General features: G+C 39.8%; 1 protein-coding gene, 2 long non-coding RNA genes and 3 pseudogenes across 3 annotated transcripts; 2 read left to right on the top strand and 4 right to left on the bottom strand.

Moving 5' to 3' along the window:
• Positions 1–14,547: 14,547 nt before the first annotated feature.
• On the bottom strand, positions 14,548–15,570 carry LOC120870958 (annotated as a pseudogene).
• A 10,907-nt stretch (positions 15,571–26,477) lies between these two features.
• Positions 26,478–31,510, bottom strand: LOC120870952 (annotated as a pseudogene).
• LOC120870962 lies at positions 26,641–28,314 on the top strand (annotated as a pseudogene).
• A 3,633-nt stretch (positions 31,511–35,143) lies between the features above and the next one.
• On the bottom strand, positions 35,144–54,368 carry PGRMC2 (progesterone receptor membrane component 2). The gene is made up of 3 exons (XM_040250533.1): positions 53,906–54,368; positions 38,758–38,913; positions 35,144–37,350 (listed from the first exon to the last, which is right to left on the bottom strand). The coding sequence occupies exons 1-3, from the start codon at positions 54,321–54,323 to the stop codon at positions 37,253–37,255; spliced, it is 672 nt and encodes a 223-aa protein (XP_040106467.1). The 5' UTR covers positions 54,324–54,368; the 3' UTR covers positions 35,144–37,252.
• A 25,444-nt stretch (positions 54,369–79,812) lies between these two features.
• On the bottom strand, positions 79,813–80,444 carry LOC120870969. Its single transcript, XR_005722910.1, has 2 exons — positions 80,327–80,444; positions 79,813–80,046 (listed from the first exon to the last, which is right to left on the bottom strand). It is a non-coding gene; the product is annotated as an uncharacterized LOC120870969 (long non-coding RNA).
• A 32,355-nt stretch (positions 80,445–112,799) lies between these two features.
• Positions 112,800–117,454, top strand: LOC120870966. The gene is made up of 3 exons (XR_005722908.1): positions 112,800–112,810; positions 112,855–112,861; positions 117,371–117,454. It is a non-coding gene; the product is annotated as an uncharacterized LOC120870966 (long non-coding RNA).
• The last annotated feature ends 13,284 nt before the right edge of the window (positions 117,455–130,738 follow it).

Here is a 130,738-nt window from a genome sequence, read left to right as displayed (position 1 = left end):
TAGTGAAACCAACAGCTAATGGGAAGGGCTTTTGTTGTTTTCACTTGTTTTGTCTTTTTGAAAAGGCTTGTTGTGACTAGCCCTTGCTATTTCACCAGCCAAAGATTCTCATAAATGAGTATGCAATTGTATATTTCCTTTCAGGTTCAGGAGACAGAATAAGGGATTTTCCCAGATGCTTGTGAGTTTTATCTCCCACAGTCTTATGCTTTTCTCACAGGGTCCTCACTTATCTATATGACATCGATAGACTAAAGCAGTTATAAGGGCAGAAAAAAACTTCCCTCTTCTCTTCTAGATTCTTTGATGTCCTAATAAATTAATGTAAAAGAGAAAAACAAAAGTGTAATAACATGTATACCTCCATGTACACATATATACATGGAAGATGCCCAGAAAAACTAACTCACCAAAATGTCAGAAGACCTCACTATCTTTAGCTAAATATAAAATAAGATGTTTAGGGTGAGGAGTCAGTTATGGGAGGTTATCAGGAAAAGTATAGTAAACAAGGTTATTTGTGGAAATTGAAGTCTTACCTTTCTCCTGTGATAAGTTCCCAGAGATTTGGTGATCCTCCTCTTCCAGATATAAAGAGGGAGACACCCTTACAAATAGAAAATTTTCTAACGTATATAAATGTTTCTTACAAAAAGCTGATTTCTAACTCAGTTTTCAGAACTTCTCTCATTTCTGCTATTAAAAAACAACAACAACAATAACAACAGTTTAAGGACTTCCCTCACAGTCCTGTGGTTAAGACACTGCACTTTCACTGTAGGGGGCTTGGATTAGATTCCCTGGTCTAGAAACTAAGATCCCACATGACACATGGCACAGCCCAAAAAAAAAAGAAAACAAAAAATAGCTTAAAATAGGTATATTTTGGGGCATCAAAATCTGTTCCCCTTCACAGCCTATTATGGAGTCTACTTTCTCTTGGTTGTTGACCTGAAATGTGATGGGTTAAAAAGATGCCAACTAAAACGATGAACTCTTATTCATTTTTTATTGCAGTATAGTTGATTTACAATATTAATTTCAGGTACACAACATAGTAATTCAATATTTTATAGATAATACTCCATGCAAATTATTATAAAATATTAGCTTTATTCCCTGTGTGGTACTTTATAGCCTTATAATTTATTTTATACCCAATAGTTTGTACCTCTTAATCCTCTTCATCTATTTTGCCCCTCCCCTACTTGCCTTTAAGTGAAGTGAAGTCACTCGGTTGTGTCCAACTCTTTGCGACTCCATGGACTGTAGCCTGCCAGGCTCCTCCGTCCATGGGATTTTCCAGGCAAGAGTACTGGAGTGGGTTGCCATTTCCTTCTGCAGGGGATCTTCCTGATTGAACTCAGGTCTCCCGAGTTGTAGGCAGACAATTTACCCTCTGAGTCACCAGGGGAAGTGCCTTTGGTAACCATTAATTTGTTCTCTTTATCAGTCAGTTTCTGTTTGTTATCAAACCAAACTTGGTTCTGCTGTCCTTGGGCAGTGAAACCAATTGACTGACACTGCATTGTGGTGAAGGAAAGTGCAGTATTTATTGTAAAGCGCCAGACAAGGACTCTGGGGCAGCTAATGCTCAAAAAACCTGAACTCTTTGATGAATTTCAGGGAATCCTTTTTAAAATCAAGATGAAGGAGGGGAGTTTCAGGATATGTGATCAGCTCATGCACAATTCTGATTGGTTAATGGTGAGGTAATAGGGTAGTGTCACAAGGGTTAGCATTATCAATGCTCAGGCTCCAATAGATCTGGGGGCTGTGTGCTCATGGTCATCAAGTAGTTAACTTCTTCCATTTGGTGCATCAGATACTGTTAATCTAGGTACTTCAGAGAGGAACTAAAGATTCTGTGACTGCCATATGGCTGATTTACCGTTTGAATTCTTACCAATTCTCCTGGTTCAACTGCTATTTTTATTGCTACATGTTCATATCCTTTCAATCATTGAGCCAGGCTTTGTGACTTAGGAGCCTGGGAGACTGCAACTTTTCTAAAACAAGAGGCAGGCAAAGGACATGGGTGGATCTCCTACGTCTACCAAGCCTGCCACACATTTCTGTCACTTGAACCTCTGTGTGTCCCCATGAGGTATGCAGGGGAGGTACATAATCTCCATTTTATAGATCAATAAAAATCAGTAAATCGAGCCTTTGAGAGATGAGATATTTGTTAAAGTTACTGCTTGTAAGTGCAGAGTTGGAACTAGAATCCTGATTCCGATGTGGAAAGCTCAGCATCTCTGTATTCCAGTGCTGAATTGAACCTCAGAGACACAGTTTGGGGCAAAGTAGGAAAGGATAGATTTATTGCTATGCCAGGCAAAGGGGCACACACTTAAAAAGCTATGTGTCCCAAACCAGAAGAATTTGATGGGTTGTTTTATAGCAGAAGTTCCAGGGCAGTGTTGCTGACAGGATTAATCTCAGGTCTCCTAATCTTGATGAGCTTCTCTGGTCCCTTTAATCTTGCCTCAGGTGTTTTCTTGGCTGCTGCTTCTTTGATTAGTAACTGTTTGATGGAACTCAGAGAAGGTCATGGAGGCTGGGGTCTCGCCTATAGGGAATGGAGGACAAAAACACTTCCATGCCCAGAAGCCCCGCAGGGTCCTCCTCAGTTTCACTTCTGGTCTCCTTACAAGGGGTTCTCCATATACCACTTAATTACAGTTCTGTAGCTTCAGTTCAGTTCAGTTGCTCAGTCCTGTCTGACTCTGCGACCCCCTGAATCGCAGCACGCCAGGCCTCCCTGTCCATCACCAACTCCCAGAGTTCACTCAAATTCACATCCATCGGGTCAGTGATGCCATCCAGCCATCTCATCCTCTTTCGTCCCCTTCTCCTCCTGCCCCCAATCCCTCCCAGCATCAAAGGCTTTTCCAATGAGTCAACTCTTCGCATGAGGTGGCCAAAGTACTGGACTTTCAGCTTAAGCATCATACCCTCCAAAGAAATCCCAGGGTTGATCTCCTTCAGAATGGACTGGTTGGATCTCCTTGCAGTCTAAGGGACTCTCAAGAGTCTTCTCCAGCACCGCAGTTAAAAAGCATCAATTCTTCGGCGCTCAGCTTTCTTCACAGTCCAACTCACATCCATACATGACCACTGGAAAAACCATAGCCTTGACTAGATGGACCTTAGTCGGCAAAGTAATGTCTCTGCTTTTGAATATGCTGTGTAGGTTGGTCATAACTTTTCTTCCAAGGAGTAAGAGTCTTTTAATTTCATGGCTGCAGTCACCATCTGCAGTGATTTTGGAGCCCCCAAAAAACAAAGTCTGACACTGTTTCCACTGTTTCCCCATCTATTTCCCATGAAGTGATGGGACCAGATGCCATGATCTTCATTTTCTGAATGTTGATCTTTAAGCCAACTTTTTCACTCTCCTCTTTCACTTTCATCAAGAGGCGTTTTAGTTCCTCTTCACTTTCTGCCATAAGGGTGGTGTCATCTGCATATCTGAGGCTATTGATGTTTCTCCTGGCAATCTTGATTCCAGTTTGTGCTTCTTCCAGTCCAGTGTTTCTCATGATGTACTCTGCATATAAGTTAAATAAGCAGGGTGACAATATACAGCCTTGACACACTCCTTTTCCTATTTGGAACCAGTCTGTTGTTCCATGTCCAGTTCTAACTGTTGCTTCCTGACCTGCATACAGATTTCTCAAGAGGCAGGTTAGGTGGTCTGGTATTCCCATCTCTCTCAGAATTTTCCACAGTTTATTGGGATCCACACAGTCAAAGGCTTTGGCATAGTCAATAAAGCAGAAATAGATGCTTTTCTGGAACTCTCTTGCTTTTTCCATGATCCAGCGGATGTTGGCAATTTGATCTCTGGTTCTTCTGCCTTTTCTAAAACCAGCTTGAACATCAGGGAGTTCACGGTTCACATATTGCTGAAGCCTGGCTTGGAGAATTTTGAGCATTACTTTACTAGCATGTGAGATGAGTGCAATTGAGCAGTAGTTTGAGCATTCTTTGGCATTGCCTTTCTTTGGAATTGGAATGAAAACTGACCTTTTCCAATCCTGTGGCCACTGCTGAGTTTTCCAAATTTGCTGGCACATTGAGTGCAGCACTTTCACAGCATCATCTTTCAGGATTTGAAACAGCTCCACTGGAATTCCATCACCTCCACTAGCTTTGTTTGTAGTGATGCTTTCTAAGGCCCACTTGACTTCATATTCCAGGATGTCTGGCTCTAGATGAGTGATCACAGCATCGTGATAATCTGGGTCGTGAAGATCTTTCTTGACTGTAGGATCATGACCATTTATTTGTAATGTGACCACAAGCTACTGTAGGGGAGCAGAATTTGCCACCCTAAAATATATTGTTTTAAGCTGGTTATTTTCTGATAAACATAAACAGACATGGGAAGGACTCTGAAAACCAAGTAGGAATTGGCTTTTTGTAGAAGGCAATGGCACCCCACTCCAGTACTCTTGCCTGGAAAATCCCATGGACGGAGGAACCTGGTAGGCTGCAGTCCATGAGGTCGCACAGAGTCGGACAGGACTGAAGCAACTTAGCAGCAGCAGGAAACATTTACATTTGTAAGGGAAATCACCATTTGTAAGCAGCAGCAGCAGCTCCCTCTACCTAGAAGAGGAGAATGACCAAATCTTTAAGAACTCTTATCATTGGAGAAGGCAAGGACTTAAAGCCAAATAGTCTTACCCTCATTTCCTGTACTCACTTAACTTACTCTCCCCACCCTCAACATTCTCTTTAGCTGAGGATGATATTTAAGGTGAGGGCTTTGGCCATTTGGGCAAGTTAATCAGCTTTCCTGGGCTTCTCCCATGTACACATGTTGTGAAACTTTGATTTTTTTCCCTGTTAATCTCTCATGTCAATTAAGAATTAAAGAATTAATTAAGACCATCCCAGAGAACCTAGAAGGGGAGAGGAAAGTTTCTTCCTCCTCAGCACTGCACTAAACCTCTAGGAGTGCAGAGTAGACCTGTGTGATTAAAAAGGCATTCACTGGGACCTTGTCACAGGTGGAGAACTGTGAGGTCATGAGTTTGAGTTTTTCCCTTCTTGTCTTGAATGCATCTGCTATATATTCAAATTTATCTGCATACAAATTATGAGCTATCGAAGGAAACTTGGAAAAGAACAAAGTTGTAAGACTCATGTTTACCAGTTTCAAAATTTCCTACAAAGTTATTATCAAAACATGTGATACTGGCATGCAGATGTACATACACACCAAAGGAATATATACAGAGCCTAGAAACGATCCTCAGATATATAGTCTATTAATTTTCAACAGGGGTACCAAAATCATTTGATGGAGAAAGGACAATCTTTTCAAAAAATAGTGCTGGAAAAACTAGATATCCAACATGCAGAAGAATGAAGTTGGACCTTTCTTTTATACCACATACAAAAATTAACTCAGAATAAGTCAGACCTAAATTTAAGAGCTAAAACTATAAAACTCTTAAAAGAAAATATAGGAGAAAATCCTCATGGCTTTGGATTTGTTGATGGTTTGAATATAACACCAAAAGCATAGGCAACAAAAAATTATATAAATTGCACACTATCAAAATAAACTTTTATGCATCAAATGATACTGTAAAAAGAATGAAAACATAGCTTACAAGATAGGAGAAGATACTTCCAAATCATATGTTTGATAAGATATTAACGTCCAGAATATGTGAAGAACCTCTATAACTCAGCAACAAGAACAGCCCAATTCAAAAATGAGTAAAAGACTTGAATAGACATTTCACCAAAGAAGATAAACAAATGGCCAGTAAACATGTGAGACGATGACCAACATCATTAGTCATTGAGTGTGAGTGAGTGAAAGTCGCTCAGTCATGTCCAACTCTTTGCCACCCCATAGACTATATATAGCCCACCAGGCTCTCCTCTGTCTATGGGATTCTCCAGGCAAGAATACTGGGGTGGGTTGCCATTTGCTTCTCCAGAGGATCTTCCCAAACCAGGAGCGAACCCAGCTCTCCTGTTTTATCTTATTTTAGTTTTGCTTCCTTTTGATCTTTACCCTACTGGGACCTTTGGGAACTGCACATATGTGTAACAGCATCTACCATACCTCTTCATTTTAGCTTCGGCTGGATTTGAAGAGCCAGAACAGGAAAACACTTAAGGAGACCTGAGACTCACAGAGAAATAAGCTAGAGCTGCTGTTTCTTTTAGCTTTGCTTTCGTGTTCTTTACTTCCCCTGGTGACTCAGAGGGTGAAGCGTCTGCCTACAATGCGGGATACCTGAGTTCAATTCCTGGGTCAGGAAGATCCCCTGGAGAAGGGAACGGCAACCCACTCCAGTACTCTTGCCTGGAAAATCCCATGGACAGAGGAGCCTGGTAGGCTACAGTCCATGGGGTCGCAAAGAGTCAGACACGACTGAGTGACTTCACTTTTCACTTTTTTTTCTTTTCTGTTCTTTATTATTAATTTTTTTAAAAAATGTAATCTCTCCTTTTATCAACTTTCATCATTTCATACTGTAAGAAAGTAAAATCACTAAAGGCAAATAACCTTATGAATCTGCTGAGTGTGAAGAGAAAAGGCCATGGTATAGATGAATGGATTAGGAGGGAGACACCTAACTCTAAGGGTTTACAGTTGATAAAAACTCAGGCTTTGTTATACAATAAGTATCATTATGTGTTACACAATGACTGGGTACTGATTGCTTGCAGTGACACAAGCATAAGCAATCCTTCAAAATCAAGTATAAATATAACAAGAAAAAAGGCAATATGGAAAAATTCAGAAATGTCCAACTATTGCTATTTCTTGAGTGAAACTCTACTGATCAGTAGTTGGGTTCCCCAACAAAGTGAAAACAAGAAAATTTTAGAAAGCAGCAGTTTTAAAGAAATGAAAGCTATGCAAAATGCCTTGCAGTCCTTCATTACATAGTTCATAAGTATGAAAAAAAAATTCTAGGCTGTTAATTCATAATTCTGGAAAATATTTTTCCATGTAGTGAATCTATAATAATAACTGTTACACAGTCTCTTTCCCTTGCTCTCTTTATGAGAGACCCTTATCACAAAGTCTTCCCTGGATAGTCTCTGTGCCACCATTTGCTTCCAGTTGCTTCCCAAGCCACTCTTAACCCACCCTTGGAAACTATGTATAAAATCATTTAATGTTGCTAACGATATGAGCATTTACACATCTAACCAATACATATTGAACCAAGATAATCCTTTAAACCATGATCATATGAGAAAGTGACATTATATCAATACTACAGACAACTTATTTTCCCTGTGAACTGTGGAATATTTTTTCCTTGGACAAATTCACCTCTTCCCAGAAATATGCAAAGTTCAGTGCAAAAGAGTAACAGTAAAGTGTTCATTAAGCCATCAGAACAAATCACCTTGTTTTCAAAATATTAACTCCACCTTAGTTTCAAGTGCATCACTGTACTAACCTAAAGGATTGTTAGTCATTAGGGGGCTACAAATCAAAACCACAAGGAGATACCACTCATACTCATTAGGAAGCCTATTATAAAAACAACAATTAACAGCACAGCATTGTAATTCAACTATACTTCAAAAAAAATTAAAAATTAAGAAATGGAAAGTGTTGGCAAGGATGTGGAGAAATTAGAACCTTTGTGCACTGCTGATAGAAATGGTGCAACTGCTGTGGATAACAGTTTGGCAGTTTCTCAAAATGTTAAACATTGAATTACCCTAAGAACCAATTATTCTACTTCTGGGTATATACCTAAAATAATTGAAAACAGGGAAGCAAACAGATAATTGTACACCAATGTTCACAGCAGCATTTTTCACAGTAACTGAAATGTGGAACAAAACAAATGTCCATTGACAGGTGAATGGACAAACAAAATGCAGTTTATCCATGCAGTGAAATATTAATCAGTCATAAAAAAGCCCGTGCTACAGCATGGGTGAACCTGAAAACATTCTGCTTAGTGAAAGGAAGCCGACACAAAAGGACAAATAGCATATGATTCCACTCTGATGAAGCACATACAATAGGCAAATTCACAGAAACAAATGAAAGCAGAGGTTACCAAGGACTGGAGAGAGGAGGAGTCACTGCTTATTGGGTATAAGGTTTGTGTTTGGGTTGATGAAAAAGGTTTTTTTTTTAAGTGTATATATTTATTTGGCTGCACTGGGTCTTAGTTATAGCATGCAGGATATTTGATCTTCATTGCAGCATGCAGGATGTTAAGTCGTGCCACGCAGAATCTTCAGTTGCAGCATGCGGGATATAGTTCTGTGACCAGGGATCCAACCTGGGCCCCCTGCATTGGGAGTGCCGAGTCCTAGCCACTGGGCTTCTAGGGAAGTCTTGATGAAAAAGTTTTGAAAATGCACAGTTGCCCAATATTACAAAGGTACTTAATGCCACTGAATCATACACTTAAAAATGCTAAATGATACTATTTTTAATTTTAATGGTATGTATATTTTACCACTATAAAAAAGATTTGGGTATAAAACAAAATAAATTTTGAGCTAGGTGCTTTGTAGAGATACAGAAGTAGGAACTTGTAATTTCTCAGAAAATAAAAAGTTAGTTGGAAAGAGGGAGACAGGCCTTGAGTGGCTGAAACCAAGATGAGTGAGTTGGAGATAGCTTTGTGGAGAAGGCTGAAGAATAAAGAAGGAAAAGAGCAAAAAGTATTGAGTACTATTAATTACCAGACTCCATGAGAAAACTTTCATATACTTTTTTTGTTCCATCCTCATGGCAATTCTGTGTGGTAGATACTGTTGAACCTAATGTTTTGTGTGAGGAAAATAATTTTAGGTTAATAATTTTAGGTTAATAACTTGCTCAAGAATTTACTTAATTAGTGGCAGAGCCAGGATTTAAAACCCAGTATCACCTCCAGAACCCCTGCTCTTATTTTGCTGATCTCAACTTTTCTGGCTTAGAACTGGAACAACAGTATCCACCCCCCAGGCTTATGGTGATTATTAAATAAGAATTTTTTGAGTTGGAAAATTCTGAATATACCTAAGGATTTTACGTTGTTCTTTGCTTGCTCTATCCTTTCTGCTACCGTTGGAGGCTGAGACTTCTAAAGCACTCGCTACCATAGAAGACGTTCCACTTAATGGATTGTTTTTGTACTCTTCCACCATTTGTGAATTTCTCAGTAGCAAAGATACTACCTTATTCATTGTTTTGGGTCAGATTTAAACTGGAGCAGTGGTTGTCAGAACAGAAGAGGGGACTTAGAGAAGTGAGAATCAAACAGCATGTATGAATTGCTCCAAAAGCTTCCTGAATCCCTACCACACCAAGTGTCGTCATTGCTCTCATTGCTGTCACCCCCGTCAACATTTATAACACAGCAATAACAACCCAGGAGCAATGGACGTGTTACCAGAGCCTACTAGGGGCACGCTTACTAGCCAGGGCTACAAATAGAAGTTTAAGCCCTTGCTTTCAAAGTGTCTAGAAAAGCCTCGTCTAGTCCCTCCCACCTTTCTCTATCCTGTCCTCTAATGCAAGACCCTCCTTTCATAAATGCCACTTTAATCATGTCATTCAGTGTTGCTGAAAAGAAATTCTGTAGTATTTAGGCCTTCCAAATTTGGATCTTAATATATTTAAAAAATTATTTCTTTTTAGAATAGACATTACTTTCACACAGCTCAAAATTCACATCAGTATATGGACAAAAGTCTTTCTTCCCACTTGTTTCTCCCTGTTTCTCCATTCATTTCCTGAATACCTTTCCAGAGTATTTCCCAGAGGGTTTCTAAACATGCTTTTAAAAAAATAAAAGACTGTTTTTCCTAGAACAGTTTTAGATTTACAATAAAATTGAGAGGAAGGTACAGAGATTTCCTGTATCCCCCCACACATGAATGGCCTCCCGCATTGTCAACATCACTCACCAGAATGGTACATTTTCTTTTTTTACCAAGGATCCTTGTAAAAAGTACCCTTGGTAAAAAAAAAAAAAAATCATATCACATAAATTGTGATATGTTATATTGATACATCATAATTATCTAAAGTCCATAGTTTAGAGTTCACTCTTGGTGTTGTACATTCTATGGGTTTGAAGAAATGTATAATAATATGTATCCATCATTATAGTATCATATAGAGTATTTTCACTGCCTAAAGATCCTCTGTGCTCTAGCTATTCATCCCTCCCACAACCCTGGAAACCACTGATCTTTTTCCTATCTCCATAATTTTTCTTTTTCCAGAATGTTGTATAGTTGGACTCATGCCATATATAGCCTTTTCAGATTGGATTATTTCACTTAGTAATATGCATTTAAAGTTCCTTCTCAGGGCTTCTCTGGTGGCTCAGACAGTAAAGAATTTGCCTGCAATGTTTGAGACCCAGGTTTGATTACTGGGTTGGAAAGACCCCCTGGAGAAGGGAATGGCTACCTACTCCAGTATTCTTGCCTGGGGAATTCCATGGACAGGGGAGCCTTCTGGACCACAGTCCATGGAGTCACAGAGTCAGACATGACTGAGCAACTAACACTTCCACGAACAAGGTTCCTTCATGTCTTTTCATGGCTTGAAAGCTCACTTATTTTTTAGTGCTGTATAGTATTCCATTAAGTATAGCACAGTTTATCTACTCACCTACTGGAAGATAACTTGGTTGCTTACAAGTTTTGGCAATTATGAATAAAACTGGTACAAACATCTGTGTATAGGTTTTTGTGTCGACATAGTTTTCAGCTCCTTTGGTTAAATACCAAAGAGGGGGACTACTAGATTATATAAATAAAGCGTGGTTAGTTTTGCAAGTAACTTTCAAACTGTCTTCCAAGGTAAGGTGGCTGTATCATTTTGCATTCCTACCACCAAGGAATGAATGTTCTTATTGCTCCAGATCCTCACATGCATTTGATGTTGGCAGTGTTTTGCATTTGGTCATTCTAATACCTTTAAGTGTTTTTCTAGAAGGAGTAATTGCAGTTAGACTTATCTGACCATATTTGGTGAGTCTCTTTTCTCTTGAGAGGAACATCTATGGAATGATCAGATCTGTAATAAGGTTAAGAACATTCTGGCACCCTGAGAAGCAGGATTACTACTCACAAAAGAGCAGTCTAATGAAGGTATGGGAGGGCGTGGGTCCCTTGGAGAACAGATGTCTTCCTTCCCAGATGCTCCTTAGGTGGCCTCTAAAGGAATGAATTCCGAAGAATTGATGCTTTTGAACTGTGGTGTTGGAGAAGACTCTTAGTCCTTTGGACTGCAAGGAGATCCAACCAGTCCATCCTAAAAGAGATCAGTCCTGGGTGTTCATTGGAAGGACTGATGCTGAAACTGAAACTGCAATACTTTTTTCACCTGATGTGAAGAACTGACTCATTGGAAAAGACCCTGTTGCTGGGAAAGATTGAAGGCAAAAGAAGAAGGGGACTACAGAAGGTGAGATGGTTGCATGGTATCACCGACTCAATGGATGTGAATTTGAGCAAGCTCTGGGAGTTGGTGATGAACAGGGAAGTCTGGCATGCTGCAGTCCATGGGGTTGCAAAGAGTCGGATATGACTGAACTGAGCTGACTGAATTGAACTGACTGAAAGGACTGGGTTAACAGAGGTTGCAAGAAACACCTGATGTTAGGATGCCTGTGGTTTGCTCAGTTGGTAGCCTCCAGAGAGTCTGTGACTGGTCACATAAGCCACTTTTGTGGGTAACATTCTTGTCCTGGAAACTGAAAACTGAAAAGCACTAAATAGAGTGAAAATTATCTGCCAGATATAACTTACCAGCTTGGAAGACCATATGGTTACATTATATGAAGATTATATTCCAATTCAAGGACTCCCCAAAATATCAATTTTGGGGAGATATTTTTAAAATTTATGTTTGCTTACTTCATTCTGTAAAGGAATTAAGGTAATTTACAAGAATTTTAACCTTAGGATAAGTGGAAATTTAAAAAACTAGAGTTTTAAAGCTTTGATAGCATGCAGATTTATAGATTAAAGTAGTTTATTGTTCTTACAATTGGGATGCAAATATCTTTTTGAGCTGCTTAATAGCTAAGGTAAAAAGAGAAACATGATAGGTTAAAACTTCACATTCAGTTAAAGCAATGACAATTCAGTTTTTTAGGAGAAAGGAAACTTTTATTGTTTCTTAGGTCTGTAAGACTTCTGTATGGGTTTTCATGTGTGGTCAGCAAGTGCCACATGGACATCTTTAATGTTCCTCAATAAACATGATAGTGGATACTGTCAGTAGTTTCCTCTACCATTCCTCTATGTAAAACAAAGATATAACATACATCATTCAAAAAGGTGATCTGAGGGAAGACAGGTCCATGAATCAAGGCAAATTGGAAGTGGTCAAACAAGAGATGGCAAGGGTGAACGTCGACATTCTAGGAATCAGCGAACTAAAATGGACTGGAATGGGTGAATTTAACTCAGATGACCACTATATCTACTACTGCGGGCAGGAATCCCTCAGAAGAAATGGAGTAGCCATCATGGTCAACAAAAGAGTCTGAAATGCAGTACTTGGATGCAATCTCAAATATGACAGAATGATCTCTGTTCGTCTCCAAGGCAAACCATTCAATATCACAGTTATCCAAGTCTATGCCCCAACCAGTAATGCTGAAGAAGCTGAAGTTGAATGGTTCTATGAAGACCTACAAGACCTTTTAGAACTAACACCCAAAAAAGATGTCCTTTGCATTATAGGGGACTGGAATGCAAAAGTAGGAAGTCAAGAAACACCTGGAGTAACAGGCAAATTTGGCCTTGGAATGCAGAATGAAGCCAGGCAAAGACATAGAGTTTTGCCAAGAAAATGCACTGGTCATAGCAAATACCCTCTTCCAACAACACAAGGGAAGACTCTACACATGGACCTCACCAGATGGTCAACACCAAAATCAGATTGATTATATTCTATGCAGCTAAAGATGGAGAAGTTCTATACAGTTAACAAAAACAAGACCAGGAGCTGACTGTGGCTCAGATCATGAACTCCTTATTGCCAAATTCAGACTTAAATTGAAGAAAGTAGGGAAAACCGCTAGACCATTCAGGTATGACCTAAATCAAATCCCTTATGATTATACAGTGGAAGTGAGAAATAGATTTAAGGGCGTAGATCTGATAGATAGAGTGCCTGATGAACTATGGAATGAGGTTCGTGACATTGTACAGGAGCCAGGGATCAAGACCATCCCCATGGAAAAGAATGCAAAAAAGCAAAATGGCTGTCTGGGGAGGCCTTACAAATAGCTGTGAAAAGGAGAGAGGCAAAAAGCAAAGGAGAAAAGGAAAGATATAAGAATCTGAATGCAGAGTTCCAAAGAATAGCAAGAAGAGATAAGAAAGCCTTCTTCAGTGATCAATGCAAAGAAACAGAGGAAAACAACAGAATGGGAAAGACTAGAGATCTCTTCAAGAAAATTAGAGATCCCAAGGGAACATTTCATGCAAAGATGGGCTTGATAAAGGACAGACATGGTATGGACCTAACAGAAGCAGAAGATATTAAGAAGAGGTGGCAAGAATACACGGAAGAACTGTACAAAAAAGATCTTCACAACCCAGATAATCATGATGATGTGATCACTCATCTAGAGCCAGACATCCTGGAATGTGAAGTCAAGTGGGCCTTAGAAAGCATCACTACGAACAAAGCTAGTGGAGGTGATGGAATTCCAGTGGAGCTGTTTCAAATCCTGAAAGATGATGCTGTGAAAGTGCTGCACTCAATATGCCAGCAAATTTGGAAAACTCAGCAGTGGCCACAGGACTGGAAAATGTCAGTTTTCATTCCAATCCCTAAGAAAGGCAATGCCAAAGAATGCTCAGACTGAAGGAAGACAGTGGATTTCATATGCAACTCTATGATAATCCAAGGAATAAATTGAGCCATCTAGGGAATGGCTTACGTTCTTCAAGATGTATACCTTGCATATTTCCTTCAACTGGACTTTTGGTAAAGGTTGAGCAGGAATCTGGTAGATGCATTAAGATGAGGGGGATCCTTTCACTACAATGACCATTTTAAATATCTTACAATTTTAAACGTCAACTGTACCTCAATAAAGGGCTTCCCTGGTGGCTAATGGTAGAGAATCTTCCTGCCAATGCAGGAGACATGGATATGATCCTGGGTCAGAAAGATCCCCTGGAGAAAGAAATGGCAACCCACTCTAGTATTCTTGCCTGGGAAATTCCATGAACAGAAGAAACTGGTGGACGACAGTCCATGGGGTTGCAAAAGGATTGGATACAACTTAGCGACTGAACAACAGGTACCTCAATAAAGCCTGTATTTTTTTTTTAAGTTGAACAGGAGAAAATTAAATACACAAAATCTCACATAGCCTGACATTCAGATATTCCCTGTAGTTGTCTAAGAGATTTCAGAATCAATCACAAATGGGAGGATGGCAATTACAAAAACTGAAGGCCTGGTGTCATGGGCATAATTTTGATTTCAACTTCCAGGACACTGAAGCTTAAAGACTTACCTTAAAGACTTAGTTGTTGTTTTAGTCACTAAGTCATGTCCAATTTTTTTTTAAATTGAACTTGAAGATGTATATTGGGTTCTATTTTTGGTGGAAAAAAGGTCCCATATGTTATTTAGCACAACCTTGTGAAATACACAAAGTGATACTGGGGAGGAGCATTTTCTCCTCCTAGTCCGTTTCTGAGGACTAAATCATGAACTGCCCCACTGGAGGAAGCCTTCCTGCAGTGGGTGGGCACCAAGTCTAATGTTCATTAATTTTCTCCTTTCAGCAACTCCCCATTTTCTTTCAGTTCCTTCATGATGTCCAGTCCTCCAACAAGCTCCCGCTTCACATACAGCTGAGGGCATGTTGGCCAACTGGAGTAAGCTTTTAATCCTTGCTGAACTTCTTCATCCTCCAGTATATCAGATGTCTCATATTCAACCCAGTACTATATAATACTTCCAGAATCTGTATGCTGAAGCCACACTTAGCTTCCTGTTTGTTTCCTTTCATAAAGAGCATCAGAGAAGCTTTATTTGTCCTTACTTTGAGCTTTTCCTCTAACTTGGGGGCTTTGGGGCAAATTGTACCTAGTTCTTTAGATGCTTCTAGCTCCTTAACTATATCAAGTCCTCCTATGAGCTCTCCAGAAACACAGAGCTGGGGATAGGTGGGCCAACTGGAATAGGTTTTGAGGGCCTGACGAACTTCATCTGAGAAGATGTGGAAACTGCTAAACTGAATATTATGTTTGCTAAGAATTTCCACCATCTACTTGCTGAAACCGCAGCACGGCTCCTGAGGTGTCCTTTCATGAATAGCATGCAGGGGGCAGCAAGAAATAACTTCTGCAGGGGCAGGTTGAGGTCTTCCTTCAGGGGCTCACTACCACTGGTTGAGAAGGAGCCACTAGACGCATGTTGCTGAACTTTTTTGCTCAACTCTGGGGCCATGGGCACCATCTAATCAGTAGATTTTCTGAGAATTCTTGAAAAACAGGAAGGTGGGAACATAACTAATTTCATATTTTTCAGATACTTCAGGAACAGTTTCTGCTTCCAATTTCACGAATGAAACTTGTGGGAGCTCTTTGGTGAGCTCTGCCATCATGTCGTTCCTCTGAGCACACTGAGCAGCTCATGGTGCCCAGAAATGGACCACAAGAAAGGACTTGGCTCTGAGGCACAGCAGCTCCTCAAACTGCCAGGCTGAGCCGACCTCTACCACGGCTGCCACCACCTCAGTCACCCCTTCTGCCATGCTGCCCATCATGTCCAACTCTTTGCAACCCCATGGACTGTAAGCCCTATGGTGGAAACACTATGTATATGCCCCAAATCTATGAGATTCACTTTGTATTCTGTTTGTTTGTTGTTGTTGTTGTGTGTGTGCGCGCGCGTGTGTGTGTGTGTTGGCCTTACCACTCAGCATGCAGGACCTTAATACCCTTGACCAGGGATGGAACCTGTGCCCTCTGCATTGGAAGCACAGAATCTTAACCACTGGATTGCCAGGGTCCCTTTAAATTGTACTCTTTGTTGAATGTACCATTTTATGTAATAGCTTGAGTAAATCAAGTGCATTGTTCAGATCTTAGATATAGGAGTTGTATAGAACTTTATATGCCACTTTGAGAGAAGGCTACGGATGAGGAAATTTTAAATTGATTGAATTTAAATCAAACTCACTTTTCTGGAATTGACTACAATTATGGTTTCAACTACCAGAGTTGTATCAGTTATCTAGTGTGCATAACAAATCATCCCACGTTAATGGCTTAAAAAGCCGTCATTCATTTGCTCACAGTTTCTGTTGGTTGGCATTGGCCCAGACCTAGCTGGAGAGGCTCTTCTGCCATTCTTGCCTGAGGTCACTTTCGGAACTGCAGTTATCTGGGGATTGCATGAGACTAGACCATCCAACGTGGCCTCATTAATAAGTCTGCTGCCTCAGATGGGACATTTGGGCCTCTTTCTCCACAGTCTTCTTCACAGAATGGTGGAAGCTTTCTAAAAAGATAAGAGCAGAAGCTGTGAGGCCTCTTGAGGTCAAGACCAGAAGTCACTTGGCCCTTCTGCTACATTCTGTTGGTCAAAGCAAGTCTCAGGACCCTTCCGTATTCAGGGAGTACAGAAATGAATTTCACCTCAGTGTGAATAGCTACAAAGAACTTGGGGCCACTTTACATCCATTATGAAGGGAAATGCAAGTTCAAAATAGAGATTTAATTGGGTTATAGGTTTATAGGAAAAAAAGAAGTTTTATATATTATATTCTTGATTATATGGTTTGAATATGTAACTGCTCCATTTGGTCTCAAAGGGGCTGTGTTGAACAGAGTGTTCATGTCTTTGTGAGGTATATTTTGACAGGATTGAGAGCTTGCAGAGAGGGTGTCTTCCTGACTCTTTGCAGTGAGTTATTTCTTGGCTGCCTCAGCTCTTGGTAGATGCCCAGGTAAGAAACCCATCTTTAGAGCCCCGTAAGCTTAGGCCCTGTTTTGAGGGGATATGCAAAGAGTATGGGGCTTCCCTGGTGGCCCAGTCTGTAAAGAATCAGTCTACATGCAGGATGATCCCAGAGACAGGAATATCCCCTGGAGAAGGAAACGACAACCCACTTCAGTATTCTTGCCTGGGAAATCCCATGGATAGAGGAGCCTGGCGGGTTAGAGTCCTTAGGGTCACAAAGAGTCTCAGATACAACTTAACAACTAAACCACCACCACCACATAAAGAGTATGACTTTTGAATAGCCTAGGGTCATAATTTATCTAAGTTCTAAAAAGGGTAAAACTTTTGTGAAATTATCTTTTCTTTATGTGAAGTTCACAGTATATGATTTGTTTTAGCAAGGTAAGGCCTGGCTGAAGGTAAATGCAATGGAAGTCCTGGTGACTGCCAAGTTAATGCACAGGCACAAAGCCGGCGGAGAGGGAAATGTTAAACACTCTTATTTCAAATATCACATCCAAAATGACAAAGGGCAGGGCAGAGTTGGAGTCTGGAATATCCTCTGAAAAATCAATGTGGAAGAGCTTGTAGTTTACACCAGGAATCTTTCCTGTGATCTTCTCACGAAAATAAAAGTTTCTGCTCTTAGAAATGAAGGCAGGGGAAGAATTCTTAATTTGAAAAATGCTATTTTGGCCCTTTCCTCTCTTTGAGTTGCCTTTCCTTCTGCCTCAACACATCAGATCAGTCCTATCTCCCCCAGGAATCTCTGGGAACTCACATCTGGTGTATGAAATGGATTTGGACTCTGTATTTCTGCCAAGTTAGACAAACGTGAGCACTGCAAGATGTGGGAGGCAAAGGAGGCAACTGTTTGCTCCCGCACCATTTTAACTTTCCTCCAGACTCTCAGCTCTCACATTCACAGTGCCATTTGTAAAAGTGAAAATTCAGTGTCTTTGCTGGGCCCACTTGAGTGTTCCATCCTTTTCCTTTGCTAGCTATATTTGTATGAAGAGACACACCATTCAATTATTTAGCCTTGGGATCCACTTGAAAACTCTCACCAGGACTCAGACTTTTGTTCTTCTTTCTTCTAAGGCACTATATACATTTTTCGTCCTCTGAGCACCCTGGCAAGTGTGCTGACAGTGATGTTATTCTCTCAAGAGTGCAAACAGTGTTTTCTGCCTGACCATGACTTCACACTCTGTCTCTCACTGAGGCCTGGTCAGGCAAGCTGTGGGTACACTTCTTGAGAAGGCTGACTGTTGTGAAAAACCTTTGCCACATAAACAGAAGTAAGGATTGGGTCTTTCAGAGATGATTGCCAGCAACTTTTCTCTTATAACCTCTAGAACACCATTGCATCAGTTCAGACTTGTGACTGGGAAGAAATATCAGTTCAAAGACTTAATTGGCTAAGAATGAGGAGTACTTTGCAGCTTGGTGGATGGCAAAAGAACAGAATGCCCCAGGAGCATCTGCCTTGTTTCCCAATATTTAGAGGATTCACAGACTGACTAGTCTGACTCAGACTCATAAAGGTGAGTTTTCCACGGAGGAAGCTAGAGTGAGCCTCACCTTAGGTCTTCTGCCTTTTGTAGTACTCTCAGGGGCTTCAGTATTTCTGTATTTAACCTATCAATAAAAAGTAAGTATTGCTTTACCACAAACCTAATTTAGCTAAAATTATTTATTCATTTGTTCATTAATATTTATAAGCAGATACTGTCCTAGGGCTAGAGACACAAAGATAGATAAGACAGAATTTCTGCTCCTAAGAGTTAATGTCGTAGAGTGAGGATCTAAGAGAGGGAAGTGGGAGAGATATAAAACTAGATGCTGATAATACAGAACCCTTTCCCCCACTTTTTTATAATGTGAAAATATACTCTCTTCTGCTATGGCAAGTAAAGGTTTAATTGATTCATTTATTTAATCAGCAAACATTTGCCAATTGCCTGCTTTGCACTAGGAACTGTATCAGATGCCGTGTCTACTTAAAGAACAGCCTGAGGGTAACATAAGGAAGATCGAAGCAGCGGCCTCTCTCTCCTCCCTTTGCCCTCTCCCTGGCCCTCTCACCTGGCCCTCTGCGGTGGGCGCCGACAGCACCAGATGAGGTGGCAGCACTTCCTAACCTTTTTTGGGTCCAAAAGAGGAGATACCCTCAAAGGGGAACTTCAAAAAGAAGTAGAACTGCAGTGTAAACATCACCTTCAACCATGCCAATCATTTGCCCTCCCTCGCTTTTCTTTAAACATACATGCTGCTTCATTCAAGGCAGTGAGGCAGCAACTCAAATGGAAGAAGGGAAAAATAGAACAGTCAGAGTATGGTAGCTTTGCCAAAGACTGCTTACATCTTAGATGAGTCACCACCTTTAGTAAATGAAAACCAAGCCTCAAAAATGAATGGAGGCTACATAGGGTAGTAATGGGTATGACCCAGATAAGGGCGGAGTCTTATCTCCTTCTCCACTTGATACCCAGTGAAGACATCTACAAATATTTCCATAATGCTTTTTAGTTCACCAAGCACTTCCCTCCCCCACCCCGAGGCCCCAGATACGTTAGTTCACTGAACCATACAGAAAAAGAGAAGAACTATTTGGGTAAATAAATGTAGATATTTCTTTTAGGAACTGAGGAGTAGATTGAAATCACTACATGGAAAATGAGACTTGAAATAGCTGAAAAAAGAAGAGGTAGATTTTATTTGTAATATTACAGAAATATTTCCAAAATACATGAGTGGGTTAAACAAATTAAATATTTTTTTTAAATTTAGCTGGGCCAGGCCTTAGTTGTGGCATGTGGGATCTTTAGCTGGACTCTTAGTTGTGACATAGGGGAATCTAGTTCCCTGACAAGGCATTGAACCTGGCCCCAGTGTTGAGAGAACAGTCTTAGCCACTGGGCCTCAAGAGAGTCCCTGTTCTAAACAAATTTGCAAAGTAACATACAGTAGTAGGATACCATATATGGTTTTCAAAAAGGAGGTGAAATGATAATAGCTAGGGTTTCCCTGGTGGCTCTGACAGTAAAGAATCTCCTTGCAACGCAGGAAACCTGGATTTGATCCCTGGGTCAGGAAGATCCCCTGGAGAAGGGAATGGCTATCCACCCCAGTATTCTTGCCTGAAGAATTCCATGGACAGAGGAACCTGGCAGGCACAGTCCATGGGCTTGCAAAGAATCAGGATGTGACTGAATGACTAACACACAGATGATACTTTGTAGTGCTTACTATGTGCCACACTGGACACCGTTCTCCAAGCGCTTTACGTAGGGGAACTCACTGACACTCAAAACATCTCCATGACTTGGGTACTATAATTATCATTCCCATATTACAGACTTGAAAACAGTGAAGTTGAGTGTCTTGCCTAAAGTCGCAAAGCTAGGATTTAAACCCAGGGCAGTTTGCCTTTGGATTCTGGAACTTAAGTTTTGCAATATTTCCACAGGAACAGCTAAATGAATGTAAATGCTTAGGAAAAAAGATCAGAAAGATATATGCTAAACTGAAAATCATGGTTGTCTTTGGAAAGAAATCAGGAATGGGAGACTGGGCAGGTCAAATATTCCATTAGCTACAATGCTTGAGGGTTTTGTTTCTCCCCAAAGATATTTCCCCCAGGATAATGATTTCAGATTACTTCTGTTAAATTAATGTAAAAATTATTTTAAAAAATCTTGTGGTCAGTGGAAGTGATTTTGCATAAAATCACTAGATTACGCTCTTCTCCTAAATTTCACATTGACTTTGGTATCTTTGGGAGTAGAAGCGTTAATTGTGTTAATCTTTCCTCTTTGTCCATCTCATAACCTCTGATGGAATCTTATTTCAGAGATTAGATAAAAAGCTATTTCAGGTTTTGTCTGGAACAATGGGATGCATATTGGTGAAAGTATTATATTTCATGGCTGAAGTATCTTTCAGAGATATTTCAGAAACTGAAGCCCAGGTAGCCATATCAGATCAAGTGTTAAGTATTGAACTAAATCAAGAAGGGATTTGTCATTTAATTACAAAAACGAAGTAGGACTTTTAAAGTCTCATGCTGCTACTGCTGCTAAGTTGCTTCAGTCGTGTCTGACTCTGTGCGACCCCGTAGACGGCAGCCCACCAGGCTCCCCCGTCCTGGGATTCTCCAGGCAAGAACACTGGAATGGGTTGCCATTTCCTTCTCCAATGCATGAAAGTGAAAACTGAAAGTGAAGTCACTCAGTCGTGTCTGACTCTTAGAGACCCCATGGACTGCAGCCTACCAGGCTCCTCTGTCCATGGGATTTTCCAGGCAAGAGTACTGGAGTGGGTTGCCATTGCCTTCTCTGTTAAAGTCTCATATGTACTAATAATTAGAAAATAGTAGTGTGTTAGAGTTCTCCAGAGAAACAGACCAATAGGAGATACAGACAGAGGTATGTCTAATCTTCGAATACAGATCTAAATCTTTGGGGAATTATAGATATCTATATATCTATATCTTCTCTCTAGACAGATAGATAGATAATGAGAGAATCAGAATTGGCTTACACATTTGTGGGGACTGGTGAGCCTGAAGTCTTCATGGTTGACCAGCTAGAAACTCAGGTAAAAGTTGATACATTCTTGAGTCTGAAGTCTACAAGGCAGGTCAGCAGGTTGAAAACTCAGGCAGGGTTTATACTGATATGTTGCAGTCTTGAGGCAGAACTGCTTCTTTTTTGCAGAAACCTCATCTTCAATTTATTGGATGAGGCCTACCCTCATTATAGAGAGTAATCTGTTTTACTTCAAGTCAACTGACTTGTAAATGTTAATCACATAACACAAATACCTTCACCGCAACATCTAGACTACTGTTTGACCAAACAACTGGGCATCATAGACTAGCCAATTTGTGTGCATGTGTGTACATGCTCAATCATATCCAACTCTTTGCGGACCCCATGGTCTGTAGCCCCACCAGGCTCCTCTGTCCATGGAATTCTCCAGGCAAGTATACTGGAGTGGAATACTTGGAATATTGGAATACTGGAATACTTCCTATTCCAGGGGAATCTTCCCAACCCAGGGATTGAACCTGCGTCTCTGGTGTCTCCTGCATTGGTAGGCAGATTCTTTACCACCATGCCACCTGGGAAGCCCCAGCCAAGTTAACACAGTTAACCATCATGAGTAAAGTCTAATTTGAACTAAATTCTGACTGCTCAAAAATATGTTAGAGATATGCCAGTCTAGTGATTTTTTTTTTCATTAAAAAAAATCTTTATTGAATTGTTACAATACTGCTTCTTTTCTGTTGTTTCCTTTTTTTAAATTTATTCATTTTTTAATTGAAGGATAATTGATTTACAGAAAGTCTAGTGATTTTTTCACTTAGGATGACTGAAGTTCTAATTTGCTTTAAAAGATTCAGTCATTTGAAAAAAAACATTTGAATAGTGCATTTGCAATATATTTAGCTATTCTAATCACCAGTTTTGCTTAACACAAACTAGGTTGTGAGATAATTCTGAATTATTTCATGGCAGTTGAAATAAGGTCAACTAAAACAATGCACACAAATCTGTGAAGCTAACAGTAAACACACTGAACTCATTGCTATAATCATGCATTTTCACATTTGGTCTTAGTTAAAGATAGCTAGCCTAGATACAATGCGACTATGCTTCACAGTGAAACTGGTCAGTAATTAATAAAACCACTCACTTCTCTCTGACATCTCATCTGCAAGTTACACAAATGGTTAACTAAGTTACGCAAATGATTTCAGGATAATCTCAACCTGAATCTGGATTCTAAATAAATTATGAGTTGGGCATTTGAGAATATTAATATAAGTGGATCTGTTGCCCCTGGCATTATTGCTGAAGTTTAGTATTGCCTTGATGCTCTGTTAGTAAACACATCAATTCTTTGTTACTGGTAAACTGAAGAAAAACTAGTGTCATTAGAATTATCAATTTAATTAACAAAAGGTTGTTACCTTCAGATAAGAACAAAATTATATACCACTTAAAAGACATTTAAATGTCTTCCTACCACTGCAAAGGAAGGAATAGTGTGTAGTATATGCCATGGAGTTGGTGGCATTTGTCTTATTTCTTATCTGTGAGATAGGTATTATTAGTCTCTCTGAAGAGACTAACAGGAAAATTGTTGCTGTTCAGTTGCTTAGTCGTGTCCAACTCTTTGTGACCCCATGGACTGCAGCACACCAGGCTTGCCTTTCACCATCTCCTCAAACTCAAATTCGTGTCCATTAAGTCGGTGATGCCATCCAACCATCTCATCCGCTGTTGTTCCCTTCTTCTCCCGCCTTCATTCTTTTTGAGCATCAGGAGTCTTTTCCAATGAGTCGGGCTTTTGACAGTGGTCAAAGTATTGGAGCTTCAGTTTCAGCGTCAGTCCTTTCAATGGATATTCAGGGTTGATTTCCTTTAGGATTGACAGGTTTGATCTCCTTGCAGTCCAAGCGACTCTTGAGAGTCTTCTCTAGCACCAGTGTTGGAAGGCATCAATTCTTTGGGGCTCAGCCTTCTCCATTGCCCAGCTCTCACATCTGTACATGACTACTGGAAAAACCTCCATTGCCCAGCTCTCACATTCATAAAGCTTTGACTATATGGACCTTTGTATGCAAAGTAATATCTCTGCTTTTTAATATGCTGTCTAGGTTGGTCATAGCTTTTCTTCCAAGGAGCAAGTGCCTTTTAATTTCATGGCTGCAATCACCGTCCACAGTGATTTTGGAGCCCAAGAAATTAAATTCTGTCACTCTTTCCATTGTTTCTCCATCTGTTTGTCATGAAGTGATGGGACCAGATGCCATGATCTTTGCTTTTTGAATGTTGAGTTGTAGGCCAACTTTTTCACTCTCCTCTTTTCCCTTCATCAAGAGGCTCTTTAGTTTCTCTTCGCTTTCTGACATAAGGGTGGTGTCATCTGCATATCTGAGGTTATTGATATTTCTCCTGGCAATCTTGTTTCCAGCTTGTGCTTCATCCAGTCAGGCATTTCACATGATGTACTCTGCATATAGTTAAATAAGTAGGCTGACAATATACATCCTTGATGTACTCCTTTCCCAATTTGGTACCAGTCCATTGTTTCATGTCCAGTTTTAACTGTTGTTTCTTGACCTGTATACAGGTTTTTCAGGAGGCAGGTCAGGTGGTCTGGTATTCCCATCTCTTTAAGGATTTTCCACATTTTATTATGATCCACACAGTCAAAGGCTTTAGCATAGTCAGTGAAGCAATTGTTCTGGAATTCTCTAGCTTTTTCTAAGATCCAGTGGATGTTGGCAATTTGATCTCTGGTTCCTCTCCCTTTTCTAAATCCAGCTTGTACATCTGGAATTTCTTGGTTCATATACTGTTGGAACCTAGCTTGAAGGATTTTGAGCATTACTTTGCTAGCATGTGAAATGAGTGCAATTGTGCAGTAGTTTGAACACTCTTCGGCACTGCCTTTCTTTAAGATTGGAATGAAAATTGACCTTTTCCAGTCCCGTGGCCACTGCTGAGTTTTCCAAATTTGCTGACATATTGAGTGCAGCACTTTAACAGCATCAGTATTTGAAATAGCTCAGCTGGAATTCCATCTAGCTTTGTGTGTAGTGATGTTTCCTAAGGCCCAGTTGATTTCACACTCCAGGATGTCTGGCTCTACGTGAGTGATCATACCATTATAATTATCTGGGTCATTAAGATCTTTTTTGTATAGTTCTTCTGTGTATTCTTGCCACCTCTTCTTAATGTCTTCTGCTTCTGCTAGGTCCATACCATTTCTGTTCTTTTTTGTGCCTATCTTTGCATGAAATAGTCCCTTGGTATCTCTAATTTTCTTGAAATCTCTAGGCTTTCCCATTCTATTGTTTTCCTCTATTTCTTTGCACTATTGACTTAAAAAGCCTTTCTTATCTCTCCTTGCTATTCACTGGAACTCTACTTTCAAATGGGTGTATCTTTCCTCTTTTCCTTTGCCTTTTGCTTCTCTTCTTTACTCAGGTATTTGTAAGCCCTCTCAGACAACCATTTTGCCTTTTTGCGTTCCTTTTTCTTGGGGATGGTTTTGATCACCACCTCCTGAACAATGTTGTGAATCTTCATCCATAGTTCCTCAGACACTCTTGTCTATTAGATCTAATTCCTTGAATCTATTTGTCACTTCCACTGTATAATCATAAGGGGTTTGATTTAGGTCATACCTGAATGCCCTAGTGGCTTTCCCTCCATTCTTCAATTTAAGTCTTAATTTTCCAATAAGGAGTCAGCTCCCAGTCTTGTTTTTGCCGACTGTATAGAGATTCTCCATCTTTGGCTACAAAGAATATAATCAATGTATTGACCATCTGGTGATGTCTAACAGGAAAATTAAGTGAGTGAAGTGAAGTCACTCAGTCGTATCCGACTGTTTGCGACCCCACGGACAGTAGCCTACCAGGCTCCGCCGTCCATGGAATTTTCCAGGCAAGAATACTGGAGTGGGCTGCCATTTCCTTCTCCAGGGGATCTTCCAACCCAGGGATCAAACCTGTGTCTCCTGCATTGCAGACAGACCCTTTACCGTCTGAGCCACCAGGGAAGCCCTATAGGCTCATAAATTCAGAAACTTGCTCAAGGTCAGCAAGCAGCAGATTCTCTTCAAGGCCTAAACGCTTCCTCTAAGGCCCAGCTGAAGGAACTAAAATGTTTGCTCTGGTGTTTCTTTACATAACAAAGGTGACTTATTCCTATCTTATCTTGTGTTTGTCTCCTTTCTCACCTTTAGCACAGTACTAAGTGTAAAGGTCTTTCCCCACAAATAAGGCATTTCTTTCCAGGTGAGCGCAGCGGGTGGGACTGTTTTCAGTATGCTTTTATTACTTTGCAGTTTGTCTTTGGTTAGATCAAATTTAAACTTGTGTCTCGCCTTACCTGCCTTCTTCTGCATCACCACTGGAATAGACCAGGAGCTGCAATCAATGCCACAGTGATGGAAATGTTGCGGGTGGAGACCAGAGGGTATTGTAGGCGGGTGCAAACAACGCCCTGGGTGGGGTTTCAAGGCACTGATGAGTGTTTTTAGTTATAAGAGAAAAGGGAGTCCTCTCCTTTCCTCTGGTTTTCCTTTGCTCACCTCTTCAGTGAAGCCTGTAAGCTGTCATTCCTGCAAATTTTGTTTAAATAGGCACTCAGGTCAAAATTGCTCTATGGTGCTTGTGCCTTGATCTAGTCATGAAGACAAATCTGTATTTTGCTGTCATATAGGATTGCTAGATGTGAATAAGACTATATGGTTCTTCCCTTGAATTGTATTTATAAACTAAAGGGTACTAAAGATTATCTAGTCCAGTGATTTTCTCACACTTTTTTTAATAGCACAAAAACCTTTTCAAACTTATTTCTAAGCCTACAAACAAAACAAAGAAGAGGTGCTGCTCTGATGTAGCTCTTAGGCTCTTTTCTCAGTTCTCTCTCTTTTTTTTAAGTATGACGGACAAATGTATTTCTTTTTATTGTTTTCTCTAATGTATTTCAGAAACTGAAGTGTTTTATTTTATTCCACTGTTGGCCATTGTTTGAGCCCTACACGTAACTCCCTTTCCCTTCACCTCAAAGGGAGTGCCTTTGTATGTTGCTACGCATTCATCATTAGTGTAAAGATCAGGCTGGATCTGCTCCGAAATCGTCTTAGGATTTAGCTCCTTGTCATGGTAGGCAACCGCCGCCATGAATCTGACCGACAGTCTGCTGCGGAGCTTCCGCGTCGCCAAGGTGTTCCACGAAAACTCTGACAAGATCCACTGCTTTGACTTCAGCCCCAACGGGGAGATGGTCATCTCGAGCAGCGATGACAACTCCATCATGCTCTATGACGGCCAGGAGGGCAAACCAAAGAGAACCCTGTACAGTAAGAAATACGGCGTGAATCTCATCAGATACACTCATGCAGCAAATACAGTAGTTTAGGCTTCCCTGGTGGCTCAGACGGTAAAGCATCTGCCTACAATGTGGGAGACCCAGGTTCGATCCCTGGGTCGGGAAGATCCTCTGGAGAAGGAAATGGCAACCCACTCCAGTACTCTTGCCTGGAAAATCCCATGGATGGAGGAGCCTGGTAGGCGACAGTCTATGGGGTTGCAAAGAGTCGGACACGACTGAGCGACTTCACTTCACTGTGGTGTTGGAGAAGACTCTTGAGAGTCCCTTGGACTGCAAGGAGATCCAACCAGTCCATTCTAGACGAGATCAGTCCTGGGTGTTCTTTGGAAGGAATGATGCTAAAGATGAAACTCCAGTACTTTGGCCACCTCATGTGAAGAGTTGACTCATTGGAAAAGACTCTGATGCTGGGAGGGATTGGGGGCAGGAGGAGAAGGGGACAACCAAGGATGAGATGGCTGGATGGCATCACCGACTCAATGGACATGAGTTTGATTGAACTTCAGGAGTTGGTGATGGACAGGGAGGCCTGGCGTGCTGGGATTCATGGGGTCACAAAGAGTCGGACACAACTGAGCGACTGAACGGAACTGAACAGCTCTAACCAGAGACGATACTGTTCGTTACCTGTCCTTGCATGACCTCAAATATATCAGGTACTTTCCTGGACATTGCAAAAGGGTGGTGGCCTTGTCCATGTCACCTGTGGATGACGCTTTCATTTCTGGGTCTCTTGGTAAGACCATTCGGCTCTGGGATCTCCGCTCTCCTAACTGCCAGGGTCTCATGCATCTACAGGGCAAGCCAGTTTGTTCTTTTGATCCAGAAGAATTAATTTTGCTGCAGGTGTCAATTCTGGAATGGTCAAACTTTATGATCTTTGCTCTTTTGATATGGGGCCATTTGCGACATTTAAGATGCAGTATGATTGGACTTGTGAGTGGACAGGGCTTAAGTTCAGCAATGATGACAAGCTCATCCTCATCTCCACCAATGGCAGCTTCATCCGTCTGATTGATGCATTCAAGGGAGTGGTGATACATGTTTGGGGGTTATGCTAAAAGCAAGGCTGTCACATTGGAGGTCTCATTTACCCCAGACTCCCAGTTTATTATGATTGGCTCAGAGGATGGCAAGATCCATGCTGGAATAGAGAGAGTGGTATAAAAGTAGCTGTATTGGATGGCAAACACACAGGCCCCATTACCTGTTTGCAGTTCAACCCCAAGTTCATGACCTTTGCCAGCGCTTGTTCTAACAAGGCCTTCTGGTTGCCCACCATTGATGACTGACCTGCATGGTGCTTGGCTGTTTTCTGTACAGTGAGGGGTGGCAAGTAGGAAAAAACTCAGAGGGGACTAAGATAATAGTGGGATTGGATCATTTGACTGGACTGGAGAGCATCCTTCCACATGGCCTTCCCAAGAATGTGCTATATATCTGCTCAAAAGAAGAAAGTTACTTTGCCGAGCTTCTTACAAAAGTAATTCTGTCTCCAGAAACAGATCCATTAGGAGGTGCCAAGATTTCAACTTTCCCTGGTGAACTTTCACACATCACCATTGCCTGAGACAAAGTAAAACTACCGTCTGATTTTGCATCTGTTAAGAGGAACATTTTAGAACTAACACCCGAAAAAGATGTCCTTTTCATTATAGGGGACTGGAGTGCAAAAGTAGGAAGTCAAGAAACACCTGGAGTAACAGGCAAATTTGGCCTTGGAATGCGGAATGAAGCAGGGCAAAGACTAATAGAGTTTTGCCAAGAAAATGCACTGGTCATAGCAAACACCCTCTTCCAACAACACAAGAGAAGACTCTACACATGGACATCACCAGATGGTCAACACCGAAATCAGATTGATTATATTCTATGCAGCCAAAGATGGAGAAGTTCTATACAGTTAACAAAAACAAGACCAGGAGCTGACTGTGGCTTAGATCATGAACTCCTTATTACCAAATTCAGACTCAAATTGAAGAAAGTAGGGAAAACCACTAGACCATCCAGGTATGACCTAAATCAAATCCCTTATGATTATACAATGGAAGTGAGAAATAGATTTAAGGGCCTAGATCTGATAGATAGAGTGCCTGATGAACTATGGAATGAGGTTCATGACATTGTAAAGGAGAGAGGGATCAAAACCATCCCCATGGAAAAGAAATGCAAAAAAGCAAAATGGCTGTCTGGGGAGGCCCTACAAACAGCTGTGAAAAGGAGAGAGGCAAAAAGCAAAGGAAAAAGGAAAGATATAAGAATCTGAGAGTTCCAAAGAATAGCAAGAAGAGATAAGAAAGCCTTCTTCAGCGATCAATGCAAAGAAATCAAGGAAAACAACAGAATGGGAAAGACTAGAGATCTCTTCAAGAAAATTAGAGATCCCAAGGGAACATTTCATGCAAAGATGGGCTTGATAAAGGACAGAAATGGTCTGGACCTAACAGAAGCAGAAGATATTAAGAAGAGGTGGCAAGAATACATAGAATTATACAAAAAAGATCTTCACGACCCAGATAATCATGATGATGTGATCACTCATCTAGAGCCAGACATCCTGGAATGTGAAGTCAAGTGGGCCTTAGAAAGCATCACTACGAACAAAGCTAGTGGAGGTGATGGAATTCCAGTGGAGCTGTTTCAACTCCTGAAAGATGATGCTGTGAAAGTGCTACAGTCAATATGCCAGCAAATTTGGAAAACTCAGCAGTGGCCACAGGACTGGAAAAGGTCAGTTTTCATTCCAATCCCAAAGAAAGGCAATGCCAAAGAATGTCAAACTACCGCACAATTGCACTCATCTCACACGCTAGCAAAGTAACGCTCAAAATTCTCCAAGCTAGGCTTCAGCAATACGTGAACCGTGAACTTCTTGATGTTCAAGCTGGTTTTAGAAAAGGCAGAGGAACCAGAGATCAAATTGCCAACATCCGCTGGATCATGGAAAAAGCAAGAGAGTTCCAGAAAAGCATCTATTTCTGCTTTATTGACTATGCCAAAGCCTTTGACTGTGTGGATCACAATAAACTGTGGAAAATTCTGAAAGAGATGGGGATACCAGACCACCTAACCTACCTCTTGAGAAATCTGTATGCAGGTCAGGAAGCAACAGTTAGAACTGGACATGGAACAACAGACTGGTTCCAAATAGGAAAAGGAGTACGTCAAGGCTGCATATTGTCACCCTGCTTATTTAACTTATATGCAGATTACATCATGAGAAATGCTGGACTCGAAGAAACACAAGCTGGAATCAAGATTGCCGGGAGAAACATCAATAGCCTCAGATATGCAGATGACACCACCCTTATGGCAGAAAGTGAAGAGGAACTAAAAAGCCTCTTGATGAAAGTGAAAGAGGAGAGTAAACAAGTTGGCTTAAAGCTCAACATTCAGAAAACTAAGATCATGGCATCTGGTCCCATCACTTCATGGGAAATAGATGGGGAAACAGTGGAAAGAGTGTCAGACTTTATTTTGGGGGGCTCCAAAATCACTGCAGATGGTGACTGCAGCCATGAAATTAAAAGATGCTTACTCCTTGGAAGAAAAGTTATGACCAACCTAGATAGCATATTCAAAAGCAGATACATTACTTTGCCGACTAAGGTCCATCTAGTCAAGGCTATGGTTTTTCCTGTGGTCGTGTATGTATGTGAGAGTTGGACTGTGAAGAAGGCTGAGTGCTGAAGAATTGATGCTTTTGAACTGTGGTGTTGGAGAAGACTCTTGAGAGTCCCTTGGACTGCAAGGAGATCCAACCAGTCCATTCTGAAGGAGATCAACCCTGGCATTTCTTTGGAAGGAATGATGCTAAAGCTGAGACTCCAGTACTTTGGCCACCTCATGCGAAGAGTTGACTCATTGGAAAAGACTCTGATGCTGGGAGGGATTGGGGGCAGGAGGAGAAAGGGACAACAGAGGATGAGATGGCTGGATGGCATCACGGACTCGATGGACATGAGTCTGAGTGAACTCCGGGAGATGGTGATGAACAGAGAGGCCTGGCGTGCTGCGATTCATAGGGTCACAAAGAGTCGGACACGACTGAGCGACTGAACTGAAGAGGAACATGCTTCACCAGGCCACTGACCACTGTTCTTGGGGCTCCAACATCTACTTCATCTACATACAAAGAATCTGTATCAGGGTGTTTTCTGGCTGATGAAACACCCAATTTGAAGATCCAGATGGGGAAACATCAACAGGCTTAGAGTCAGCTACTGGTTGCTGTTTTTCTCTTTTCTCTCCTTTCTTCAGTTTTCTCTTTCATCTTTTCTTCTCCTCCTCCTCCTATTTTATTTGCTCTTTAGCACCAGAAGATATGGTTGTTATTGGTATAGATTGTATCTCATTTTCAGAAACTGCAGACTCAGCTTTTAGTGGAGTACCAGATGGAAATGGTGTTTTACTCCATTCTGAATTTCTGCCTTAATTACCTCATTTTAGTCCTTCTTCTTCAATTTAGCATTTTCAACTTGAAGCTTCTTCTCTTCTCTCAAAGTTGTCTGCAAAATTTCTTTCTCCTTTATTAGAGCAATTTGCTGCTTCAATAATTTGATCTGCTTCTGCACCTTTCTGCTACAATCACTTCAGAACAGCATCACTGTTGCCATTTTGCCAAGAAATGGTAGAAAATCATGTATCAGTGGACTGAGGCACCTCAGCAGCCTCAGCTGGGAGTGGGTAAGGAGTGCCTCCCCTCAGTCCCTAATATTTCCTTGGAGCCCTCATTTAAAGTTATTGATTTAGTCTACCCTCTCATTTTATGAACTTAACAAAAAATTCTGAACAAATATTATGTGTCTAGCTAGCACTGTGCCAAGTTTAGAAAAAGTGTGCTTAGTCGCTCAGTCCTGTCTCTTTGTGACCCTATGGACTGTAGCCCACCAGGCTCCACTGTCCATGGGGGTTCTCCAGGCAAGAATACTGGAGTGGGTTGCTATGCCCTCCTCCAGGGGATCTTCCCAACCCAGGGATCAACCCTAGGTCTCCCATATCGCAGGCAAATTCTTTACTGTCTGAGCCACTAGGGAAGCCCAAGAATACTGGAGGGGGTGGTCCATACATTCTCCAGGGGATCTTCCCAACCCAGGAATTGAACCAGGGTCTTCTGCATTTCAGGTGGATTCTTTACCAGCTCAGCTACCAGGGAAGCCCTTAGGAAAAACACTGGGCCTAAAATATGGGTATGCTCTGGTCCCTGGTTTATCAGGGAAGGCAGATGATTACAGCACAATATTCAGTGATACAAAATTACCTGTGAACCTTGAAGCCATGGAACTGGGGCTCTCTAATTCAGTCTGGGGGCAATGAGTGTGAGCCTGAGTCTCTATGACTGGGCCAATTAACTAGGAGGGCAGTTAAAACTTGGAAATGTGTGGGGAAGAGTATAATATAGACTGAAAAATGGAGTGGATAAGTAGCTAGAGGTATATTCTGGAAGCTACTAGTCATTTTATGTAATAGTTCTGTAGGAACTGATGAAGAGGCCTAAGCCCTCCGTCTTGAAATTAAAAGTCAGGTGTTGTCACTTAAGGCCTTGAGGTACGGAAACAGAGGTCAAATTTATTTCAGATTGCCAATAGGGACAATGACCTTGATAAGAACTAGTAGAGAGGTAGGAAGACAAGCCAGGAGAGTCAAGAGCAGTAGCTCTCTGATAAGAAAACAGGAGAGCAGAGGCAAGTCTGGGAGGAAAAGGATGCATTCACGTTGAGGTTCCAAGTACAGATGTCCAGCATGATCAGATGGGTGTCTAAGGGGAAAAGCCTAAGTGGTTACGACTCCAAGCTTTTACTGCTGACAGTGCAAGTTTAACCACTCGTCAGGGAACTAAGACTCCACAAGCCTCTTAGTGCAGCCAAATAATAAAAAGAGATGTGGGAAGATTAGTTTAAGAGATTAAATTAAGAGATTGCTTAAACTAATTTTGCTTCTCATTTTCTTAATCTTTTTCTGTATACTAAACATATATTACTTTTATAAATGGGAAAATGCATAAAGTCTGTTATCTTCCAACTTTGCTCTTTAACCCAACTGGCAGCATACCATGTAATAACCTGCATTTTCACTAACAATACTATGCAGCCACTAAAAATCATGATTGCAAAAGAAAAATGCAACAATTTACCAGTTTTCTTACACTAAACTTTACAATTTGGTTTAGTTGGACTCTGTAGATACAGTAAAACAAAAATCTCTTGTGAATAAAGTGTTCACAGCATGTTAAGTGCTTTCTTGAATGGAGTGATCATAGGCACTCCTAATGTTCTGTCACCATTGATGGCAGAACAAATGCAAACCTGAAATATCTAGCCCAGTCTCATCAGAAACCTAACTCACAAGTGTGTCTGAGAACTTTCATGCTTTTCTGACATTGCCTGGGAATGATGAATTTTGCCTAAAAACAAAATTTCATTTTGTTTTCATTTGAACTTCCTTGCCACAACAAATAGATCATACTCTGTGGTTACTATCACCTAGCAGATTGATAGCTGACCTACATGGAACATACATACTCAAAAGCTATCAATGAACATTTGCTACTTTTAATTCATTAGAAGAAAAGAACCATGCTCATTTCAGTAACTTTTCATTATGCTCAAAGCAACTTACACATTTAATAAATTATTACCCAGCTTTTTTAAATCATTAAGAAACTGAAGTATAATTTACAATGTTGTTTCAAGTGTACGATAGATTCAGTTATACATATACATTATGTATATACACTTTTTCAAATTATAGGTTGTTATAAACTATTGAATATACTTCTTGGTGCTTTACAGGTCCTTGTTATTTATCTCTTTTATATGTGTATATGTTAATTAGACACCTTATTCCCTCCTCCCTTCCCCTTTGGTAACCATGTTTATTTTCCATGTCTGTAGGTCTGTTTTGCAAATTTCATTTATATCATCTTTTCAGATTCCACATATAACTTCAGCTAATAGGATAATTTCTAGGTCCATCCATGTTGCTGCAAAAGGCATTATTTCATCCCTTTTATGGTTGAGTAGTATTCCATGTATATATATCCCATCTTTATTCATTCATCTATTGATAAGTCATTTAGGTTACTTCCATGTCTTGGCTATTGTCAACAATGCTGCTATGAGTATTGGGGTACAGGTGTCTGCAAATTAAAGTTTCCTCCTTCAGCTTATTCTAATCCATAAACACAGTGTAAGCAAGGCTATACACTGTTAATATGCCAGCAATATCTATTTCTAGCAATGTGTTGCACTTCTCAGTTATCAAGACATAAACAGGCTACTTGGGTGACGAGAGTCTGATTTATCTCGTTTTCAACAGAATAATTTCCCCCAGTACTAGTTCAACATATTAACTTTTGCTTTCTAGATCATAGGTGGGGATAAATGTGTTAGACTTTGCAGATTTCAAAGAAGGCAGGTAGAATCACTGTCAGGAAAACGTGCACCATAGTCAAAGTTTTAAAAAACTTGACCTGTAATATGAATGGGTTCACTTTCTAATGAAGAGAAACTGGCTAGTACATACAGGATAGTCTTTATTTGGGAAACATAATGCCAACTTAAAGACACTATCAAAAAAAAAAAAAAAAAACTGAAGAGAATAAAATTATTTTAAAAAATCACACACATTTTTATGTGAAATCTCATTTTTCACTCAGAACCACTATGGACGTTTAGGTAATTAAACAAAAAAACAAATACAGGGAATCAGATCAAAATTGTCCAAAGGTTGTCTCTTTCAAGTAGAAGACAAAGACAATTCAGCTGAACTTTGAACATTATGTGGAGATTTACAGGTACCAACCTGTGCTGACAGAAATTCCCCTTACAGCCCTCTGAATTCTACAGTTCCACGTCCACAAATTCAACCAAATGTGGATCATAAAGTTCTGTAATATTTATTGCATATAGTAATACTGCATAAAAGTGGACTCACACAGTTCAAACCCTTGTTGTTCAAAGGTCAGCTGTATAACTTGAAAAGACTGGTGTGGTGCTCTCAACTGTGCCTGATTATAAGCATTACCCAAGGGACTCCTTACAGTCCGAGACTCACTTTTTCCATTCTGGCTCACTGGGTGGCAGGTTTGGACTGCGGACCAAGAATTTGAATTTTAAGCACCTCCAGTGGTTCTAATAACCAGGAAGGTTGGGGAAATAGTGGTTAAGGGAGGTGGGGAGGGAGAAACAGCAGCACCACCAGTCACCACAGCTCCCATCCCCATACTCGATGACTGCCCATCAAACTACCTGAGAATGAGAACACTCAACTGAAATTGAGGAATTGTCCATAGAACACTGTTTATTTCAAGTCCAAAACACAAAATTAATCATTTTTCTTAACAGACTGCATAATTTTTACTGCATGAATATTTAGGGTTTCTCTATTCACAACTGTAAATTTACTTAACTTTAGGCTGAAATGATCTATTATATATATATATCTCCATATCAATTTACTCCAGAGGACACGTACTTTTAACAAATCTGTTTAGAAAATATTTTACATAAAAACACACAAAGCATTACAACACTCTTCAGTTGTTGCAACCAGCCTTCAGCAAAGATTTGGCTGAAACTCATCATTTTCTACAAAACATTCCAAGACTGAGTACAACAGAATGTAGTATTTTACATACTTTAGCTTATTATTGCAATTAAAACTTCCTCTTTCTTTGATGGCTTCTGCATATTATACTCATACAGCAGGAGAATTCTTTTCTCTAACTGGTGACTTATTAAATAAAATGGTCTTTTTGGGTATAACTTGTCTCCAATTAAGAACCTAAACAGTCATGATAAGATGAAATCAAATGATAGACATATATAGGGCTTTTTAGTAAGAGCATTTTCAAACAACAGAATTTAAAACCTATCAGTATAATATCCTTTATTGTTTTGTGTTCAGTAACTACCACCTGAAGTGCTATTACTTCTAGTATAATCAGTTGGCATCAAAATATAAAGTAAAAATATGTACATTTTAATATATCAATTCTTACCTGAATAATCTCAGATCTCTTGAGAATGTTCCACAAAGTGGAATTTCTTCCTAAAGTTACAGTGAATGTGGTACAATGTGTACAACTTGGTTAACCAGTGCCTGCCTTTCATTCCAATATTTTTCCTTATCTTGAATCAAATACACAATCTTGACTACCATATTATAATGCACTGGTTTAGTTTGTATATAAAGTCCAACTCAAGCTTATTTTGGTTTATTGTACATGCTTTATTAAAAGGGTACGGGTATTTACAGTATCTGCAGAGTCCCTTCCAAGGCGCTCTCACACACACTCAAGACACACCCACACAACATCCATACTACAGCCCCTGCACCCACACCAGTGAGATGTGAGAGTCAAGACTCTTAAAATTAGGCAGCTGTTAGGGGACAGAGTTGTTGATTTGTTTTTCAAATTTTTTCTTTTGAAAAGAGAAAAGCATGGGGGAATACATTTGGCCATTATAATGCTAATGAAGTTTGTGTATATTAACATATATATGGCAGTAACACTGAATATTCCTTTTACATTCTATATACACAGAATGACATCAAGGTTTTGCAGTCAACAGAATATTCCAACTTCAGTCTCAATGCTGCTTGTAGTGACTTCAGAATTCACATAGGGGCTTTCCCTAAAAATAATTCAAGTCTATGTAAGTGAAATAAGGCACAATTAATATTGATTTGATCTAGGGGAAGGAAAGGGATAAAAACTAGTTTCAAATGATCTTGCTGTTGAGGAATTAGCTTTGACTTAAATCCACCTGAAATCCATTCTTCTAATTTCCAAAGATTTTTTAGAAATAAAGGTTTTCTTCTTTTCCCTGACAAAACCCAAAAAGAAAAGCTTGGGATTCACATTTATCATTTTAATGTTTCAGTAGCCTTAACTACTTAAAATTGATGCACACCCTAACCTCTCCTGCCCAGGTCTCCTCTTTCTCACTGCTAAAACAAAAACACAGCACATGAAATAGGAATTCCTTGCTGTGTGTGTGTGTTTTTTTAAGAGATTTCAAAAAAATCTCTTATATACTCAAGTAGCAAATACATATCAGGTTGTCTTTGATTAAAAAAAAAAAAAGGAAAGAAAAAAAGGAGAAAGTAATCTTGTGACTCTCTTGCTCTTTAAAAATATCCCTGTCTCCTTCCTTTCAGGATGAAGCCCCACCAGACATTACAAATAACTGCAACAAATGAGTCTGGCAGCACACATAATGTCTAGTATTCAAATCTTCATAGTGAGACTCATGTAGCTTGTACAATCTGTTGAATGTTTTTTGCAGCAGGTGAACCAAACCCAAAGATGCTGGACATTCTGTGAAAGGGAATAAGAATTGCAGTTCTGAAGGCCCCTGACTTTGGTTGTTTACAAAGTTCAATCCTGTTTATTGTGATCCTTGGTATCTTCTTCATCTGTATATTCTGACGGTTCTTCCCCTGGTTTTAGGAGTCTGCCTACATAATCATATTTTTCTGAAAGATACATCAAAAGAAAATCAGTAGCAATCAAATTTGTTTCATGATTCCATTATACAGCAGGGAAGGTGTATGATTCTTTTAGTCATAGAGAATAAGGTAAGTTTTCTGTATCATTTACCTTGTCCCATCTTTTTATACTCATGTAAGGCTTGAACAAAAGAAAACAGGATCAGGGAACTTATAAAGTTTCGGATTTGTGCTTTGGAGGCAAGTGTTTCATACAACCAGTTCTTAATCAAGGACACTGCCTCAGAATCACTTGAAGATATTTTAAAAATATATGTGAGTCCAGGACCCAGGCCAGGCTCTTAGAATACATCTGATGACTGGTTTACCTCTAATGTGCACTGAGTCTCAGAGCAGATCTTTAAATTTAATAACCCAAAGTAACTGTAATTATTGTAATTAAATAAATAAGGTGGCAACACAGGGTATTTCCAACAGTGAGAAGATCTTAAAAAAGTCAATGGTGACTTTCCTGGGGCTAAAGAAGTAGGGAGAAGAATATGAGGTGGAAAATCACATGGAAAGTAAATCCAACCTGGACATATTCTTGGGGAGAAAATGTGACACACGTAGTAGTCCCTAAGAAAACAAACCAAACGAACAGATGAAAATTCACTTGTTACTTATTATCTTGTGTTCTTCGAGGTCCCGGTATGTGACTCTCAGTATATTATTTTTCTTTCTCCTATTAAACTCTCTTAGATGTGACATGTTTTTGTTTGTGACTTGTTTTTATGTTACCATGTGTTTAATTTAGAACGCTGTTATGCCCATTGTTATGTTCATGGTAATATTTAGTCATTTCTTGGTCAGGATTCTGAACTGAGTTTAAGTGAATTAACTGACAAATCAAGAGGATGAAATAGGAGGACTGCTTGGTTTAGCAGAACCAGTACAAGTGCCAAGAAGCCAGAAGAGATAGTTCAAGGGATCCATAAGTCACATAAGTAGCAGTCCAGAGTGTTCACTGAGGCAGTAAAAACTGATGTCACAAGCATATAATGAGCGAGAATGACATTTTTCCTTTATGGTCTGAAGGTAAGATAAATTAAATCACTTAAAAATAAACTAAAATTCAGTATCAGTAATCAACTCAGTTTTAAATATGAACCTATGTTTAAAAAACTCTTATCTTAATGAACAAGACTTATAAGACTAAAGGTGTCACAAGTTTTGTAAATTTTACAGTTTGTAACAAGTGAATTTTTAAATATGGATTTTATTAACAATAAGCACATGTAACAGTCATTTTGATAGTTAACTATGCTTCTCATCAACTAATGATGGCAACGAAAACAGATAGCATCCTTAGACTCTTAAGGAGTAATGCAATGGTATGTACTTTCTTTGGCCATAAATTTAGTATTTGTAAAGAACCCAACAAAATGAAGGTACCTTTAAACTGCATTTCCCATTCTCGAACACTCTCCATTTGTACAGCATTCAAATCTGAGAGATCATCATATTCATCTTTAAGTGCATCTTTATCTAGGCAAAATGTTGCCAGTCCTCTGGAGGCATCCCTACCAGCAAATATTCCATATGGACCCGCTGGGGAAAAAAAAGAAATTATTCAGATTATCTAAAAATATTTTAGAATGTCTCAAAGGAAAATGTCAAATAAAAGAAACTTCATGTCTCTTATCTGGTACTCAGCCTTAATTTCAAAACATGCCCAGACACCAAAAAGGATAATGAGAAGAAATTTCTTAGAAATCCACCTTTTGACCAAAGTAAAGTTTTTCACTGAAAATTTAGATTTCAATTACTTTAGATATTAAAAAAAAACTATTTAAAGATGAAGACTGTGGGGTATTAGAGTAAAGAGGAAACCTAGAAGAGTTAGGTTTGGAAGCCAGTTTCCTTGAGGGAAAACGATGCCTTATTGGTTACTGTTAATTAGTTGTGGCATCTAAAAAGAATCAGCAGAACACTGGCTGGATACATATATGGCTATAAGGACACAAAATAATTAGTGTAAAGAATCAGGAACCACCTTGTCTAGGGAGGAATGGCTACCAGAAGCAAGTCATTCCCAAAGTGTGTCCTTGAGAGCAGCAACTCTCTTGCACATCTCTGTATCTTCAATGCTTACCACAGTGCCTGACAGAAAGTAGGAACAAAATAAACACATACTAACAGACAAAAATCCAAACAACCGAATTTTCTGTATCAAGAATTTGCTTACATAAATCATAGGTCATTAATGAAATAGTACATGGCTATAAAAAAGAATGAGGTAACTCTGTATGTACAGATGCACAGTCTATGATATAGTAACTGAAAAAAGCAATTAGATTACACAGTATGATTCATTTAGTTAGTTTTATTTTTATTCTTTTTTGGCTGCACTGTATGGCATGTGGGAACTTAAGTTCCTGGACCAGAGATCCAACCCATGCCCCCTGCAGCCTAGTCTTAACCACTGGGCCATCAGAGAAGTCCGTAGTATGTATGACCTCCTTTGAACTAAAAAAAGATACACATACATGCACATTTAACCCGTATTTGTATATGCACGAAAAAAGCACCAGGAAGAATAGAAACCAAGTACTTAACAGTAGTAATGTTTCTGGGGAATGGAGAGGAAAGTTTTACTTCATTTAACTGGTTAAGCCTGGCTACTTATTTATTTTTAGCCATGCCACACAGCTTGTGGGATCCTAGGTTCCCTGAACAGGGATTGAACCTGGGCCCTCAGCAGTTAAGAGTCCTAGCCACTGGACTGCCAGAGGATTCCCAAGTCTGGCTATTTAAAAAACAATATTTATAATATAAATCTTTTAAGAGTTAATTTTTTCTTCATCTTAGTTTGTAGAACAGACCATGTAGATTTCCCTGTTTAAAACGTTTTAAGAAGTAGAAAGTGAAGAGGAACTAAAAAGCCTCTTGATCAAAGTGAAAGAGAGTGAAAAACTTGGCTTAAAGCTCAACATTCAGAAAACTAAGATTATGGCATCTGGTCCCATCACTTCATGGGAAATAGATGGGGAAACAGTGGAAACAGTGTCAGACTTTATGTTTTTGAGCCCCCAAATCACTGCAGATGGTGAAAACAGCCATGAAATTAAAAGACGCTTACTCCTTGTATAGCATATTCAAAAGCAGACACATTACTTTGCCAACAAAGGTCCGTCTAGTCAAGGCTATGGTTTTTCCAGTGGTCATGTATGGATGTGAGAGTTGGGACTGTGAAGAAAGCTAAGCGCTGAAGAACTGATGCTTTTTAACTGTGGTGTTGGAGAAGACTCTTGAGAGTCCTTTGGACTCCAAGGAGATCCAACCAGTCCATTCTAAAGAAGATCAATCCTGAGTGTTCTTTGGAAGGACTGATGCTAAGGGTGAAACTCCAATACTTTGGCCACCTCATGTGAAGAGTTGATTCATTGGAAAAGATTCTGATGCTGGGAGGGATTGGGGGCAGGAGGAGAAGGGGACGACAGAGGATGAGATGGCTGGATGGCATCACTGACTCAATGGACGTGAGTTTGAGTGAACTCCAGGAGTTGGTGATGGATAGGGGGCCTGGTGTGCTGCAATTCATGGGGTTGCAAAGAGTCGGACACGACTGAGTGACTGAAGAATTATGTGCTAATAAATAACATTTACAAAATACATGATTTTATATATAAAAATTTCTTTCCTGAGTCTGAAAAGTTATCAATACATGACAAAAGAAATGCAGAGAAAACAGTTTAAAGACCAAATTTGCTTGCTTAACTATTATGACCCACAGAGTGGTCAGTGAAAAAAGTTACTGTCCATTTAACAGAGTGAAGTATTTTCTAATGAGAAGAACACAGTACAAAAAAAAGGAAATTCCCTGATTTTTAAATGAGTAAAATAATGATTATAGAAGGTTATGTGTCAGAAAAGCATCTATACCTTTAAGAAGAAAATTCAAAAATTTCTAAACATTTATGAACCTTAGTTTGAACTACAGTGAACACTGCACTATAAAGCTCACTGGGTTACTTAGGAAAACTAATGAGTTTTAGGAATGAGTTAGGAAAATTCATTCTCTAAAAGTTTATTGTATGGAACAAAAAAGGAGCCTCAGCAATAAATTTAAGGACCATTGTTAAGCAATAATATATTAACAGAAAAATAAAGGTAATACTTCCAGTAAAGTACTTTTTTATCCTGCTTTCCCATTCTTAAGTACTTTCCATATTGCTCCTTAACATTAGCTGAATATCACAATTCTCATTTAATCGTTATGTATTTTCTCACTGAATGGATATACCTATTAATTAACATAAACCCCTGACCCAGGATCGAACCCAGGTCTCCTGCATTGCAGGCAGACGCTTTACCATCTGAGCCACCAGGGAAACCCATTAATATAAACTTAGGTACCATTTTCTATTTCTAAATTTGTCTTCTATATAAGAAAATGGGACACTACTTACAACTGGTCAATATTGGTAACTTTCAAACATTGCCCATCATCTCAACTGACATTCAAAAAGGTATTAAAATGTTTAAGATAAAGAAATTTAATACTATTTATGTTTTCCCAGTAGTCATGTATGGATGACAGTCACAAGAGTTGGACTGTGAAGAAAGCTGAGCGCCATCAAAAGAACTGATGCTTTTGAACTGTGGTGTTGGAGAAGACTCTTGAGTCCCTTGGGCTGCAAGGAGATCCAACCTGTCCATTCTGAAAGAGATCAGCCCTGGGATTTCTTTGGAAGGAATGATGCTAAAGCTGAAACTCCAGTACTTTGGCCACCTCATGCAAAGAGTTGACTCATTGGAAAAGACTCTGATGCTGGGAGGGATTGAGGACAGGAGGAGAAGGGGACGACAGAGGATGAGATGGCTGGATGGCATCACCGACTCGACAGACGTGAGTTTGAGTGAACTCTGGGAGCTGGTGATGGACAGGGAAGGCTGGCATGCTGCAGTCCATGGGGTCACGAAGAGTTGGACACGACTGAGTGACTGAACTGAACTGAACAGAGTAAATAGTAAATAGTAGTAAATTTCTATTTACAAAGTAAAATCTGAAGTTCTTTAATTGGAGTTGATTTGGAGAAACATTGACTTTTTAAAAAAAATGTAAGTATAGTTAATTTATAATGCTGTGTTAGTTTCAAGTGTACAGCAAAGTAATTCTTTTAAAAATGTGATTTTTAAAAAGTATATATAGATTCTTTTTCATTACAGGTTATTACAGATGTTGAGTCTAGTTCCTTGTGCTATACTAGGTCCTTGTTTACCTGTTTTTTATATTGTGCTTGTGCTTAGTCGCTCAGTTGTGTCTCTTTGTGACCCCATGGACTGTAGTCTGCCAGGCTCCTCTGTTCATGGGATTCTCCAGGCAAGAATACTGGAGTGGGCTGCCATTTCCTTCTCTAGGGGATCTTCCCAACCCAGGGATTGAAACCAGGTATCCTGTATTGCAGGCAGTGAACTACCAGGGAAGCTTTTATATAGTAGTGTATATATATTAAGCCCAAACTCGTAATTTATTCTCCCCTCATCCCCTTTGGTAACCATAAACTTGTTTTCTGTCTGTATTTATTAGTAAGTCATTTGCATCATTTTTAAAGATTTCACATGTAAGTGATAGCATATGGTATTTCTGACTTACTTCATTTATGATAATCTCCAGGCCCAATCATGTTGCTGCAAATGACATTATTTCTTTTTTTTTTAAAATGAGAAATGTTAACGTTTGCTTTTCTTGACCAAGCCATGTGGCTTGCAAGACCCCAACCAGAGACTGAACCCAGCACCAGCAGTGAAAGCACTGAGTCCTAACCACTGGACTGCCAGGGAATTCCTAACATTAACTTTTAAAACTAAGCAAGTTTAAAAAAAAAATCCAACACTGAAATTAAGCGAGAACAGTCCTGAGGGAAAGAAAAGTGGTCCACCTTAAAGCAGTTTAGTTTTTCTGTGGTATAACTCCATGTGGCAATGGCTGTTTTCAAGAGATGGAAAAAATATATATACATATAAAACACTAATAGTTTCTTAAGAAACAATAATGACCAAAAAAATCTTAATGCTGACTGGACCAATGCTTACAAACTTAAAACAGTGATGAGTCAAACACAAAAGAAAAAATAAAACTGATTAAGGCTATAAAAAACAAATAGAAAATGAGAATTTCAACTTTTTCAAGAATTTCCTTGTAATCTCACTTCCTTCTCATAGTATCGCAAAGTAGAAGGGATAGTTTTGCCCTCCCTTCTTGGCAGATGAAAAGATGCAAAGGTATTCAATCACTTGCCTAAAATTACTAACAGAATCAACCACTTTTCCTACTACACCGAACACAGTACATCTTGAGAAAACACAGAGGACCCACAAACCCAAAGGTGAAATGACAACCCTGAAAACTAGAGCATTTCACTAATCAAAAAATTTCAGGGGAATGGCTATTTTAAAATACCTCTTAAAATGGAAGAACATTAACCAAAAAAAGCTGTAGAAAACAACAGCTTTTCTTAGCATTATGTTATATAATATTTACCTGCCTGGTCTACAAAATTCAATCTACTTGAGGATACTTCATCAACCTTAAACACATCCAAATGGTAAAAAGGAGAGACGAAAAGATCACTATAAGAACAGAAGTCATAAGAACCTCCATCTTTGAGTATATGGATAACATACCAGTGTATTCTTTAGTAAAATTTCCTGCCAACTTCCCTAAGAGGGAATGCTGTTTTTTGGTTTGACTAACTTAAGAGTGGACTAGAGGCAACAGTTAATCATGCAAGCCTAATCCTAGACAAAATGATGTTCTGTTAACTATTGAAAAGAATGACCTCTCCACGTATTTCAAATTTCCTACAGGAAGCATTTAACTTCTGAAAAGGTCTTCTTGAAAATAGTTTTCTTTTTCCTGTAAGATCATAAAGAATGTCATATTAAGACTAAGAACTAGAGTTGGAAAAGGATGACCTGCTGAGAAAGGAGGATTTGAAGTCCAGTTAAAGTTTATTCCTCTGCATCCCTAACACAACCTGAATCATATCTGAGAGTTCAGTGATACCTCCCCTTTCCACTACTCCCTTATATAACTGACCTAAATGTTATGATTCTAATATTTTGGTGACTACTCTTGGCTATCCATAATACTATAACAACAGAGAGCTACCTAAGGAAAGCACATTTTAAATGCTCTTAGGTCTTTTGGTATGGTATAATTTATAAAAAAAAAAAATTAAAAGGCTAGCTTATATAAACTAATCAGATTGTTTTAACTATTAAGGTTCATTTAAACATTAACATTTCAGTAATAATAAGAGAATTAAACTCTTGCCTTCTAAAAAACTAAAATATAATGCTGATATAAAACTAGATTTACTATTTCAAGAATATTCTTGCTACAAAAAATGAACCCAATTATTTAGCCAAGACAGATTCTTTTAAATGTATTTATAAAACAAATATTCTAGGACATCATTTTACAGATAAATCTTACTTCCATGATACTGTTAAATATACCAAAAAGACATTATACTAGTTAGAATCCAGATTTCATTAATAGTTTTAAGAGTTAACACAACTTATGATAAAAATTTTTATAAAGTTCAAAAATCAATAAATCTACCAATTATTACATCCTGAAACTGCTTACTATCATACAATCAAATATAATGGAGTGACATATTTTTGAAAAGGGAACAACATATGGTTATCATAAAACACTAATGAGCAAAAAACTCCAGGAGAAAGCAAACATCTAAGATACGTAAGAGATAATTTTCTACTAGGGTGATTATGTATCTATGAATACATTAGTATTTATGAAGAGAAGAAAATTCCAGAAGGAATATTTATTTTCATGGTATAAAAACCATAGTGCTCAGAGACAAACTTTAATTCATTAAAAGTTAAACAGCCTAGTTTTCTGGCGTGTTTTGACAATAGTCTTCTGTGATTATTAAAGCAAGTTAAAAACAAAAAATCTAATAATACTTGGTATAGGGCTTCCCAGGTGGCTCAGTGGTGAAGTATCCACCTGCCAATGTAGAAGATGGAGGAGATGCAAGTTAGATCCCTGGGTCAGGAAGATCCTTGGAGAAGGGAATGGCAACCCAATCCAGTATTCTTGCATGGAAAATCCCACGGACAGAAAAGCTGGAAGGCTACATTCCATGGGGTCGCAAAGCATCAGACACAACTGAGCACATATGCACACTGAGTAATTTATTCCAAATATGGTTATAATGGACCTAGGAACAAATCAAACCATATATGAAAGTGATTAAATGAAATCCAACTAATACATCTTTTTTATACTTGGTTCTAGGAACTCCCAGGACTTTTAAAGGGAAGGCAGCATGGTAAAACTGGAAGAATACCTCTTCCAAGCCAAGATACTTGGGTTCGAGGCCACACTCTACATTTGAGGCAAATTTTACATGCCTAAAATTGTGGAGGTCAAACTAGATAATCTCCTAACTACAAGTATTAGGGAAGAAAAAGTTTTCTATAAATGGTGTTGCAATAACTGAACAGCCCACTGTTAGAAAACAAAAACAAAAGTTGATGCTTACCTCACATCTTAAATAAATTCCAAATGTACCTAACCAAAATTCACTGAGAAAAAGAGAAATGTAAATTAAAATAATATTGAAATATTATTTTAACTTCTCAGATTGACAAAGACCAAAAAATTTTATATCACATTTTTTGCAAGAGAGTGAGAAATAGGCATTTTCATGTGATTGTAAATTGGTCCAACATCTCTGCAGGGCAATTTAGAAAGAAGTATCCAAATTAAAAAGGTCCATAACATAAGACTCAGTAGTTTTACTTCTAGGAATTCACTTAATAGATAATTATGATTTTAATAACATTTTGAAATGGTATGCACATGATACCATGCTTCCCAGGTGGCTCAGTAGATAAAGAATCTGCCTGCAATGCAGAAGGCTCTGGCAGACATGGGTTTGATCCCTGGGTAGGAAAGTTCCCCTTGAGGAGGAAATGGCAATCCACTCTAGTATTCTTGCCTGGAAAATCCCATGGACAGAGGAGCCTGGTGGGCTACAGTCTATAGGATCACAAAGAGTTGGACATGACTAAAGTGACTGAGCATGCATGCATGTATGTAATAAGAAACTGGAAACAAATATTCATTAAAAGTGGACTATTAAATGATATACTCATAAGGAAGGCTCTCAATATATTAAAATATTGTTAAAGGTTTGCATTGTTAAAGTAAAAACCAAGTTCATGGCATCAGGTCCCATCACTTCATGACAAATAGATGGGGAAACAATGGAAACAGTGACAGACTACTTTTTTGGGCTCCAAAATCACTGCCGATGGCCACTGCAGCCATGAAATAAATAGATGTTTGCTCCTTGGAAGGAAAGTTATGACCAACCTAGACAGCATATTAAAAAGCAGAGACATTACTTTGTCAACAAAGGTCCGTCTAGTCAAGGCTATGGTTTTTCCAGTAGTCATGTATGGATTTGAGAGTTGGATTATAGAGAAAGCTGAGCACCAAAGAACTGTGGTGTTGGAGAAGACTCTTAAGAGTCCCTTGGACTGCAAGGAGATCCAACCAGTCCATCCTAAAGGAGTTCAGTCCTGGGTGTGCACTGGAAGGACTGATGTTGAAGCTGAAACTCCCAATATTTTGGCTACCTGATGCGAAGAGCTGACTCATTTGAAAAGACCCTGATGCTGGGAAAGACTGAAAGCAGGAGGAGAAGGGGACAGAGGATGAGATGGTTAGATGGCATCACTGACTTAATGGACATGAGTTTGAATAAACTCCGGGAGTTGGTGATGGACAGAAAGGCTTATGCTGCAGTCCATAGGGTCACAAAGAGTTGGGACACGACTGAACTGGACCTGGATCTGTACTATAATTCCTGAGTGAGGGCAGATAGAAACTGATTTTTTTTTTCTATCAGTGACAAAACTATAGGACATACCTCACTAAAATGAAAACTGAACTCTGAACAAAAGTATGAGATGCAAGAAATGACAGTGAATGAAGAAAATGGTAACTCTATTGGTAAATTTAAATGAAAATTGGCTATTTGAAAAAAGTTTATTATTCAGTTTGAGGGTAGTGTTTAAAAAACTACAGTAAAACTCTAAGTCTAATAGAAATAACATAGAAAATGGAGTGGGGAGGGATTAGAGTTAAAGCTTTCTAACCAAGGCCACAACATATGGCTGTGTACAACTCCAGGGGACACCATTCACATTTGTCTACATGATTGTTTTGTATATTTAATATTAAGAAATACTCTGTCAAATGGCAATAAAGTGTTTTAAAGTGACAGTTCTAATTCGTACAAGAATGTCTGGTTAACATTCATATATTGTTCAGAGTGACAATGCCTATAGAAAAAATTTAAGGAAAAGACTCTTGTCACCAAAAGAATACAAATAGAATGCATCCAAATTAGCAGGGAGATATGAAACAGAAACAGACATCCAAATATAGAGAACAGACTTCTGGCTTCCAAGGGATGCGTGGAGTGGGGGTGGCAGAGATTGGGAGTTTGGGATGAGCAGATACAAATTAGTATATAGAGAATGGATAAACAAAAGGTACTACTATATAGCACCGAGAACTATATTTTACCCGTGAGAAACCACAAAGGAAAAGAATATGAAAAAGAATGTATGTATGTATGTAACTGAAACACTTTGCTATACAGTAGAAATTAACACAACTGTAAATCAACTATACTAAAATGAAATAACAAAAATCTGTAGGGGAGAAAAAGTGGAATAAAAAAATCCATCTAAGAAAAAACGGTGGGAAAGAAGGCAAAGAAAAGCTGACAAGAGAAAGTACTAAATAAGATAGTAGAGATAAATCTAAATATGTGAGTAGTGACCAAAAATATAAACTGATTAAGTTGTTAAAAGACAGTATTGGCATTAAATTCAATTTTTAAAAATCCAGCTAATGTTGTTTATAAAGAAAAAACAGAAGATTGCTTAAAAGGATGGAAAAAGAACTGCTGAGGTAATACTTATCAAATGAAGCCTGAAGTCAAATCTGAAAATCAGTAAGGTGATAAGGATGTTTCTTCCTCTGATTAACATGGTATCAGTTCTAGATCTAGTGCTTCAGTTCAGTTCAGTTGCTCAGTTGTGTTCAACTCTTTGCGACCCCATGAAGTGCAGCAAGCCAGGCCTCCCTCGGAGAAGGCAATGGCACCCCACTTCAGTACTCTTGCCTGCAGAATCCCATGCATGGAGGAGCCTGGTAGGCTGCAGTCCACAGGGTCGCTAAGAGTCGGACACGACTGAGCGACTTCACTTTCACTTTTCACTTTCATGCATTGGAGAAGGCAATGGCAACCCACTCCACATTCATACATGACCACGGGAAAAACCATAGCCTTGACTAGATGGACCTTTGTGAGATAGTTTCAAAACAATGATACACCCAATCTTTGTAAGGCTGGTTCCTTCAGGTTTTAGTTTAAGTTATCAATCCCACTCCAGTATTCTCACCTACAGAATCCCAGGGATGGGGGAGCCTGGTGGGCAGCCATCTATGGGGTCGCACAGAGTCAGATACGACTGAAGCAACTTAGCAGCAGCAGGCCTCCCTGTCCATCACCAACTCGCGGAGTTCACCCAAGCTCATGTCCATTGAGTCGGTGATGCCATCCAGCCATCTCATCCTCTGTTGTTCCCTTCTCCTCCTGCCCCCAATCCCTCCCAGCATCACAGTCTTTTCCAATGAGTCAACTCTTCGCATGAGGTGGCCAAAGTATTGGAGTTTCAGCTTTAGCATCATTCCTTCCAAAGAACACCCAAGGCTGATCTCCTTTAGAATGGACTGGTTGGATCTCCTTGGAGTCCAAGGGACTCTCAAGAGTCTTCTCCAACACCACAGTTCAAAAGCATCAATTCTTCGGCACTCAGCTTTCTTCACAGTCCAACTTTCACATTCATACATGACCACTGGAAAAACCATAGCCTTGACTAGACGGACCTTTGTGAGATAGTTTCAAAACAATGATACACCCAATCTTTGTAAGGCTGGTTCCTTCAGGTTTTTAAGTTATCAATCCCCACTTCCTTGACAAACCAACATAAATAAGTACTTCTCTTTACCATCTAATGCTAATAAATAAAGTCCTTTATTATAATCATGTATTGAATGATTATTATCTTTCTTAACAGAACATAAACTCCATGAGGGCTGGGAAGTACAAGTTTTGAAGACCCAGAGAATTACTCAAAACATTTATCTAGGCAACAGTGTGATGAAATCCAGGTTAACTTCTTCTGAGAACTGATCTTGAGACAAAATGCTGGCTCTTGTACAGCAGTTATTTAGTGATGTATCTCACAAGTATGTATGTGGGGGATGAGTGACCTTTGCCACATGGTTGAAAGAACTATGAAAAGAACTTAAAAAGGGCTACCTCCAGATGTTAATCTACTCCTTTCCTTCAACCTGAATAACATCTTCTGGACTCATACATGCTTTAAGCTATCCTTTTATACTCTGTGTTAGTATTTAATACAATTCCCTCTTTTATTAAAAATGATGGAATGATGCTGAACTCAGAGGAGCCAACCAACTAGGTACTGTAGAAATTACTAGTAAAGGGAATTCCCTGCCAAGCCGGTGGTTACGACTTTGAACTTCCAATACAGGGGGTGGGTCTGATCCCTGGTTGGGGAACTAAGATCTTATAAACCACATGGCACAGCCAAATAAAAAGAAAAGAAAAGAAATTGGTATAAATTCGAGCAGAGTATCAAAATTCATCAGAAAACTTAGCTGGTCTTTGTACCTGATTGTTAGGTAATGAATGTGCATGGGCATTAGACCTAACACAGACCCAGTTGGCTTCAAAACAAAAGACTAGGATCAAAGTTTGGTAGTGTCAACAGGACATTCGTGAAAGAATATGTTTGTCTATATGTTACAACTCTTGCTTCAGCTGCAATTTTGCAAACTACAAATAAAATTAACATGTGAATATGAAGTTAAAAAAGGAGGAAGAACACATAAAAGGTGTATGAACTCCTTTTCCCCATCTCCTAAACATTAGGCATCTCATGGGGGTACTTCTTACAAACTTCTTTTTCTTTCCAGTGGAATTTAAATGGTGTGTTGGAGAAATTACAGCTTTGTTATGTCAAAGAATACTCTACATGGAATAAGGGGGAAGCTATGTATCTTAATACCAGAAATGTGAATAAACTATTATAAACTATAACTGTATAATTTCTTGCCATTCTAAAGAATAAAAGAACAGTTTTGCTAGAATCCCACTGCAGAAATAGTACACCAAATTATTAATAATTAATAATATTTAAAATGATAGATGAGTCTTCCTCATCTATTACGATGCTGGAAACAAGAAATTACATTATGCTGTGATACAGTAGGAAGCATAGCCTGTGAAGCCAGTTAGAGTGTGTTTGATTTCTAGCTTGGCCATTTACTAGATATGTGATTTTGGGCAAAATCTCTTGAGTTTCAGTTTCCACATTTGTAAAATAGGAAATTACCTATCTCCTAGAGCTGTCTGGAAATTAAACGATAATAAGCCCCAAATGGGAGTTTCCTCCTCCTTCTACCTTAACTTCTAGAATCAATGCTATTGAATAGAACTTGATGGGAAGATGGAAATGCTCTATAAAGTGCACTGTTTGGGCACTTGAAATATGGGTAATACAGAGAAACTCAATTCATGTGGCTTGTGGCTACCATACTGAACAGCACAACATGAAGCCATGAAAGTATGTTTCTCTGAGGCTTTAAATCCTTATGGGAACCAGGAGAGGGTATAAAAATAACAACAGGTTCTCTATATATCTCAGAATGCAGTTTATCTGAAATAGAGTAGACAGGCTTTGTGGTCAAATATATCTGGATTTGAATACCATGTCTGTGTGATCCAAGCCAATTTACCCCAAATTCCTAAACCCCGAGCTCTCTCTCTTAAGGATAGGAATGTTCACTAACCTCACTGAAGCATTGCGGAGATGGAGATGACAAATTAATAGATTTGATGTAGTAGCTGCTTAACAAATCTGCTTCCTTTCTCCTCCCATATTCTTTGTTTCTTGCATGATCACTTTCTCACACACTGGCCAAGTGCCTGAACTGTTACTAAACTTAATATTGACAAATGTAGTTAATGCCAATTGTTTCCCAATGTCTGTTTACTCCACTAAATTAAACTGCCAACATTCACATTTTTAAGAACTCAAACTTTAAAAATTATGACTAAAAATAAAAATAACTTCAACACAGAAAAAGCCTCACAAGTAATTTTTTAACTCTAAAACCATTATTGAGAACTGGGAGTGGATATTGGCTAGACTCCCTAAACTCATTCTTTCAAGCTATGAAGTCTCATATAAGGATTTTTACTTCTGAATTACTCTGCTACAAAATTCCTTAATTGATTTGAGGATGAAAAAAATTAAAATAAAAACTGAATTTGTTTTATAGCCCAAAATTTTGCTTCAAGACTTCTGGGAAATGTTAGATCTCCTCTTAATGTGAAATACATTCCAAATCCATAAGCTGATCTGGCTAACTTTAAGGTTCCTTTCAATAAAAAAATATTCCAAATATCTGTTTAGGTTGTTCAAAACTACTTAGAATGAAATAATGGGGTATCACTTTGCCTGTTCATCAGGAAGGACCTGGATGGAAATCAGTGAAAGCTAACTTAAAACTGAACACTGGCTCAAGCCACACAAAGGCTATCTATATTATAACTATGACTCTCATCTTAATTTAAAAATTTCTGTTGCAGAACATTTGCCACTGGGTGCTGCCAAATTGTGTCCATGGCTGTCTCTCTTAGCTATTTTCAGATAGTGGCAAGGCATTAATGTGTGAGGACTGATAGGCTTCTTTGCACTAAACACTTGGTTGCTTCACTGTCTGTTTAGATAGGGGCTACAAAAACAGAATTTTTAGTCTGGGTAAGTTCTGTATTAAAAACCTAAACCTGTACACAATTTCTAATCACTGAATACATAATACTGTGTAAATTCGCGATTAAAAAAAAATAACTAATTTGGTCTGTTCCTTTAAATATTGTCCTTTGGCCCCACTGTCTTACCCACATTTGCTTAAGTAAACAAAAATGTACTAACTGTTTCAGCTGATATGAGTGGGTAGACATCTAGTTTTTTTTTTATACAAGAAGCAAGTACTTTATAAGCTATCTGTGACTTGGTTGAATTGAATGTAAATATATAAACAAAATACAAGCAACTAAGAAATATAGTTCAACATGTTTGTTGTTACCGGGTGTAGAATCTCCCATTTCTCCTCTCTAATCCAATCAACAAACAACAAACCAAAACACTTCTAAAATATCTTCCCATCCACTAAGCACATAAATCATAGGTGTATAGTTGCAGGTGTCAATAAACACCATGGACTAATATATTAGAGGAAACCAACTTGTTTTTAGATTTGCCAACCCCTTAAGACTTGGATGTCCTCTTTCAAATAACAGGTCACTATAGGTCTCTAATTTTATTTACTTTGACTGTAGTAATGCCTTAAAAGCTCAGAATAACTACACAACCAGCATGTACAATGTTGTTCTATTTTATGGCATGCCAACAGGTTCCATGAGTCTGAACTGAAACGTTTGCTATAACTACACTGTTAAAGAAGGGTTTCTAAACCAACCACCTTACATACACAGTTCTCTGAAAGCAAAGCTTTAGAAACATTTAACTTGCAGAACTGGTGCATGGTGATAGGAATTTATAGCTGTTTATAAAGTTCTTTCTCCTCAGTGAAAACAAGGTAAGTGATAACGTGTATTTGAATACTTGCCTTCCTGCTACAAAAAAAAAGAAAAACAGGACAAGAACGCCTGCTGGGTATATGAGTTCCACCTCCAAAACTCAGGGCGAATAACCTTGCCAGTATTTATTAGGATCTGCATTCTGATCAGCCTCATCCCTCATATACTGTTAATCTTGGAAAGCATTTTGTATCAAAACCGGTTTTTTAAAAAAAGTCAAGGTGCTGCATATGGGACCGGATTTAATAGGTTCTAGAAGGCTAGGACTTGGAACTACGTGTACTTAAACGTGGCCTTATGGGAACTAGTGGATAAGCGCTCGCGCGCGCACACACACACACACACACACAAGTAAAGAAAGTTATGAATTATAGGGTCTAAAACTTTAGGTCCCTACTTCAGAAATCTTCCTTCTTTCCCCCCAACGACTCCAGAAATCAGAAAGCTCAGTAAAGGCTGAGGGCCAGCGTGACTGGCGACAACTAAAGGGATTTTGAAAAATTCAGCCCAAGAAAAGGCTAAGAGGAGAAATGGGATAGGAAAAAGATGAAAACTCAGTGTCGCTCGGGCGACACTGGGATCCGAATTCGAGGGGTAAACACCGGTGGGGCCCGCGGCTGGGGCGTGTGGGGGGCAGGCCGTCTCAGGTGCGGCAGATACGGTTCGGGGGTCCAGATGTCGAGAAGGCTGGCAAACTAACCCGGTGCCCATGGGCCTCCCCATCAGAAGGGGGTCGAGCTTGAGCTGCAGGGGGTCCTCACCCTCCCCTTCCAACTCCTCCTCACCCGGGCCGTAGAACTTGCTGCCTTTGGTCACGTCGAAGACTTTCCCATTGACCGCAAGCAGGATGCGCGGGTTGCGAGACCCGTCGTACTGGCGCAGCTGCTCCAAGCTGAAGTCCCGCTTCTTCATACGAGGCAAAGAGGCAGCGGGGCTCTCTTCGCCCGCTCCGGCCCCGGCGCCCAGACCCCGCCGCCCCCAGCGCACCCACAGCCGGTAGGCCCCCAGCAACACCAGCGCCACCAGCGCCACGTTCAGCAGCATCTCCCCGCCCCCCGTCAGAAGCGCCAACGCCGTTGCCGACCAGCCGCCCCCTTCTGCTGCCGCTCCCGCGCCGCCTGGGCTCTCGCTACTACCGTCGGTGCTGCTCTCGCTGCCACTCCCCAGGGTGCCTAAATTCACGTCCCCATCACCCGCCGCCATCACTGCCCGCCAGCGCCTTCCTCCTCCTCCCCGCCCCCTGCCCTCCCCAACCCCACGGCCGGCCCCGCCCATATGGGGGTTCCTAGCCAATAACATGAAGGTAGGGGGCGGGGTCAGGCCGGCTCCCGATTGGGTGTTTACGCGGTAACGCTGTCTTGGATCGGTCCCTCTGCCTTCCTTTTGCTGGCCGCGCTCGCGTGCGACGCCCCGCCCACCTCGCCCCACACTTCCCTGCTCTCGCCTGTCTCCTCTAGTTGAAATACAAGAGAGGGGCGGGTCTGAAGAGGAGACGCTGCGCCGGCCGCGCGCGCGCGTACGGGCGGGGCGAGGCTACGGCGCGTGCGCGGGTTCCGGGGCGCCACGCGCTCTCCTTTCCTCTGCAAACCGTTTGGGAGGCACGGCCTGGCCAGTGCTCCGACTGTGCGCATGCGCCCACGAACCCCGCCCCTTCGCAGGTCTGGGTTTGCGTCCGCTAGCTCCCGCCTCTTCGCCGACGCTGCGCCTGAGAGTCTCACGTGCGCTGAGGCGGCTGCTGAGGCGGCCTCTCTCAGACATCTTTCCGAGGGCGCGGGCTAGTGGTTAGTGAGAAGCTGTGACATAGATTTAACCGCTTCACGCCCCGAAAAGGGGTGTCTTTTCACTCGTGGGCGCCGCGACGCCTGTCCAGAAGCCCGGAGCGTGGGCGCGCAGGCAAAGCTACGGCCCAGAAGTTTTGGCGACGAGCTGGAGTCGCCTGGCGCCAAAAGAATGCACGGAACTCGCACTGGGATTGTTTGGCGAAAGGAATCTGCGTGCTGTCTTCGAGGACACCAAGTAGCCACTTCCCAGTGGTTTTGGCCAAGGCTGCTCCTGTAGAATTTTCTTTCACATTTTAGACGAAAAGTGTCGTTATTCCTTAAGTCGCACTCACTGGGGCAGTGGGGAAGTGGATAGGGTGAGGTGGTCGTTCAGTTCGCTTATTTAGCTTAACCTACAGTTCCATCTACCTAGGTCTTGTAGTCTTTTAACCTTTCGAGTCCTTAAAATTTCGGCGTAAATATCACCTCAACCCTTATACTGAGCCCCTCACCTCACGCTCTGAACTCCTTTGTTGTGCTCCCTCTCGCCCTAGTCTGTTTTGTGTCACTAGTTCCCCGACCGCTACCCTTCGTCGCTGTAAACTATCCTTGTGGTGAATGAGGTGTGTCAGGGAGTAACAGGTGACTCAGACAGTTAAGCGTCTGTCTACAGTGCAGGAGACCCAGGTTCAATCCCTGGGTCAGGAGGATCCCCTGGAGAAGGAAATGGCAATCCACTCCAGTACTATTGCCTGGAAAATCCCATGGACAGAGGAGCCTGGGAGGCTACATGTAGTCCATGGGGTCGCAAAGAGTCATGGGGTCGCAAAGAGTCGGACACGACTGAGTGACTTCACTTGTTTTAATCTTGAGGAACCTGTGAAATGGAGGAGAGACTGGGCAAACTGGAGCGTATGGTATGCTAATCAGGGAAACAGCAAGTGGTCCATTTTGGCTTTAAGTACCCCAGAGGAGCGAAGTCTGGAAAACTAAGCTTGTAATCTTAGTATCATGGTATTGGCTTGGACTTTACATTGCTGGTGCTTCCCTGGTGGCTCAGAGGGTAAAGCGTCTACCTGCAATGCAGGAGACCTGCGTTCGATCCCTGGGTCAGGAAGATCCCCTGGAGAAGGATAATAGCAACCCACTCCAGTACTCTTGCCTGGAAAATCCCATGGATAGAGAAGCCTGGTAGACTATAGTCCATGGGAACGCATAGTCGGAGACGACTGAGCGACTTCACTTTCACTTTCAGCAGATACTGAAGGGAAAGCGATAGGATCAAAACTCTTCCCTAGAGCGATTATCTACTAGGATTGGTATGAAGGGTTGGAGTGCGGAAAAGAATGGGAAATCGGTTAGCCGGCTAAGGTATTTGTGCAGGAAGTGCGGGAATCTAAAGGGCCAGACATTAACATTATAGGTGTTTCTGTCACAGGTACTCAATTTTGCCTCTTAGCGACTTCACTTCAGAGGTATAAAAGCAGTCCATGGGCTGAACCCCTGCTTTAAACATATTTTCTTGAGGCAGGGTGAACAATGGGGAGTAATCCTCCAATCTAGACTGTTTTTTAAAGTGAAAGTGGGCACTATTAACTACACTGGGAGAATGAAGAAGTGAAGTCACTTCAGTCGTGTCAGACTTTGCGACCCCGTGGACTGTAGCCCGCCAGGCTGCTCTGTCCATGGGATTTTCCTAGGCAAGAATACTGGAGTGGGTTGCCATTTCCTTCTCCAAGGGATCTTCCTGACCCAGGGTTCCAACTTGGTTCTCCCGCATTGCAGGCAGACTACCTTCTGAGCCGCCAGGGAATTCAAATTTATACCTCTGGAAGGTTTTAAGAAACAAAGTTCTTTACACCTTTAACCATAAAGTTTTATTGGAATACAGCCAGTCATTAAGTATTTTCTATGGCTGGTTTCCTCTATGAGGCAAACTGTTACTCCCTGACACACCTCATTCACCACAAGGATAGTTTACAGCGACGAAGGGTAGCGGTCGGGGAACTAGTGACACAAAACAGACTAGGGCGAGAGGGAGCACAAAGGAGTTCAGAGCGTGAGGTGAGGGGCTCAGTATAAGGGTTGAGGTGATATTTACGCCGAAATTTTAAGGACTCGAAAGGTTAAAAGACTACAAGACCTAGGTAGATGGAACTGTAGGTTAAGCTAAATAAGCGAACTGAACGACCACCTCACCCTATCCACTTCCCCACTGCCCCAGTGAGTGCGACTTAAGGAATAACGACACTTTTCGTCTAAAATGTGAAAGAAAATTCTACAGGAGCAGCCTTGGCCAAAACCACTGGGAAGTGGCTACTTGGTGTCCTCGAAGACAGCACGCAGATTCCTTTCGCCAAACAATCCCAGTGCGAGTTCCGTGCATTCTTTTGGCGCCAGGCGACTCCAGCTCGTCGCCAAAACTTCTGGGCCGTAGCTTTGCCTGCGCGCCCACGCTCCGGGCTTCTGGACAGGCGTCGTGGCGCCCACGAGTGAAAAGACACCCCTTTTCGGGGCGTGAAGCGGTTAAATCTATGTCACAGCTTCTCACTAACCACACTGGGAGAATAGGAGTGAAAATTGTCCCAGACAAACCTCATGTAGTCATCATAAGGTTAGAGATTAAGAGAAATCAAAGCTACCTTAGGACCTGGTAAAAAGGATGTGGTGCCAGTGATGGAAACAGGGAGCTTGGGAAGAAACTGGTTTTTGGTGGAAGATGACTATAGCAGTCCCAGGTGTCACATAGTTCATACAACATCAGTGGACAAAAATCTCCCCAGAGGCTTCATAGCAGGTCACTCCTTGTATGTTATTTTTCCAAAGTTGGGCTGTTAGCTAGTTTCTAAACCAGTTACTGACAAGGAGCATAGGATTACCTTGATTTGTTAGTGTTTTTCTGGCTTTTCACAGTTCTTACACAGAAATGTGGACATTTAGCATCTCTGGTGCCTTCCTACTGAATGTCAGTAGCAACCCCAGACATTGTGACACCGCCCCCTCCCCCCAAAAAAAAAACAACCAATCCAAACCAAAAAAATCTCTCTCCCTCTATCCCTCACACACCCCCTCAAGAGATGATAGTGGTTAAGGACCACTGGCTTAGACCAATTGGAATTTATTTTGGAACTGAGTTATGTGTGTATAGATTTTTTTTTGTTTCTGATTGGTTGGGAGGTAAGAGAGGAGTCAAACAGTATTGAAGTTACATTGTCAAGGAAATGGCAAGGAGAGGGAATATTGAATAGGTAACTAACATTGTCTGCCATGAGAATTAAACATTTTCTTTTATATTTTTGATAAATACCTCAGTTTTACACTTGAAACCTTTCTCTTTTTTCTTTTCTTTTCTAAGTCTTCTCCCACCTCTCCCCCCGACAAGAAAATCTCTCTCCCAGTAGGATACTCTTGCTTTGAATACTGCAATAGCTTTCAGACTGGTGGCCTGCTCTGTCTTTCCCTCCATTCCTACATGGACTAGTCATGTATACTGATTTTCCTTTACTCTTTTATCTCCAGTGCTGCTCACTTCACTCAGAAACTCTGTTGGCACTCTGTAAATCCACAAATGGCTTCCCTGCCTTTCCCTTACAAATGTAATCCAGTGCTTACTGATTAACTTGTCATCTCTGTGGAAGATATACCTCTTTAAGCTTGACCCCTTTCTGTGAGGTATTAGTACTAACCAACAAATGTTTCCATTTCTTTTCTCAGACACATAGCAGACTTGCATCTCCCTGCTCCTTTGAACTCAGCATGGCCACTGAAATGTGACTGAAGTGATCTGTGTCACTTGCAAGCAAAAGTGATTAATATAGGAACCTGTGCACAGTTTCCCATGTCTCCTTTTGGCATAGTGACTGAATGTTTTAGTTATATATTGCTGCATAACAAACCATCCCAAATCTTAGTGACTTAAAACCATAACCGTTTCATAATCTCTCTTGGTTTTGGGGGTTAAATGGGCTCATGGGCAGTTGTCTCATCTTGCTTGGGGTCTCTCATGTGGTTCCAGCCAGGTATTGTCCAGCTGGATTAATTTGGAGGTGTGACAGGGATGCTCGAATGACTGAGCCTTTCTTTTCCCAGTGATTCCAGGGCGTCACTTCCCATGGTTTCTCCTGCAGAGTAGACTTCTTACATAGTGGCTCAGGACTCTTCAAAACTGCAAAAGCATTCAGATCCTTCCAGTCTATTTCCAAGACTTAGGTGTGGAAATAACTCATTCTATTGGTTAAGGCTGTCACGGGGCCAACTTAGTTTCAAGGGAAGGGGAAATAAAGTCCACTTCTTGATGGGGACTTGGGAGAAGAGTGACAAAGAATTTGTAGCCTTATTTAATCTACCACCCTAACAGTGTTCCACAGGGTGGCTGCTTTCATCAGCCAGGGTCTGAGAGTCAGAACGAAGTGGAAAAGAGTCCTTAGTTAACACATATTGTTGTATGAGTGAGAAATACGTTTCTGTATACTAAGTCACTGAGATATTTGGGGTTGTTTGGTAGCAAATGAAGACTGATCTAATACAAAAATTGGTACTGGATGTAGAGCACTGCTGTAACAAAAACCTAAAATATATGGCATTGACATATATGAATATGTTACAAATGTTGGTGGTTGGCTGTTAGGCAGCATCCAGCTCTGATTCACCAAGGAATCTCTCAGCAAACCTAGCTTAGAAATTTGAGCTGAATAAATATTTCTTAAATAAGAGAGACTGTTTCTTATAATTCTGTTCTATTTCTCTATTTTAGGAGAAAACACTTCTTTCCCACATCAGATGTTTCTTGAAGTATGGAGGGGGTGCCACTAACATAACACTTGATACTTTATTCCAGCACTTCTAGCAAGTTTCCTGATGTGTAAGTTTGGCATGTGCAGCCCACCTTCCTCTCTCTTTTCTCATGGGAGCCAGGCCGCCCACAGAAAGTATGCTTTCTACTCTGCTGCTTCATACCACAAGTTTTACAGTGGTTTGCCCGTGCCGAGGGTCACCTGTCTAGGCCAAGGGAGGCTTGGGTAAGCTTAATAGTTTAAGTGCTCTGGGGGAAGGGAAACTTCAGGCTGGAGCTAAGTTCACTGGCAAGAAGTGATAAAATCTGTTATTTGAACTTAAGTTCATAAGAGCAAGAGAGTTAACAAGTTGGACGTTAATAATTTTGGACTTTAACATGAAGTCAGTCCTGATTACTTTGGGCTATAATTCAGCAGAACAAGATAATGTAATTTCTGAGCTTTTCATTTCTTGCTGGAAAATTCATATTGGGAGTCGATCATAATCAGATTAAAGACATCTTTTTGGCTCTTAATTTTTAGAGTATTTTTATGTTACCATTTGATCTTGTTCCAGTAATGTTGAACAAGATAGTGGAACATAATTTGAAGTGGCAATAGAACAGGTTGTGAATTACAGCTCCCATGTACAGAATGACATGGGAGTTCATTTAATTGGTGTATTGTTCTGACTCAGTCAGGGCGTTCTGACAACAAAACCTACACTTTATCAGTGGTCCCATGAGATTCCACAAAAAAAGTGAAATTAGTACTGAAGTGGTCTTATGAAGATGGGAGCAGGACTACCCCAATTAACTGCTGACTTCTTACCCAAGGGAGCTAACCATATCCCAAGGTAATCTCAGTGGGTAAGCCGAAAGGGTTAAGGGAATGACCTTCATACATTTATACTAACATACCACCCAAAATAATTTTTAGCTTCACATGTAAAAGTTTTGTCCTTAGAGGCAAAAAATGTAATTTCTGGTATAATATAAATATGACTATTTTAAAGTAAAAAGGTTTATGTTACTTAAAAATACATTTAGTGAAATTAAATCCAATAGAAATTGAATACTCACATCTCCATTTTTACGGAAATTTTGCATTCTCTGTTTTTTGGGGGAGTGCTTTGCCATGGGATCTTAATTTCCCCACCAAGGATTGAACCAGTGCCCCATGCATTGGGAGTACAGAGTCTTAAGCACTGGACTGCCAGAGAAGTCCCTACATTATCCTTTTATTTTTCTCTTTTAATTTATATTTTTATTTTACTTCCCCACAAAAGTCTTAAAAATATATTTTATGCTCAAATGTATTTTATTGCCTACCCTGCCCTTTTTTTAGGTGATTACAAAGTTGTTTATAATTTTTTAAAAGTTCCAAAACTTTCTAAAATTTGTTTTGGATTGAGTTATTATTATAATTATTACAATGAAATGGATGTAACTCCCCTTCTCCAATTAGTTCCTGAATATAATTTTCTGGTGTGCTATGTGCTCAGTTGTGTCTGACCCTATGTGACCCTATGAATTGTAGCCTGCCAGGCTCCTCTGTCTATGGGTGTTCTCCAGGTAGGAATACTGGAGTGGGTTGCCATTTCCATCTCCAGGGGATCTTCCAGACCCAGAGATCGAACTTTTGTCTCCTGCACTGCAGGCAGACTCTTTACCACTGAGCCACTTGGAAAGCCTGATTTTCTGCTAGGACACAAAATAAGAAAACATGTTGGGGGACTATTAGGTGTGGGGCTTACAAAAGATGAATAAATGATTGTTGTTCAGTGCATTATTTACAACAGTGTTTGGGTAAAAAAATGAGTATAGACTTACTGTATTCAATGATCTTCAGATGAAAACTAGTGAAAATATTTTCTCCCTAAGTCTGAATAATTGTTCAAAAAGCACTGCAAAACATTAATGTATCTCTGAGATATGTTCCTTTTATATGTAATGTTGATCTGTTGGATGGAAATTTGGAATTTTTTAACATCCTTTTCCTTGAAATTATCTGAAATATGCAGTTGAGACACAGGAGAAAGACACAGAGTTCTCTCTCATTATTGAGCAGATGTACCTTGTAACTGACTGATATTTCCCAGAATGTTTTCCACAGATCTTTCATTTTTGAATTCTGAGAGAGATATATGGAGCATAAAACTTTACTGTGAGTTTGTTACCCATATGAAGTAGGGCTCAAACTCCTTCAGTATTCCTTTTTGTTATCTCAACAGTTTTCTTTAACACTATCAGGGAATGAAAGAGGAAATGGTATTAGACAAAAATGATCATAACTCCTGCCATCCCACTCTGCAATATATCTGAAATCAGAACATTCCAGCCCAGACCAAAATACTCAGTTTCTAATGCCATGCTTTTTTCATAATAGAAATATATTTAAGATAAGGAAAGAAAGCCAAGAAATCTCCTTGCTACTTATGATGCATTGATTAAAGTAAATATTGACATCAGTATTCAGAATTATTCCTTTGTCTGGTGCCTTAGAAGCTTTTTGCACATGGGAACAAGTTGTCATAGTAGGATCTGGGATGGGTGAGAGGATGCCTGTCTTTTATAAGTGAGGAAAGAATGATTTTAAAATGGAATTAGAAAAACTGAATTTGAGATGACATCTCAACCTCACTAATATTTTAGACAACTCAATTTTAGGAAAGAGTAGGTGAAAGTTGATAATATTATATGTGCTTGTATTCCCCTTGGAAAGTAGAATCCCAGGGTAGAGTTATTCCAGTTTGTAGATTACTAGGTTAAGAGAATAAAATTATGGTGCAGTGTGGTGTAAGTTGTGGGTTTTATTAACATTCTTGGCATCTTGGGCCAGCCCTTTCTCTTTCCTATTGAGTAAGATGCTAGTGAGGATGTGGGTGAGAAAGGTCAGCCCTTTGGCTAGTCTTGATCTTGGGGCCAGGCTACCAGGAATCATGACTTATAGTATGTTCCTTTTTGCTGCAGAATTTATAAAGACAGATCTTTGGAGTAGGTGGGCAGGAGAGTTTCTCTCATCCTGCTCTGCCAGTTAACAACTCCATTGTAAATCTGCCTTGTCCTAGGGATCAGTGTTGGAAGGCCCGCTGGTGCCATCTTGCCTCCAGAATCAACTTTATCCGTATGAGTGGTGTTCTCAGCTGTCTACTCTTTTTCCTGTTTTTCGGTTGGCTCACAACTTGGTAGGAAGAGTCCTCTAAAGGTTCTCAGTCTTTATCAGTGCTATTCATATTAACACAGCAAATACTACTGTGAATTTTCCTAGAAAAAGTCAAGAAATTATGTTCAATCCAGCCTTTTTTTCCCTAATAATCTTTTGTATGTGTTTTATAGGTCTATACATATTAATGAGCATAGTTTGTTTTCAAAATGTTTTCTAAAGGACTGTTATTGGGCGGTATATAAAACATCAGAAGAGTTAAGTTCAGGAGAAAGATAATTGCTCGATAGCCTTAAACAGTTGGTTCTTCAAGACACACTATTGGCAGAGTTTCAAATAAGGTGAATGAATACGTTACGGGGTTGACTCTAAGGAGATTAGTCTTGCCATTCTTCCTGTGCTGTAAGTTACTTGGCCTGCTCTGTCTTTTAATATTCATAAAATCATAATATGAAAGATGGCCCTCATATGAGAAAATATAAGACAAAATAAATATCTGATAACTATAATAGAAGCTCTGAGCCTATAGATCTCTAATATTTCAGGGGAAATAACACTTTTTAAAGGGACTCAGTCTTTGCTTTGTAAGCAACTTGGGTCTTTAGAAAATGAGCTGCTTTTTAGATTGAAAAAAAAATAGATTAAAGCTTTAGTTTAATGCAGAATAAACTGTTCTTGAATCTTCTGTCATAAATTGGCATGCATAATTCAAATATTGTCATATGCTAGTGGAAATTTTGACTGGCTTTGACTTTGTTATGGTTACTGAAAGGAGGTTCTCCAGCAGAACACAGATTTTTATTGGCAAGCAGGTACAGGAATTTCTGATGAGATGAACCAAAAGATCACTGCTTTGATTCTTCTTTTTCTCTTGTCTGCAACATCCGATCAAAGATCAAGTCCTGTTGATCCCACCTCCAAAATATTATTCCAAATTAGACTGACCACTTCTCACCATGTCTGCTGCTACCATCTTGGTACAAGCCATCAGTAGCTCTCATTTAGTCCATGACAGCAGCCTCTTGTCTGGCTCCTGGGTTGCAACTCTTACCTTCATAGAGTTTACTTTCAGTCATTAGCCATTTAACAATATAAATCAGGTTATCACTTCCTTACCTATACTTCACTGATGTTTTTACCTTGCAATTAAAATCTGAACTCATAATCATGGCCTTTATGATCTGTTCTGCACCTACCCTCTGATTGCTCTTGGGTCACATTCCTTGCTCTTTGTTCTCCAGTCAGATTGGTTTTCTGTCTTTGAGTGCTCCAAACTCATTCCTATCTTTGAGATTTTGCATTTGCTCTTTTTCAGGCCTGGAATTATCTGCTCCCAGATTTTCTCATGGCTGATTCATTCTCGCTGCTTAGGTCTCAGCTAAAATGTCCATCCCCTGGCAAAGGAAATGGCAACCCACTCCAGTATTCTTGCCTGGAGAACCACATGGGCAGAGGAGCCTGGTGGCCTATAGTCCATGGGATCACAAAGAGTTGGACATGACTGAAGTGACTTAGCACAAAATGTCCATCTCTCAGAGAAGCCTTATCCTGACAACACTAAAGAGCCCGTTACCCCTTCTCCCAAACTTTCATTTCTGATTCTGCTTAGTTGTTTTCACATTATTTGATTCTGCCTGAAAGTATCTTATTTTTCACGTTTTTTATCTATCTCTCTGCTAACCTCCAGTAGAATGTGACTCCATAATGGTAGAGCTCATCTGTCTTGTTCCCTGCTATACTCTCAGAACTTGCAATGAAGGTTGTCATTTAGCGGAAGTTTATTGAATATTTGCTGGATGAATGAAAGACTCAAGTCCAGATGTAGCCCGAGGAGGCCTCCCAAGAGGCCTTTGCGTTAGTAATTTACCATAGTTCAGCGTTGTGGCCCTTTGTTTTAAATGCTCAGATGTCAGCTTTTGCCAGTGCATGGAGTTTTTTTCCTCAAGGACAGAACTTATGTTAACCAAAGTATAAGATTGACATATAAAATCCATATGCCAATTTATTAGTTTTCAGTGAGCAGTATAACTGTCACTTGGACCCAGACTTGGCTATGGACTGACATACATAAGATAGGGCATTAAATGAGAAACTTTTGGGGAAAACATAAAATACAAAAAAGAGAGTTAGATATCTTATGTGTTTCAAGATGTTCATCTAACAAGCATTTATATATTTCTGACTTCAGTTTGTGTTCTGCGCTATTCACTGAAGAATCAACAAAGAATACTATTAAGCACCAGTTCTTTTGGATCTGCAGTTTAGTTGGAGAGGCAGACAACAAACCAACAATTAAAAACCAATGTCAAAACTTCTCTTTTTAGGTTAATGCCAGGGTGACATAGGAGGGCCTTGAAGGGAAACTGAGCCTTGGGGGATCAAGCCTTGGAGTTTCTCAGGAGATAGGGTTATTTGAACTGAGCTCTGAGAAGTCAGTCAGGCAGAACAAGGCAGCAGGGGGTGGGGTGGCTGTGGGGAAGGGCACTGCAGGCAGAAACGCCAGCCTGAGCAAAGATCTGGAAGCTGGAGAGAGCACAACTTTCTAAGCATTACAAGTAGTTCAGGGAGGTGGATGAGAAGCCTGGCTTTCAGACTCAAAGACCTAAGTGTATGCATGTGTGCTCTGTGTGATCCCATGCTCTGCAGCCCACCAGGCTTCCCTGACCATGGAATTCTCCAGGCAAGAACACTGGAGTGGGTTGCCATTTTCATCTTCAGAGATCAAACCCGTGTCTCCTGCATCTCCTGCTTTGCAAGTGGATCCTTTACCTCTGAGCCACGGGGGGAGCTCCTCACAGACCTATGTAGGTCTGGAGTTTATCCCTGTAAAAGGAGCCACTGAAAGTTTTTGTTTTGGTGGAGGGGCAGAGTACATCTTTAACCCTGCCAAAGTAGAGCTGATACTTTGCATTTCTTTTTTTTCCCCAAAGAACTTTCTATGAATATCTATAGAAAGTCTACTCTCCTTTTCTGAGAACACATGATCCTTCATTTATCCAGCCTGCTGCTTCCATTGCACATTGTGCTCCAGATGCACCAAACTTCTCAGATTCCAGATTCATTTCCCAGTCTTTAATTATGCTTTTGTATGCCTGTCTCCTGCTATCACTCTCACTCACGCCATTTTCAAAAAATGTTGTTGGATTAGTCCTCCAAACTGTAAAAACAATATATGTTCTTTGCAACAAGACAGACAACCCAGAGATGCACAAAGAAAGAGTTTGCACAAAAACTTTTTCTTTTCAGTACCACACATACATACATAGTGTGCTTTGAAATATATATACTTTCAACTAAAATATATCTATGCTATAAAATTTGTATAGTTCTCTCCTGCTGTGCCAACAGGATATCCAGTGTTTGCTGAATGCCAGGCCCTGTGCTTTATCGTATTTATGCCACAACTACCATATAAGGTAGGTACTGTTATCCCCAGTGGGTAGACAAGGAAATGAGATGTAATTAATTTGCCCTAGGTTGCAAAGATAATGGGAGCAGCAATTTGAACTTGAGCAATGTGGCTCTCAAGTCCACTGCTTTTTGCTGTCTTCCAAATAATGTTATTTTTGTTCATTTCAGTGACTATATAATATTTTTATGGAGGCCCAGACTTTGGGCTACAGTCCATAGTGTTTCTAAGAGTCAGACACAACTGAGCGACTTCACTTTCATGCATTGGAGAAGGAAATGGCAACCCACTCTAGTGTTCTTGCCTGGAGAATCCCAGGGACGGGGGAGCCTGGTGGGCTGCCGTCTGTGGGGTCGCACAGAGTCGGACACGACTGATGTGACTTAGCAGCAGCAGCAGACTTTTTTCAATTCTTCTTCTGTTGATGAATGTTGAGGTTATTTTTGCCACTTAAAATGCCTCGATATATCATTCTCCAAAGTGGGATTTGAGGTCAGAGGTCATCCTTATTTTTAAATCGATACATGGCCAAATTATTTTACAGGGATTGTGTAGCATTTTTATATTCCCCCAAATCATGGGATAGTAGTGTCTGTTCCTCAGTAGTTCTGATGATACTGATATTTTTAGGTTTGGTTTTTTGGGGGGAGGGGTTCTTTGGTTAGTAGGAACAGTGCACATTTGTTTTGATTTGCAAGTTTCCTGACTATAGATGAATTTGAGAATTTTTCTGTGTGTTTTGAGATATTTGCATTTCCTGTTCCATGATTTGTCTATTAATTTCCTCTCGGGTTCATATTTTCTGTTGGATGGTTTGTCTTTGATCATTTTAGGGGGATGGAACATATTTATAGTAGTAGTAGTATTAACCCTTTTTCTGACATATGTTCAAATATTTTCTCCTCTTGGTTCATTCGCCTTTTTAAGGCATCCTTTAGTTTAATTGGTTTGTGCTCAAATCTGTTGGTCTTTCCCTCATGGCTTTTGAGCTTCTTGGATTTAACAGGTTTTGCTGCTGCTGCTAAGTCACTTCAGTCGTGTGCGACCCCATAGACGGCAGCCCACCAGGCTCCGCCGTCCCTGGGATTCTCCAGGCAAGAACACTGGAGTGGGTTGCCATTTCCTTCTCCAATGCAAGAAAGTGAAAAGTGAAAGTGAAGTCGTTCAGTTGTGTCCGAATAGTAGCGACCCCATGGACTGCAGCCTACCAGGCTCCTCTGTCCATGGGATTTTCCAGGCAAGAGTACTGGATTGGGGTGCCATTGCCTTCTCCGAACAGGTTTTAGGCATCTCTTTTTATTAAGAGTTGGAGCAATCAGCTAGGACTCTCCTTGAAGAGTGCTTAATGGTCTTTGATGACTTTTCTCAGGCTCTTTTACCTTTGCTGCTACTTCATAGTCTCCTGAGGGATCTGTTTTCTTGAGATTTGTTACTACATTCGAGCAAAGCCTTTCTGGCTTGTAAGTCATTTGTAACTTACAAAGATGCGTTTGCATATTTTTGGTCTTATTTACTATGTGCTCATTTTGTTTCTCCTAGTTATAAGAAGCAACTACCATGGCCTCTTCTATTTTATGTTCTGTGTTTTGAGTCATCTTTAGCCTCTGAGTTCTTAAACTTTTTAGAGGCAGTTTAGAGGGAAGATATGCCCTGGGTGTAAGACTTATGGATAGTGAAGATAACTTGGTAATGGGGAAGTTGTGGGCTTGAGAGGAGGTTCAAGAGGAGGTTTGATTCTGTCTTTGATTACAGCTGTATAATCCTGGGGAGGTTGTTATAAGCCTCAGGGCCCTTTATCATAAAATAGAAGTGATAATACTGCTCCGATGCCACTTTTTGACATAGGATAGGCTTCTAACAGTTTATTTAGATATTTCTTCCTTTTTGGTCACATTTCAAGAATATTTTAATGAGATCAGGTCTTCACAAATTACCTTGATATCCCTTTTGGCAAAACAAACTCTTTGCATTTGCTGTCAGCTTGTAAAAGAAGGATAAAATTTCTTAACCTTAAGGACTGGCATTCTTTACAGCTTTCTGGAGTGAACTGGCTATATTTCATTATCGAAAAGAGAAACATTTAAACTCTTAGTGGAAATTATATATTTGAGACCATTGTATGCAAACCACAACTCAGGGCCAAGGATACAAGATAGAGCATGTGTGGATTGGGAATAGACACTAGGGAGGAGCCTGGCCTGAATTTTGGTGGATTTTAAAACGTATAACCAAATTCATTCTAAGTCATTATTAGTGGGCAGATAGAAAAGAAAGTTAGAGGGAACCTAGATTTATCACTCAGGCCTGTCCCCTGCGCTTGAGCTGATGATCATGAAACCAATTAGTGAAAGTAATTGGTTGAATCGATCAATTGATAATATACCTGGATAATAACTAATTTGAGGATTTGGGGCTAAGTACTGAGTCCAGGAAGCTAAATAGGAGAAGTGGGTCTTGGGAGAACTTATGCTTATCCTGTATGATGATCTTGGTTCTTTGCCTTCCACCTCCACATTTGAGGCAGCATTGTGTCTTAGATCAGGATACAGTAGACGAGAGGAAGGAAACCTAAACCAGTTCCTGGCTAAAAAGTCTTGCTATCAGCTCAGGCCTTGAAGGATTCAGACTTTCTGCAGTATTCAAATCAACGAACATATTTGAACGCTATGTGTAAGTCACTGTGTAAGATGGTGAGGGTATATGTTTGAAAGAAGCAGAGAGACAGGGGTTGAAGAGGGAGGAGGGGGTGCAGAAGGCAGATTTCTTGCCCACAAGTAGCAGAGGTTGCTGGTAACTCAAACACTTAAGAGGTTAGACAAATAAGTTAAGTGGCTTTGCATGTGTAAGAGAAACGACAGAGTAAACATGGTAATTAACAACAGATACTTTTGTCACTGACAGTAGAAGGTGGTGTGGACTTTGGTAAACTGGAGTCAGTATTTAACAGGAATAGCCCTTGCAAGGATCTAGCGCAGTATTTCTCAAAGTATCATCTCTGGACCAGCAACATCAAAATCACCTACTTGTTAGAAATGCAGCTTTTCAGTCCCATCCCAGACCTAATGAATCAAGAACTCTTAGGATGGGGGTCTTGCAATCTGTATTTTAATGATCTCTCCCTTTGATTATTATACTCCTGAAAGTTTGAGTGTTGCCTTCTGGGAATTTGGGCCCAGTATTGCTAGATCTTTTGATTTTTCAAGAGAAGCTAGAAAAGTAAATTTTTATGGGAATCTCATGATTTTTAAACATTATAAAAACTAGAGGATATGTGTAATTTTTGTTGGGTGGGAGCAGAGGTGCCTTTTGTGGGCCAAACTGAAGGCCAAGGAAAGCACATCTGTGGGCCTCGGGGTCTCCATGCTTCCAGTTTCAGCTTACAGTAGGGTAGTCAAGTATTATGTTGACAATAGAGTAATTGAAAATACCATTGAACTAGAGGACTGACTCTCAATATGTGTTTGTTGGGGCGGAGTAGGGCAGCAGGGCATTAAAGTCTGCAGGAGGAGGCTTTAAAGAGTTGCACAGATTCTGAGACTTTACCAGCCCAAATGCTTCCCTACTTCCTGCTGTGGTGACAGCCCTAACATTGTCAGCTACTGTTCCTCTTGCAAGTCCAGAGCATCCCTTGGATATGCAGTAAAGTGAGAAGAAGCCATGTCACAGGTCTAGAGCTGGTTTATAAACTGTTTTCACATCTGTCTTTGTATCAGACCTTTACAACACATACAGTAGCTGTAATGGTTATTGTTTCCATTTAAAGCTGTTGAAATAGGGACTTCCCTGGTAGTCCAGTGATTAAGACTCTGCCCTTTCAGTGCAGAAAGTTGGGAACTAAGATCCCACATGCTGAATGATGCAGCCAAAAAGAAAAGCTGCTCAAACAGGCCTAATGATTTGTTGAAGGTCACCTAACTTGGAAGGGGTAAACATGAGACTAGATACCTAATCTTATAATTTCTAGAGTTTTTATCCCATGTATAGTTTTATGTATTTATGTGTTTAACCATACCATCACTAATTCTTGAAAAGATCTGGTGTGGCGCACTTCACTATGATTGGTGACTTGGCCTCAGCTGGTCCCCTCTCTGGCTTGGTGTGCTTCCTGGGACCCCAGATTTTCTGTGGGCTGAGAAAGCATATGCTTTTAAAAGTTCCCTCCTGTCAGACTATAATGCCTGGCAGACACACATACATTCATTCCTCTAGTCCAACAGTACTTTCCATTACTCTATTACAACAAGATATTAGATAGCATCACTGACTCAGTGGACATGAATTTGAGCAAACTCTGGGAGATAGTGAAGGATAGGGAAACCTGGTGTGCTGCAGTCCATGGGGTCACAAAGAGTCAGACATGACTTAGGAACTGACCATAACACAACAAGATACTGAATTCCTCCCACCAGTTTTTCCTTTTGGAACCCTTCTTCATTACCAGCTTTCCTCTTGGCTCTGTGGGGTTCTGGGTTTCCTTGTTCTGGACTGTTTTGTCACTCACTAAAAATCCCATGGACAGAGGAGCCTGGAAGCCTGCAGTCCATGGGGTCGCTAAGAGTCGGGCACGACTGAGTGAATTCACTTTCACTTTTCACTTTCATGCATTGGAGAAAGAAATGGCAACCCACTGCAGTGTTCTTGCCTGGAAAGTCCCAGGGACAGAGGAGCCTAGTGGGCTTCTGTCTATGGGGTCGCACAGAGTTGGACACTACTGAAGCGACTTAGCAGCAGCAGCAGCAAGCCTCAGGGAAACACTGTATCCAGAGCTGTCCTGAGTACAAGTGGTATGTGACCTGGACATCAGTTGTCTGGAATTGGACTAAGCACTCTGACTCTTTACATAGGCTGCTAAAAAGCTGCCAATGTTGACATATGGCAAATTTGGATGATAAACGACAGACATTATTAAGGGAGCTAGAATTTAAAATTCCCTAAGTATTCTCCCTCAGTTCAGTTCAGTTCAGTCATTCAGTCGTGTCCGACTCTTTGCAACCCCATGAATCGCAGTACGCCAGGCCTCCCTGTCCATCACTATCTCCCGGAGTTCACTCAGACTCACGTCGATTGAGTCCGTGATGCCATCCAGACATCTCATCCTCTGTCGTCCCCTTCTCCTCCTGCCCCCAATCCCTCCCAGCATCAGAGTCTTTTCCAATGAGTCAACTCTTCTCATGAGGTGGCCAAAGTACTGGAGTTTCAGCTTTAGCATCATTCCTTCCAAAAGAAATCCCAGGGTTGATCTCCTTCAGAATGGACTGGTTGGATCTCCTTGCAGTCCAAGGGATTCTCAAAAGTCTTCTCCAACACCACAGTTCAAAAGCATCAATTCTTGGGCACTCAGCCTTCTTCACAGTCCAACTCTTACATCCATACATGACCACAGGAAAAACCATAGCCTTGACTAGACGGACCTTAGTCGGCAAAGTAACGTCTCTGCTTTTCAATATGCTATCTAGGTTGGTCATAACTTTTCTTCCAAGGAGTAAGCGTCTTTTAATTTCATGGCTGCAGTCACCATCTGCAGTGATTTTGGAGCCCCCCAAAATAAAGTGTGACAGTGTTTCCACTGTTTCCCCATCTATTTGCCATGAAGTGATGGGACCGGATGCCATGATCTTCGTTTTCTGAATGTTGAGCTTTAAGCCAACTTTTTCGCTCTCCTCTTTCACTTTCATCAAGAGGCTTTTTAGTTCCTCTTCACTTTCTGCCTTAAGGGTGGTGTCATCTGCATATCTGAGGTTATTGATGTTTCTCCCAGCAATCTTGATTCCAGCTTGTGTTTCTTCCAGTCCAGCGTTTCTCATGATGTACTCTGCATAGAAGTTAAATAAGCAGGGTGACAACATACAGCCTTGATGTATTCCTTTTCCTATTTGGAACCAGTCTGTTGTTCCATGTCCAGTTCTAACTGTTACTTCCTGGCCTGCATACAGATTTCTCAAGAGGCAGGTCAGGTGGTCTGGTATTCCCATCTCTTTCAGAATTTTCCACAGTTTATTGTGATCCACACAGTCAAAGGCTTTGGCATAGTCAATAAAGCAGAAATAGATGCTTTTCTGGAACTCTCTTGCTTTTTCCATGATCCAGCGGATGTTGGCAATTTGATCTCTGGTTCCTCTGCCTTTTCTAAAACCAGCTTGAACATCAGGGAGTTCATGGTTCACGTATTGCTGAAGCCTAGCTTGGAGAATTTTGAGCATTACTTTACTAGCATGTGAGATGAGTGCAATTGTGCAGTAGTTTGAGAATTCTTTGGCATTGCCTTTCTTTGGGATTGGAATGAAAACTGACCTTTTCCAGTCCTGTGGCCACTGCTGAGTTTTCCAAATTTGCTGGCATATTGACTGTAGCACTTTCACAGCATCAACTTTCAGGATTTGAAACAGCTCAAGTGGAATTCCATCACCTCCACTAGCTTTGTTTGTAGTGAAGCTTTCTAAGGCCCACTTGACTTCACTTTCCAAGATGTCTGGCTCTAGATGAGTGATCACATCATCATGATTATCTGGGTTGTGAAGATCTTTTTTGTACAGTTCTTCCGTGTATTCTTGCCACCTCTTCTTAATATCTTCTGCTTCTGTTAGGTCCATACCATTTCTGTCCTTTATCGAGCCCATCTTTGCATGAAATGTTCCCTTGGGATCTCTAATTTTCTTGAAGAGATCTCTAGTCTTTCCCATTCTGTTGTTTTCTTCTATTTCTTTGCATTGATCGCTGAAGAAGGCTTTCTTATCTCTTCTTGCTATTCTTTGGAACTCTGCATTCAGATACTTATATCTTTCCTTTTCTCCTTTGCTTTTCGCCTCTCTTCTTTTCACAGCTATTTGTAAGGCCTCCCCAGACAGCCATTTTGCTTTTTTGCATTCTTTTCCATGGGGATGGTCTTGATCCCTGGCTCCTGTACAATGTCACAAACCTCATTCCATAGTTCATCAGGCACTCTATCTATCAGATCTAGGCCCAGGTGTTTCTCGACTTCCTTTTGCATTCCTGTCCCCTATAATGAAAAGGACATCTTTTTTGGGTGTTCTAAAAGGTCTTGTAGGTCTTCATAAAACCGTTCAACTTCAGCTTCTTCAGCGTTACTGGTTGGGGCATAGACTTGGATAACTGTGATGTTGAATGGTTTGCCTTGGAGACAACAGAGATCATTCTGTTTTTGAGATTGCATCCAAGTACTGAAGGGGCGTTGGCTGGGAGGAGACACCCCACATCCGAGGTCAGGGCAGCGGCCGAGAGGAGCTACCCCACCTCCGAGGTCAGGGGCGGCTGGGAGGAGACACCCCACATCCGAGGTCAGGGCGGCGGCCGAGAGGAGCTACCCCGCATCCGAGGGCAGGGGCGGACGGGAGGAGACACCCTGTGTCCGAGGTCAGGGGTGGCCAGGAGAAGCCACCTCGCACCCAAGGCCAAGGGCAGTGACCCTGAGTAGCCATGCCCGAGCCTGAGGCCAGGGGCGGCAGCTGGGAGGAGCCACCCATGCCCGAGGAGGAGCATCCCGAGGAGCCATGGCTGCACAGGCACAGGAGGGCCTAGAGGAGCTATCCCAAGTTGAAGGTCAGGAATGGCGGCGGTAAGGAGATACCCCTCGTCCAAGGTAAGGAGCAGTGTCTGTGCTTTGCTGGAGCAGCCGTGAAGAGATACCCCACGCCCAAGGTAAGAGAAACCCAAGTAAGATGGTAGGTGTTGCAAGAGGGCATCAGAGGGCAGACACACTGGAACCATACTCACAGAAGACTAGTCAATCTAATCACACTAGGACCACAGCCTTGTCTAACTCAATGCAACCAAGCCATGCCTGTGGGGCAACCCGACAGGCGGGTCATGGTGGAGAGGTCTGACAGAGCTCCACTGGAGAAAGGAATGGCAAACCACTGCAGTATTCTTGCCTTGAGAACCCCATGAACAGTATGAAAAGGCAAAATGATAGGATACCAAAAGAGGAACTCCCCAGGTCATTAGGTGCCCAATATGCTACTGGAGATCAGCTCAAAAGCATCAATTCTTGGGCACTCAGCCTTCTTCACAGTCCAACTCTTACATCCATACATGACCACAGGAAAAACCATAGCCTTGACTAGACAGACCTTAGTCGGCAAAGTAATTTCTCTGCTTTTGAATATGCTATCTAGGTTGGTCATAACTTTTCTTCCAAGGAGTAACCAGAAGAATTTTAGTAGTCTGACATTTCTGGGGTTCATTAAATGGTGAAGTTAACCCTTCAGCAATGGCAGGGGGCTGATGGTGTAATTGGGGGACCCTCTGGTGGAGTCAAAAGTCCCCATATGACTTAAAATTGGCTCTCCCTTCATGGGTACACTTTCTCCATATCAGCAGCTCCATATCTATGGATTGAACAAACTGTGGATTGTGTTGTATTCTAGTATTTACCATTTTTAAAAAATTTGTATATAAATTGGATCCATGCATTTCATACCTGTGTTGTTCAAGGGTCAGTTGAATTCTGGAATGTGCAAAATTAGGTGGACATTGTGGCTATCTTTGACATACCCTTTTAAAGGGATTGTTTCTTTCATGTCTGGAAACTGGCCAGGAAAGGATGGTGGGGAGAGCTGGTTACTGCTGGGTATCTCAGTACTTACAACAGAGCTCTGCATGTCAACTGTATGAAAAGCTGTTCAGTCTATTCTTTCTCATCTTTGCTCCAAACCATCATTGAGACTGACTATGTGTTTGAGAGGGAGAGAGACACAGGGTGAGAGAGAGAGACAGAGAGACAAGAGCAGGGGAGAGAGGAGGGTGTGGGGGTGGTGGACGCTTAGTGACCGAGAAAGCACTGCGTGAGAAAATGGCTTGCTGTGAATATTTGTAGGAGGAAATAGCGCCTTTTGCCAGGACCTTGCTTTTCCCAGGATTGGCTTTGATTACAGTTTTTTTTTAATCAGGAGTGGCAGATAACCAGTGGGAAGGGTGTGTTTCAGCCTTATCTTGAATGCTTCCTTACTTTACTTGACTTAATTAAAAAACTGGAGAACAGTCTAGTGTGTAGTTTGTATCATTTCCTTTGCATGTAATGAAAGTTTTATTTAAAGTCCTCATAAGCATTTCCACTTTTTTCAGCAGTAAGAATAATCAAATGAGAATTGTAAACACTTTGGAGGCCACTTTTATTCGACAAAACAATTCTCTTAAGCTAGAGTTTTCTCTTTCACTGTCTGAAACACTTAGGGGCAGAAAAGTCTGACTTTTTTAGGAAAAATATGAATTCTTGTACATTGTCACATACTGTTCAAGGCTTTTTCAGTTTAATAATAAATATTTTAAAACAAGAAAGGGACTTATTGATATGCTGGTCTCAGACTTCTTTGAACAGAAATATAGAGTGCAGAGTATTTCTCAGATTATTTGAAAAATATAGCAAGATATTTTAAATTTCCCTCAGTGACCACATAAAATGTCATTTATCTGTCTACTTCAACACAGAGATGTTGGTATCAAGTGAAAACAGAGGGTGGCTTAGAATAATAGCAGCTAATTTATACAGTTGTATGCCAGACTTGTTCATACATGTTTGTGTAAGTTCATACACACACACATATATTCCTTTTAATCCTCACAATAATGTGTTGGTCAGGTACTATTATTATCACAACTTTGCACATGAACAAACTGAGGTACAATGAGGTTAAGCAACCATCGCAGGTCACACAACTAAACCCTGATCACTTGCATCCAGGCAGTCTGTACTATGTGGACTCCCCTGACATGGCATTGCAGGGGCTCAGTGAAGGGTCAGGATTCTCCCATGCTGACACCTGTGCCTAAGTTGTCCCACAGTGTTCTTGTGGGACATGGCTGCTGTCACTCAGCAATCTCCAAAGGCTGCAATGACTGACACTCATTGAGTCCTTACTACCTGCTGGGTAATGAAGGAAGTGCTTTACCTGCATTATCTCACCAGTTCTCCCAGCAACTCTATGGGGTAGGAGCAGTTTCATCTTCATTTTACATATGAGGAAACTGAGACCTAGAAAGGTTAAGTCACTTGTTCAAGATCACCAGTCAGTAGGGCCAGGACTTACCACTGTGCTCTCCTGCTCTTGTGCTCAGGGGCTAGGCTCCTAATGTCTTTGCACTCCTAGTGAGGCTCTGCCAGCGCACATTTTCTATACGTCATGACTGTTTTGCTAGAAACTTTCTGAAATTATGGATTCAGAGGTACTTTCCGAGAGAGAAAGCCCAGGTTACCAGGGAATCTGGAAGAGAGGAGATGGCAGGGACTCTTCCCTTCAAGGGTGTGTGTGCAGATACATTATAGTGTGTTCCTGTTGGGAAGGGGGCACTGACTATTAAAATGGGAGCTGTCAGAATACTTGCTGTGGTTGGTTACATCTTGGCCATCGTTCTTAGATGTAATATGCATTGTCGATTTCTTTTTTATTCATTCATTTGGCCGCTTTTGATGCCTTAAGTGTTCTAACTGCCTGTTACAGCTGTAAAGCTCTAGCAGCATTATTTGAAAATAAAATCAACTCATCTACAGGCATACTTCAGAGATATTGTAGGTTCAGTTTCAGCTTACAACAATAAGGTAAATATCTCAATAAAGCTAGTTACATGAATTTTTTTTAATTTTAAAGTTTATATGGAAGTAATCTTTACACTATATTGTAGCCTATTAAGTGTGCAATAGTATTATGTCTGAAAAAACAACATACAACCTTTTTTTAACATACAATCTTAATTAAGAAATACTTTATTGCTAAGAAATGCAAAGCATCATCTGACAGTGCAGGGTTGCCACAAATCTTCAATTTTTAAAAAATGTACTTATAGAATACAATAAAATGAAGCACAATAAAATGAGATATGCCTGTATATAAGCTGTCAATATTATATTATAAAAATAGTTGTAGTAATTCCAGTTATTGTAAAATGAAAGTATAAATATATAATATCAGATTTTACCTGAGAATAATGTGTTTAATTCTGTTTAATTCTGTTTTTAATTAGTACTATTTTAATAAACATTTAATTCTGTATTTATAGTATATTAAATGCTTTGCCTGAAATTGGGATGTGACTCTCAATACCTCATGTCACTTCTATGTCTGAATATGAAGTTTGTGACAAAGAAATGTGTTGATAGAATATAATATCTCCATCAATGGGAGCAATTAGTAAACTGACTCAGTTGTCATGAAGGAATGTTTAAATTTTCTTTTTGACATAATAGTGATTTATTAATAGTGATTGCTGCTGCTGCTGCTAAGTCACTTCAGTCGTGTCCAACCCTGTGTGACCCCATAGACGGCAGCCCACCAAGCTCCTCCGTCCCTGGGATTCTCCAGGCAAGAACACTGGAGTGGGATGCCATTTCCTTCTCCAATGCATGAAAGTGAAAAGTGAAAGTGAAGTCGCTCAGTCGTTTCCAACTCTTAGTGACCCCATGGTCTGCAGTCTACCAGGCTCCTCCATCCATGGGATTTTCTAGGCAAGAGTACTGGAGTGGGGTGCCATTGCCTTCTCCTATTAATAGTGATTAAAAAATATTAATAGTAAGTAATGCATTGGGAATTCCCTGGTGGGCCAGTGGTTAGGATTCCACACTTTCACTGCCAAGGGCCCAGGTTGGGGAACTAGGATCCCACAAGCTGGGAGGTGTGGCAAAAAAACAAATAAACAAAGGAAAAGTAGTAAGTAATGCATTAACAATTATTAATTTTTTATGACATATCATTAAGATAACAATGAAGGAAAAAATATGGAAAGACTTCACTTATAATTACTGTTATTATCCTCCAATGTTCCTTTCTAGGCCTAGGCTCTGTGTTTGTGAAGCTGACAAATGAGGTTCCTATTGCAATTCTGTAGTGGAGGAATTCTTATGAAAAATTGTGTTCCATTTGAGGGTTATGCTTCAAACCAGCTCTGGTAGTACCCACATTTAACTTACTGTAATTAGCTAGCTTTAGTCTGGTATCTTAGAACTTTGGTGGCACCATTACAGTATTGAGATGTATCTTTTTTTTTTTTGGTGTTGGTGGTGGGGCTATGACTTTACCATCAGCACATGGAAGAGGAGAAGGCAATGGCAACCCACTCCAGTACTCTTGCTTGGAAAATCCCATGGATGGAGGAGCCTGGTGGGCTGCAGTCCATGGGGTTGCTACTATTCGGACACGACTGAGTGACTTCACTTTCACTTTTCACTTTCATGCATTGGAGAAGGAAATGGCAGCCCACTCCAGTGTTCTTGCCTTGAGAATCCCAGGGATGGGGGAGCCTGGTGGGCTGCCGTCTATGGGGTCACAGAGTCGCACATGACTGAGGTGACTTACCAGCAGCAGCAGCAGCAGCAACATGGAAGAAGAGCTGTACAATACTAGGTGTTCATTGTGTGTTTTGTTGTATATAGTGAGTTTGTGGGTATTAATAGGCCTTTACACATAGGAGTTGAATTCCCTCTTTAGCTTGGATTCCTGTATATTGTTGAAAAGTTCTCAGCTCAAGATAGGCAGTGGATGGGGCCTGAAGTAATAATCTACCTAATTCTTTCAAAGGGACAGCAACATGTATTCCCAAACTCAGAGGATAAACAACTTCCTCTGGCTTCTCCCTTTTCCTAGTTTTCTTTCTAAAATGGTGGATTTTTTATTTTAGTATTTGTAAAACTTGCCTGATTATAAAAATCATCTAAAGTGTTGGTGAAAAACACAATTTTCTGGATCCTTTCTGGGCCTGTTGAATCTGAATTTTGAGGAATAGTATACTTTAAAGGGTATGGTTTTTCCAGTGGTCATGTATGGATGAGAGAGTTGACTGTGAAAAAATCTGAGTGCCAAAGAATTGATGCTTTTGAACTGTGGTGTTGGAGAAGACTCTTGAGAGTCCTTTGGACTGCAAGGAGATCCAACCAGTCCATTCTGAAGGAGATCAGCCCTGGGATTTCTTTGGAAGGAATGATACTGAAGCTGAAACTCCAGTACTTTGGCCACCTCATGAGAAGAGTTGACTCATTGGAAAAGACTCTGATGCTGGTAGGTATTGGGGGCAGGAGGAGAAGGGGACGACAGAGGATGAGATGTCTGGATGGCATCACGGACTCGATGGACGTGAGTCTGAGTGAACTCCGGGAGTTGGTGATGGACAGGGAGGCCTGGCGTGCTGCAATTCATGGGGTCACAAAGAGTCGGACACGACTGAGCAACTGAACTGAAATGAACTGAACTGAACTGACTGATACTTTAAACAGAGCTTCCCTGGTAGCTCAGCTGTCAAAGAATCTGCCTGCAATGCAGGAGACTCTGGTTCGATTCCTAGGTCAGGAAGATCCCATGGAGAAGGGATAGGCTACCCTATCCTCCAGTATTCTTGGGCATCCCTGGTGGCTCAGGCAATAAAGAATCCACCAGCATTGTGGGAGACCTGGGTTCGGTCCCTGGTTGGGAAGATCCCCTGGAGGAGGGCATGGCAACACGTTCCAGTATTCTTGCCTGGAAAATCCCATGGACAGAGGAGCCTGGCGGGCTGTAGTCCATGGGGTCAGAAAGAAGTTGGACATGACTGAGCAACTAAGCACAGCACACAGCATGCTTTAAATAAGCACCCTGGACAATTCTTATAGTCTAAGCAGACTTGAGAAACAGTTTATTTGAAGCAAATTCATAGCTGTTGTGGCCATGGCCATATGAAATATAGCACAGGAGATCAGACCAGGTGGGAAGATCATCTTACCCACCCAAAGTCATCACGCAGAAGACTGCCCACAGCCATCACTTTGCCTCAGTGAAGAGGGAAAAATGTGTAGATGGGTAATTTTCTCTGTGTCACTTGCAGTTCCAGGATTCTACTCCTCGCTGAAATTACAATTATGTACATGATGGGATGTGTGTACATTTAGAATTTTTTCTAATACTTTCTTCATGTGGTTATTGGGTTGTTTAAAAGTCAGTTTATGCACTGAAAAATTGCTCCCTAATTAAACTCAGTGGTTTAATTTGAAAGATAAGCAGAGTTTATGCAACTCTAGGTCATTGCCCAGATCTGAAGTAGTATTCCCTGGAAGTGAACTGGTCCCAAAGTTGGGAAATATTGGGGCTTTTTGAGTTAAACTCACTTCCTGGTTCCTCTCCTCACCCTGGGGCATCAGGTCTCTCCTGCTGTCCTTCAGCTGCCTACTCTGTCACCTCTCTCCTCTTCTTTCCTTGATAGTGCTCCATGCTCCAAAATCATCTTTCCCTCCCTTTGAAGGTCTGCTTCTGAGTCAAAAGATAAAACAGAATGGCAGAAATAAAGCATAATCCATATGCACTTATGGACTATGCACAATCCATAACCCAGTAATTCTTATCCTCTAGATTTGGTGATAAATGGCAATCCACTCCAGCACTCTTGCCTGGAAAATCCCATGGATGGAGGAGCCTGATAGGCTACAGTCCATTGGGTCACAAAGAGTCGGACATGACTGAGTGACTTCACATAGTAGAAAGAAAAGAATGGATAAATGCACACATGCCCTAGTGGGAGTGACTGATGGATGACTTAGTGCATTAACAAACTGTCCCACATTGAGAATAGACTGGTTGTTGCCAAGGGGGAGCAGGGTAGGAGACGGTTAGGTTGAGGATTTGCGATTAGCAGATACAAACTGGTGTATATATAGAATGGATAAACAATAAAGTCTTACTGTATAGCACAGGGAACTATATTCAATATCCTGTGATAAACCATAATGGAAAAGAATATGAGAATGTATATGTATATATAACTGAGTCATTTTGCTGTACAGTAGTAATTAACACAGCATTGTAATTCAACTATACTTCAATTAAAAAAGAAAAAACTGTCATTGGCATTCTGAGACAATGCATGTTAACTAAAGGAATAAGTCTCAAATACATGCTATCAGGCAGTTGCAAAGGAGAGTGAGGGGAAATTTGGGGCAGAGAGATCTTTAAATCAAATCAAAGGGGGCATAGTTCACTCTGCTACCCGAGGTCAGCCGTTGTTCTTGGAAACACGTTGATATGATGTTCAGCCAAGAAAACCAGGGAGACATGCTTGTGTCTGGTTAAAGGGCAATTCCAGGCCTTTCTCCCCACCCTCTTGGTTTCTCTCACCTCTAGCAGGGCACTACCTGCCTACCCTTTGCAGGTAGGTTGTTCCAGAAGCAGTTTCCAAGAGAGCCACGAACTGTGCAAATCCACATTCAGAGTCCTCACATTTTTGATATTTAAGGCTGTTGACTTGTGGACTAAATGGTTGTCAGAGTCCTTTCACGTAGATAGAGGTAAGAACCTTTCGCTCAGGCTCTTATCACTCTATGTAAAGGTGAAAAATTGATTGGAAGAAAATGTGGCATTTTATTCTCCCTCATGTCAATTGAAAGTTTAGTTTCCATGTCTTTCTGTGACACTGAAATAATAAATGCAAATCCAACCAGACAGGCTTTTTTTCTCTTCACTAAAGGGTTCTGCATTAGGAAATGAAAAAATTTGACAGAGTAAATGCAGAGTGGATAATAGGAAGCACGTTGTATCCCCCTTTCCCAAGCCAAGATACAAAGCTCAGTCATTCATCAGGCTGTGTGTTGTGGCATTTTATGGCATCCTTGGTTCCTTAGGTATCATGACTGCTTGGTGATTTTCAGTGATGGGGCAGACCTACAGAGATAAGACAGGATGTGTCTCTGTTGAATTCAATTTTCACCTTGCCCTCACTCATTTAATGCTTTTCATATTTAAAAATCTGAAATATTGGTAACAGAAATTTGATGGGCCTGGCATTGAATGATACTGAAGAAATATTTTGGCTCAAGACCAATGATTAAATATGCTAAGAGACCTATTTTTCTGAGTGCCTTTGTATTTAGTGTTGCATTTTAAGTGACTTTGAATTAGAGTTAGTGTTTAAATTACTTATTCTTTAAGGAACAAGTGTAGATATTTTATTATGAAATAGTGAAGAGTTTATCAGTAGTAAGTGACACTTCCTGGGTGCCAGGCTCTAAGTGTTTTATGTGTATCATATGTTGTTCTCACTACAACCCCAGGAATGGCTGCCATTTTTGTTGGTGTTTTTAGATGGGGAAACTGAAGCACAGGGATTTTGGATGACTTCAACAAGGTCTGCCCTGGCTAGAGGTGCTGCTGGGCTGTGGGCCAGACAGCACTACTCCACAGTCTTCATGTGCATCCATAGAGCTGTACTGCTTCTGCAGTAACAACGAAAATGTCTAGAAGAATGCACTGAAACCTGGCAGGACAAGTCCCCTCTAGGATTGCGAGAACTTTTATTTATGATGATAATGTATTCATGTATTAAATGTGATTGAAACTTGTAAAGTTAAAATTGTGAAAGTCCTCAGTCAGGTTATTAATTTCCATAAATTTGTTGCTACTTGAAAAAATTGTCAATTAGACTCTTAAAGCTGGTAAAGAATCTAGGGATTATGTTAAAGAGATTATCTTCTTGTTTTTCCAGATGAGGAAACTGAGGTTGTATGACTTGCTTAAGCACATAAAAGTAGTTAGTGACAGAGCAGTTCTGCTGATTTTGTGTGCTTTCTATTGCATTTTTGAGACATATCTTACATGGAGTAATTTGTAGATCTTAAGTGAATAGTTTGAGAATTTTATCAAATGCATGTACTCATGTAACCAATTTCAGAACCATATAGATGATTTAGTTCTTGTGATAAAAATCATTTCCATTGCTCCTGAATATTCCCTTGTATTAGGCAACTCTTTGAAAACTTTCCTTGTGTTTGTTAGTAAGAATTCAAGTACTTACATTTTATGTGTATCCATACATTTTACGTATCTCAGCAAAGATACATCTTAATGTGTGTGTGTGTATACTTCCTTAAAGACAGAAATAGGATTTTCACAAAGTCCCACGAGCTTCTTTTTATCCTTTTGCAAACCAGTTTCTAATTGATGAAATTGCTAATTGGTGTTCCTTGTTTATCATTCACTCCAGTTGGTCTATCAGTTCAGTTCAGTCGCTCAGTCATGTCCGACTGTTTGCAACCCCATGAATCGCAGCACGCCAGGCCTCCCTGTCTATCACCAACTCCCAGAGTTCACTCAGACTCGCTTCCATCGAGTCAGTGATGCCATCCAGCCATCTCATCCTCAGTCATCCCCTTCTCCTCCTGCCCCCAATACCTCCCAGCATCAAAGTCTTTTCCAATGAGTCAACTCTTCACATGAGGTGGCCAAAGTACTGGAGTTTCAGCTTTAGCATCATTCCTTCCAAAGAAATCCCAGGGTTGATCTCCTTCAGAATGGACTGGTTGGATCTCCTTGCAGTCCAAGGGACTCTCAAGAGTCTTTTCCAACACCACAGTTCAAAAGCATCAATTCTTGGGCGCTCAGCCTTCTTCACAGTCCAACTCTCACATCCATACATGACCACAGGAAAAACCATAGCCTTGACTAGACGGACCTTAGTCAGCAAAGTAATGTCTCTGCTTTTGAATATGCTATCTAGGTTGGTCATAACTTTTCTTTCAAGGAGTAAGCGTCTTTTAATTTCATGGCTGCAATCATCATCTGCAGTGATTTTGGAGCCCCCCCAAAATAAAGTCTGACACTGTTTTCCCATCTGACATAATTATTATTACATACAAAAGAATTCTTCAGTTGTTTGATGCTCAAGCTCCCCATACACAGAGTCAAAGTATACATGTTTTTGTTTTTTTTTTTTCCCAGTGTTCTTGCCTGGAGAATTCCAGGGACGGCGGAGCCTGGTGGGCTGCCGTTTCTGGGGTCGCACAGAGTCGAACACGACTGAAGTGACTTAGCAGCAGCAGCAGCAAGCAGTTTTTGTATTGAAGTCTTGAGAAAGTTTTGTTAAGAATAAGATGTATTGACTAAAGGCAGTGTATCTGAGCATGGGCATCTTTGGTCTGCTGTGCTTTGTGTTAACTAGAAAAGCTTTCCAGCTGAGTTGGTGGTGAATCAACACAATGTAGTCGGTCAGCTTGGCTCCTTGTGCATCCTTCTTTCTCTTTCTGTTTACTCTGCAGGCTTGGTGAATGGCATGTGTATGTGTAAGAGCTGTTGTCTGGCAATGGTACCAGTGTTCATGTGTGATTTTCAAAACTTATTCCATATTCAAAAGTATGGAAAATGTCCTCTAGAGTGAGTGGATCTCAATTCATGTAAGTTCGACATCTAAAATAGTAGTCTTCTTTTTGTATCTTGTTCTACAGGATTATTCTAAAATCCCTAGCAAATGTTCTCAAAGGAAGTAAAGTAGTTTTTATAGCTATACTCATATCAGTAATACTATAATTGAGAAAATTGGAGGTAACAACTGTTCAATAGAAGAATGATTATATCATAGTGAATATACAGATACTAAAAATAATTGATATGTGGCCAAGTTTTTACATGGAAATGTTTAAATAAGACAATATTAGACAAAAAAGAAGATCCTAAAGTTTCAATTGCTATTTTAAGTACTATAAATAGTAATTTTTACTTATGTGAAAAGTTTATACCTTAGAAGAAATTGCTTATGAAATTTTTATGCATGAAAATAATTAATTAAAAAAAATTTTTTTGGCTAGGCCATACAGCATGGTGGATCTTAGTTCCCTGACCAGGGATCGAACCTGTACCCCTTGTAAGTGGAAGCAAGGAGTCTTAACCACTGTACTGCCAGAGAAGTCCTTGGAAATAATTTTGACTTTATTTTGTTTTAAAAACATTAAAAGAGTTTTTATTTTGAAATAATTTAAACTACAGAAAAGTTGCAAGAATGATGTCAGTAACTCTCCCTGACCATATACCTAAAGTGCCTGATTTTTAACATTTTGTTATATTTGTTTTCTTACTTGCTTTCTCTCTTTCCTTATATATGTACATATTTTTCCTGAATCATTTGAGAGTAGCAGGTACATCATGCCCATTTACTCCCTTAATCTTCAGTGCATTTTTCCTAAAAACATCAATATTCTCTTGTGTACGTACAGTATAATTATTAAATTCAGGAAATTTAACATGGATATATAAAACTTTAAACAATGTACAGGCTATATTTCAATTGTCCATCATCCTAACCTTGTTGTTTTCTAGCATTTGCCCCTGTCCAGTTCCGAATCCAGTCCAAGGTCATATATTGTATTTAGTCATCTTGTCTCTTTAGTTTCCTTTAATCTTCCTCACCTTTCTTTGTCTTTTATGATATTGGCATATTTGAAGAATATGGACCAGTTATTTTATATTCCTCAGTTTGAATTTGTTTGATGTTTCTTTGTGATAAGATTCAGATTTCTTCCTGAGGAAATTAAATGTTTGGCTAGAAGACTACAAAAGAAATGTCATGTTCTTCTCAGCATGTGGCACCCGGAGTCACCTGATGTCTATCTGCTCCTCATTGGTCATGTTAATATTGATCATTTGATTAAAGTATCTGTTTTCTGCACAGTATGGTTGCGATTTTCCCCATTAACAGCTGGTAAGCATTCTGAGGAGAGATGTGTTATGAGCATAGAGGATAAGTACGCTCCTTATCTTACTCTTGGGACTTCCCTGGTGGCTCAGACGGTAAAGCGTCTGCCTACAATGTGAGAGACCCGGGTTCAACCCCTGGGTTGGGAAGATCTCCTGGAGAAGGAAATGGCAACCCACTCCAGTATTCTTGCCTGGAAAATTCCATGGACTGGAACCTGGCAGGCTACAGTCCATGAGGTCGCAGAGTAGGACACGACTGAGCAACTTCACTTTCACTTATCCTACTCTTTCCTCTAGACTTAGCATCTGTCTTGGTTTCTTTATAAAAACACATTTCTCAAGACTCACATATACATACCCTTGATAAAGAGGAAAACTTGAGTGATTTTGCTGAGATTATATCTTTGTCTGTGATACTCCCATTCAACCCTATCTAGTTTGTACCACAATTTAAGCCTATCTCAAAATGCTGTCTGTACTTCCCTATTTGTAACTAGATTTAATGTTTTCCTCTTTGACATCCAAGAGCACTTTGTACTTTTCTTGGGGGACATATTAACTTCTACTTTGTGCTTGTAACTATGGTGTACTTCCTCCGTCTCGGTTACCACACACCCAGTGCCTTGAGGACATGGACTATGTCCTAATCTGCAACTTTTATTGGGCTTAGAAGAGGCAGTTGATGGGAGACACATGATCGGTGTATTTTCATGAAATGTGTATTTACTCCTACTACTCACTGCTTCTGATATGCTAGAAATACTCAGTTGCATGTTTCAAGAACTCAGTTTCATCTGTTTAACATCTCTACACCTCCTGTTTAACAACATGTTGCTATTTTGCCCCTGAAGTAAGAATGGAAACCCTTCAGTGTCTGTCATTTTTGTATTCTTAGCTCAGGTGTTAAGAAAAGGGTTGTTGAGTGAATGAGTTGCTTCCTTACTGTGAGGATTTGTGTTTTACATTGTCATCTAAGTTTCTTAATAGGGCACCAGGCCAACTTTTCATGGCTTTGACAAGAAGGTATGATGAGGTCTGCTCTTCCTCTGGGGCATGCTTCTAACACTCATTAAGGATAACTCCATATGGGTATAGACAGGAGAGCAGTTCCCTACCTCAGGACTCCTCTGTGTATAGGCTTTAGAAACTGAAAGTATAACCTGCCAAAATCACAGGAGTTAGGAGCCAAGGTTATTAATTTGTTCACATAGTATTAATTTATTCTGCCAAGACATGTAAGAACAAGCATTAATTTAGTTTGTAAGTTTAATGAATGTTTAGAAGAACTGAAATTCTAAGTAGGTCAATCAAATCTTTCGGTACAGCTAACTTGCAATTATACTGGGAAAAGTTGTCCAGACAGATGACACTACACTGCATGTTACTTTATACAGAAAGTGTATAAAATGCATAAAATCCATCTTTTCTATAGTGTATTTTTTTAGGTTAAGTTTTTGAAATGGTTGAAGGCATATCATACTGGGGCTTTCCTTTAGAACATGAACTGGTCTATTATTTTAAAGATAATTTTTAAATTTTACAGTAGTTTTAGATTTCCAGGAAAGTTACACAGTACAAAGAACACCTCAGCCAGTTTTCCTCTATTGTTAACATCACATTTCAGTATGTACATGTGTCACAAGTTAGAAATAAACACTGGTATATTTTTCTTAACTACACTTAACACTTCATTCAGATTTCACCAATTTTTCTTTAATGTCCTTTTCTTTATTCTGGGATCCCACAGAGGACACTACATTATGTTTAGTTAACATGTCTCCCTAGCCTCCTCTGGTCTGTGACAGTTTCTTAGACTTTTCTTGTCTTTGATGGCCCTGACAGTTTTAAAAGTGTTAGTCGGGTTTTTTTTTTTGTTTGTTTGTTTTTTTGAGACTGTCCCTCAATCTTGATTTTTTCAGTGTTTTTCTCATGGTTAGACAAGGGTTTTGGGGAAGAAGACCACAGAAGAGTAGTGCCACTCTTATTAAATCATATTAAGGTTACATATAGTCAACATGACTCATCATGTTGATGTTAACCTTGCCACAGTGGTCAGGTTTCTATACTGCAAAGTTACTTTTTACTCCTTTTCAATACTCTACTTTTTGAAGCCAGTCATAAGGGCCAGCCTACTCTAAATGGAGTAATAGGGTGGAAAATTAAGTTTCACCTCTTGGAGGGGGAAAGTATTATCGTGAATTCTGCTGTAAGGGTGACTTGTCTCTTCTTACTTATTTAATCATTTATTTGTACCAGTATGAACACAGTATATTTGCTTTATACTTTGTATTATAATAAAATACTTTGTTATTTATTTTGTTTTTCAGACAGTTCCAGCTTTGGCCATTGGAAACTCTTTCAGCTAATTCCTGTGTCTCTTTGATATGTATCCATCATTTTTGTTTTTGGAGCACTTCCTTGTTTTCTGGTGCTAGAGGATGCTCTGGGCTATCTTGTATATTGTTGGACCAGCCCTAAAATCAGCCATTTCTACAGGGAGCCATGGTTCATTTTGTAGGAGAATGGTATTAGAAAGCAAGATCTGGTCCAGTTTTTGATCATATAATAATGAACTTTGCAAATGAAAGTGAGGTAGAGAACATATGCTTTGATAACAGCTTTAAGTTACTTTGAATCATATCTGCACCATGAATAGGCTGATCAGCCATCCCAGTTTGCATAGACCTGAGAGGTTTTTCCAGGGATATGGGACTTCCAATGAGAAGGGTGAGTTGGCCACCCTAGTCATGGAACTGGTTATGTTCTTTGGTTGCAAGAGACTGAAATTCAAATAAAGTGACCTCAGTTTAAAAATGGAATTTAATGATTCATTTAACTGAGAAATATAAGGATGTATGGATTTCAGGAAGAGATGAATCCAGGGATCAAATTATTTAATTAGGACTCCCTCCAACTTCATGTGTCAACTGCAATTCTCTCTGTGTATTGATTCTTTCTTAGACTTTCTGCATGTGGTGGGAAAAGTGTGGACTCTTTAATGGAGAAGAACAGCTGTCCTCATCCCCTAGAATAGGGATCAAAACTACAGTGCCTAGAGGGGTGAGGCTTGGTGGAGGACAATAGGGAGTGATGGGAACTTTAAGGGAAGCTCTAGTTATCAATGCTATGCAGGAATGCAAGGTTACTATTGCCAGATACTGCCATTTTTCAAAAGAAGCCAGAAATTTGAAACCCTGATTTTTAAATGTTGGCAACTAATTAAATAACAACAGGAACAACATTAACACTATTTATACCAAGTAAATACACCTATGGGGAAAATATATTAAAATATGTTTTGGGTTGCCAGTTTATAACCTCTGGCTTCAGAAGTTCATGGCCACTATCTGGCAGCCTAAGGACCTACTTGGGTACATACCTGTGGAAGGTGGCTCATTTAGTGTTCTCAGGATACATTTACTATTTTTGAAAATAGATCCCATTTAACTTAATAATCACTAAATTCATCAAGCACTTTCTATGTGTCAGGCATTGTGATAAGCTATTTATACATCTCTTTTAATCTTAAAGTAACCTATGAAATAGTTACTATTAGTATTATCACCATAGTCCTCCTACAGATGAAGAAACTGGGAACAGAGAGGATTTGTATTTTTCTCAGTATTTATAACTGGAAGCACCAGGGCAGGTTTTAGATCCCTGCTGGGTCTGACTGCTCAGATTCTTTGCCCCATTGCTACATTGCTTCAAATGGCTGCAGAGAAGAGACATCTTATGTCTCAGGGTCAGAGAAAGTCTGGGATGGAAAGAACCTTGGAGATTACTCAGTATGTTAACTTCCTTATTTTAAGATGGGGAAATTGAGGCCAAGAGCATGGAGTGATGGCCTCATAGTCTATCAGTGGTGAGCTGGGATAAGTGTAAAGCCCTTTTGATGCTTCATGTAGCTTCTGGGATTTGCTAACTGCAAGGACTAAATCCATGGTGGGTTTTACAAAGCATTCTGAAGACTTGACAAATGATCCCTGCAATTGCTGTTTCTGAACTGACGTAATTCTTCATCTCTCATGTTAGGCTTTTCGAAGGGAAGGATATTTTCCTGTCTTTTTAACCAGGAAAGAAAATTACAACAATCATTTTTCTCTAAAGTGATAATTTCATCTATATGCTTAGCCATCACTGTGATTTGAGTACGAGGCCAGAGTAAGATAGGGAAGAAATTTCACAACTGTGATAAATATGTCTTTTAAGGTCTTTCTATCAATTCCTAAGAGATACGTCACCAAGATGCCTTGAAAGTTACATTTTGTCTTCATACAAATGATCATAATGTTCAATTTCAAAAATACTAAATTCCAATGTGTGATTCCTTAAAGGTATATACATGTGAATTTAACAGATATTTAAAGAAAACCATGTTTTTAATTGAAGTATAATTGATTTCCAATGTTGTATTAATTTCAAATATACAGCACTGTGATTCAGCCATACACGCACACATATATATCTATTCTTTTCCCTAATAGGTTATTACAAAATGTTGATTATAGTTCCTTGTGTTATACAGAAGGTCCTGTTGATTATCTATTTTACATTATATATAGGAGTGTGTATATATTAACCCCAGAGTCTCTCCCACCTGCTTTCTCCTTTGGTAACCATAAGTTTGTTTTCTATGTTGGTCTGTTTCTGTTTTGTAAATAAGCTCATTTGTATCTTTTTTTAAAGATAAGCAATATCATATGATATTTGTCTTTCTCTGTCTGGCTTACTTCACTTATTATGATAATCTCTAGGTCCATCCATGTTGCTATATATGGCATTATTTCATTCTTTTTTATGGGTGAGTAATATTCCATTATACATATATATATATATATATATATATATATACACATATATATATACACCACATTTTCTTTTTCTATTCATCTGAGAGACAGCCTTTTGTGTGAGAGAAATTTTGCTCATTTTGGGGGAATATAAAAATTAATAAGGTATGATTCCCATCTTCAGGGAGCTTATTACATAGTAGAAAAAAATTATTATTAATAAACCTCAATTACAATAGAATAAAAGAAAAGAAAAATAAAACCACTGAGGAAGTACTAGAAAAGAAAGCATCAAATCTGACTGAAAAGATCAGGGAGTACTTCGCAAAAGATTTGAGCTGGATTTTGAAGGCTGGTCAGATTTTAGCAGCTACAGACAGGGATGAAAGCTCTAAAGAGAAAAGGAAATGCATGAGTAAAGATGCAAAGTGAGAAACACAGGATGCCTTAAGAAAACATGTGATAACAAATTTGGTCATATGTGCAGGGCTCTCTCATTGCCAGACTAAAGAGTCTGCTCTACTTGGTAAGCCTGGTGGATCTATTATAGACTTTGAATGGAGAAATGAGATGATCAGGGATTTTTATAGGTGGACTTCACAGGACTGAAGGTGAATAGACTATTAGAAAAGCTATTGTGGAGCTTTCAACAAGAGCCAGTGCCGGTCTCATGAGCGGCTTGGCAGTGGGAGTAGAAAGAACATTGAAGGACATGGTGGAAGTAGTCTTTGGACTTGGTAGTGGGATGTGGGAAGGGCTTACAAGTTAGTTATAGGTGATTTCTGTGGTTTGAAGCCTCTGTAACTGGGAGAATGGTAGCATTATTATAGAAATGGGGAAGAGGGAGAGGAACTGGTTTGGAATAGAAGATGGGATAATTTCAAATTATTGAGACAGATGAGTTGTCTAGCTATCAAGGGAGATATATGTACATTTGGGTCTGGGGTTCTGGTGTGAGTATAGTTTACAGATTTAGGCTTGGGAGTCATTTACATGGAAAATAAGAGACAGGCTTAGCTGTTTATTATACTATGCCTGTTATTTTCTTTTTTCTTCATTTTTTTATTGAAGTATACTTGATTTACAATATTCTGTTAGTTTCATGTACAGCAAATGATCAGTATATATTTTTTCAGATTATTTTCCATTGTAGGTTATTATAAGATATTGAATGTTTTTCCCTGTGTTATACAATAAATGCTTCTTGCTCTGCTATTTTGTATATAGCAGTTAATATCTGTTAATCTCGTGCTTCTTACTTATCCCTCCCCATGCCCCTTTCCACTTGGTAATCAAGAATTTGTTTTCTATGTCTGTAAATCTGTTTCTGTTTTGTGTATAGAATTATTTGTATTACTTTTTAGATTCCACAGATAAGTGATATATATATAAATATTAATTTTTCTCTGTATGACTTATTTCACTTAGTTCATATTTTCTACATCCATCCATCTTTCTGCAAATGGCAATGTTTCAGCCTTTTTATGGATGAATAATATTCCATTACATATATATACCACATCTTCTTAAGCCAATCATCTGTAGATGGGCATTTGGGTTATTTCCATGTCTTGGCTATTGTAAATAGTGTTGCTGTGAACATTCAGGTGCGTGTATGTTTTCAAATTAGAGTTTTTGTGTTTTCTATATATAAACCCAGAAGTGGGATTATTGGATCATATGGTAGCTCTATTTTCAGTTTTTTAAGGAATTTCCATACTGTTTTCCATAGTGGCTGTACCAGTTTACATTCCCACCAACCATGTAGGAGAGTTCCCTTTTCTCCACACTCTCCAACATTTATTATTTGTAGACTTTTTGATGATGGGTATTCTGACCAATGTTAGGTTATACTGCATTTTTGTTGGCCATCTTGGAAACATGTCTGTTTAGGTCTTCTGCCTGTTTTTTGATTGAGCTGTCTGTTTTGTGATATTGAATTGTATGAGCTATTGTAGATTTTGGAAATTCAGCCCTTGTCAGTCTGCCTCATTTGCAAATATTTTCTCCCATTCTGTAGGTTGTCTTTTTATTTTGTTGATGGTTTCCTTTTCTGTGCAAGAGTTTTTAAGTTTGATTAAGTCCCTTTTGTTTATTTTTGCTTTTATTTCTTTTGCCTTGGGAGACTGATCTAAGAAAATATTGCTACAATTTATATCTGAAAATATTTTGTCTGTATTCTCTCTAGGAGTTTTATGGTGTCATGTCCTATGTTTAGGTCTTTAAACCATTTTGAGTTTATTTTGTATATGTTATGAGGGAGTGTTCTAATTTCATTGATTTGCATGAGGTTATCCAGCTTTCTCACCACCACCTGCTGAAGAGGCTGTCTTTTCTCCATTGTATATTCTTGTTTTCTTTGTTGTGGGTTAATTGACTGTAGGCATGTGGGTTTATTTTTGGGTTCTCTTTTTTGTTCCATTGAAATGGAGCTGTTTTTTGTGCCAATACCATGTTTTCTTGCTTACGTAGCTTTGTAGTATTATCTGAAGTCTGGTTGGGATATGCTTCCAGCTTTGTTATTTTTCCTCAGGATTGCTTTGGCAATTCTGGGTCTTTCATGGTTCCACATAAATTTTAGGATAATTTATTCTAGTTCTGTGAAAAATGTTTTGGATATTTTCATAGGGATCACATTAAGTCTATAGATTGCTTTGGGTAGTGTGGCCATTTTAACAATATTAATTCTTCTAAGCCAAGAACATGGGATATCTTTCCATTTTTTGAAATCATCTTCAATTTCATTCATCAATATTTTATAGTATTCAGTGTATAGGTCTTTCATCTCCTTGGTTAGGTTTATTCCTAGGTATTTATGTGATTTTTAAGCAGCGTTTTTTTTTTTTTTTTTTTAACTTTCTGGTATTTTATTGTTAGTGTAAAGAAGTGCAACAGATTTCTATATATTAATCTTGTATCCTTATACCTGTTATTTTCTAATCTGTAGATAAGTTTTAAAAAAATATATTGTAGCATTCAGTTCTCATCACAACACCATGAAACTGGGACCCAGAGAGGTTGATTAGTTTGCTCATATTCTCAGAGTTTGTTCATCCCAAAGACCAACTTTTTACCAGATCTTGTTCTAGTGAGAGGCAAAATTTGAAGCATACTGAGTTGAGTTCCCTGTAAGAAAGCTAAGGTTTGACTGTATTGAAAGGAGGCTGAGATGGAATGAAGACAGAATTTGCTGGGATTGCAGAGAAGGGAGGCCAGTGTCCTAACAGGGTTTATTGGTAGGTATGGGTCTTCCCATGGTGCAGAGGAAGAGCCAAGGATGTTGATGGAAGAGTGGACATGGGAGAAGATGTGGATCCTGGTTCTAAAGCAGCTAGGGAAGGATCTTTTAGGTCTATAGACAGCCATGAAGAAGGATGGCAGATAGTGGGGAAGTCAGATGACCTATACCTGAAATTAGGAGAGATTATTAACTAAAGTTTTAGAAAATAAGATGGTGTGCGAGGAGTGAAGAAAGCATAAAGAATGCTTATTAACATTGGAAGGGAGATCTAGAAGATGCATGTAAGTGAAATAAGATGGTTGATAACTAGAGTACATTTGGATAGGGATGAAGATGCTGGTAGCTGGTAGAAAGGGAGGGAAGATGGATGACAGAGACATTTGAGAGGAGGCTGGAGGGGATGGAAGGTTCTGAAGAAGTCTAGTTGGAATGCTGGCTAGATTATAGTTCTGTGTATAACCTAAAGTGGCTCTAAACCTAACTGCTATAAGTAAACATAGCTCAAGTGTGTCATACTATATAAATATTTTGGAATACAGAATGGAGCTGTTGTACAACAATGCCTGGAATGCTTTCTTTGTATTGACTAATCAAGTAAAAATCAACCTGAAAAGGTCATGAGAGTTCTCTCTTCCTCTCTTTTTAATGGAACAAATGTCATCATACATCAACATTGTTTTAAAATTTGTGGTAGCTACATAAATAATTCTGTGCTTGGGAGGAATAACTCTCACACCTTTGGGGGTTAATTTTACTTCCTTTGAAATACTGTAGAATTTTAAACAAGTTCTCATTTTTGGATAACTGCCATGCCAGCTTTTAAAAGTGCTAAATGGCTTTTTGTGTGTTCATGTGTGGATGTGATATTTAATTAAAAAGAAACCTGAAGTCCACCCAACTTTTAAAACAACACCCTTTTTTCTGAATTTCAAGCCCCACTCTATGGTTATAACGGACAAGGTGGTGTTCATGGAATTACTACAACACAGGATCTGGCATCAGATATCCTGCACATAAGACCAACCTTCCCATATTTTAATGGAGTGACTTGGTGATGCTGCTTAACTTTCTTCAGCTTCAGTTTCTTCATTTGTAAAATAGGAATGGAAGCATCTTGCCCAGAGATTGCACATGAAGATGAAGTGAGATAAGTGTGAAATGATCAGCTTCAAGGGTTGGGTGCTTGGAGCTTACCGTTATAACTCTCTGTATTGGGGAATTCAGATGTGCAACAGTGTGAGAACTTATGGTCCAGGATATGTCTACTTTCTCATCTGAGTCTCTGAAATTTCCCATAGGTTCTATAACCAAAAATAAAACTGCAGTACTTATTTAAAGGGAAGATATAGGAAGTCTTATGGGCCACTGAGGGAATCGAATCAGCTTACTACAAGAATTTTAAGTAGCCTTAGGCACGGCCCTTGAAACTCTGCTTCTGATTCCCTTCTTGAGCTGCCACAATCCACTGGCTAATCCTTCTTGAGAGACAATGCAGGTTCCTCATCATAATAGTGAGATTAACTCTGATTTAAGAAACTTGTTTTCCTGGCAAGAGCAGAGTTCATGTTCTATTTATAGCAGATCTTTGGACTAATGCTCTCTAACTTTGCCTCTGAACTGATTCATATACACCAGGGATTTTAAGATCAGTTCGGATTCTAAGGTTAGGAAGACAGTTCCAAAGTGGCCTAACTCTTCGACCTTTCCTACTTATCTACATTAGTCTGGAAGTTGTACTAATATTTTTGGATGTAGAAATTGAGGGGTTAGGAAATTAGCTTTCATTTTGCTAATTAGACTTTAAATAAGATTATCCTTTTCATGAGGTTGTAGGAATGGATTAGTCCAAAGAATACCTAGACATTTTTTTAGCCCTTAAAGGGTTACCCAGATCCTAACTTATCTCTTCACTTCCCTAACTCTCTTTTCCTCTCCCCTCCTCTCCCTTACTCTTCTCTTTTCTGTTTTCTTCCTTTCCTTTCTCTTCCTTTCCCTGTTCTCACTCATCTATTATCTATCATCCATCTGTTTATCCATCTATCAGTCTGCTTATCCTCTTTCTCTCTCTCTCTCTATTGCTGGGGTCCAGCCCCAGTGGATCCAGGGAATTCGAAGCAGGGATGGAGTAGGCGAGGAAAAACTTATTTATTTAGAAATATAAAGAGAGATTAGGAAAGAATAGTGTAGTAGGAAAATTAGTGGAGAAAAGAGGCTGAATAACTTGGCTTATGCAGAGAACCAATAAAACTTTGAGATAAGAGGTTTGCACCGTCTACGTAGGCCACCGGCACCTGCTTGAATAGCGGAGGGTGCTGCGCCTTGGGCTCCCTCTCGTGTGGGTCTTAGAAGCCAGGGCAAATAAGTAGACACGGTGAGCCTCCACGCTCCAGATGGGAATTCAGCCAGAAAAGGGAGAAAAGAACGACATGGGGGAGCCAAGCATCGATGCCAGGCCCAAGACTTTATTTTCAAAAGCAGCTTATATACCCAAAGTTGTACATAAAGAAATAATGGAATATGCAGAGTTATGCAGGGGCAGCATTCCTCACCCTTATTGAGACAAGGCTTTCCTCTTGCATACCTTCCTGTATACAAAAGGTCCCAGGTAGTTTTACATCATCTTCTGGCCAGGGGGCCTGTTAACATTTTTATGGCTCTTTTCCTAGGTAAATGTCTATGAACCAGAAAACCCATTTTCCCTTGAAGTGTTTTTTCTTAATCTGCATCACCCTCAAAGTACTAAATAAAGCTACATTCCTGTAGAACAAAGGTGCAGTGGGTTATAACAAAGAAAGTACTTAACTCAAAGATCTAATATTGCTAATACTAGGGCTGCTACCTGTTTTTTTTCTACATGGCAACTATATCAACAAATAAAAGATATGAAAATTTGGCAGCAAGTATTGGCTCAACAAATGAAACCCTTAATCAGTCCTATTCTAATGATTTTGACTCCTCGGAAGCCCCTACATTCCTAGGATGTTTTAAGTTTCCTGTGCCTCTCGTGGTTGGTAGGCCACAAACAATCACATGTGCAGCTGTAAGAGTCCGGCAGGCAGGCTAGAAAGCCATCAGAAGGGTTTTTGGATTGAAACACTCTTATTAAGTCACCCAGGAGACTTATTATCTAAAAGCTCTAAATTAACTTTTTCCAGAAAAAGGTGGTGGGGGACAGCCCCCTGTTAATGTCAGAAGAGTAGATGGAAAGCATAACACAGTAAAAGCAGGCAGACTCTGGTTTTGGGGCAGATGCACGAGCAGATCCAGCGAGGCTCCCTTAAGGCCCGACTCGCCTTTGCCTGTCGGGCCACCTAACCTCATGACCTTTGCCACGGGTGGGACTCCTTGTGCTGGCTCCCAGCACTCTGTCATGTACCTTTGTCTACCTATATTTTGTTTTAATGGGAATGGGAACAAAGGTGATAAGGGAGCAGTAGTTATCTGAAGTTTCAAATATCACTGGAGTTTGTTTGAAATGTTGCATGAAAGCAGTTCAATTTTACCTGTCTTGTATCATTTCTTAAAATCATGGTCAAGGAAGAAGAGGACTTTTCTAGAGTTCAGAGAGAGACAATTCAGTGTAATGAGACAAAACAGAGCAAAGGAAACTTGTTGGTTAAAAGCTAGAATTCCTAGTGATAAGAAAACAATTACAATCTCCTTTACCTCTTCAAAAGATATATTTTTGGTATTGTTGCTAATAGCTTCTCCTCCTTCAAAATTCTGGACAGTAAATTTTGACCTGCTATCTGATTACCACCTTCTGAATCTCAGGCTGACTCCTATCAGTTCCCTTTGAACTCTTCTTGAAGGCCATAGGGACGTTCAATCCATTGACCCTGGGCTTTCTAAAAATTTTCTTCTCTTTCATATTGTTGTTTACCTTCTTGCCCAGCTAGTTTCTGTGATCTGGTATTTTGGTCACATCTTTGCAGAAAAGCTGAATTCAATTGTTCTCTCTCTCCGTAGTATTCATTTGAAAAAAAAAAAAAAAACCCGATCTTGTGAAGCTTGGTTATCCTATGCTGTGACCATACCTGAGCAACTGCTGTTTGTAGAGAAAGTTTATACAACTGTGCTGACTGGGCTTGTCTAAATTTATCCACCCTAAATCTGAAATGGTATCCAATGCTGTCAGACAATGCTATTATAGTTTCCTGGCATATTAACTCTACTACACTCTAAGATGACCTATATTCTCAAACCTCCATACTTACATCCCATTTATAATCTTAACCAATTAAATGCAGATAACTAATTGCTACCGTATCTCCCTATCACTGAAACTATTAACCTACCTGCATCTATACCTCCACATATTCTATTTTCCTTCTGTTACACTGGTAGTAGTGTTTCCACTCCTCACATCTGATGTATTACTATGGATAGTTGTTTAAAATTAAACTGCCTTTGGTCCCACATCCCACTTGTATGTTCTGTTTCTCTATCTTTCTTTACATAATCTTCAAATTATTTGTTTATAACTGTCTTCATTTACCATTTTTCTTTTCACAGGTCCATTCCAGGGACATTTTTTGTACCCACCATTCTGCTGAAATTGGTCTGTTTACTACCATCTAATCGGTCAATTATCAATTTAATGGTCAATTTCTATCCTCACCTCATTCAATCTCTTACTAGCATCTGACACAGGTGACCTCTCTTTCTTTCTCCTCTTTCTTCATCTTCTTTTCATATTTAATGATTTTATTGTTTCACAAATAAAACACATTAGTGAATAATTCTGAAGTGATGACTGCAAATAGGTAATGAAATCCTGTTGATGACTGACTTTGACTCCTTCATAGGTGAAGATTTCCCTTTTTAAAAACAAGTTTTAAAAAAAATATCTATTTATTTGGCTGCACTGAATGTTAGCTGCAACACTTGGGATCTTTGTTCTTTGTTGAGGCATGCGAGATCTTTTAGTTGTGGCATATGAGATCTAGTTCCCTAACCAGGGATCAAACCCAGGCCCCCTGCATTGGAGCTTGGAGTCTTAGTCACTGGACCACCAGGGAAGACCCCTTCTTTCCCTTTTGAAATTCCTCAGTGATCTCCTGGTAAAGCACACTTGATAATTGAATATGTGACATATTTTGAAGAGTAACTGCTAATTCCTGATTGAGTAAATATCTCCTTTCTTCTTGAAACTTTTTTCTCTAAACTCCCACATGTTTCTCTGACTTTTTTCCTATCTCATGGGTTGACCTTTTTGGATTTTTGCTGGTTGTTGTTTGTTATTCAACCTCTACACTGGAATGCTCCAGCATTGGGAATGTAGACTCTAGAAACAAATTGCTTGGGTTCATATGCTGACTCTGTCACTTCCTATCTATATGACCTTGAGAAATTTACTGTATTATTTCCCTCATTGAGAAATGAGGGAAAATCATAGTTCCTGCTTCCTAGAGATATTGTAAGGATTGAACGTGTTAATATATAGAGAGCATATATGAAAGTTGTCTGTTAATTAGTGCTATATATTAATGTGATATATTAATGGCAGCTGTTATTATTCCCCTCACTTTTTAATTTGGTGCTAAGGTGAAAGGGGCTTGCTTTTGGGTCATGGAACTGGAAAATGCCAATTAATAGCTTCTGGTGGCCCTTTTTTCCTGCTATGTAGAGAAAGGCAACATGAAAAGAATGAGGCTAACATATAAAAGTAGCCAAGAAGAAGTAAGTGAGTAGTGTAATAGTCAGCATTCTTGGTTGTGAACAGCAAAATCAATTCCAGATAGTCCAGCTAAATTAAACAAAAAATGGATTTATTAAAAAAACATTAGGTGGCTGGAGGAATTTCCAGGATTACTGGAAAACACAATTGATATTTCATTGCCATGAAATATTGCATCCATGAACAGTATAGCTAAGAAAAATGGCTAACCTCTTTAAACAATTATTCTAGGAGAAGCACATCCCTACTATCTGCTGCCACTTAACATGCCCCAACCCTGAACCTGATGTCAAAATCTGTGCCACTGATGCCCCCAGGAGACTAAGACAACTTGACTGCTGATATTATTGGATAAATCAACAAATTTCCCAGTGCAAGGCCAACACTGCAAGTCTTGCGTGGCTAAATCTATTTGGCAAAGCACAGATCATATGTTTTTACTCTAGCTGCAAAGGAGTCTGGTGAATGTAATTTTTATATCTTACCTTTGGAAGGCAGAATTGACAGTGTGGAAAACTATAAAGATATAAGAATGATTTTGGGCAGTCACAAGTGACACATTTCCAACATAGATTTGTGTTGTAGAAAAGGGGACCTGTTGATTTCATGTAAATTCCTTGTTTTAGTTGTACCTAAGCCTGGAAAAGGTCAGTTTTCATTCCAATCACAAAGAAAGACAATGCCAAAGAATGCTCAAACTCCTGCACAATTGCACTCATCTCACATGCTAGTAAAGTAATGCTCAAAATTCTCCAAGCCAGGCTTCAGCAATACGTGAACCATGAACTTCCAGATGTTCAAGCTGGTTTTAGAAAAGGCAGAGGAACCAGAGATCAAATCGCCAACATCTGCTGGATCATCGAAAAAGCAAGATAGTTCCAGAAAAACATCTATTTCTGCTTTATTGACTATGCCAAAGCCTTTGACTGTGTGGATCACAATAAACTGTGGAAAATTCTGAGAGAGTTGGGAATGCCAGACCACCTGACTTGCCTCTTGAGAAATCTGTATGCAGGTCAGGAAGCAACAGTTAGAACTGGACATGGAACAACAGACTGGTTTCAAACAGGAAAAGGAGTACATCAAGGCTGTGTATTGTCACCCTGCTTATTTAACCTATATGCAGAGTGCATCATGAGAAATGCTGGGCTGGAAGAAACACAAGCTGGAATCAGATAGCTGGGAGAAATATCAATAACCTCAGATATGCAGCTGACACCACCCTTATGGCAGACAGTGAAGAGGAACTAAAGAGCCTCTTGATGAAAGTGAAAGAGGAGAGTGAAAAAGTTGGCTTAAAGCTCAACATTCAGAAAACGAAGATCATGGCATCTGGTCCCATCACTTCATGGGAAATAGATGGGGAAACAGTGGAAACAGTGTCAGACTTTATTTTTTGGGCTCCAAAATCACCACAGATGATGATTGCAGCCAAGAAATTAAAAGATGCTTACTCCTTAGAAGGAAAGTTTTGACCAACCTAAATAGCATATTCAAAAGCAGAGATATTACTTTGCCAACAAAGGTCCATCTAGTCAAGGCTATGGTTTTTCCAGTGGTCATGTATGGATGTGAGAGTTGGACTGTGAAGAAAGCTGAATGTGGAAGAATTGATGCTTTTGAACTGTGGTGCTGGAGAAGACTCTTGAGAGTCCCTTGGACTGCAAGGAGGTCGAACCAGTCCATCCTAAAGGAGATCAGTTCTGGGTGTTCATTGGAAGGACTGATGCTGAAGATGAAACTCCAATACTTTGGCCACCTCATGTGAAGAGTTGACTCATTGGAAAAGACTCTGATGCTGTGAGGGATTGGGGGCAGGAGGAGAAGGGGATGACAGAGGATGAGATGGCTGGATGGCATCACTGACTGAATGGACATGAGTTTGAGTGAACTTCGGGGGTTGGTGATGGACAGGGAGGCCTGGCGTGCTGTTATTCATGGGATCACAAGGAGTCAGACACGACTGAGTGAACTGAACTGAAGCCTGCCCTTGGATCTTCTTGTTTTATGAGAAGATAAGTTTCTTCATTTAGTTAACATAATTAACAGTTTTTTGGTTGATTCTATCAATATTTAATGTTTTTATAAGTATAGTTTTTTTTTTTTTCCTTCTGATTTAAGCTCCACTATTACTATATCCTCTCAGTTGGTGTTTTACTCTAGGCCTGCCTTCTCTCCCTTTTGTTCATTTTCTTCTCTGGAGTTTTGGATAATCTTTCATCAATGTAACCCTGTGTCACTCTTCTGATTAAAACCCTTCCTGACTTTCCATTGCCTTAGGATAAAAACATTGTGTTTGTACAGTGTACAGCTCTCTATAATCTGGCCCTCCTTTAATTTATCTTTTTGCTGCTTTCTCTGATCACATCTTGGTAGGCTTCATTTCATTCTCTTTCATATCATGTTTCCTTTTCACTTTTATCTGTGCCTTTAGACTGTTTCTGTCTTCCTTACTGAGGACTTAAGCCTGGGATACAGTCTCTCATTTCTGAGAGACTGTTCCAAAGAGGTAAGGAAAGGAAGAGACAGAATATATAGAGGTTTTTTGCAAAAACAATGAAACCAAAATAAAAACCAGGCAGTTGAACATCAAAGGATTACTGCTAATTAAAGAAAAACCACACACCTCTAGTTAATGAATTTTCTCCTTTTCTGTGTATGGAAGGATACTGTACAAGAGTCTGGGCTTTTTGAAGCTATTCTTTTAATATGCACATTAGCTATCTTAAGCCAATATCCTGTTATCTCAGTCCTGTGTTCCCCTCTGGGTGCTAATGAGGGTGGCTGCAGTTGCTGAAGGCTTTTGTCTGCAACATCCTTTGTTTACTGTAAAAGTCTTTGTCCAAGTCCTTGACCTTCTTCTCATTGGGGTTCTTGAGAGAATCAAATGATGTGTTCTGTAGAGGGTCTTCTGGTACAGTGGTCCCCAACCTTTTTGGTATCAGGGACTGGTTTTGTGGAGGACAGTTTTTCCCTGACCAGAGTTGGGGTATGCTTTGGGGATAATTCAAGTGCATTATATTTATTATGCACTTTATGTCTATTAGGGCTTCCCTGGTGGCTCAGAGGGTAAAGCGTCTGCCTCCAACGCGTGGATTCGATCCCTGGGTCGGGAAGATCCCCTGGAGAAGGAAATGGTAGCCCACTCCAGTATTCTTGCCTGGAGAATCCCATGGACGGAGAAGCCTGGTGGGGTATTATGTCTATTATTGTTACTTTGTGATATATAATGAAATTATTATACAAGTCACCATAATGCAGAATCAGTGGGAGCCCTGAACTTGTTTTTCTGTAACTAGATGGCTCCATCTTGGCTGTGAAGGGAGACAGTGGTAACTGCTCTCCAGTGCTGACATCACTGCCTCAGCTCCACCTTGGATCATCATGCGTTAGATTCTCATAAGGAGTGGGCAACCAAGATCCCTCACATGCACAGTTCACAGCAGGATTTGCACTCCTGTGAGAATCTAATGCTGCTGCTGATCTGACAGGAGGTAGAGCTCCAGCAGTAATACAAGCAATGGATGCGTGCATACTAAATTGCTCAGTCATGTCCAACTCTTTGCAACCCCATGGACTGTAGCCCGCTTGGCTCCTCTGTCCATGGGATTCTCCAAGCGAGAATACTGGAGTGGGTTGCCATTTCCTCCTCCAGGGGATCTTCCTGATCCAGGGATTGAACCTGTGTCACCTGAATCTCTTGCATCGGCAGGCGGATTCTTTACAATTGAGCTACTTGATCTGACAGGAGGTGGAGCTCAGGCAGTAATGCTAGCAGTGGAGAGAAGCTGTAAATACAGATGAAGCTTAGCTTGCTCACAGGCCGGTCACCTTCTGCTGTGCAGTCTGGTTCCTAACAGGCCACAGACTGGTACTGGACTGTGGCCCAGGGGTTGGGGACCTCTGTTCTAATATAAAGGTGTACTCAGTTACCTTTTGCATGAGTCACAGTGCCGGGTTCTTCCCTGAGGTGAAGTCTTTGCTGCCCAAGGCAGGAGTGACTTAAATTCACAGCGTGTCTCCTATTTCATTAGATCTGTCCCACCTGATATGTCTCAGATGCTGGCTTTCCCCTTCCCTGGAGTCACTAGAGCTGCATTGTGTCTTAAAAGGATGGGCCATAAAAGCTTTTGTTAAGTTGTCTGTATACCCTTTATGTCTGTACTTATATCAGATTGTAAGCCCCTAGAGGAGCAGAGCCAAGTTGTTAACTCACATTCATGGTTCTAAATTCAGTGCAGTGAGCAGATCGGGTTTATCATCATCATGATGATGAAGAGGAGCTGGAAGATTTTTCTTCCATTATATCGAGTACAACTACTGAATTTTATAGGCTCCCTTGTAGAATTTTCTGGATGGTCTCTTCTTTTTCACTTGAATACCTTATTCCCCTGAAGTGAAATGCAGGATAGAGAGGTAAATGGTCTGAAAACAAATGTACTGTAATACATTCACTTTGGCTACAAAAATAAAACAACCCAAACCTAGTTTTTCTTGCAGTCTTTAAATCCAGATGGTAGTAAAATTTGACATTTCAATTCTGTTTGTGAAATTCATTTTGTTTTTAAATTGGGAAGAACCATAGAGCTAAAAATTGTCTGAAGTACTAGGAAGGCCTGGTGAGACCTCTTTAAGAGTGTTATTAATAAGGGCTTCATATTTTAAAGTAAATTTAGAGGCACTGTAAATAGAGACTGCAAATAACTGTAATGATTGTGACTAAGGACCCTGATGTCAGGTGGTAGTGTGCTGCCCCATACCTAAGATGAAAAAGGCAGAGGACTGGCTTGGACAATGGAGGGAAAAGAGAAATCTGGACAAAATTAGAGACAGTTTAGTAGCTAAATGTAGTTAATATTTTTTAGAGTTCTCATTTTTGTTTATAAGTCTCATTCCAAAATATACGTTATCACTCTCAACAAGTCTGTCTATAAAGTTCTAAAATTTAGATCATGTAAGGTCTCTTTATAAGTATTTATACTGTAAGGATCCAGTTTAATCAGTTAAGCTCAAGATTTAAGGGTCCAGTGTCCAGAGTGTTCAAAACCTGAAAAAAAATGACCCCCTTATACCTCTGCCCCTCCATTGACAAGGCTTGTTTCTGACTGGATCTGATCTATATATATATCCCTGGAAGAAATCATAGAAATGAATCAGCAGCTATATGTTATAAGTAGTGTATCAATTAAGTTTGTTTTGGTTGAAAGTGAAGAAAGTTTAACCTAAATGATTTTAATTTAAAAAGGAGTTTATTGGCTTTTTAAACAGTCACAGTGGGGTGACTGGCTTAATTGTTGCTTGACACAGATGCTCCAGAAATAGTGTCAAGGGCTGTGTCTTACCTCAACTTTTCTCTCTTCCATGTATAGATCTTGTTCTTAGAATTATCTATTGGGGCAGAGAATACTTCTCATTTTCAGCTGATGATCAAAAGCCCTGTTTCTGGTTCTCAATGCCTGCAGTAGGTCATATACTCATCCTTGAATCAGTCACTTTGTGTAAGAGAATTGAATCTGCTGATTAACTTAGTTCTGCCATGCCTTGCTCTCAAGTTAAGAGTGGGGACACGTCATTCAAATCACATGGTCTTAAGTTGGTGGGAAGGTAGTTCCTTTAGGGAGTTTCATGATGAATATAGGGGCCAATATGATAGATATCAGCTATAAATAATATTTAATTAAACTACTTGAAATTTTGATGGAATATTTACTTGATATTGACTATTTACTGTGTGGTGGAACATGTGAAGATGAGTACGAAAGGTCTTCTCCTTAAGGTTTCTTATGGGGAAACCTGGAAAACCATCTAACTCTTAAAGTAAGGTTGCTATGAGAGCTTTATGTTTTCTAGCTCTGATATATTTAATTATAAGAGTATGAGTACCTGACTGCTTTGATATATTGTAGGAAGCTACTTCTCCTCACCTTTTCTCCAGGGAAGCACACATTCTCTGGAGATGGAGAGAATAAGTTTTTTTTGTATTCTCTCTTCCTTTTACAAACCACATTCTGCGTATAGGCTAAAAGGAGAAAGAGTTATTTCTGGCATTGGACTGAAGGAAATTCCTCTGTGTGTTTATTGCTGCTGTATACATAAACTGAACATTTTGTGTGCAGTGACAGTTATAGTTTCCTCCACTGGCTCTGGTTCATGTTCTTTTCTCTCTGATGATTTCTTCTCTGTTTTCTTCCATGTCTTTTCTCCTCATCCATAAATGCGTAATACATAAATGTGTGTGTGCATGTGTGTATAAACAGTTGATATGAGAATATTTAACAAATGGTATGTCATATTCATTTACTAGTTAGAGTGGATGCCACCTATAAACAACTAGCACATTTGTAGTGGGACACAAAGCCTGTAAAGAAGCAGAAACCATATCTCAGACGAGAAAGAGGAGATTCAGAGATACGAAGAAAAGTGTTAGGAAGCCAGACAAGGGTGAGAGAAGAGAATTAGGTTGTGAGTGAGAGAGAGCAAAGTGGAGAGAATGCCCAGTCTCAGAGCTACCTCCAAACTGAGAGGCTTTCCTTTTCCCCGAGGGCTGTCTGTGCAAGTTCCTTTGAAATCCTGTTTCCCTTATTGCTCAATTGATTCTTCCACTAAACCACCCTCTTCCCTTTAAAATCTACCTGAGGGACTTTGTTAGTAGAAACTAAAGCTAGCTGTCTAAAATGAATGGAATCACATTATCTATAGTGTTTTTTTAAATTGCTGTAACAACTTTGTCTTTCTTTTATCAATAGCAGACACCTCTCAGGTCAATAGATAACAGAACAATGTCATAGCTTTTGTGGCATCTGGTCTTTGTGTTAGATACCTCTATCTCTCATACCTCACATTCTCTCAGCCCCAGTTTTACTCCAGCCATTGCACAGGTGTTACCTTACATGTACCTGCTTTACTTGTACCAGGTATTTCTGTTTCTGCCCTGGGTTTCTCATATCCTATATGGGAAATCCATGGGGACCCATTTAGCATTTGAGCATGGGCATACTTGAAGTATGAGGGTGTTAAACTTCATGGGAAAAGCTTCACCAATGGGGTATGAGAGTTGGTGGGTACATGTTCCCTGATTCTATCTCCTGGAAAGGGACACTGTACATAATTACTTAGAGGCCTCCAGTCAGATCAAGCTTCAATTTCCCATAGTTTCTGGTTTGGAAATAGACCTTTATATTGGATTTTTCTTCTTCCTTGTCCCATTCCTCCTGGTCCCTAACAACCATTCCCTGGGTTCATCTCTCAAAATAAACTACCTGAACTCAAGTCCTTTAGACTTCTACTTTATGTCCAGACCTAGTCTGAAACAGTTTTGTTTTGCCCTGGATGCATTCTTATTTATTATTTTCTTCTTAATGGACACGTTGATCATTTCTTTTTTTCATTTTTATAATCAATGTTGTGAAGAATGTTCTTATAAATACATCTTTGCATACTTGATGCTTCTTTTCATAGAAAAATATGACTATAAGTTAACTCGCTGAGTCTATTACTGATCAACAGGCACATACATTTTAAAGGCTTTTGATACATACTGGAGCAAAAACATTTGTATTTAACAGTTTCATGTGTTTGTCCAAAAAAAATTAGCTACTAACCTGAGTGCATAATCTAAATGACTGATTAGATATTCCATAACTATAAGCTAGCAGCTCAGTTGTGACTGAGGTGGAGAGACTTGCTTCACTTGATCCAAATGAAACTTACTGCCAGGTTCTTTGGGCTTAACTTTGTCCATCACACTTTGGGTCTTTTTAACACTATGGAGTAATAAGTGGCAAGAGATTAAAAATATTCAAATTTAATCAAGAGGCTCACTTTTAGATATTATAAGATGATTAGGCTAGTGATATCGCTGCTCAAGAAAGTTTTCAAAGACACGAAGACTTTTAATCTCTAATGCTGAAATTTTAAGTTTACTACAAGAAAATTTTTCTTGAAAGAAAATAAAGGGACACCAACAATTTAGATATCTCTGTGTCAGTATCATTGAAAAAAATCACAAGTGGCCCTATGTCTCTATTCCTTGAAGATGCTGTCAGAGTTGACCAAAAGTAAGCCTCCTAAATTCTGAGTCCTTGGAAAAGGTGCCTCTCACCTTTTGCTTTATTGAAGTGACAATAAAGGGAAAGTTATCAAGTAAGCAAAGAAAATAGTGTGAGTGTTGATAGCATATCATATTAAATGCATTCTTATGATTGGACTACCTTGATTGCTTACATATTGTTTAGAATAATACACATGGTGGTGACTTATAGTTGACAATAGACAGTGATTGTAGGTTCCACAAAGGGGTGCTAAGTAGATGCTTGGTTAGAAGTATAGCTATTTTCACAGAAAAGAAAATCCTACTGACACTATTTTGACTTATAGCACTTCTTCCACTATCTTGACCTGCAGTAAGTGTGTTGGGCATTAGCTCCTTAGTCAAGAGTGAAAATATTTGTAATGACATTGGTTCTCTGGGAAAACTAAAGTCTATTTACTTTATGTTGATTTAAAATAGCTTTTCCATGAACTTAACTCACATAAATGAAGAATTACTTGCCCTGCAATTTTTTTCTTTGTATAAATTTATAGGATATGTGGTTTAAAATATTAATACAGTTTAAAATTGCTTCTCTGTACTATTCCTGTTGATTAAATTTGGACAGAAGAGGTGGAGCCAGAACTTAGAAGCTGAGATATGACAGGAGTTTGAGATAGGCTATGTGGAGCCATTTGAAGCTTTTGAGACTTGAACTAATCAGAACAAATCAGGATTTTCAAAACTATAATCTGGCCAGGATGTACATTTTAGGTTGAAAGAAAGTTGGGGGATCAGTTAAAAAACTGGCTTAGGTGATAAAGGCCTGAGTTCATTGTGCTGGCTCTAGAGGCAAACATAAATGAGATAAAGGAATAAAAGAGTCATTTGAAAGGATGCAGTGTGCTGAATAATAGAAGGACTGGGGAAAAATGGTCAGAAGGACTATAACTTTGTGTTTGAGTGACTAAGGGCAAGGACTTTGGCTTTTCCACCACTATATCTTTAGTGTCTAAATCAGTGCTTGGCACAGAGTAGATAAATATTTTCTAAAAGAGTGAAGGGCATTTATATCACCAAAAATGAGATGAAATTACCCATATGACCTTCTCAAATTAATTCCTTACTTGATATTTGTGAATCACCCATGTGGGACCCAGTGCAAATATTTACCAACCATATAATGTGCACTTTTTCTTCCACCAGCAGACGTGATTTGCCAAATTTGTTTTGTAACATGTACATCATATTAGCTTTTCAACTTCCTCTAGGAGTGAATTTTAGTCTCTCTAAGGGGTAATGCTTATATGACTCTTTCATCTTTGGAACAACAAAGTTATTTTCTGGTCGACCTGGCTGTTCACTTACTTCCTCATGAAGTCATGAAGAACAACATGTTGCATTAGTATTTGCTTGTTTTGCATGGTATATGGAAACTGGAAGGAAAGGATTGACTTGCAGGGAAGAAGCCTATGGAGCCAGAGTTTATGCCTACAAAATCACTCATTAAACAAAGGTTATGGAATGGAAGGATGATCTAGAAAGCTAAAGTTCTATCCTCAAGAAACTTAGGTGGAAGAGGCCAAAATAGTATGGTAGAAACAACCTATGCAGAAAATAAAGAAATCTCAAGTGACAAGTCTCAAAGACCCTTTCCTGCCTCTTATTTTCTTCATATGTTAGAAAAGAGTCTTGGGTTAGGTACTGCTAGATTTCTTCCAGCCCTAAAGTCTACTATTCTTTTTCTAACCTTCAGTGCATTGATAAAAATATCTATTCTTCACTGTGGCTTCTGTTCAATTTCCTTCTGAGTACTTATCCCATGTTCCATGTTCCTTTTAGCACTTGCTTTAAGCCCTTACCAAACATTTTCACTTATGGAACATTTTCACTATGTTCTGTAGCTTGTTATCATGGCAGCAACTCCTGCTCATTTTGTTAAGATTTGATTACTTAGTCTAAGTCAGACAACACAGCAGTTGTGTTTGGAATAGCTAGTTTGATAGGGTTGTAAAAGGTATCCAGAAATTGTTAAGAGCTGCTTCAGAACAAATCAGTTTGTCTGCCCTTAGCTACTGTTTATAACCTGCATATTTACACTCTCACCATATTTCTCCTTGAGCCACATTATTCCACTGAGGATTTGGGGACTGTGGTTGACCCTTTCAACTCTAGTCCATCTCTTGAACGAACTTTTTTACCTAATGCCACATGGCACATAGTCCTATAATAAGCGTTATTAAAAGCAAGCAGGTTTCTTGTTAGGTGGCATCTCCTACTTGCTGTAAGAGAAGGTCTGAGTTCTTTCTCATATTCTTGATTCAACAGATTTATTATCAGATCACTGTCTATTCTGTTTTTTGAAAGACTACTACATTTCTGAAAAAATTCCTAAATAAATATACATAGTATTGTTGACCTCAGATTTCTTCATATTTATTAGATTTGAATGGTAGAGCTTAACAAGGATGGCATAGATTTCCATTGACAATGTAGTACAGTGTCTATGGGGGATTGATTCCAGTACCCCACAGATACCAAAGTCTGTGGTTATTCAAGTCCCTTATGTAAAATGGTTTAGTATTTACATGTGACTTACACATATCCTCCTATATATTTTATTATTTATTTGTTTACTTTTTTTTTTTTCTTACTGTGTTGTGTGACTTGTGAGATCTTACTTCCCCGACCTGGGATTGAACCTGGATCCACCTGCAGTACAAGTGTGGAGTTCTAACCAGTGGACTGCCATGGAATTCCCTCATCTTATATATTTTAAATCATCTCTGAATTACTTATAACACCTAATACAACGTAAATGCTGTGTAAGTAGTTGCTGGCACATGGAAAATTAAATTTTGTGTTTTAGAACTTTCTGGAATTTGGGGAAAATATTTTAATATGCAGTTGGTTGAAACCACAGATGCTGAACCAGTGGATATGGAGTGCCTACTGTACAGGTTATAAATTATTTGTAAAGATTGAATAGAGATGCAGGGTTTCAGTAGAACTTTCAACCTTTGCCAATAAATGCAATGGTATTGACTCCTTTTAAAAAGGTGCTTTCTTAAAAAAAAGACATGAAAATAGCATACAAGTGCTTAAAGGTACCAAGGACCCAAGGGAAAGTGTTACTCCTTTCTCTTTGGTTGTTGTTTGGATGCTCGAGTCACTGTGTGGGATTAGTAGCTGTTTCATTTGTTGTTGTTGTTCAGTTGCTCAGTTGTGTCTGACTCTTTGTGACCCCATGGACTGCAGCATGCCAGGCTTCCCTGTCATTTACCATCTCCTGGAGCTTGCTCAAACCCATGTCCATCAAATCGGTGATGCCAACCGACCATCTCATCCTCTGTGTTCCCTTCTCCTGCCTTCAATCTTTCCCAGCCTCAGGTTCTTTTCTAATGAGTTGGCTCTTTGTATCAGGTGGCCAAAGTATTGGAGCTTCAGCTTCAGCACCAGTCCCTCCAGTGAATATTCAGGATTGGTTTTCTTCAGGATTGACTTGGCTTGATCTTGCAGTCCAAGGGACTTATGTGAGCTGTCTCATTTATGAAGTTCCAGTGGGGACTCTTGTTAATGAATCCCTCATTCAAATAAGAGACCAACTAAGGCTTTCATTTTAGGAGCTTGTTTCTTAGGGGAACTAATTTACCCCTTGATAAATTTCTCATAGGGAAGTTGAGGCTTGGAGAATGCTTATATTCACATACATGGCATGGGCTTTTTAAATATCTAGACAAAAATAAGTCTTTTATTAAGACTGGATTCCTTAAAGAGTGCCTGCTTTGGTAACTCTGTAGTCTAATAGAGCCCACACAGCCCAATTGTCTGTGATTGGAGATTTCTTTACTGTCTAGTCTCATTCAAGTTCACATGCTGCTAAGGGCTACCCTTTCATGAACCACTGCTCCTCTGGGTGTCATGCACTTAGAAGTTTCCTAGGATATCCCTTAAGATGCATTTCATATGGAATTCAGCATGCTTTGAGGCACGAGTGGGTATCTATCTGTTAGATGTTTCAAGGATCATGTGTCAGCCTTTGTCAATAGTGCATTTTCACTCTGAAGTTTCTTAGCATGGCTAACACATGGTTTTCATTAGTATATTGATTACTTAATGAGTATTGACTCAGCTTCCATGTGTGTCTCTGGTATTAATTACCATGTGGTTCTTCCAGGTCCATTTTAGTTGTTTACAAAAAAATAATCACCTGCACCACTATTTTCCTCTGAACCCCAGCCCAAGGGATCCTGGGAGAGAGAGATTAACCTGGGAGAGGCCAAGAGGATCATTTGCCTTTCTCTAGTCTCTTCCAAGTTTATTACTATGACACGAACTCAGTGCCCTGCTCCTGTAATTATTGCGGTAACTGTCCTAATTCTTTGTTTGGCAATGTGGATTCTTGAGATTGATGAAGATAGGATCCAAGGAAATTCAGAAAAATAGAGCCATAAAGGTTAATGTTTTAAGATATGATTAATATGTCACTACATATTTCAAAATAGCAACGTGTAGAAGATTTCCTTACTTTGAAGTTTTATGTAGATGTTGAAAGTAACTGGTGGCCCAACTCATCCTAGATTGCCAAAAGACAATTGCATAAGCTCTCCAAGGGTTCTGAAATCCCTGAGAAGCTGGTGAGAATGCAAGTTGAGTAGCTTAGAGAAGAGTTAAGGTTAGTTTCCTGTTCTTGCTCCATGTGACCTGGGGAATAAAAGACTGAGTTTTTTTTTTATTACTGATTCCAGTCTGTGCATTTGCTCATAGTCCAGTCTTTAGCACTGAGGCTTAATCAACTGATATCTGTGGGATGTTTGCCTCTCTGTGAAGATTTCAGTCAAAATTGGAAGTGGATGTGTAACACTATGGTTCTCTTTCTACTGGACTTTATATATTTATATGTATGTATATATGTATGTATATATGTATGTATATATGTATGTATCTTTCTTAGCAGATAAATTCTTTCTGAGGGATCAGATCTTTTTGTCCTATTGTGTTGATGAGAGAGAAATTACAGAGTCTGTCTTTTCCTTAAAAAATTAAATATTTTTTTTAAATTTATTTATATTTTTGGCTGTTCTGGGTCTTTGTTGTTGTGTGTGGGTTTTTTCTAGTTGTAGAGAGCAGGGGCTATTCTAGTTGTAGAGAGCAGGGGCTATTCTAGTTGCAGTGCTTAGGCTTCTCATTTCAGTGACTTCTCTTGTGGAGTGTAGGCTCTAGGTGCATGGGCTTCAGTAGTGGCAGCCTGCAGGCTCAGTAGTTTCAGTGTGTAGGCTCTAGAGTGTGGGCTCAGTGGTTTTGGTGTACAGGCTTAGTTGCCCTGAGGCATGTGGGATCCTCCTGGACCAGGGATTGAACTTATGTCCAACTGTGTTGGCAAGTGGACGCTCCACCACTGGACCACCAGGGAAGTCCCTAGAGCCTGATTTTGGTAGCAGTCCCTCTTTTCTTGTAGTCCCCATGTGGGTAGTCCCATAAAATATTTTGAGTAACAAATTAAAAATTCTCCTGGACAACAGTGGCTTGATGTGTCCAACTCTTTGCAGACCTTATGGGCTGTAGCTTGCCAGGTTCCTCTGTCCATGGAATTCTCTAGGCAAAATACTGGAGGGGGTTGCCATTTCTTTCTCTAGGGGATCTTCCTGACCTAAGGATCAAACCTGCATCTCCTGTGTTTGAAAGGTGAATTCTTTACCACTAGTACCACCCGGGAAGCCCTATAATTATGATTATGTAAATATTATTCACATTTATCTGAGTCATGAAAACATTTACTTCTCTATACAACTTTTTGTGAGGTTTTTTTGGAATTAGTAATTTCCATGTTTACAAATTCATTGAGTTTTTTCTGTGCTTACATTGTTGTTGTTGTTGTTCAGTTGCTAAGTTGTGTCTGACTCTTTGCAACCCTATGGACTGCAGCATGCCAGGCTTCCCTGTCCTTCACAGTCTACTGGAGTTTGCTCAGATTTATGTCCACTGAGTCCATGATGCTAATATCTCATCCTGTGCCACCCTCTTCTCCTTTTGCCTTCAATCTTTCCCAGCTTCAGGGTCTTTTCTAATGAGTCATCTCTTCGCATCAGGTGGCCAAAGTATTGGAGGTTCATCCTCATCAAGAGGCTCTTTAGTTCCTCTTCATTTTCTGCTATTAGAGTGTATCATCTGCCTATCTGAGATTGTTGGTATTTCTCCTGGCAGTCTTGATTACAGCTTGTGATTCATCCAATCCTTCCAATGAAGATTCAGGATTGATTTCCTTTAGGATTGACTGGTTTGATCTCCTTGCTGTCCAAGGGACTCTCAAGAGTCTTCTCCAACACTACAATTCGAGGTCATCAATTCTTCAGCACTCAGCTTTCTTTATGGTACATCTCTCACATTTGTACATGACTACTGGAAAAACCACAGCTTTGACTTAATGGACCTTTGTTGGCAAAGTGATGTCTCTGCTTTTAATACTTAAAAGTTATGACCAACCTAGATAGCATATTCAAAAGCAGAGACATTACTTTGCCGACTAAGGTCCATCCAGTCAATGCTATGGTTTTTCCTGTGGTCGTGTATGGATGTGAGAATTGGACTGTGAAGAAGGCTGAGCACCGAAGAACTGATGCTTTTGAACTGTGGTGTTGGAGAAGACTCTTGAGAGTCCCTTGGACTGCAAGGAGATCCAACCAGTCCATTCTGAAGATCAACCCTGGGATTTCTTTGGAAGGAATGATGCTAAAGCTGAAGCTCCAGTACTTTGGCCACCTCATGCAAAGAGTTGACTCATTGGAAAAAACTCTGATGCTAGGAGGGATTGGGGGCAGGAGGAGAAGGGGACAACCGAGGATGAGATGGCTGGATGGCATCACGGACTCGATGGACTTGAGTCTGAGTGAACTCCGGGAGATGGTGATGGACAGGGAGGCCTGGCATGCTGCGATTCATGGGGTCGCAAAGAGTCGGACACGACTGAGCGACTGAACTGAACTGAACTGAGGTTTGTCATAGCTTTTCTTCCAGGGAACAAGCATCTTTTAATTCATGGCTACAGTCACCATCCACAGTGATTTTGGAGCCCAAGAAAATAAAATCAGTCACTGCTTGCACTTTTTCTCCATCTATTTGCCATGAAGTGATGGGACTGGATGCCACGATCTTCGTTTTTTGAATGTTGAGTTTTAAGCCAGCTTTTTCAATCTTCTTTTTCACCCTCATCAAGAGGCTCTTTAGATCCTCTTCATTTTCTGCCATTAGAGCATATCATCTGCCTATCTGAGGTTGTTGATATTTCTCCTGGCAATCTTGATTACAGCTTGTGACTCATCCAAGCATTTTGCATGATGTACTCTGCATCAGTTCATTTCAGTTCAGTTCAGTCACTCAGTCATGTCTGACTCTTTGCGACCCCATGAATTGCAGCATGCCCGGCCTCCCTGTCCATCACCAACTCCCGGAGTTCACTCAAAGTCATGTCCATCGAGTCGGTGATGCCATCCAGTATATAAGTTAAATAAGTAGGGTGACAACATACAGCCTTGTCATACTCCTTTCCTCATTTTTAAGCAGTCAGTTGTTCCATGTAAGGTTCTAACTGTTGCTTCTTGACCCACGTAGAGGTTTCTCAGGAAACAGTTAAGATGGTCTGACATTCCCACCTCTTTAAGAATTTTCCAGTTTGTTGATCCACACAGTCAAAGGCTTTAGCATAGTCAGTGAAGCACAAGTAGATATTTTTCTGGAATTCCCTTGCTTTCTCTAATATCCAACAGATGTTGGCCATTTCATCTCTGGTTCCTCTGCCTTTTCTAAGCCCACCTTGTACATCTGGAAGTTCTCGTTTCACTTACTGTTGAAACCTAGCTTGAAGGATTTTGAGCATAACCTTGTTGTTTCTGTTCAGTTTTTCAGTCTTGTCTGACTCTTTGCAACCCCATGGACTGCAGCATGCCAGGCTTCCCTGTTCTTCACTGTCTCTTGGAGTTTGCTCAAACTCATGTCCATTGAGTCAATGATGCCATCCAACCATCTCATCCTCTGTTGCTCCCTTCTTCTCCAGCCCTCCATCTTTCCCAGCATCAGGGTCTTTAACAGTGAGTTGGCTGTTTGCACCAGGTGGCCAAGGTACTAGAGCTTCAGTTTCAGCATCAGTCCTTCCAATGAGTATAACCTTGCTAGCATGAAAATTGAGGGCAATTGCATGGTAGTTTGTACATTCTTTGGCACTACCCTTCCTTGAGATTGGAATGAAAGACCTTTTTCAGTCCTTTGGCCACTGCCAAGTTTTCCAAATTTGTTGACATTTTGAGTGTTGCACTTTAACAGGATTATCATATAGGATTTTAGATAGCTCAGCTGGAATTCCATCACCTACACTAGCCTTGTTTGTAATAATGCTTCCTAAGGCCCGCTTGACTTCAAACTCTAAGATGTCAGACTCTAGGTGAGTGGTTAACACTGTTGTGGTTATCTGGGTCATTAAGACATTTTTTGTTTAGTTCTTCTGTGTATTCTTGCTGCCTCTTTTTAATCCCTTCTGCTCCTGTTAGGTCCTTACCATTTCTGTCCTTTATCATGCCCATCCTTGCATGAAATGTTCCCTTGATATCTCTAATTTTCTTGAAGAGACCTCTAGTCTTTTCTATGCTATTGTTTTTCTCTACTTGTTTTCATTGTTCCTTTAAGAAAGTCTTCTTTCCTTGTTATTCTCTGGAACTCTGCATTCAGTTTGGTGTTTCTTTCCCTTTCTCCCTTGCTTTTCTTCTCTTCTTTCCTCAGCTGTGTAAAGCCTCCTCAGATGACATCACTTTGCATTTCTGTGCTTATTTTAGGGGGCAGCAAACTATACCTCATGTGCCAAATTCAACTTACTACCTGTTTTTGTAAAAATGTCACTAAAATCATACCTATATGTTTACATACTGTTTATGTCTGCTTTCACCCTGCAATAGCAGAGTTAAATAATATACCAGACTCCATCCTCTGAAAAACCTGAAACATTTATTCTTTGGCCCTTATAGGAAAAGTTTGCCTGTATTCAGTTTATATAACTTAGCCTCAAACTCTGCAGAATTGCAGAGTACCTCCTCTAAATATATCCAGGAACAACAAATATTCTATTAACTTCTTGGAGCAGTCTCTTCTGGAACTTTCTAATTTGGTTTCTGATCTTTCAACCTAGACTAGTTTCCCCTGGCCTGGTACACAGCTGTCTGTCTGGTGTTACCCATTATCACCTATTTGGGGATTCCCTTTCCTGTCTTCTGTGTCAGATCCCTTGTTAAGAAAGAGTCTTTGACTTCCCTGGTGGTCCAATGTTTTAGAATCTGCCTGCCAATGAAGGAGGCTTGGGTTCAGTCCCTGTTCTGGAAAGATTCCACATGCCATGGGGCAGCTATGCCTGTGTGCTGCAACTACTGAGCCTGCGAGCCACAACTGCTGAGCTCACATACCACAACTCTTGAACCCACATGCTGCAACTACTTAAGCCCGTGCACCCTATAGCCCATACTCCACAACAAGAGAAGCCATCACAATGAGAAGCATGCACTTTGCAGCTAGACAGTAGTCCCTGCTCGCTGCAACTACAGAACACCCATGTGTAGCAATGAAGACCCAGTGCAGACAAAATAAAAATAAATTTATTAATTTTTAAAAAAGAAACAGTCTTAAAAGATGTGAAATGTGACATGAAAAGCAAAATATATGTGTGGGTGCAAGTAAAACTCCAGAGCTTTAGAATGTATTCAAACTTAAATTGTTACCAACTTAAAGTAGATTTTTATAAATATAAGTTGTTATGTGTAAGTCTCATGATAACCACCAAGCAAAAACCTATAGCAGATACACAAAAGGTAGTGAGAAAATCATCTAAGCATGCCACTAAAGAAAGTTGTCAAAATACAAAGGAAGAGAGAAAGAGAAGAAGAAAAGAACAGAGGAGCTACAAACAGCCAGAAAGCAGTGAACAAAATGGTATTAAGTACATACCTTGCAACAATTACTTTAAATGTAAATAGACTGAATTCGCCAGTCAAAAGACATAGAATGGCTGAGTGGATTAAAAACCAGACCCATCTATATGCTGCTATGAGAGGCTCACTTCAGATGTAAAGATATCACAGATTAAAAGTAAAGAGATGAAAAAAAATAGTTCATGCAAATGGAAGCCCAAATAAAGCTGGGATAGCTATACTTATATCAAACAAAATAGGCTTTAACACAAAGATTGTAATGAGACACAGAAGGGCATTACATATTGATAAAGGAATCAATGCAGCAGGAAGATAGAACATTTGTAAATATTTATGCACCCAATGTGGAGAAGGCAATGGCACCCCACTCCAGTACTCTTGCCTGGAAAATCTCATGGATGGAGGAGCCTGGTAGGCTGCAGTCCATGGGGTTGCTAAGAGTCGGACACGACTGAGCAAATTCCCGTTCACTTTTCACTTTCATGCATTGGAGAAGGAAATGGCAACCCACTCCAGCGTTCTTGCCTGGAGAATCCCAGGGACGAGGGAGCCTGGTGGGCTGCCGTCTATGGGGTTGCACAGAGTTGGACACGACTGAAGTGACTTAGCAGCAACAGCAGCATGCACCCAATGTAGAAGAACCTAAATATATAAAGAAAAATATTAACAGACTTGAAGGGAAAATTAGCAATATAGTAATAGTAGGGGACTGTAAAGCCCCACTTATATCAATGGATAGGTCAGAAAATCAGTAAGGAACTATCAGCTGGAAATTACACATTAAACCAGGTAGACTGAACAGATATATACAGGACATTCCACCCAAGAACCCTGGAATATACAATCTTCTCAACTGCACATGGAACGTTCTTTAGGCTAAATCATATATTAGGTCACAAGTCAATACTTAATAAATTGAAGATGATTTCAATCATATCAAGTCTTTCCCAACCACGATGGTATGAAGCTAGAAATCAATTATAAGAAGAAATCTGCAAAATTAAAAAAAAATATTTGGGGATTAAACAGCATGCTTCTGAACAACCAATGAATCAACAAAGAAATAAAAAGCAAAATTAAAAAATATATATATTGATACAAACAAAAATGTAAATATAACATGTGAAAAATTAGGGGATGTAGCAAAAACAGTTCTAACAGGGAAGTTTATAATGATAAGTCCCTACCTCAAGAAACAAGAAAAATCTTAAATAGACAACATAACTATACTTCAAGAAACTAGGAAAATAAGAACAAATGAAGCCCAAAATTAGTAGAAGGAAGGAAGTAACAAAGATGAGAGCATAAATAAATGAAACAGAGCCTAAAAAGGCAATAGGAAAGATGAGTGAAACTAAGATTCTGTAAAAAGATAAACAAAATTAAAAAACATTTAGCTTGACTCATCAAGAAAAAGAGCAGATTCAAGTATAAAATCAGAAATGAAAGAAGTTACAGCTGATACTGCAGAAATAAAAGGATCATAAAAGATTACTCCTTCCTGAGAAAAAGGTGTGTGGAATAATTTTTTGAAAGATTATGTAGTCAGGGTTTTGCCCTGGCAGCTTATTTGAAGGCAGACCTTCTTAATTAGATGGGTGTATAAAATTACTTTGTAGAATTTTAGAGAGACATATGCCTAGGCTTGCCTTGGAAAAGAACAGAGATCATTCCGTCATTTTTGAGATTGCACCCAAGTACTGTGTTTCAGACTCTCTTGTTGACTGTGAAGACTACTCCATTTCTTCTAAAGGATTCTTGCCACAGTAGTAGATATAATGGTTATCTGAATTAAATTGGCCCATTCTGGTCCATTTTAGTTCACTGATTCCTAAAATGTTGATATTCATTCTTGCCATCTCCTGTTTGACTACTTCCAATTTACCTTGATGCATAGACCTAACATTCCAGGTTCCTATGCGCTATTGTTCTTTACAGCATCGGACTTTACTTCTGACATTAGTCACATCCACAACTGGGCATTGTTTTCACTTTGGCTCCATCTCTTCATTCTTTCTGGAGTTATTTCTCTACTCTTCTCCAGTAACATATTGGGTACCTATCGACCTGGGAAGTTCATCTTTCAATGTCATATCTTTTTGCCTTAATGACCCAGATAACCATGATGGTAACATCACTTACCTAGAGCCAGATATCCTGGAATGCGAAGTCAAGTGGGCCTTAGGAAGCATCACTATGAACAAAGCTAGTGGAGGTGATGGAATTCCAGTTGAGCTATTTCAAATCCTAAAAGATGATGCTGTGAAAGTGCTGCACTCAATATGCCAGCAAATTTGGAAAACTCAGCATTGGCCACACGAATGGAAAAGGTCAGTTTTCATTCCAATCCCAAAGAAAGGCAATGCCAAAGAATGCTTAAACTACCACACAGTTGCACTCATCTCACACACTAGCAAAGTTATGCTCAAATTCTCCAAGTGAGGCTTCAATAGTACATGAACCAAGAAATTCCAGATGTTAAGCTGAATTTAGAAAAGGCAGAGGAACAAGAGATCAAATTGCCAACATCTGGTGAATCACAGAAAAAGCAAAAGAGTCCCAGAAAAACATCTACTTCTGCTTTATTGACTATGCCAAAGCCTTTGTGTGGATCACAACAAACTGTGGAAAATTCTGAAAGAGATGGGAATACCAGATCACCTGACCTGCCTCCTGAGAAATCTGTATGCAGGTCAAGAAGCAAAAGTTAGAACCAAACATGGAACAACAGACTGGTTCCAAATTGGGAAAGGAGTACGTCAAGGCTATATATTGTCACCTTGCTTATTTAACTTATGTGCAGAGTATATCATGTGAAATACTGGGTTGGATGAAGCACAAGCTGGAATCAAGACTTCTGGGAGAAATATCAATAACCTCAGATATGTAGATGACACTACCCTTATGGCAGAAAGTGAAGAGGAACGAAGAGCCTCTTTAGTTGCTGAAAGTGAAAGAGGAGAGTGAAAAAGCTGGCTTAAAACTCGATATTCAAAAAACTAAGATCATGTCATCTGGTCCCATCACTTCATGGCAAATAGATGGGGAAACAATGGAAACCATGACAGAGTTTCTTTTTAGGGGCTCCAAAATCACTGCAGATGGTGACTGCAGTCATGAAATTAAAAGATGTTTGCTCCTTGCAAGAAAAGCTATGACCAACCTAGACAGCATATTAAAAAAATAGAGACATTACTTTGCCAACAGAGGTCCATCTAGTCATAGTCTAGTCATAGTCAAAGCTATGGTTTTTCCAGTAGTCATGTATGGATATGAGAGTTGGACCATAAAGGAGGCTGAGTGCCGAAGAAATGATGCTTTTGAACTGTGGTGTTGGAGAAGACTCTTGAGAGTCTTTTGGACTGCAAGGAGATCAAACCGGTCAATCCTAAAGGAAATCAATCCTGGGATGGTCACTGGAAGGACTGATGCTGAAGCTGAAACTCCAATACTTTGGCCACCTGATGCGAAGAACTGACTCATTTGAAAAGACCCTGATGCTGGGAAAGGTTGAAGGCAGGAGGAGGAGGGGACAACAGAGGATGAGATGGTTGGATGGCATCACCTACTCAATGGACATGAGTTTGAGCAAGCTCTGGGGGTTGGTGATGGACACGGAAGCCTGGCATTCTGTAGTCCATAGGGTCACAAAGAGTCGGACATGACAGAGGGAACTGAACTGACGCCCAGGCTTCAGCCCTAGAGTTTTTGACTAATAAATAACTGCATTTGGCTCTGTATCTGGGGTATGATACTCAGTATGTATATTTTGAAAAAGCCCTCGGGGTTAATTCTGAGAAACATTTCTGAAAAATAGCCATCACTTTAGGGCAGCAACTCTAGAGCATAGTCTCAGGAGTATGGAATCATGGAGTAAAATAGTGTGGAAAAAATAGTCTTTGAAATCAAACTTGAGTTCAGTGATTCCTCTTTAATTATCATAGTTGGTTGCTGTGTGATCTTGGGCACATGTTAAATGGGAATAATGATGATGAACTTGCTTGGGGTTTTGTGAGGTTAAATATGAAAATGCCCACCAAAGTGCCTAGTAGCACAGTAAGTCCTAAATTTCCTCCTCCCAACCCTTGAATGTGATATTGAGAAAATGGGTCAGGGTTAGTGTTGTTTTTTTTTGATTTTAAGGAAACGGGTAAACCATAGCCTGTGTTGTATCAGAAGGGCATAAGTATCAGGTAAATGCTCTGGTGTGAGTCTTTCATTCTTCACATTCTCACAGCACTTGGAAGCTTGATTTATATTATATTGACCTGTGTTTAGATCTTTTGTCACTCAATAATTGCTCTTTAAATAGTTCTGATGGACATTTTGCCTATCCAGTCAGATGACAGATTACACAAAGGTAAGTGTACTCTGAGTAATCCATAGTGTCTAGAACAGGGTTCTGTGCATTAAAAATTTAGTTCCTCAAATGAAAACAACCTAACATTTACCCACTTTTCTGATTGATTGAGGAGACAGAGCATGAATAAAACAGAGCTTAGGAATTTAGGAGAATGTGATTACCAACTCAAATATCCAGTATGATGTTTCTCAGCAGTTATATGGATGACAACATAATGATACCGATTTACTGGTGTGTGCATGCATATTGGTTGCTTTAAAAACCACTTAGGAAGATAATTGCAGTTAATTCTTTATTTCTACTTACTGTTGACTAGTCATCCCTTTACTGTTCTGGGTGACGATATTGGCATATGTAAAATTGCAGTAAGTGAAACATGCATGGTTTTCATTTTATTCATAAGATCCTTCAGAGAAGAACCTTTCCTTAGTAAATTTCATATTTCCAATCCCTAGAATAGTGTGTGACACACAATAAGCATTCAACATAAATTCTGTTGACAAAACCATTTATATATACATAATACTGAGTAATGATGGAGGCCAGTAATTCTTTGTGATGGTAAGCATATTTCATCATTTTCAAAACAGAACACTAGTTCTTCTCATACTTTTGGGAATCTGCAGTCTTTGGGGCATTTAATCATAGATATCTGTAATCATTTTACATTACCAAAAGTGTTATGAATTTGGGATTTATGTTATTTGACTTAATAGCTTTGCTACTTTTTAATTCAATACACTAAATATTCACCAAATATCATCTGTTTTCAGGATTCCTTGAAATTCTATTGTAATGGCAACTTTATTTAAATTTAAGTTAAGGCTGACATTTGATAATTCAAGCAGTTTACAAATAATTGTATTGATAAGTGTACTTTTAAAGTATTATTACTGTGGACTATGTTAGAACTGTACTACATTTTAAAAATTATTTAGTTGCCAAATGATTTTTTCATTGTAAAATTCAGTTCAGTTCAGTTCAGTTCAGTTGCTCAGTCATGTCTGACTCTTTGCGACCCCATGAATCGCAGCATGCCAGGCCTCCCTGTCCATCACCAACTCCCGGAGTTCACTCAGACTCATGTCCATCGAGTCAGTGATGCCATCCAGCCATCTCATCCTCGGTCGTCCCCTTCTCCTCCTGCCCCCAATCCCTCCCAGCATCAGAGTTTTTTCCAATGAGTCAACTCTTCGCATGAGGTGGCCAAAGTACTGGAGTCTCAGCTTTAGCATCATTCCTTCCAAAGAAATCCCAGGGCTGATCTCCTTCAGAATGGACTGGTTGGATCTCCTTGCAGTCCAAGGGACTCTCAAGAGTCTTCTCCAACTCCACAGTTCAAAAGCATCAATTCTTTGGCACTCAGCCTTCTTCACAGTCCAACTCTCACATCCATACATGACCACTGGAAAAACCATAGCCTTGACTAGATGGACCTTAGTCTCTGCTTTTGAATATGCTATCTAGGTTGGTCATAACTTTTCTTCCAAGGAGTAAATGTCTTTTAATTTCATGGCTGCAGTCACCATCTGCAGTGATTTTGGAGCCCCCCAAAATAAAGTCTGACACTGTTTCCACTGTTTCCCCATCAATTAATGTAATATAAAAGTCTCATGTTAGCCATTTTTAAGTGTATAATTCAGTGACATTTAGGACACTCAGTGTCATGCAGCTATCACCACTATCTAGCTTTAGATGTTTTCATCACTCCTGAAGCAAATGCGAGACATTAAGCAGTCACTCCCATTCTACTCTCTCCACAGCCCCTTGCAACTAATCTGTTTTCTGCCTACTCTAGATATTTCATATAAATGGAATTATACAATGTGTTGCCTTTTATGATTTGCTTCTTTTATTAACATAATATCTTCCAGGTTCATCAATTTTGTAGCATTTATCAGTACTCCATTCTTTTTAAGGCTGAATAATATTGTGTATATATACTACATTTTAAAAATCCATTTATTTGTTGATGGACATCTGTGTTTTCCCACCCTTTGGTGTGACTAGTGTTGCCATAAACATTTGTGTATAATGCTCTGTTTGAGTCTTTATTTTTGATACTTTTGGGTATATACTTAGGAGTAAAATTGCTGAATCATATGATAATTCTATGTCTGACTTACATCTGATAAACTGCCAAAAAGTGTCACCAATTTATATTCCCACCAGCAATGTATGAGAGTTCCAATTTCTCCATATCCTCATCAGCATTGTTATTTTTTAAAAATATAGCCACCTTACAAATGATTTGAAACTTTGTTATAAATTCTTATCCTTCCATGGGGCATATTTGCAACCCTCCATTGTATATTTTCTGGGACACCTTTGAGTTTTGGTCCATTGCAGAGTTAAGGACACTCACTTGTCCCTTGGGGAGAATGAGTGGGGTGCTTTGTGTGATTTTGTGGTTAATGCTATTGATAACAGGGCTCTTTGTCCAGTCAGCACTGTGTTGTTTAGATGCCCAAGAGTGTCAGACTTGGAGTGTTGCTATTGATTGCTCTGAACAGTTTTCATCTTTGTAGGGAAAATTTTCAGGTTTATGGCTAGAGCAAGGACTCTTCTTGGTGCTATTTTTGCCACATCCAGATAAATCGATTGCAACAAATACAGGATAAGTCATCATTCTTACTATTTTGATGTCAGAAAGAGTACATTATTAATAATTTATCTCTTCTGCTGAAAAGAAGCAGTGTTTTCCTCTGTTAGAAAATTATTTTAAGATGATGACAAGTTTAAGAGTTTTATTTTCTATTTTTTAACATTTTCTCTTTTGAGAGACAAGTTTACACAATAAAATATACAAGGAGTTGTATCAGTTCAGTTGAGTTCAGTTCTGTTCAGTCACTCAGTCATGTCCGACTCTTTGCAACCCCGTGAATTGCAGCACATCAGGCCTCCCTGTCCATCACCAGCTCCTGGAGTTCACTCAAATTCATGTCCATCGAGTTGGCGATGCCATCCAGCCATCTCATCCTCTGTTGTCCCCTTCTCCTCCTGCCCCCAGTCCCTCCCAGCATCAGGGTCTTTTCCAGTGAGTCAGTTTTTCCCATCAGGTGGCCAAAGCATTGGAGTTTCAGCTTCAGTATGAGTCCTTCCAGTGAATACCCACGACTGATTTCCTTTAGGATGGACTGGTTGGGTCTCCTGGCAGTCCGAGGGACTCTCAAGAGTCTTCTCCAACACCACAGTTCAAAAGCATCAATTCTTCTGTGCTCAGCTTTGTTTATAGTCCAACTCTCACATCCATACATGACTACTGGAAAAACCATAGCCTTGACTAGACGGACTTTTGTTGACAAAGTAATTAGGTTGCTATTAACTTTCTCATGTACTTTTCCAAAGAACCTATTAGGTAGAAACACAAACGTGAAAAATTTTAACACTACCTGTTACATTATTTGGAAAGAAATTTTAGCTTTGTTTAGAGAAAAACAGTTAATACTAATTTAAGCTTCTCAAAAGATACGTCTTCAAGATGCTAATAGCTCACCTAAGTGGTACAGAAACCATTAGTAAAGATAAGAAAATTAATGAAAGAACAATAGAGAATAAAAGACAAAGAAAGAAAAAGTATATCTCATAGTTTCTAGTGTATAAACATAGAATTTTAGGAAGCTCTATTGTACAAAGGCATGCATAGTAGGCTTTCAAAAAGTGTAGAATTTGAATAATGTAGGGTAGAGAAATGCTATAAACTGAATTAAAATATTTAACATAATGAGCCAGACAGTCCAAAGAGGAAGCTTCATTTGTTTCTATCTCCAAAGGAGCTCAACTTTTCTGTTTACTGATCATTCAGCAATGTTTATTTAGCACCTTCTACATGTCAGGTACAGAGATGAAGCAGCGAGAAGAGATGATGAGAAGGCAGGGAATGAGAGGAATGTAAATAAAAATGTGCAGTCATAGAAATCGTACAGAGGTCAGAAGCAGATAGAAGGAACTGACAAAGTAACTGACATTAACACTGACAAAGTAATGATGGCCTGTTAGAGAAGATTAACAAAGGAGATGACTGTAGCTCAGTTTTGAAGGTAAATTCTGGTTTAACAGAAAAGCAATGCGCAAGGAAATTCTGAGTAGCTAGAACATGGGCTGATGTGGAGGCATGAAACAATACAGTATGATCAGGAATTACAAATAATTTGGCATTAGTGGTTCTGAAAGTATAAAGTTTGAGGAGAAATTGTGAAATATAAGCCCAGAAAGATATTCAAGGCCTAGGTCTTGGAGGTTTTATATTCCATGATAAAGGGCATGAAATTTATCCACCTTGTAGTGATGCACCATTCAGTTGCTTTGAACAGAAAACTGGCAATTGAGATTTGGGATTCTTACTGAGCTTTTGTATGGAGCAACATTTCTCCTAGGACTGCAATGGTACCATCTTCTGCAATGCTTTTTTAAAAATTCAGAGGCCTGAATTGCACTGAATTGAATCAGAATTTCCAGGGGGAAACCTTTGGAATCAGTACCTTCCACCTTGTAGTTTCAAGCTCACTCTTTCTCAAAGTAGGATTGAGGGAGTGGGCAAGACTAAATGCAGGAAGATCATCTGGCAGGTAATGTGATTATCCAGGTGAGAAGGTTTGAGACAGCCACAATGGGGATGGAAGGATTAAGAGAAGATTATGAACTTGACAGATATTTTGCAGATAAAATCAAATGCAGTTGGTGATTAGACTGAGTGAAAAGGAGGGTTTCAATTCAGGTTTCTAGAATAATTGGGTCATGTACAAATAGCTATTATTATTTTAATAAATCATAATTTTCCTTTAAATATATAATTTAAAAATTTTATGCAGTCTTAAATTTGACTTGTGTTTTTTGAGGAGGGTAAGGTGCCAATTGTTTTGTTGCCATTGAGTTTTATGGTAGAAATAAATGAAAAAAAAAGTCAATTTATTGATATCTGTTACAGTCAACTTATCAGGAAAATATTTATTTAGTTTTAATGCCCCAAATACCTACATGCCCCTTTGAATAAAGCAAATAGATTTAGTTCTGATATTTTTGAGAGGACTTATACTTCAAAGAACTTCCAGATGTTCAAGCTGGTTTTAGAAAAGGCAGAGGAACCAACATCAAATTGCCAACATCTGCTGGATCATCGAAAAAGCAAGATAGTTCCAGAAAAACATCTATTTCTGCTTTATTAACTATGCCAAAGCCTTTGACTGTGTGGATCACAATAAACTGTGGAAAATTCTGAAAGAGATGGGAATACCAGACCACCTGACCTGCCTCTTGAGAAACCTATATGCAGGTCAGGAAGCAACAGTTAGAACTGGACATGGAACAACAGACTGGTTCCAAATAGGAAAAGGAGTGTGTCAAGGCTGTATATTGTCACCCTGCTTATTTAACTTACATGCAGAGTATATCATGAGAAACTCTGGGCTGGAAGAATCACAAGCTGAAATCAAGATTGCCGGGAGAAACATCAATAACCTCAGATATGCAGATGACACCACCCTTATGGCAGAAAGTGAAGAAGACCTAAAGAGCCCTCTTGATGAAAGTGAAAGAGGAGAGTGAAAAAGTTGGCTTAAAGCTCAACATTCATAAAACTAAGATCATGGCATCTGGTCCCATCACTTCATGGGAAATAGATGGGGAAATAGTGGAAACAGTGTCAGACTTTATTTTGGGGGGCTCCAAAATCACTGCAGATGGTGATTGGAGCCATGAAATTAAAAGACACTTACTCCTTGGAAGGAAAGTTATGACCAACCTAGACAGCATACTAAAAAGCAGAGATACTACTTTGCCAACAAAGGTCTGTCTAGTTAAGGCTATGGTTTTTCCAGTGGTCATGTATGGATGTGAGAGTTGGACTGTGAAGAAGGCTGAGCGCCGAAGAATTGATGCTTTTGAACTGTGGTGTTGGAGAAGACTCTTGAGAGTCCCTTGGACTGCAAGGAGGTCCAATCAGTCCATCCTAAAGGAGATCAGTCCTGGGTGTTCATTGGAAGGACTGATGTTGAAGCTGCAACTCCAATACTTTGGCCACCTCATATGAGGAGTTAGTTGACTCATTGGAAAAGACCCTGATGCTGGGAGGGATTGGGGATAGGAGGAGAAGGGGATGACAGAGGATGAGATGGCTGGATGGTGTCACCGACTCGACGGACATGAGTTTAAGTGAACTCCGGGAGTTGGTGATGGACAGGGAGGCCTGGCATCCTGTGATTTGTGGGGTCGCAAAGAGTCGGACACGACTGAATGACTGAACTGAACTCAACTGCTACTTACAAGATGTAAGGTCTAACTCATCACACAGCCAAAGCCCTTGAAAGTCTGAGCAGTGAGCTGGAGACACAGTGGTTTCCCCCGCCTGCCCCCCCCCCCGCCCCCCCCCACAGTGGGGTTTAATAGATTTCTCTATTAACTGATTTTTTAAGTTGTGCAAAACCCAACAAAACTCTCAAGTATGTACATTTTTCTCTGTCATTCTTTTTTTCTATTTCTTCATTTCTAATTCTGTCCTGAAGAAGAGATTCCTTACATAATACATGTGTCTACTGTTGTTAACTAACTGTTAACTGATGTATTGATAGAAAGGAAGTAAATCTATAATTCTTTAGGAGTGTGCTAGAGAGTATAGTGATCACTCACTGCTTTGCTTTCATATATTTCCCAGCTGTCTATGCAATTAGGTTGGCCATGTGAATGATTCTGTACAGCAGAATGTGAGTGGAAATGATGTACTCCACTTGTAGGGTCTTCCCTTGTGGCTCAGCTGGTAAAGAATTCGCCTGCAATGTGGGAGACCTAGGTTCGACCCCTGGGTTGGAAAGATTCCCTCTGGAGAAGGGAACGGCTAAATTTCATAGGTGACTATTAAGGACATTTAAGTCACAAATGAATGGAGCTAATGACAGACTGACAGGCATGGTGGTGACTCTTTTGGTTTAGCCTTAAAACATCATGAAGTCTACCCTTCTTGAGCTTTGTATTGTATTGAATGATATTGTATTGAAATCAGAATTTGTCTCTTGTTTGGTCCTGCTTCCATTGTGTTTTCAGTTTTTTGATTTGCAAAATGGGGTGATTAATATCCATGTAATAGGATTATTGTCAGTATTAAAAGATATGCCATATGTAAAATGTCTAGACCAGCGCCTAGCACATAGCAGGTGCCAGAGCCATCCTGGGAGAGCATCAGAGATGCAGTCCCATAATTAACTTTGTAAATTTCTGATGTGATTCACAGATGGGTGTTATTTACATTAGTGGCAATTAGTAGTTTTAAAAATCCTATCTAAAAATGGAATTTTCTAAATTCCAATGTCAGAGGGCTCTGACTCACCTGCCCCAGTGGGTGCATAGATAAGAGTGCAAATCAGTGGCAACTATTGTATTTTCCTGTTGCTCTTCAAAAGGAGATGAGAGCAACATTGCCTGTTGTGAGGACCGATTATTCTCCAGGCTTGGGCCAGAAAGTCTGAATCTCCATGGCTAGGCTTGTTAGCTAGGCAATGCTGTACAACTGTTTGGATTGATGCCAGTCTAACTGATTTGTTCTAAAGGCTAGAAAAACTCAATTGAGCCATGGGCATAATAACTACAGTTCTAATCATGTTTATCCTCAAATTGTTTCTTTGTATAAACAATAGCAGGACGAGTGTTAAATGGGGGTGGAGTGGTGGATTTCAGAAAACTTAACATCTGATCTCCATAGTTCTGTTTCACTGCTGTGTTCTCAGCTTTACTGCTGTGTGACAATGAAACCTTTCCAGTTTTGTTTTGTCACCTTTGAAATGAGAGCTTGGACTGGGGTATCTTTAAGGATCCTCCAGGATCTAAGGATCTTTTCTGTAACCTTTTATAACCCAGACAGAATTGAAGTTCCATAAGGCTCAGTCTCTGTGCAAGGATAAATCAAAGAAATGATGTGGTACCCAAAAATAATTATATATTTTGCCACCACATGCCATGTGGGGTCTTATTTTCTTGACCAGGGATTGGACTTTTTGGGCACACTGTGGCTTGATTGCTTACTTGTTGTTTTTTTCTCTGTACTTGCAGTCAACTCTACATAATGCGTAACCAGAAGGGAGTGTTGTTTCTAAGAAAGGCCTAGGGTTTAGAGGATAAACTGCTAATTAATTTCTTGCAGACTGACACAAATTCCACTTGTCTTATTTGTGCTGTAACAACTGTAAGGCTATACTCACATTAGTTTTGTTTTCACTTCTACCTAAGGGGAACAGGGCTCAATACTATCTCTGGGATGGTGTGGGTGTGTCAAGGCAGGATAGGCCTGCCCTTGCCTGCAACTGCAGGCCCCTGCCTGATAAGGCCATAAGCTCACTGAAAAGTCATCTCCACGCATTTTGAAAATTTCACTGTGACCCAGGTTGTTCAGTTTGTTGTTTTACTGAATTTCATACTGATGAAAATCAATTAAAGAATAAATATTTATTAAGCACCTGCTGTTGGGAAGATCCCCTGTAGGAGGACACAGCAACCCACTCCAGTATTCTTACCTGGACAGAGGAATGGTCCATAGGGTCGCAAAGAGTTGGACATGACTGAAGCAACTTAGTACTCACACGCACATATTCAAAATAATTCCCTAAGTATTCTGTGTAATAGTGGCTTCCTGGGTGGCTAAGATGGTAAAGAATTTGCCTGTAATGTGGGAGACTCTGGGTTCGATTCCTGGGTCAGAAAGAGCACCTGGAGAAAGGAATGGCTCCCCACTCCAGTATTCTTGCCTGGAAAATTCCATGGGCAGAGGAGCTGGTGGGCCACAGTCCATGGGGCCGCAAAGAGCTGGGCATGACTAAGTGACTAATACTTTCATTTACACTTATTCTATGTAACGCATGGTTACTAGCCTCATACAGGTTTTAAATGGAGAAGTATATATAAGCACATAGAACAATATCATATTAGACCTAAAACTTTTAGGGCAACTTGAATTTTTTTCTTAAGGGAAAATATCTTTGTAATAGGTTGATTGTAATAATATATTGTTTACTATAAAATAGTTTGTAATA

Source organism: Oryx dammah, unplaced genomic scaffold (genome assembly GCF_014754425.2).
Source record: "Oryx dammah isolate SB20612 unplaced genomic scaffold, SCBI_Odam_1.1 HiC_scaffold_12, whole genome shotgun sequence".
Lineage (NCBI taxonomy): Eukaryota > Metazoa > Chordata > Mammalia > Artiodactyla > Bovidae > Oryx > Oryx dammah.
The sequence above is the reverse complement of the archived record's forward strand: the minus strand, read 5'-3'. Positions and strand labels throughout refer to the sequence as shown.

Bases quoted from the DNA above. Each gene is read 5' to 3' on its own strand.
- PGRMC2 (XM_040250533.1), bottom strand. From the start codon at position 54,323: ATGGCGGCGGGTGATGGGGACGTGAATTTAGGCACCCTGGGGAGTGGC. The intron at 38,914-53,905 runs GTGAGGAGGAGT...TTTTTTCCCCAG, and splicing joins CAGCAAGTTCTACGGCCCGG to CGGGTCCATATGGAATATTT. The intron at 37,351-38,757 runs GTACCTTCATTT...TGTATCTTTCAG, and splicing joins ATGGGAAATGCAGTTTAAAG to AAAAATATGATTATGTAGGC.